Source organism: Dendrobates tinctorius, unplaced genomic scaffold (assembly GCF_039654945.1).
Source record: "Dendrobates tinctorius isolate UK_male_01 unplaced genomic scaffold, ASM3965494v1 ptg000128l, whole genome shotgun sequence".
Lineage (NCBI taxonomy): Eukaryota > Metazoa > Chordata > Amphibia > Anura > Dendrobatidae > Dendrobates > Dendrobates tinctorius.
The window spans coordinates 7,855,002-7,999,180 of record NW_027361796.1 but is presented as its reverse complement, the minus strand read 5'-3'; the positions used below and the strand labels follow the sequence as shown (position 1 = coordinate 7,999,180).

The 144,179-nt window shown below is 44.9% G+C and overlaps 1 long non-coding RNA gene across 2 annotated transcripts; it reads right to left on the bottom strand.

Annotated features, from left to right (window-relative positions):
• Positions 1–34,486: 34,486 nt before the first annotated feature.
• Positions 34,487–105,906, bottom strand: LOC141047555 (uncharacterized). Of its 2 annotated transcripts, XR_012219831.1 has the most exons (4): positions 105,793–105,906; positions 105,630–105,701; positions 36,779–37,051; positions 34,487–36,488 (listed from the first exon to the last, which is right to left on the bottom strand). It is a non-coding gene; the product is annotated as an uncharacterized lncRNA (long non-coding RNA). The 2 variants fall into 2 exon arrangements; XR_012219832.1 differs by lacking the exons at positions 34,487–36,488; positions 36,779–37,051 and adding an exon at positions 105,245–105,544.
• Positions 105,907–144,179: the final 38,273 nt, after the last annotated feature.

The window sequence follows — 144,179 nt, the reverse complement described above, 5'->3', positions numbered from 1 at the left end:
ATTTACCAGAGTTGCTTGTTTATTAGCCAATATTAGGTCAAGGTTCTCCTGTGGCATGATGTTTTGTAATTTGCCTTTATAGCGTGGATCCAGGATGCTGGCCAACCAGTAGTCGTCATCGTTCATCATTTTGGCAACGCGGGGGTCCCTTTTTAGGATCCGCAAGGCATAATCTGACATGTGGGCCAATGTTCCCGGTGTCAATGATGCACTGCGAGTGCTGGGTGGAGGAGCACTTTCTGGCAAATCCACATCCCTCCAGTCACGCACAAACCCTGTACCAGACCTTGCCACGCCAACATTTTCACTTGCAGACAATGGCTGAATGTCATCAAGGATTCCCTCCTCCTCTTCCTCCTCATCAACATTGGCTGCAGACGCCTGCTCCTTAACACCTTAAGTTAAGTCAAAGTTTGCATGAGCAGACGCATAAGTGGGATGCTCATGCTTAGGATGGCGTCGTCTGCGCTTACCAGCCGTGTGCATTCCTCAAAACACTGAAGGACTTTACAGAGGTCTTTCAGCTTCGACCACTGCACACCTGTCAACTCCATGTCTGCTCTCAAAGTGCCTGGCCGTGTATCCTCCCACAAATGCATTATGGCCTGCCTCTGCTCGCACAGCCGCTCCACCATGTGCAGGGTGGAGTTCCACCTTGTTGCAATGTCGATAATGAGGCGGTGGTTGGGAAGATGGTGCAATCGCTGCAGCTTCTGCATACGAACGGAGTGTACAGGCGACCGGCGGATGTGCGCGCACAGTCTTCGCACCTTCTGGAGCAGGGCTGTTAACTCCGGATAATTTTTGAGGAAGCACTGCACCACCAGGTTCAAGGTGTGAGCCAAGCAAGGTATGTGGCTGAGTTTTGAAAGGGCTATGGCTGCCACAAAATTACGCCCGTTATCACTAACTACCTTGCCTGCCTCAAGATGTACACTGCCCAGCCATGACTCAGTTTGTCGCTTCAAGTACTCGGCCAGCACCTCGGCGGTATGTCTGTCACCCAAACACATCATCTGCAACACAGCCTGCTGACGCTTTCCACTAGCTGCTCGATAGGGGGACACATCGTGTGCAACAGTGGCAGCTGCAGATGGAGTGCTCGTACGACTGCACTCTGTGGACGAGCTTTCGCTTCGGGAGGAGGAGGAGGAGGAGGAGGAGGGTGGAACGCCTACAGCCAACTGTTTCCTATACCGTGGGCTAGGCAGCACTGTCCCACCACCGCTGTCCCCTGTGGACCCTGCATCCACCCAGTGCGCAGTGATGGACACGTAATGGCCCTGGCCATGCCGACTGGACCATGCATCAGTAGTGAGGTGCACCTTTCCGCTCACTGACTGCTTGAGTGCATGGACAATGCGGTCTTTCACATGATGGTGGAGGGCTGGGATGGCTTTGCGAGAGAAGAAGTGGCGACTGGGTAGGTCATAGCGTGGTACTGCATAGGCCATGAGTTCGCGGAAAGCTGTGCTTTCCACCAACCGAAAGGGCATCATCTCAAACGAGATTAGTTTGGCAATGTGGGCGTTCAAACCCAGTGTACGCGGATGAGAGACTGAGTACTTTCTTGACCTACTCATAGTGTCTGGGAGGGTGAGCTGGACTTGAGAGCTGCATATGGTGGAAGTAGCGGTGGACAGGGCGGACTGAGAGAGGGTTGATGATGGTGATGGAGTTGGTGTTCTTTCTGATGGCCTAGAATCAGTCTTTCGTTGATATAACAGTGGGATTCCCTGACTGCTGTGGTCTTGCAACGACACCTCAACATTTGCTGCTGTGCTAACCGGTGGGCTTACAGTGGGGGAAACAATGTAGCGTTGCTGACTACCTTCGTTGTGATCAGTTGCACATGTGGCACTTGAGGTTTGGTGTTGTGTCCACGCTTGCAAGTGCATGCTGGTTAAATGTCTAAGCATGCAACTGGTATTCAAATTTTTCAGATCTTTCCCTCGGCTAAAGGTCTTTGCGCACTTGTTACAGATAACCTTGGCCTGATCATGAGGATTTTGTTCAAAAAAGTGCCACACTGCACTCTTCCTACTTTGGCAGACATTTTGCGGCCTAGCACGCTGTGATCTTTTGACCCTCTGGACAAGCTGTCCAGCAACTCTTTTGATGTTTGGAACCTGTCTTTGGAGTGCTCCGGGCCTGCCAGATAACAGCTGTTGCGATGTCGAAGTCTGCTGTGGATGCTCCTCATCTGAGCTATTGGAAGCAGCACCCTCTTCCCCCAATGGATGCCAATCTGGGTCAACAACTGGGTCATCCATCACCTCCTCTTCTATGTCATGTGCACCTTTCTCTGTGTCACCGTGTATGGTGGTATAGTGTGCGGGAAGGGGCACCTGAGTCTCATCAGGGTCAAAATCTGGCTCTGTACACTGCGAGGACAATGTAGTGCTCTGAGTGAATGTACCAGCAGAATCATCCATCAGCGGCTGTGCATCAGTGCACTCCATGTCAGATTCATCTTGGCCTGGGTAATTCACCATTTCACTTGATAATCCAGGCATGGTATGTGAAAACAGCTCCATGGAGTAATCAGTAGTATGGCCTGCGTCATCCTTCAATCTTGGTTGGGGTGAAGGACACAAGGAAAGGTGTGGTTCATGAACATGAGCCTCCAATGACGACTCAGTGCTTTTACTTTTTACAACTTCAGAAGAGGAGGCGATAGAGCTGGAGGCTGAGTCAGCAATGTAAGACAAAACTTTTTCCTGATGCTCTGCCTTTAAAAGCGGTTTGCCAACTCCTAGAAAACTAAGCGTTCGAGGCCTTATGTAGCCAGACAATGACGCAGGGTCAGCACCTCCTGCATTCGGTCCTATTTTGCTCTTGCCACTACCATCAGATCCACCACCAACACCATCATTACCAGCTGCCAACCCCCGCCCAATTCCACGGCCTCTTCCACCAGCCTTCCTCATTTTTGGTAGAAATGTAGACAAAATCCAACAAACTATATAGTAATGTAAAACAAGGTACAAGGTGTCTATAGGACAGGGGAGATTTAGAATTTCTGCACACACTTGTGGACAGTGGACACTTTTGGATTGTGTAAGGCCCACTGATATCTGAGCGCTATGTGACAGGCTCGATGGCACAGCTGCCTGTGACCAAAGTGACGAGAGGATAATGGAGATTTTGAATCTCTGCGCACACTTTTGGACACTGGACACTTGTGGATTGTGTGAGGCCCACTGATATCTGAGCGCTATGTGACACGCTCGATGGCACAGCTGCCTGTGACCAAAGTGACGAGAGGATAATGGAGATTTTGAATCTCTGCGCACACTTTTGGACACTGGACACTTGTGGATTGTGTGATGCCCACTGATATCTGAGCGCTATGTGACACGCTCGATGGCACAGCTGCCTGTGACCAAAGTGACGAGAGGATAATGGAGATTTTGAATCTCTGCGCACACTTTTGGACACTGGACACTTGTGGATTGTGTGAGGCCCACTGATATCTGAGCGCTATGTGACAGGCTCAATGGCACAGCTGCCTGTGACCAAAGTGACGAGAGGATAATGGAGATTTTGAATCTCTGCGCACACTTTTGGACACTGGACACTTGTGGATTGTGTGAGGCCCACTGATATCTGAGGGCTATGTGACACGCTCGATGGCACAGCTGCCTGTGACCAAAGTGACGAGAGGATAATGGAGATTTTGAATCTCTGCGCACACTTTTGGACACTGGACACTTGTGGATTGTGTGAGGCCCACTGATATCTGAGCGCTATGTGACACGCTCGATGGCACAGCTGCCTGTGACCAAAGTGACGAGAGGATAATGGAGATTTTGAATCTCTGCGCACACTTTTGGACACTGGACACTTGTGGATTGTGTGAGGCCCACTGATATCTGAGCGCTATGTGACACGCTCGATGGCACAGCTGCCTGTGACCAAAGTGACGAGAGGATAATGGAGATTTTGAATCTCTGCGCACACTTTTGGGACACTGGACACTTGTGGATTGTGTGAGGCCCACTGATATCTGAGCGCTATGTGACACGCTCGATGGCACAGCTGCCTGTGACCAAAGTGACGAGAGGATAATGGAGATTTTGAATCTCTGCGCACACTTTTGGACACTGGACACTTGTGGATTGTGTGAGGCCCACTGATATCTGAGCGCTATGTGACACGCTCGATGGCACAGCTGCCTGTGACCAAAGTGACGAGAGGATAATGGAGATTTTGAATCTCTGCGCACACTTTTGGACACTGGACACGTGTGGATTGTGTGATGCCCACTGATATCTGAGCGCTATGTGACAGGCTCGATGGCACAGCTGTGACCAAAGTGACGAGAGGATAATGGAGATTTTGAATCTCTGCGCACACTTTTGGACACTGGACACTTGTGGATTGAGTGAGGCCCACTGATATCTGAGCGCTATGTGACACGCTCGATGGCACAGCTGCCTGTGACCAAAGTGACGAGAGGATAATGGAGATTTTGAATCTCTGCGCACACTTTTGGACACTGGACACTTGTGGATTGTGTGAGGCCCACTGATATCTGAGCGCTATGTGACAGGCTCGATGGCACAGCTGTGACAAAAGTGACTAGAAGATAAGGGAGATTGGATTGCTTTTAAAAAAGCAGTTTGCGGAGCAGTGGGTAAACAGCAATGCCAGCGTGTCAGGAAGCCTTAAAAGGCAGCCCAACAACCAACACCACTGATACACCACAATATAGCCTCCCCTTGCACTGCACACACAGTGACTTGTGTGTTGTGCAGGCCAAATCGCTAGCAGTAGAAGCAGTTTTTTTGTCTTCTTCCCTGCCTAACGCTCTCCCTACAGAATCAGCAGCAACCTCTCCCTATACTAAGATCGGCAGAAGTAAGATGGCGGTCGGCGTGCACGCCCTTTTATACTCCCTGTGATGCCCACCAAAGCAAGCCAATCACTTGCATGCCCTTCTGAAAGATGGTGGTGACCCGTGCCTAGGTCATCACGTTGCCCACAGTGTCCGTGGATCCTGATTGGCTGAAAAAGAGCGCAAAACAATCTTTTGAAACGCGACTTTGGCGCGTAAGTCGCCGACCTCGTGGCCGACCTCATCCTAGGGTCGGGTTTCGTTTCATGAAACCCGACTTTGCCAAAAGTCGGCGACTTTTGAATTTTTTCGACCCGTTTCGCTCAACTCTAGTCATGACATGTGACTGCAATCTGTCAAATCTTACAATACACCCATTGTCACGATTCCCCTGCACTCCATGGTTTTGGGGAGTCTGGTGACCACGTATGTGATTTGCATACTTGTGGTCACATGAGAATTAGACTCTCCTCCACTATAACACATTGAGAAACAGGAGAAGTCGGCACGAGACCATAAGTAAGTGTAAAGGTACGAGCAGGAACGTGGGATGCAGTGATGGGACGCAAGTAGAGGAAGGGTTAAACAGGTTTATTTACAGGGGAATGTACTCCACGCAGGGACTGAGGGATTGTAGTGTGATGATAAGGAATGAGGGAGAACTGGGAGAGTGGCAGGGTAGGTCATGGATGAATGAAAGTTCAGTAATAAAGAGGTGAAACTTATCAGTCTGTAGTCTTCTTGGGTGCAGCTCCTAAAGGTTTCAATGGTGGCACCGACAACAACGGCCCGTGACGTCTCGGCAAAGTGTCTGGAAGGCGGGAAGATTTCCTGTGCTCAAATGTATCTAGCACGATATTGAGTCTAATGTGGGGAACCGCCAGAACGGAACTTTGCTCTGCGGTGTACACAAGTCCTTGGTAGCGAGGCTCTGTCCTAGCCATCTGTCTCTCTCTCTCTCTGTGTCGCACTCACAGTGCAGTCTCTGCCTTCACTAGGGTCACCTCCTAGCATGGAGGGTAGCAGAGAGCTGACAGTTGGTTGTCCACAAAAGTATGCGGTCACTCTTGGGCAGAGCGTGTGCGGTACTCGCTATCACGCCGGATACAGCACTTGGCTTAGCTCTGGTTTGCTGGCACAGCTCAGCATGGCTCCGCTCTGCTGGCATGGCTCCACTCTGCAGGCAACGGGGGCTGCTTCTATACAGCACGTCGCCACACCGGTACTTTCTGGTGGGGGAAGCAGAGTGCGCTGTTCTCTGCTCTGCACGCTGCTCTCTGCGCTGTCCTCTGCACTGCTCTGCGCCGGTGCCACACTGACCTTTTTGTCGTGCTTCCTCCTTTTATCCCCCTGCTGCTGTGCACACTTTCCAGGCTCTCGTGGGTCAGTAGGAAGCTCCATCTCATTTTGCACCACCACCGTCAGAGACACTTGATTGCACTATGAGGGACCCTGTGCCAGTGCCCACGCCCAAGAGTCGGCCTACCCACCTGTCCAGGGCAACGGCACTCGCACGGTGTCGTGCGGTAGGTGGTGACCCCGGCCATGGGGGGGAGGCAGCACAGTTAGGGAGTTTTAGAAAGTGGCATATGTTGATGTTGGACATTCAGCTGATGCAAAAGGCGAAATAGGTGAAGTACCAGGAAGAGGTGGACCAAAGCAAGCCATTTTTCTGTCACCCTATGTGTCATCAGGGGAAGGTGGGACAAAATCCTTGGAAACCCATGCGTGGTTCATTTTAATGAAGGTTAGATCATCCACATTTTGGGTTGACAGACGGGTCCTTTTTTCTGTCAGGATTGATCCAGCTGCACTGAAGACTCTTTCCGATAGCACACTTGCAGCTGGGCAAGCGAGCTCCTGTAAGGCATATTGGGCCAATTCAGGCCAGGTGTCCAGTTTAGCGGCCCAATAGTCAAAGGGGAATGACCTGTGTGGGAGAACATCGATATGGGAGGAAAAGTAGTTTGTAACCATAGTTGACAACTGCTGTCTCCTGTCACTTTCCATCGATGCAGTATTACCAGTTGTGTGAGCGGTATTTGAAAAATCAGTCCACAACATTGTCATGAAACCCCTGTCTCCAACGCCACTTCTGCTGTGTGCACCACGAACACCTCTGCCAAGCTGCCCCCGGCCCGTACGGCTCGTGTGAGAACCATCACCGCTGCTGTGTGCTGGGAATGCCTCAAGCAACCGATTTACCAGAGTTGCTTGTTTATTAGCCAATATTAGGTCAAGGTTCTCCTGTGGCATGATGTTTTGTAATTTGCCTTTATAGCGTGGATCCAGGATGCTGGCCAACCAGTAGTCGTCATCGTTCATCATTTTGGCAATGCGGGGGTCCCTTTTTAGGATCCGCAAGGCATAATCTGACATGTGGGCCAATGTTCCCGGTGTCAATGATGCACTGCGAGTGCTGGGTGGAGGAGCACTTTCTGGCAAATCCACATCCCTCCAGTCACGCACAAACCCTGTACCAGACCTTGCCACGCCAACATTTTCACATGCCCCACGAGATGCATCCTCCTCCCCTAAGTAATCATCCCCATCATCCTCCTCCTCCTCCTCTTCTTCCTCCACCTCGTCCAGGAGAGGTCCCTGAGCAGACAATGGCTGAAAGTCATCAAGGATTCCCTCCTCCTCTTCCTCCTCATCAACATTGGCTGCAGACGCCTGCTCCTTAAGGTGCATCAAAGTTTGCATGAGCAGACGCATAAGTGGGATGCTCATGCTTAGGATGGCGTCGTCTGCGCTTACCAGCCGTGTGCATTCCTCAAAACACTGAAGGACTTTACAGAGGTCTTTCAGCTTCGACCACTGCACACCTGTCAACTCCATGTCTGCTCTCAAAGTGCCTGGCCGTGTATCCTCCCACAAATGCATTATGGCCTGCCTCTGCTCGCACAGCCGCTCCACCATGTGCAGGGTGGAGTTCCACCTTGTTGCAATGTCGATAATGAGACGGTGGTTGGGAAGGTGGAGCAATCGCTGCAGCTTCTGCATACGAACGGAGTGTACAGGCGACCGGCGGATGTGCGCGCACAGTCTTCGCACCTTCTGGAGCAGGGCTGTTAACTCCGGATAATTTTTGAGGAAGCACAGCACCACCAGGTTCAAGGTGTGAGCCAAGCAAGGTATGTGGCTGAGTTTTGAAAGGGCTATGGCTGCCACAAAATTACGCCCGTTATCACTAACTACCTTGCCTGCCTCAAGATGTACACTGCCCAGCCATGACTCAGTTTGTCGCTTCAAGTACTCGGCCAGCACCTCGGCGGTATGTCTGTCGCCCAAACACATCATCTGCAACACAGCCTGCTGATGCTTTCCACTAGCTGCTCGATAGGGGGACACATCGTGTACAACAGTGGCAGCTGCAGATGGAGTGCTCGTACGACTGCGCTCTGTGGACGAGCTTTCGCTTCGGGAGGAGGAGGAGGAGGAGGAGGAGGAGGGTGGAACGCCTACAGCCAACTGTTTCCTATACCGTGGGCTAGGCAGCACTGTCCCACCACCGCTGTCCCCTGTGGACCCTGCATCCACCCAGTGCGCAGTGATGGACACGTAACGGCCCTGGCCATGCCGACTGGACCATGCATCAGTAGTGAGGTGCACTTTTCCGCTCACTGACTGCTTGAGTGCATGGACAATGCGGTCTTTCACATGATGGTGGAGGGCTGGGATGGCTTTGCGAGAGAAGAAGTGGCGACTGGGTAGGTCATAGCGTGGTACTGCATAGGCCATGAGTTCGCGGAAAGCTGTGCTTTCCACCAACCGAAAGGGCATCATCTCAAACGAGATTAGTTTGGCAATGTGGGCGTTCAAACCCAGTGTACGTGGATGAGAGACTGGGTACTTTCTTGACCTACTCATAGTGTCTGGGAGGGTGAGCTGGACTTGAGAGCTGCATATGGTGGAAGTAGCGGTGGACAGGGCGGACTGAGAGAGGGTTGATGATGGTGATGGAGTTGGTGTTCTTTCTGATGGCCTAGAATCAGTCTTTCGTTGATATAACAGTGGGATTCCCTGACTGCTGTGGTCTTGCAACGACACCTCAACATTTGCTGCTGTGCTAACCGGTGGGCTTAAAGTGGGGGAAACAATGTAGCGTTGCTGACTACCTTCGTTGTGATCAGTTGCACATGTGGCACTTGAGGTTTGGTGTTGTGTCCACGCTTGCAAGTGCATGCTGGTTAAATGTCTAAGCATGCAACTGGTATTCAAATTTTTCAGATTTTTCCCTCGGCTAAAGGTCTTTGCGCACTTGTTACAGATAACCTTGGCCTGATCATGAGGATTTTGTTCAAAAAAGTGCCACACTGCACTCTTCCTACTTTGGCAGACATTTTGCGGCCTAGCACGCTGTGATCTTTTGACCCTCTGGACAAGCTGTCCAGCAACTCTTTTGATGTTTGGAACCTGTCTTTGGAGTGCTCCGGGCCTGCCAGATAACAGCTGTTGCGATGTCGATGTCTGCTGTGGATGCTCCTCATCTGAGCTATTGGAAGCAGCACCCTCTTCCCCCAATGGATGCCAATCTGGGTCAACAACTGGGTCATCCATCACCTCCTCTTCTATGTCATGTGCACCTTTCTCTGTGTCACCGTGTATGGTGGTATAGTGTGCGGGAAGGGGCACCTGAGTCTCATCAGGGTCAAAATCTGGCTCTGTACACTGCGAGGACAATGTAGTGCTCTGAGTGAATGTACCAGCAGAATCATCCATCAGCGGCTGTGCATCAGTGCACTCCATGTCAGATTCATCTTGGCCTGGGTAATTCACCATTTCACTTGATAATCCAGGCATGGTATGTGAAAACAGCTCCATGGAGTAATCAGTAGTATGGCCTGCGTCATCCTTCAATCTTGGTTGGGGTGAAGGACACAAGGAAAGGTGTGGTTCATGAACATGAGCCTCCAATGACGACTCAGTGCTTTTACTTTTTACAACTTCAGAAGAGGAGGCGATAGAGCTGGAGGCTGAGTCAGCAATGTAAGACAAAACTTTTTCCTGATGCTCTGCCTTTAAAAGCGGTTTGCCAACTCCTAGAAAACTAAGCGTTCGAGGCCTTATGTAGCCAGACAATGACGCAGGGTCAGCACCTCCTGCATTCGGTCCTATTTTGCTCTTGCCACTACCATCAGATCCACCACCAACACCATCATTACCAGCTGCCAACCCCCGCCCAATTCCACGGCCTCTTCCACCAGCCTTCCTCATTTTTGGTAGAAATGTAGACAAAATCCAACAAACTATATAGTAATGTAGAACAAGGTACAAGGTGTCTATAGGACAGGGGAGATTTAGAATTTCTGCACACACTTGTGGACAGTGGACACTTTTGGATTGTGTGAGGCCCACTGATATCTGAGCGCTATGTGACAAGCTCGATGGCACAGCTGCCTGTGACCAAAGTGACGAGAGGATAATGGAGATTTTGAATCTCTGCGCACACTTTTGGACACTGGACACTTGTGGATTGTGTGAGGCCCACTGATATCTGAGCGCTATGTGACAGGCTCGATGGCACAGCTGCCTGTGACCAAAGTGACGAGAGGATAATGGAGATTTTGAATCTCTGCGCACACTTTTGGACACTGGACACTTGTGGATTGTGTGAGGCCCACTGATATCTGAGCGCTATGTGACACGCTCGATGGCACAGCTGCCTGTGACCAAAGTGACGAGAGGATAATGGAGATTTTGAATCTCTGCGCACACTTTTGGACACTGGACACTTGTGGATTGTGTGAGGCCCACTGATATCTGAGCGCTATGTGACAGGCTCGATGGCACAGCTGCCTGTGACCAAAGTGACGAGAGGATAATGGAGATTTTGAATCTCTGCGCACACTTTTGGACACTGGACACTTGTGGATTGTGTGAGGCCCACTGATATCTGAGCGCTATGTGACACGCTCGATGGCACAGCTGCCTGTGACCAAAGTGACGAGAGGATAATGGAGATTTTGAATCTCTGCGCACACTTTTGGACACTGGACACTTGTGGATTGTGTGAGGCCCACTGATATCTGAGCGCTATGTGACACGCTCGATGGCACAGCTGCCTGTGACCAAAGTGACGAGAGGATAATGAAGATTTTGAATCTCTGCGCACACTTTTGGACACTGGACACTTGTGGATTGTGTGAGGCCCACTGATATCTGAGCGCTATGTGACACGCTCGATGGCACAGCTGCCTGTGACCAAAGTGACGAGAGGATAATGGAGATTTTGAATCTCTGCGCACACTTTTGGACACTGGACACTTGTGGATTATGTGAGGCCCACTGATATCTGAGCGCTATGTGACAGGCTCGATGGCACAGCTGCCTGTGACCAAAGTGGCGAGAGGATAATGGAGATTTTGAATCTCTGCGCACACTTTTGGACACTGGACACTTGTGGATTGTGTGAGGCCCACTGATATCTGAGCGCTATGTGACACGCTCGATGGCACAGCTGCCTGTGACCAAAGTAACGAGAGGATAATGGAGATTTTGAATCTCTGCGCACACTTTTGGACACTGGACACTTGTGGATTGTGTGAGGCCCACTGATATCTGAGCGCTTTGTGACACGCTCGATGGCACAGCTGCCTGTGACCAAAGTGACGAGAGGATAATGGAGATTTTGAATCTCTGCGCACACTTTTGGACACTGGACACTTGTGGATTTTGTGAGGCCCACTGATATCTGAGCGCTATGTGACACGCTCGATGGCACAGCTGCCTGTGACCAAAGTGACGAGAGGATAATGGAGATTTTGAATCTCTGCGCACACTTTTGGACACTGGACACTTGTGGATTGTGTGAGGCCCACTAATATCTGAGCGCTATGTGACACGCTCGATGGCACAGCTGCCTGTGACCAAAGTGACGAGAGGATAATGGAGATTTTGAATCTCTGCGCACACTTTTGGACACTGGACACTTGTGGATTGTGTGAGGCCCACTGATATCTGAGCGCTATGTGACAGGCTCGATGGCACAGCTGCCTGTGACCAAAGTGACGAGAGGATAATGGAGATTTTGAATCTCTGCGCACACTTTTGGACACTGGACACTTGTGGATTGTGTGAGGCCCACTGATATCTGAGCGCTATGTGACACGCTCGATGGCACAGCTGCCTGTGACCAAAGTGACGAGAGGATAATGGAGATTTTGAATCTCTGCGCACACTTTTGGACACTGGACACTTGTGGAATGTGTAAGGCCCACTGATATCTGAGCGCTATGTGACATGCTCGATGGCACAGCTGCCTGTGACCAAAGTGACAAGAGGATAATGGAGATTTTGAATCTCTGCGCACACTTTTGGACACTGGACACTTGTGGATTGTGTGAGGCCCACTGATATCTGAGCGCTATGTGACACGCTCGATGGCACAGCTGCCTGTGACCAAAGTGACGAGAGGATAATGGAGATTTTGAATCTCTGCGCACACTTTTGGACACTGGACACTTGTGGATTGTGTGATGCCCACTGATATCTGAGCGCTATGTGACACGCTCGATGGCACAGCTGCCTGTGACCAAAGTGACGAGAGGATAATGGAGATTTTGAATCTCTGCGCACACTTTTGGACACTGGACACTTGTGGATTGTGTGAGGCCCACTGATATCTGAGCGCTATGGTTTAAAAAAGCAGTTTGCGGAGCAGTGGGTAAACAGCAATGCCAGCGTGTCAGGAAGCCTTAAAAGGCAGCCCAACAACCAACACCACTGATACACCACAATATAGCCTCCCCTTGCACTGCACACACAGTGACTTGTGTGTTGTGCAGGCCAAATCGCTAGCAGCAGAAGCAGTTTTTTTGTCTTCTTCCCTGCCTAACGCTCTCCCTACAGAATCAGCAGCAACCTCTCCCTATACTAAGATCGGCAGAAGTAAGATGGCGGTCGGCGTGCACGCCCTTTTATACCCCCTGTGACGCCCACCAAAGCAAGCCAATCACTTGCATGCCCTTCTGAAAGATGGTGGTGACCCGTGCCTAGGTCATCACGTTGCCCACAGTGTCCGTGGATCCTGATTGGCTGAAAAAGAGCGCAAAACAATCTTTTGAAACGCGACTTTGGCGCTTAAGTTGCCGACCTCGTGGCCGACCCCATCCTAGGGTCGGGTTTCGTTTCATGAAACCCGACTTTGCCAAAAGTCGGCGACTTTTGAATTTTTTCGACCCGTTTCGCTCAACTCTAGTCATGACATGTGACTGCAATCTGTCAAATCTTACAATACACCCATTGTCACGATTCCCCTGCACTCCATGGTTTTGGGGAGTCTGGTGACCGCGTATGTGATTTGCATACTTATGGTCACATGAGAATTAGACTCTCCTCCACTATAACACATTGAGAAACAGGAGAAGTCGGCACGAGACCATAAGTAAGTGTAAAGGTACGAGCAGGAACGTGGGATGCAGTGATGGGACGCAAGTAGAGGAAGGGTTAAACAGGTTTATTTACAGGGGAATGTACTCCACGCAGGGACTGAGGGATTGTAGGGTGATGATAAGGAATGAGGGAGAACTGGGAGAGTGGCAGGGTAGGTCATGGATGAATGAAAGTTCAGTAATAAAGATGTGAAACTTATCAGTCTGTAGTCTTCTTGGGTGCATCTCCTAAAGGTTTCAATGGTGGCAAAGACAACAACGGCCCGTGACGTCTCGGCAAAGTGTCTGGAAGGCGGGAAGATTTCCTGTGCTCAAATGTATCTAGCACGATATTGAGTCTAATGTGGGGAACCGCCAGAACGGAACTTTGCTCTGCGGTGTACACAAGTCCTTGGTAGCGAGGCTCTGTCCTAGCCATCTGTCTCTCTCTCTCTCTGTGTCGCACTCACAGTGCAGTCTCTGCCTTCACTAGGGTCACCTCCTAGCATGGAGGGTAGCAGAGAGCTGACAGTTGGTTGTCCACAAAAGTATGCGGTCACTCTTGGGCAGAGCGTGTGCGGTACTCGCTATCACGCCGGATACAGCACTTGGCTTAGCTCTGGTTTGCTGGCACAGCTCAGCATGGCTCCTCTCTGCTGGCATGGCTCCACTCTGCAGGCAACGGGGGCTGCTTCTATACAGCACGTCGCCACACTGGTACTTTCTGGTGGGGGAAGCAGAGCGCGCTGTTCTCTGCTCTGCACACTGCTCTCTGCGCTGTCCTCTGCACTGCTCTGCGCCGGTGCCAGACTGACCTTTTTGTCGTGCTTCCTCCTTTTATCCCCCTGCTGCTGTGCACGCTTTCCAGGCTCTCGTGGGTCAGTAGGAAGCTCCATCTCATTTCTTCCCTCCTCCAGCAGTGGAAGGTTAGCCTCTCTCAGGCTACCCCATGGAAACAGAGAATGCAGCCTTTTTAGTTCTGGACCCAGCATGCAGGTATCCGCGGTCCGGTCAACCTCCTTACATAAGGATATTGCATACATGCAGTCATTGAGAGGTCTGGAACTCTCCTCCAATTTAGGTGCAACGGCACGACTGAATAGCTCTTTCACTTTCCCGGTTTTCTTCGGACCTTCATCCTCCATCTCCTGACTCCTTTCAGCCAAGGCCAAGTAAGTCACAGATGAAGACACCATTGAAACTTGCTGAACAACTACACATGCATCAGGTTTCTAGGATTCACACAAAGCCCTGAAACACTTCCCAAAGATCCTCTGTCATGGGTACGATGCCCTGGTTCTAAACCTGCTTTCGGCCTTATTAGCCGAGACAGAGGTGCGGTTTGGTCGTCTATGCCAGGGGTCCCCAACCGCCGGTCCGCGGCCCAGCACCGGGCCGCTGCAGTGCCCTTGCCGGTCCGCGGACACAAGGGGAGCCAGGGGCGGTCAGTTGCGTAGCGGGGGCAGGGGCGGCGCGCAGCAGTTCTTAGCGGCGTGTGTAGCGGCGGCAGGGAGCGATCCAAGCAGCTCCGCTGCCTGCAAGAGGGAATAGCAGGAGCGGAGCTGCAAGGACCCGTCCACTGCGTCCAGCTTCCTGCCCGCCGCCCGCGCTTCCTGTCTCTGACTGACACAGAGAGGAGCGATCCGCAGCTGTGTCAGAGCGAGGAAGCGCGGGCGGCGGGCAGGTGAGAGGAGAGAGGTGGTGTATGTGTATGTGTGTGTGTGTGTGTGTGTATGTATGTATGTGTGTATGTGTGTGTGTGTGTGTGTGTGTGTGTTGGTCTGTGTTTGTGTAGCCTGGCCCTGGAGGAGATGGGGACATGAGGAGAAGGCCATGAGGGGAGTGATGGAGAGACGGCAGTGATGGGGAGAAGGGAGTGATGGTGTGAAGGCAATGATGGGGAGACAGCAGTGATGGGGTGAAGGCAGTGATGGGGAGAAGGGAGTGATGGGGTGAAGGCAATTATGGGGAGACATCAGTGATGGGGTGAAGGCAATGATGGAGAGACGGCAGTGATGGGTGAAGGCAATGATGGGGAGAAGGGAGTGATGGGGTGAAGGCAATGATGGGGAGAGGGGAGTGATGGGGTGAAGGCAATGATGGGGAGACAGCAGTGATGGGGTGAAGGCAATGATGGGGAGACATCAGTGATGGGGTGAAGGCAATGATGGGGAGACATCAGTGATGGGGTGAAGGCAATGATGGAGAGACATCAGTGATGGGGTGAAGGCAATGATGGGGAGAAGGGAGTGATGGGGTGAAGGCAATGATGGGGAGACAGCAGTGATGGGGTGAAGGCAATGAGGGGGAGACAGCCGTGACGGGGTGAAGGCAATGATGGGGAGAAGGGAGTGATGGGGTGAAGGCAATGATGGGGAGACAGCAGTGATGGGGTGAAGGCAATGATGGGGAGACATCAGTGATGGGGTGAAGGCAATGATGGAGAGACATCAGTGATGGGGTGAAGGCAATGATGGAGAGACATCAGTGATGGGGTGAAGGCAATGATGGAGAGACGGCAGTGATGGGGTGAAGGCAATGATGGGGAGACAGCAGTGATGGGGTGAAGGCAATGATGGGGAGAAGGGAGTGATGGGGTGAAGGCAATGATGGGGAGATGGCAGTGATGGGGTGAAGGCAATGATGGGGAGACATCAGTGATGGGGTGAAGGCAATGATGGAGAGACATCAGTGATGGGGTGAAGGCAATGATGGAGAGACGGCAGTGATGGGGTGAAGGCAATGATGGAGAGACATCAGTGATGGGGTGAAGGCAATGATGGAGAGACGGCAGTGATGGGGTGAAGGCAATGATGGGGAGAAGGGAGTGATGGGGTGAAGGCAATGATGGGGAGATGGCAGTGATGGGGTGAAGGCAATGATGGGGAGACATCAGTGATGGGGTGAAGGCAATGATGGAGAGACATCAGTGATGGGGTGAAGGCAATGATGGAGAGACGGCAGTGATGGGGTGAAGGCAATGATGGGGAGAAGGGAGCGATGGGGTGAAGGCAATGATGGGGAGAGGGGAGTGATGGGGTGAAGGCAATGATGGGGAGACATCAGTGATGGGGTGAAGGCAATGATGGGGAGACAGCAGTGATGGGGTGAAGGCAATGATGGGGAGAAGGGAGTGATGGGGTGAAGGCAATGATGGGGAGATGGCAGTGATGGGGTGAAGGCAATGATGGGGAGACATCAGTGATGGGGTGAAGGCAATGATGGAGAGACATCAGTGATGGGGTGAAGGCAATGATGGAGAGACGGCAGTGATGGGGTGAAGGCAATGATGGGGAGAAGGGAGTGATGGGGTGAAGGCAATGATGGGGAGAGGGGAGTGATGGGGTGAAGGCAATGATGGGGAGAGGGGAGTGATGGGGTGAAGGCAATGATGGGGAGAAAGGGGTGATGGAGCACTCATTCAAAACCTATGGTGAGTTGAGTCACATTATAAATGTTATTTAATTATAAGTATGCACTGCTACACTACAACCATGTCCATAGCCCCGCCCCCTTATGACCAAAGCCCCTCCCCTGCCACACCTCCATCCCCACCCTGCCGGGCCATGGAAGAATGGTCTTGCTTGAAACCGGTCCCTGGTGCAAAAAAGGTTGGGGACCACTGGTCTATGCTACTATGCTTCATGGCCTGCCCACATCTGCATTGTCCTTAGAGCAGTGATCACTGAGTATTTCATGTTGTACGAAACCACAAAAGTTATTGTTGGTGATAATTCTGGAAATATTTAATAGTGGTAATCAGTATCCCAGGCCATGGTTAGGGCTTCAATTCCTCAACAATACTCATTGCATACCGATCTCCATTTGGATTGCACTACTTATTTCTAACCCCTCTGTCAAGAATCACACTGCTTTTCATAGGTTGGCTGACGAGACACTGATTTATTTATGCCCAGATTCGCGCAACTGGCTTACTTCCTTAATATCACAGCGGACAGAACTTCCATTCTATTCTTGCCACTAGTCTGCATGTACATCCTATGATGGGCCAGACAGACAGCAATGTAATTCACTGCTCCATCATCCAGTGTGGTTTTACTGTTCATAACAGTGCTTCATCACATTTTCCTGTGCCCTCCACTGAATAGAAATTTTCAATACTTCGTGCCACGTTCAGGCATGCACCTCCCACAATGAACCAGACTTCTCTATCAGCACTGTGCTTTACTTTACTGTCTATCAATTTGCCCTTCATGTTGTTCACTTTCTTTCACACATAAGGTACTCCGGCCTAATTGCTGTCTTCAGATCTTTTTGACATTTCTTAAATAAAGTTGCTGACTTGCTACCTGTGTTTCTGGATCTCCCCCTCAACACACCCATATGATGGTCTTACAATTTTACCTTCATCACTCTACTACTCCCAAATAGCAATGAGTGAGCATGCTCTCCATGCTAGAGTCCCCGACCTTCATGTTTCACGCCTGTTAGACAGCCAATAAACATATGGAGATTGCCTTCCACACATAGTAATGTTATAGCCATGTTGGCTACTGTGATTGGCTGGCTACATTGCGTTTTCAGACCCAGTTATGCCATGATCGGCACACTCTCCTCTGGAAGAAGTTCAAGAAGAGTTGACCTATGAGGGAAAGCTTTGATTAGAGCAGGTATATAGGTAGTATTTAATTGTTATTGCAGTACTTCTATACCACTGCTGCACCATTAAATCAAAAGTCTTTTTCAGGGCTACATACTGTCCTTTCTCTAGTAAAACCAATATTACCTGCATTTAGTGTAGGGATAGCTGGTTGAGGAATGATAATTTTGGATTAGCAGCATATAGGAAGGGTTTATTGCATTACAGTCCTTCTATGGGTATACTGCTGCAGCAACCTAAGAACAAAAGTCCTTTTCAGGGTTACATATTTTCTTTTCCCATAAATAGCTTGCAGGCATATATTATAAACCTAATTTAAAATGTGTAAGGCATGCAGTAAGAGATGGGGAAGTGGACATGCTATTAATGGCGCACAAAGAGGCCGAGGCTGTGGCCCTAGAATTCTCAGCACCATCAGCTGATGACAGCGGAGCATAAAGCCCATTCATATATTTAGAAGAGACAGAAGATTCGGCACTGCTCCTTAACCCCTAAGCAGTTCCATGACTGCTATTCAAGTCCAAAATCACTCACCTGGACCGACCTCCAAAATACCGTCCGAACGGGTGCTCGATCCAGAATAGCAAACATGTAATCTGATTATTTGCAAAAGAGAAAAAAAGAGAAAAAACCCATTGAAGCGCAAGTGCGTTAAACGGCCATCGTCCACTCTCTGCACGTTCCTCCTGTGCCAATGCCTTTTAATCAATAAAGAATTTTCATGACAGAACGGTGAGTGCCATCACTTTTTTTCTCTTTTGTACATAACCATTCAAATATTTCTTTTTTTTCTGGTGTATTTCCATGCACCCCTAGCCACTCAAAAAAGGTATGCAGTTCATGGTTTCTTCTTTTTCTTGTCCTCCACTATATCATGTGGTCCTTGCTCCAAATTTTTACAGGGTCACCTTGTGGCACTTGCTCATAACCTTTAGACGGTTATTATGTGGCCCTCATTCATAATTTGTAATATATAGAGGGTAAACAGGCGGCCTTCACTCATAATTTTACAGGGTCATCAGGCGGCCGTCGCTCATAGTTTTCTGTGAGGTCATAATGCAGCCCCAGCTCTTAATTATTCCTGAGTTTGTATCATTTTTCCAAGATGTGTGTGAAGTTTACCACTATAATTCATATATATATATATATATATATATATATATATATACCCCACTTTCCCAAGGCTAAATGTTTTTATGCCCTTGAACTTAGTGCATAGTCTTTACCAGTCTACGAGTCCCACACCTTACAATTGTTTTTCAGGGTTCATTGCAGTCCCTCCTTCTAACTTTTGGTTACCATTGCACTTAGTGCATAGGCTTTATGAATCTAGGAGTCTAACAAATTTAACAAAATGTGTATGAGGCCCCTCTTCATATCTAATACAGGGTGCATCGGAGTACCTCTTCCTTCTAATTTTTTGGCAGTCCTTCCATTGTCCACATAGGCTTTGTGCGTTTCAGACTCCTTCCTTCATAAATTAAACAGGATGAGTCTGACCATGTCACACACATCACTGGCCCAGGTAAGGTAGCAAAATGTTAATATTTAATTTACTGGTGACAACCGGTGGGTGTAGTTTTTGCTACCCTTTGTCATCTACTGTAGTTATAGGCAATGGAGAAAAGCGCTAAAACACTGAGAAATGGCCCGGCTATTAAGGAGTGGAGAAGGCATTTTTTTTTCTCTTTTTAATTTTGCCTTAAATACAAGTCATTATATAGGAAAGAATGTTTCCTAATATTTTCTCCTATAAAATCCATTTTATCTTCGGTTTTGTAAGCTTTATTGTCATTCTGTAAAATAGGAGTAATACTCTGACAACTTTGTTCCCATCAGTGATCTGGGAGGAAGAGATGCAGCCATCCAGGAATCTTCCACATGCTGTTCCCATTCATTTCAGGGCTGTTTCCCTTCATTTCAGTGATTTTCCTGCCTCCCCAGCCCTCCTGTTCAGGTCTTCCAGAAAAATGCTTGCGTTTCCCATTAGGTTACGTTATACTCAGCACTCGAGTTGAGCCCGTCCGAGCTTACAGCCTGCTCGATTTGAGTACCAAGCACTCGAGCATTTTAGTACTCAGTCATCACTATTCCCAAAATCTTACTAATTAAAACTAGGAAGCAAACTTTCCTCCTAGTTCCTTTGCAATTTCTCCGAACAAAGAAATAGTACTAAATCACAAAACTGTGTCACATGAATATCGAGACAACAAAAAAAGACAATATGAAACTCTTTAGTGGAGTCAGTCATCTTTTTACTTCTTTACAAGCTCTCTCGACAGCAGAGAAATCCTGAATGTTGCATCTGCCTGTAACAGTTGTAACCACAGCTAACGTACTGGTGACTACAATGTACTGGGCATTGCAGTGGCAGTTTGCAATTTTCACGCAGCAACATCCACTGCTGCTTGTTTCTGGGAAACACCCATTATGTCCAAGTTATCACTACATCTGTAGATAAGCTCACAAAGGGGTATAATTTGCAAAATGGGGACACTTGAGGTGAGATTCTGCTTTTCCAGTAGAGACACTATGCAGCATCTGCTTTCACTGCCCAGTGTCATGCAGTGAACTCCTATAACCTGTCTGACATCACCGCGAGAGAAAGTTCTCACTCTTGCGATGCCGTCACTTCACTTAACTGACATCAGTGCGAGCGTCATTAGAAATTTTCCCACCGCACTCGCACAGACGTCAGACATAGTAACATAGTTGTTAAGGTTGAAGGAAGACTTTAAGTCCATCTAGTTCAACCCATATCCTATCCTAACTTGCCCTAACATGTTGATCCAGAGGAAGGCAAAAAAAACCCATGTGGCAAACAGTAAGCTTCACATTTGGAAAAAAAATTCCTTCCCGACTCCACATACGGCAATCAGACTAGCTCCCTGGATCAACGCAATATTAAGGAAACTAGTGTATATACCCTGTAATATTATACTTTTCAAGAAAGGCATCCAGACTCTTAAATTTAGTAGGGAATCACTCATTGCAACATCATATGGCAGAGAGTTCCATAGTCTCACTGCTCTTACAGTAAAGAATCCGCGTCTGTGAGTATGCTTAAACCTTCTTTCCTCCAGACGTAGAGGATGCCCCCTTGTCCCCGTCACAGGTCTAAGAGTAGAAAGATCATTAGAAAGGTCTCTGTACTGTCCCCGCATATATTTATACATTGTGATAAGATCACCCCTAAGCCTTCGATTCTCCAAACTAAATAACCCCAAGTGTAATAACCTGTCTTGGTATTGCAGACCCCCTAGTTCCCTAATAACCTTGGTCGCTCTTTTCTGTACCCGCTCTAGTTCAGCTATGTCTTTCTTATACACCGGGGACCAGAACTGTACACAGTATTCTTAGTGTGGTTGCACTAGTGACTTATATAGAGCTAAAATTATGTTCTCCTCATGAGCATCTATGCCTCTTTTAATGCATTCCATTATTTTATTTGCAGCAGCTGCCTGACACTGGCCACTAAATGTGAGTTTGTCGTCCACCCATACACCCAGGTCTTTTTCAGTGACAGTTTTGTTCAGTGTTTTACAATTAAGCACATAATTATACATTTTGTTTGTTCTACCCAAGTGCATGACCTTACATTTATTCCCATTAACACTCATTTGCCATTTATCAGCCCAAGCTTCTAGTTTACACAAATCCTCCTGAAATATAAAATTGTCCTCCTCTGTATTGATTACCCTGCAGAGTTTAGTGGCATCTGCAAATATTGAATTTCCACACTCTATGCCCCCTACAAGATCATTAGTAAATATGTTAAAAAGAAGCGGGCACAATACTGATCCCTGAGGTACCCCACTGGTAACCGTGACCCAGTCCGAGTGTTCTCCATTAAAAATCACCCTTTGTTTCCTATCCCTGAGTCGGCTCTTAACCCACTTGCACATATTTTCCACTATCCCCTTTGTTCTCATTTTATGTATCAACCTTTTGTGTGGCACCGTATCAAAAGCTTTTGAAAACTCCATGTACACCATGTTCACTGCATTTCCTTGGTCCAGTCCAGAACTTACCTCTTCATAAAAGCTTATCAGATTAGTCTGAAAGGAATGGTCCCTCGTAAACCCATGTTGATATTGGGTCTTGAGGTTATTCTTCTTCAGATACTCCAGTATAGTATCTATTAGAAAACACTCCAGGATTTTACCCACAGTGGAGGTTAAGCTCACTGGCCTATAATTTCCAAGTTCAGTTTTTGTCCCCTTTTTGAATATTGGCACCACATTTGCTATACACCAGTCCTGTTATACAGACCATGTTTTTATGGAATCTTTAAAGATTAGAAATAATGATCTATCTATGACTGTACTTAATTCCTGCAGCACTCGGTGGTGTATCCCATACAGGCTTGGGGATTTGTCAATTTTAGTGATTTTTAGACGCCGCCATACATCCTGCTCGGGTAAGCAGGTGACATTTAATGGAGAATTTTTTTATCACTGATCATGTTATCAGTCATGGGATTTTCTTGTGTAAATACTGTTGAAAAAAAGTCATTTAGCATATTGGCTTTTTCCTCGTCCTCATCCACCATTTCACCAACACTATTTTTAAGGGGGCCAACACTATAATTTTTTTAGTTTCTTACTATTTATGTAGTTAAAGAATATTTTGGGATTATTTTTACTTTCTCTGGCAATGAGTCTCTCTGTCTCAATTTTTGCTACCTTGATTTGCTTTTTACAGAATTTATTTAATCTTCTGTATTTATTTAATGGCTCATCACTACCTACTTGCTTTAATTCACTAAATGCTTTATTTTTGTCACTTATTGCACCCCTTACAGATGCATTTAACCATAGTGCTTTCTTCCTATTTGTTCTGTCTCCGACATTTAATTCACAACCTTTAACTGTATTTGATAATATACAGTGATTTGCTGAGAATATCCATAATGTTCAGTTTCTGCCTTAGATTTAATGTTTTCATTGTTTCTGGCTCCATCTAGTGGCCAGAATCATAACTGCATTGTTATTGTGTGTTTGCTTCCTGAATCTTTTGCTCCATTCATAATGTATTCTGGGAAAGCTTGCAAAGCACCCTGGTAAGCTTGCAAAGCATTATGGTTTAATCTAGCCCCCATTTTTCCCCTCCAGTCCTCCTTTTTCTCTCAAGCCTGCTTCCTGGGAACATCTCATTTCTCTTCCCCCTTTGTGTCAGCATCGCTGATACGTAAACATGCTTCCTGTATATAATTCCTGTCTTAGATCAGCCTGCTTACTTAGCTCTCTCTTGCTCAGCTAGTAGTGCAGATAATGTATGTTATGTATATTATGTATTCCTATGAACCCAGTACTGATTGTAATTATATGTTTTACTTGTAGTTTCACCGTGCCAATATACCACTACGTTCAATAAAGCACAGATTCAACCTACAGTCTCCTTATTGGACCCCCGGTATAGCAGCTTAGCTGCCTTCATAAGCTACATGAATTCCGGTTCATTAGTGAGGACAGAACACTATTTCTAGTATGTTTATTCCCATGCGGTATATATTGTGCACAGGTCCTGTTCAAGATGCTAATCAAAGTCTCCCATTTTCTTTGTGTATTTTTATGTCTCAGGATATCGTCCCAGTTCATTGCACCCAGATCATCTCTCATCCGTTGGAAATTTGCTTTCCTGAAGTTTAGTGTCCTTGTAACCCCTCTACTACACATCTTATTAAAGGATACATGATAACTTATCTTATGATCACTATTACCCAAGTGACCCTCAACCCTTATATTTGATATGCAGTCTGGCCTGTTGGTTAATATTAGGTCTAGCAGTGCCCCCCCTCTTGTTGTGTGCTGAACCAGATGTGAAAGGTAATTGTCTCTCATAGTTGTCAAAAACCTATTGCCTTTGCTGGAACTGCAGGTTTCGGTTCCCCAATGTATTTCAGGGTAGTTGAAGTCCCCCATAATAATGACTTCTCGTCAAGTCGCTGCTTCATCTCTGCTTTACGAGGATATTCTCCATTTCTTCCATTATTTTTGGAGACATAACAAACCCCTATCAGTAATTTATTTTTTCCCCTCCCCTTATCTCCACCCACAGGGACTCTACATTTTCATTTGATTCACATATATTATCACGCAGGATGAGTTTTAAGGATGATTTTACATATAAACACACACACCCCCTTGCTTGTTCATACGGTCATTTCTGAACAGACTATAGCCTTGTAAATTAACCGCCCAGTCATGGCTCTTGTCCATCCATGTCTCAGATATTCCCACCATGTCAGAATTATGTTCCAACAAAATTAATTCTAATTCCTCCATTTTGTTGGCGAGGCTTCTGGCATTAGCATACATGCACTTTATGTAACTCTCTGTACCTCTATTCTTTCTTAAATTATTAACTGTTCTGTTCCAACTTCATTGTTTGTTCCCAGGTCTCTATCTGCACTGTCTTCCGCTCCTATAAAATGAATACCCTCCCCTCCCAGTTCCTAGTTTAACACTCCTCCAACCTTCTAGCCATTTTCTTCCCCAGCACAGCTGCACCTTCCCCATTGAGGTGCAGCCCATCCCTAGCATAGAACCTATAGCCAACTGAGAAGTCGTCCCAGTTCTCAAGGAGCCCAAACCCCTCCTTCCTACACCAATTCTTGAGCCACTTATTAACCTCCCTAATCTCCCGTTGCCTCTCTGGCGTTGCACGTGGTACAGGAAGTATCTCCAAAAATACCACCTTGGAGGTCCTTGCTTTAAGCTTGCAGCCTAATTCCCTGAAATCATATTTAAGGACCTTCCACCTACCTCTAACTTTGTCATTTGTGCCAATGTGCACCATGACCGCTGGGTCATCACCAGCCACTCTAAGTAATCTGTCAACCCGATCAGCGATGTGTCGAATTCGAGCGCCAGGTAGGCAGCACACCGTTCGACGATCCCTGTCTTTGTGACAGATTTCCCTATCTGTTCCCCTAATAATTGAGTCCCCCACTACCAGCAACTGTCTGGCCTGCCCTGCTCTCCTATTTCCCCCCCTTACTGGAGTAGACACTCCTCCGGCTTTTAGAGGACATGCCTTGCTGCAGCAGTGCTACCCCTGCACTGACACTCCCCTCATCTGCCAACTTAGCAAACTTATTGGGGTGTGCCAATTCAGGACTAGCCTCCCTGGCACACTTCCCTCCACCCCACCTTCAAACTGGCACCCAGCTTGCTGCTTCACTGTCCTGCAGCTCCAACCTAGCATCCCCCCCATCTATCCCATTGAGCATCTGCTCAGTGAGCAGAAGACTCCTTTCCATATTGTCTATGGATCTCAATGTTGCCAGCTGCACATTCAAATCCAGTATCTGGGCTTCCAAATGCACAATGTGCCCACATCAGTATGCACCCTTGACCAGCTGTTCAAGGATTTCATACATGCGGCAAGATGTACACTGGATGGCATTGGCAATAGTGGAGCACATTTCTAATGGGGATTGCACCAGACAGAAAAGATAGGTAAAAATAAAAGTATTAATAAAATATAACAGCGATTCAGTATTTACTCCCTTGGAAACTCCCTGAATCCAAAGTCACTGAATCACAAGTCACACACTTACCACCGCTCGCACTTACACTCAGCTCATTCACACTCACTCAGGCAGAAGATTTAAAGGGTTTGTTTTTTGCTTTTTTCCCTTCAACAGCCAACCACCCTGCAGCTCAATGCACTTCCAAAAAAAGGACATGATATAGGAGTTCACCACGAGACATTGGACAGAGGTAGCAGATGCTACTCAGTGTCTCTGCTGGATGACAGGCTATATTGTCGCATCATGCAACCATGCAGCCTGCCATCTAGATGTAGAAGAGCTAGACCCTTTGCTGGACAAATGTATATCATCTTCTCTGTGGAAAGGTGAGGAATATTGTTGTTTTTCATTTAATTCTCTTGCAGGAGACAATGGCGCCTCTGGAATGGGCAATGCAGTAAGTATGGTTTAATTGAGATTTATTAAAGGAGTCTGTGTCATTCTTTCAATTAAAGAACTTTATTCTGAATGTGGTTTTTTTATGCAATATGACAATGGGTATAGTAATGGGGGCATCTTATAGATGCCTCTCCATTACTATCCTCTGGGTTTGATGTCACCTGACAATGCAAAGGTGACATCAACCCCCCAACTATCACCCCACTTGCCACCACTACAGGGCAAGTGGGAAGAGCAAGGCTAAGTTCCAGAACTGACACATCTTATAGATACCCCTTTTCGGAGGTGGATGAGAGATGGTGTTTTTAGCCTGTGGGGGGCCAAGATCTATGGCCCCTTCTTAGGCAGTTAATAGCCTTTACTGGTTATTAATTATAGGGGGATCATATGTCATTTTTTGGGAGTCCCCCATTTTAATAGCAATTAAAGGCTAAGTATACAGCTGTGAGCTGATATTAATAATTTGCGGCTGCTGAATTGCCTGATTTTCCTCTCTCTATCTATCCATCTATTCCATATATATTATCTATCTATCTATCTATATATCTATCTATCTATCTGTCTATATGTGTGTTTTGAAGAATATTTCCTTTGAAGACTATGTGTAAATGCCAGAGAATTGCTCTATGTAAAAGCTCATGCTAAACCCTCTCTGTCATGTGACGTACTATCCCGTCCATGTGTCCTGGGACTTAATTCCCAGGGACGGGATAGTACGTCACAGCGATCAGCGGCACTCACGTGGTGAGCGCCGCTGATCGCAGCCGGGTGTCAGCTGATTATCACAGCTGACACCCGACACAATGTGTCAGGGGCGGTCACGGACCGCCCCCAACACTTTGACCCCTTGCACACCGCAATCAAACACGATCGCGGTGTACCGGGAGTTAAAGGGAAGCATCGGCAGGGAGGGGGCTCCCTCCGTGCATCCCTGAGCCCCCCACAGCAGCGCAATGTGCAGCGCTGCTGCCGGGGGCTCCATCCCTGCAGGTCCCCGAATCCAAGATGGCGACAGAGACCTTCGGGGGCCTGCAGGGAGCTGGCTTCCTCATGCCTGCAAAGCACAGGCAAGGAGGAAGCCTTGTGCAGATCAGCGATTTGTCACAGGACAGTGATGTCCCACCTGGGACAATGTAATAAAGTAAAAAAAAAGTGTAAAAATAATTATAAAAAAATTGCTAAATAAATTTTAAATAAAAATATAACCTAATAAATTCATTTTTTGGAAATAAAAAAAATAAAAGTAAAAGTACACATATTTGGTATCGCCGCGTCCGTAACGACCCACCCTATAAAACTATCCCATTAGCTAACCCCTTTAGCGAACCCCTTAAAAAATAAAAACAAAAAACAAAGCAAAAAATAATGATTTATTATCATATAGCCGAACAAAAAGTGCAATAACACGCGATCAAAAAGACGCGTAAAAATATGCATGTACCTCTGAAAATGACATCTTGTCCTGCAAAAAGCGAGTCACCATACAGCATCATCAGTGAAAAAATAAAAAAGTTATAGCTCACAGAATAAAGCGATGCAAAGATATTTATTTTTTATATAGAATAGTTTTTATTGCATAAAAGCGACCAAAAACATAAAAAAACTACCTAAATGAGGTATTGCTGTAACCGTACTGACCCGAAGAATAAAAGGGCTTTATCACTTTTACCGCACGGGGAATGGTGTAAACGTACCCCCCAAAAGAAATTCATGAAACGCTGCATTTTGTTCATTCTGCGTCCCAAAAATCGGAATAAAAAGCGATCAAAAGATGTCACGTGCCTGAACATGATACCAATAAAAGCGTCAACTTGTCCAGCAAAAAATAAGACCCCCACATGACTCAGTGGGTCAAAATATGGAAAAATTATAGCTCTCAATATGTGGTGAGGCAAAAACTATTTTTACAATAAAAAGCGTCTTTTAGCGTGTGACAGCTGCCAAGCATAAAAACCGCCATAAATAGTAAATCAGACCCCCGCTATCACCCCTTTAGTTAGGGAAAAATAATAAAATAAAAAAAATGTATTTATTTCCATTAGGGTTAGGGTTAGGGCTAGGGCTGAGATTAGGGTTAGGGGTGTGTTGGGGTTAGGGTTGGAGTTATAATTGGGGGGTTTCCGCTGTTTGGGCACATCAGGTGCTCTCCAAATGCAACATGGCGTCTGATCCCAATTCCAGCCAATTTTGCGTTGAAAAAGTCAAATGGTGCTCCTTCCCTTCCAAGCTCTGCCATGCGCCCAAACAGTGTTTTACCCTCACATATAGGGTATCAGCATACTCAGAACAAACTGCAAAACAACTTTTGGGGTCCAATTTCTCCTGTTACCCTTAGGAAAATAAAAAATTGGGGGCAAAAATATCATTTTTGTGGAAAAAAATGATTTTTTTATTTTCACGTCCGAGCGTTATAAACTTCTGTAAAGCACTTGGGGGTTCAAAGTGCTCACCACTCATCTAGATAAGTTCCATGGGGGGTCTAGTTTCCAAAATGGGGTCATTTGTGGGGAGTTTCAATGGTTTAGGTATATCAGGGGCTCTCCAAACGCACATGACACCCGCAGACCATTCCATCAAAGTCTGCATTCCAAAACGTCACTACTTCCCTTCCAAGCCCCGATGTGTGCCCATACATTAGTTTTCTCCCACATTTGGGGTATCAGCTTACTCAGGACAAATTGGACAACAACTCTTGGGGTCCAATTTCTCCTGCTACCCTTGGGAAAATAAAAAAAAAATGGGGACTAAAAGATCATGTTTGTGGAAAAAATACAATTTTTTTATTTTCACGCCCGGGCGTTATAACCTTCTGTGAAGCACTGGGGGGGTTCAAAGTGCTCACCACACATCTAGATAAGTTCCTTGGGGGGCTAGTTTAAAAAATGGTGTAATTTGTGGGTAGTTTTCACTGTTTTGGTACATCAGGGGCTTTCCAAACGCGACATGGTGTCCGATCTCAATTCCAGCCAAAAACGTCAAATGGCGCTGCTTCACTTCCGAGCTCTGCCATGTGCCCAAATAGTTGTTTACCCCCACATGTGGGGTATCAGCGTACTTCGGACAAATTGCACAATAACTTTTAGGCACCTGTTACCCTTGGAAAAATAAGAATTGAGGGTGAAAAGATCATTTTTGTGGAAAAAATATGATTTTTTAATTGTACGGCTGTACGTTATAAACTTCTGTGAAGCCCTTGGGGGTTCAAAGTTCTCACCACACATCTAGATAAGCTCCTTGGGGGGTCTAGTTTCCAAAATGGTGTCATTTGTGGGGGGTTTCCACTGTTTTGGTACATCAGGGGTTTTCCAATCGCGACATGGTGTCCGATCTCAATTCCAGCCAAAAAAGTCAAATGGCGCTGCTTCCCTTCTGAGCTCTGCCATGCGCCCAAATAGTCGTTTACACCCACATATGGGGCATCAGCGTACTCAGGACAAATTGCAAAATAACTTTTAGGGTCCTGTTACCCTTGGGAAAATAAAAATTGGGGGTGAAAAGATCATTTTTGTGGAAAAAATATGATTTTTTATTGTACCGCTGTACGTTATAAACTTCTGTGAAGCCCTTGTTGGTTCAAAGTTCTCACCACATATCTAGATAAGTTCCTTGGGGGGTCTAGTTTCCAAAATGGGGTCACTTGTGGAGGGTTTTCACTGTTTAGGTACATCAGGGGCTCTCCAAACGTGACATGGCGTCCGATCTGAATTCCAGCCAATTTTGCATTGAAAAAGTCCTTAACCCCCAAGGGTGGTTTGCACGTTCATGACCGGGCCAATTTTTACAATTCTGACCACTGTCCCTTTATGAGGTAATAACTCTGAAACGCTTCCATGGATCCCGGTGATTCTGACATTGATTTCTCGTGACATATTGTCCTTCATGTTAGTGGTAAAATTTCATTCATATAACTAGCGTTTATTTGTGAAAAAAACGGACATTTGGCAAAAATTTTGAAAATTTCACAATTTTACAAATTTGAATTTTTATGCCCTTAAATCACAGAGATACGGCACACAAAAAAACTTAATAAATAACATTTCCCACATGTTTACTTTACATCAGCACAATTTTGGAACCAAAATTTTTTTTGTTAGGAAGTTATAAGGGTTAAAAATTGAGCAGCGATTTCTCATTTTTGCAACACCATTTTATTTTTATGGACCACATCACATTTGAAGCCACTTTGAGGGGTCTATGTGATAGAAAATACCCAAAAGTGACACCATTCTAAAAACTGCACCCCTTATGGTGCTCAAAACCACATTCAAGAAGTTTATTAACCCTTTAGGTGCGTCACAGGAATTTTTTGAATATTTAAAAAAAAATGAACGTTTAACTTTTTTTCACAAAAAAATACTTCAGATTCAATTTTTTTTTATTTTACCAAGGGTAACAGGAGAAATTGGACTACAAAAGTTATTGTGCAATTTGTCCTGAGTACGCTGATACCTGATATGTGGGGGGAACCACTGTTTCGGCGCATGGCAGACCTCAGAAGGGAAGGAGCGCCATTTGACTTTTTCAATGCAAAATTGGCTGGAATTCAGATCGGACGCCATGTCACGTTTGGAGAGCCCCTGATGTACCTAAACAGTGAAAACCCTCCACAAGTGACCCCATTTTGGAAACTAGACCCCCCAAGGAACTTATCTAGATATGTGGTGAGAACTTTGAACCAACAAGGGCTTCACAGAAGTTTATAACGTACAGCGGTACAATAAAAAATCATATTTTTTCCACAAAAATGATCTTTTCACCCCCAATTTTTATTTTCCCAAGGGTAACAGGACCCTAAAAGTTATTTTGCAATTTGTCCTGAGTACGCTGATACCCCAAATGTGGGTATAAATGACTATTTGGGTGCATGGCAGAGCTCGGAAGGGAAGCAGCTCCATTTGACGTTTTTGGCTGGAATTGAGATCGGACACCATGTCGCGATTGGAAAACCCCTGATGTACCAAAACAGTGGAAACCCCCCACAAATGACACCATTTTGGAAACTAGACCCCCCAAGGAACTTATCTAGATGTGTGGTGAGCACTTTGAACCCCCCAGTGCTTCACAGAAGTTTATAATGCCCAGGCATGAAAATAAAAAAATCGTACTTTTTCCACAAACATGATCTTTTAGTCACCAATTTTTTTATTTTCCCAAGGGTACAAGGAGAAATTGGACCCCAAAAATTGTTGTCCAATTTGTCCTGAGTGCGCTGATACCCTATATGTGGGAGAAAACTACTGTATGGGCACACGTCGGGGCTCGGAAGGGAAGTAGTGACGTTTTGGAATGCAGACTTTAATGGAATGGTCTGCGGGTGTCATGTTGCTTTTGGAGAGCCCCTGATGTACCTAAACAGTGGAAACCCCCCACAAATGACCCCACTTTGGAAACTAGACCTCCGAAGGAGCTTATCTAGTTGTGTGGTGAGCCCTTTGAACCCCCCAGTGCTTCACAGAAGTTTATAATGACCGGGCAAGAAAATAAAAATATTGTATTTTTTCAACAAACATCATTTTTTAGTCCCCATTTTTTATTTTCCCAAGGGTAACAGGAGAAATTGGACCCCAAAACTTGTTGTGCAATTTGTCCTGAGTACGCTGACACCCCATATGTGGGAGAAAGCTACTGTATGAGCACACGTCGGGACTCGGAAGGGAAGTAGTGATGTTTTGGAATGCAGACTTTGATGGAATGGTCTGCAGGTGTCATGTTCCTTTGGAGAGCCCCTAATGTACCTAAACAGTGGAAACCCCCCACAAATGACCCCATTTTAGAAACCAAGGGCTTCACAGAAGTTTATAATGCCCAGGCATGAAAATAAAAAAATCGTATTTTTTCCACAAACATGATCAATTAGTCTCCAATTTTTTTATTTTCCAAGGGTAACAGGAGAAATTGGACCCCAAAAGTTGTTGTCCAATTTGTCCTGAGTACGCTGATACCTCATATGTGAGAGAAAACCACTGTTTGGGCACACGTCGGGGCTCAGGAGGGAAGTAGTGACGTTTTGGAATGCAGACTTTGATGGACTGGTCTGCGGGTGTCATGTGCGCTTGGAGAGCCCCTGATGTACCTAAACTATTGAAACTCCCCACAAGTGACCCCATTTTGGAAACAAGACCCCCCACGAAACTTATCTAGATGTGTGGTGAGCACTTTGAACCCCCAAGTGCTTCACAGAAATTTATAACGCCTGGGCGTGAAAATAAAAAAATCATTTTTTTCCACAAAAATGATATTTTTGCCCCCAATTTTTTATTTTTCTAAGGGTAACAGGAGAAATTGGACCCCAAAAGTTGTTTTGCAATTTGTCCTGAGTATGCTGATACCCTATATGTGGGGGTAAAACACTGTTTGGGTGCATGGCAGAGCTTGGAAGGGAAGGAGCACCATTTGACTTTTTCAACTCCGAATTGGCTGGAATTGAGATCAGACGCCATGTTGCATTTGGAGAGCACCTGATGTGCCCAAACAGTGGAAACCCCCCAATTATAACTCCAACTCTAAACCCAACACACCCCTAACCCTAATCTCAGCAGTAACCCTAGCCCTAGCCCTAACCCTAGCCCTAACCCTAACCCTAATGGGAAAATGGAAATACATTTTTTTTTATTTTATTATTTTTCCCTAAGTAGGTGATAATGGGGGATTTGATTTACTATTTATGGCGGTTTTTATGTTTGGCAGCTGTCACACGCTATAAGACGCTTTTTATTGTAAAAATAGTTTTTGCCTCACCACATATTGAGAGCTATAATTTTTCCGTATTTTGACCCACCGAGTCATGTGAGGTCTTATTTTTTGCGGGACGAGTTGACGTTTTTATTGGTACCATTTTCGGGCATGTGACATTTTTTGATCGCTTTTTATTCCGATTTTTGGGACGCAGAATGAATAAAAACCAGCGTTTCATGAATTTCTTTTGGGGAGGTGCGTTTGCACCGTTCCGCGTGCGGTAAAGTTGATAAAGTGGTTTTATTCTTCGGGTCACTACGGTTACAGCGTTACCTCATTTAGGTCGTCTTTTTATGTTTTGTCGGTTTTATGCAATGAAAACTATTTTATATAAAAAATAATTATTTTTGCATCACTTTATTCTGCAAGCTATAACTTTTTTATTTTTTTGCGGATGACGCTGTATGTGGCTCGTTTTTTGCAGGACAAGCTGACGTTATTAGCGGTACCATGGATATTTATATGCGTCTTTTTGATCACGCGTTATTGCACTTTTTGTTTGGCAGTATATAGGGCGGGTCGTTACGGACGCGACAATACCAAATATGTGTACTTTTATTGTTTTTTATTTTCAAAAAATGAAATTATTGGGGAATATTTTTTTTTTACTAATTTATTTGGCGATTTTTTTTAAATTATTTTATACACTTTTTTATTTTTTTAACTTTATTACATTGTCCCAGATGGGGACATCACTGTCCTGTGACAGATCGCTGTGACAGATCAGTGATCTGTCACAGGCACTGCTACAGACTTCCTCATGCCTGTGCTTTGCAGGCAGTGAGGAAGTCAGCTCCTTACAGGCCCCCAAAGGTCCCCGTCGCCATCTTGGATCTGGGGGCCTGTAGGGAAAGAGCCCCCCCGCAGCAGCACTGCACATTGCGCTGCCATGGGGGGCTCAGGGAAGCACGGAGGGAGCCCCCTCCCTGCCGATGCTTCCCTTTAACCCCGGGTACACCGCGATCGTGTTTGGTCGCGGTGTACAAGGAGTTAACGTGTCGGGGGCGGTCTGTGACCGCCCCTGACACATTGTGCCGGGTGTCAGCTGTGATAATCAGCTGACACCCGGCCGCGATCAGCGGCGCTCACCACGTGAGCGCCGCTGATCGCTATGACTTACCATCCCGTCCCTGGGAATTAAGTCCCAGGGCACATGTTTGGGATAGTACGTCTGATGGCAGAAAGGGGTTAATATGTCCCTGACTAATAATTAGATGAGGGTTTGTGTGCAAAATTTGGGAGTTGTAGTTGTTTTTTAAGGGGTTAATTCGTTCTTAAAAAATGCGTGGCCTTCCCATTGCCCTATAGTGGTGGCGAATGGGTTTATCTAACAAAGGGTTAATGTCACCTTACAATCGAGTGGTGACATTAACCCTTTGTTAGATAAACCCATTCGCCACCGCTACAGGCCAATAGGAAACCCACGCATATATATATATATGTTTGTCTCAATGACTTGTGTGTGTATATATATATATATATATATATATATATATATGTATTCTATGTGTCTGTATCTATTATTTCATTTCTGTTAGAAACCCTGTCATAGGGCTCCATTATATGTCCATTTTGCAAGGCAGCGAGAAAATCTCGTCATACGGATGCAGACATGCGCAAAATACACGACCACACCTTGCTTACGGATGACATGCGGAGCACTATTTAGGGGTCATTCATCCGTATTACGCATGTAAACTACGGCCTAAGGTTTCTGCATCTCTTGGCAGCAAAAACACTGCTGCAAAAATGCTCATTTTGGGTCATTTTTTTACGCGTTATTGCAGCGGTTTTGCATGCATTTTTGTACAGCAATTAAGGCTTTTTTAACGAAATAAAGATATTTAAAAAATTGTGATGTAATTTCTTGGTTCGGCACCTTCTTTTTCATTCTGATGCATTCGCATCAGGGTAACTGGGTTAGGGCATGGTGTCAGCAGCTGTCATTGACACCAAGCCCTAGGATTAATAGTTAAAAGGTGGCAGCCATGCACCCTCCTTACTAAGCTGGTAAGTAAGCAAACACACATGCACACCACACACGCCACACATGCACACATACACTATAACCAGCCTATGTAGGAGTGTTACCAGAATGAACCTGAAAAAGCTGTAGCCAAACAGCAACTGTTAATTTTTACCAAAAATAGAAATTGCATGCGCTCCCATGTAATTTTCATAACTAGCAGAGGTAAAGCCTGTGGCTGAGGGTTGATGTTAATATTCAGGGAAGTAGCCAATAGCCATAAAGGTTTCCAGGCTATTAACAACTTCATGATATGCGCCGTACTAGTACTGCACTGCGGGAGGTGCAATTGTGCCCGGAGAAGTACTAGTATGATGAACGGATCGTGTGGCCTCATGCTGCCATCACCGATCGTGGGCATCCCCTCTGATGCCGCTTTGTGCCTCTCAAAGATCACAGTAAGGCTCGGCGCACACTATTCCTGCGCTCTGCGCTGAGTGCTAACACCAGGTTTCCATGTAGAGCTCTGAAGTACGTGATTCAGACAGAACCCCCAGCAGAAAATTCCCTATAATGAGGCAGATGGAGGCACTGTGGATGCCATAGGACCTGTGATCTGGGGGTGTCTGTCTTTTTTGGATTGTATAAAAGTGCCGTCTGTCACAGTTTTGTGCACTTCTGCTGCCTGTTTCTGGAAAATACCCATGAAGTCAAAATCATCACTACATCTGTAGAAAAAGTCCCAAAAGATTATAATTTCCAAAATGGAGTCACTTGAAGGGGATTCTGCTTTTCTAGCATTTAGGGGCTCTTTATATGGAATCCACAATCTAGTCTAGGAAAATGTGCGCTCCAGGTGGCAAATAGCACTCTTTCCCTCCTGAGTCTCTCTCCATATGATGGCAAAGTAGTACTGTACATTCACATATGGGTATTTATACTTTCAGCAGAAATTATGGGACAAATTGTGTTGCCATTTTTACCCATTTTCCAGTGTGAAAATATAAAAGTTGGAGTTAACACACACTCTTGGTGGCAAAAATGTAAATTATTTTTTCTTCACTGCCCAGTGGTATAAAAGTTTGTGACACACCTGTCGTGTCAATATAATCACTGCACCCCTAGATGAATTCATTGAGAGGTTTAACTGCTAAAATGGAATCACTTAAGGAGGGTTCTGCTGTTCTGGCACCTTAGGGGCTCTGTTAATGTGACATGGCACCCTCAAACCAGTGCAGCAAAAGCTGCACTGTAATGTGGTGCTACTTCCCTTCTGAGCTTTGCACAGTGCCTTAAAAGTAGTTTTCGACAACTTAGGGGGTATCAGTGAACCCAAGAGCAATTTTGCAACAAATTTTGGAGTCCATTTTCACCTTTTGCCCTTGTGGAAATACAAAATTTGTAGCTAAAAAAGTTTTTTGTGGGAAAAATGTGATTTTTTTTTATTTTCATTAAAAATCCCGCGCCGGTGGTCAAGATTTCTGCGCGGATATGGCCTCATGACATGCCTGGTCAATTGGAAGGCTTCATCCCCCACTAGGACATAAGGCACCGCTTCTTGATTTCAGCCTGGCAGCCGACGTGGTGGTGGTAGGTCCAACAGGTTATTGCGCAGCCACCGACCCATAATGGAAGAATTGAAGACTCTAGAGTCTCCAGTTCTTCCATAAGCCCCAATGTCTACAATTATAAACCTGTAGTTACTGTCAACCAGAGCCAACAAAACTACCGAAAAATATTGTTTATAATTATAGCATTGGGACCCTGAGTTCGGCGGCTTACGCACATGGATGTGCTTCCCATCCAGGGCTCCAATACAATTGGGGAATTGGCAGTGCAACTCAAATCCCCTGGCAATCCTCAACCAGTCTCCCATCTTGGGCTCTGGCATGACCAGATGATGAACTCTGGACCATATTTTAGAACATGTAGCACGAACGATGCGGGATATTGTCGATCGCCCAATCAAAAACTTGAGATGGAGTGCTGCATAAGAAAAGCCAGTTGAGAGGAACCTGCAATTAAACAAATGTAGAAAATCTATACATTAAAATACATGCTCAAGGATGCACACATTACATATAGAACACCAGAACAGTGTGTAGGTAAGAAGCTAGGCGAACAATACATATACACATGTCCCACGGCTATGTAATGTGGAATAACACATCAAAGTGTTCTAACTTTGAGAACATATATTTGGTACCAATACCTAATGTTTCTTGGACAAAAAGCGGTTACTGAGTAAGAGAATTATTTGAGAAAATAATCATCTACATACATTCTGTAGCTGAGAAATACATACCGTAACGTAAGGAGAAGGTGCTCCTCCGCAGAGATACATTTGCGCATCCGGGTGTCCTGGAAGGTGATCCCTGGGCGCACCGTCTCCAACAAAACATCAAAGGTAGAAACGGTCATCCGACAATAGAGGAAAAACTTGTTGGGATGTTTCCTCAGAGCTGCATAAAGCCTGTGAAAATGGCCTTTATTGAGGCGTTGTCTCAAATGCGGATGCACCCACATTCGTCTCCTCCTCCTCGGATCCACAATCACTGGGTATGGCTGGCCAAAGCACCTGGACAAAACCCAGTTGAAGAGAACACGGTCAGTTGGGGTGAACTTAAGTGTGTCAGACATGTTTGCTAACAACCAGCAAGACACCAACACAAGCACAGCACCAAAATGGGCAGATAGGCTGCCACCTGATGTTGAAGCAATAAATAGGGTTGGTGCTGATAATTTAAATTATGTGCAGGCCTCAAAACCGTTAAATGTCCATCTTACAAGATTGCGAGAAAATAACGCTATATGGATGCCATACGGATTACATACGGATGCTTACATGAGAAAAATACGCAGCCACACCCTGACAACGGATGACATACGGAGCACTATTTAGGGACCATTTATGCGTATTACGGACGTAAAATACTGTCTGTATTTTTCTACCTTGTGTGTGACTCCAGCCATAACGTGACAGTCATCAGAATTGTAAACATTGGCCCGGTCATTAAGGTGAAAACAGGCTTCACCTCAAAGGGCTTAATTTAGGTGGAGTACCACTAAATTAGATGCAATAGATTATTACTTTATATTCTCTACAGTTTACTTGTCAGCTTTGCTGTATAGCCTGAGACAGAGTCAATAGAGGGTAGGTAGACTTTGATTTCACAATTCATTACATTGCCAAAAATTTATGTAAGGCATACTTCTCCCATATCACTCGATTGGCTATTGCTTCTTGAAGATTTAATTAATATTGAGATTTCTCTGATTTTGGCTCCCATTTACTGTATATCAACTGCCACAAAGAATATATACCCTACCTTTCTGTTTATCCAAGGACCATAACAAGGAGGTATATGTCTCTAATATGGCAGACCCAGAAAAGCTAAAAATGAATAAATAGCTACAACACTTAAAAAAAATCTAGACAATACTAATTAACAAAACTTATAAAGATTTATGATACATATGCCGATTGGCAAATCCCTAAGATCATTATTGTGCTATATTTTCCTTGTTTTATTGTAAAGCAGGATGGCAACGACATTGTATGGGTGCAAATACTGTAAACCTCATTACTGTAGGTAATGTATTTTAATAAGTATCTTAAGTCCATTTTACATATTGTTTTGGCTTCTTTGTAGTAGTAATGCTACTGTTAAAATATGTCAGTCGAGAGATTTTTTTCAGCAACGCCATCAGAAAGTCACAGTGATTATATATTATCTCAGAGCAGTAAACTGAATTATATACGCTAACTCCTGACCTAATACCTGCATCATAATAGTAAAATGCATGCAATAGTTAGGCAAGACCAATTTCAGTACATACATTATGAAACACAAACATTCAGGTATGAACTTGTGCTGAAATCATTCTAAGGTGTACTCGTTTACATCGTGTGAATTGTTTTCAGAGATATGATGCCAACCACTACCTGTCTCACTGGATAAACCTGCTGAATTATCATTGATTATTGAGTTTCCTCTACAGGAAACAAGCAAAACATGACCATGTTGGGTTGTAAGTCACGAAAGATGACTCCAATATAGTATGCATAGGCAGATGCAAAGTATCAGTAATATACGGTGTGATACAGAGCTCACAAATATGAAGAGTAATATAGAAGCAGGTCTGCTAGTCGAGTAGTGATAATCTGCTGCTAAGAGAGTAATTTTATCTAAACTACAGCAAGCTGTAGTAGCACAAACGTGGTGACAGATTCTCCTTAAGAAACCTCTGCCTACCTTTAACTTTGTCAGTGCCAATATACACTATGACCATTTGGTCCTCACCAGCAGGGTCAAACACAGATGCAAGAATGCCCCTGTTCCACAACAATATATGGGCCCTTTGTAATCCCCTATCTCATTATAATGTACAATTCCTCCTGCTTTGGCGATAGAAGTGGATCCCCTTATATGTTAGGCCCCTGTGCATCTGATCAGGTTGCATCTAATGATATTTCTACCTCTGCTCACCAGCCCCTCCCAGTAACCTATCAGCCAAATCAATGGTGTGTCAAACTCAAGTACAAGGAAGATAACACATTGTATGAAGATCATGGTCTTTGTGACAAGTTTCCTTGTCTGTTCTATCTAATCATTTATTTCCTCACTAATCCTCCTTGAAATTTGATTCAATAAAATATACGAATTTCTCCTAGGTGAAACTCACACCTGCCCTGTTGCTGCAGCTCCCCACCTAGTCCTCCACTCTCTTCGGAACAGTCTTTGAATTGGTCTTCTTTGCTCTTCGGTCTATAGATTAGGCAAAACATGGTTATGTGAGGTGCAACGCCATCACTTGGAGTGGAAAGCATATTAATAACATACATCTCCTTACTTGACCTTCTGTGGCCTACTTAGCACTGGAAAACCAAATAATGAAAATCAAAGTTAAACAATACTAAGACCAATCCAAAACAACTATGAAGGAGAATTTCTATGAAATGTTTCAATTACATTTAGGGCTAATGTGTGGTAGAGATACCTCTAAGAAGGTTTGCTATTAAAAAATAGCATGGAAGTTCAAGTTCACATAGTGAATGTCTTGAAATTCCTTTAATTTTCTGATTTTGTGTCTTGAAAGGGATTTAGTCCAGGAAATGCTGTTTGAAATATAATAATGTTGAATATTTTAATATTATTACTTTATATATTACTCAGTAGAATTTATCCAGAAAAGGTGATACAGTACTGGGTAAAATCGAATTTAATCAGTTTAATTAAACACAGCTGGACTCGAATGAAGGAGTAGAACCATCTCAAGGAGGATCACAAGGAAATGGACAGCATGTGACTTAAATATGAGTGTCTGAGCAAAGGGTCTGAATACTTATGACCATGTGATATTTCCGTTTTTCTTTTCTAATGACTTTGCAAAAATTTCTACATTTCTGTTTTTTTAGTCAAGATGGAGTGCAGAATGTACATTCATGAGAAAAAAATGGAACTTTTTCAATTTACCAAATGGCTGCAATGAAACGAAAAGTGAAAAATATAAAGAGGTATGAATACTTTCTGTACCCACTGTAAATCTATTGTACTTTATTTCATTAGCCCAGAACATACAATTCTCTGTTTGCTGCTGCTGCTATTGGAGCAAATTTGTAGGCATATTTTACTAGTGATTGATAAAGAAATAAAACGTAAATGAGTTATACAGATAGGTCAGATTTTTACTATTCTACATGTATTGGAAAGATAGTTCCTATATTCTTCTATTATTTTTCTTTTAATATACTTTATGCATAGGGTCCTGATTTTATTTTTCTGTTTGCTTTACTTTTATCTTTCACTACTTGCTTGTAAAGCATGAGAATATGTGCAGATCATATATGTATTCAAACTGAACAGATTCGTGGTGAAAAACCAGCGCTGCTATACAAATCACAATACAACAGTAAAGATGAAAGTGATGGTTTATTTTCTCTCTACAACATTGTATCTTCTCCTGAAGAAGAAGTCCATCACTTTCATCTTTACTGTTGGATCGTGATTTGTACAGCAGCGCAGGTTTTTCACCAGGAATCTGTCCAGTTTGAATACTATTGTTTGGTCATTTTCCTGACCAGTGGTTCTGTGCAGCTGTCAGCTCTGATGAGCTATTACACACCTGAATACTTTGAAAAGAAGGTGAGTGCAATCTGATTTTATATCTTGTCTTCAACACCGGATAGATCCTATTTGCGCTTTTATCTCTCTAGCATCTTATAATACAGATCATATATGTATAACATGAGTTTCTACTGATTTATATAGGTTGCTAGAATTTATTAAGGTTCACTATATTATTGCTTTCCATTGTCTTGATGTATTGAAGCTTAATTCCTGACCAATTCATATATACTTTTATATATATAGACTAGATGAAGAGCCCGGCGTTGCCCAGGCATAGTAACTAACTACGGTCAATTATAACAAATCATAATGATTATATATAAATATATATATATATATATAAATCTGATAGTATAGCCCCACCCACTCCACATAGCCACATTCACTATAATATCCCACATCCTCCTGTCAGCCAGAGCCACAGAACTATTACCAATAACATCTCAAATTATTTCATCAGCCAGAGCCACCAGACTACTACCCATAATATTCCACATCATCCCATCAGAGCCACCGGACTACTATTCCTGTTATTGCACATCATCCCATCAGCCAGAGCTACTGGACTACTACCCATAATATCCCACATCATCCCATCATCCAGAGCCACCAAACTACTACCCCTAGTATCTCACATCATCCAGTGAGCCAAAGCCACCGGACTACTACCCCTAATATCCCACATCATCCCGTCATCCAGAGACATCAGACAACTACCCCCTAATATCCCACATCATCCCGTCAGCCAGAGCCACCACAATACTATGACTAATATCCCAGATCATCCCATCAGCCAGAGCAATTGAACAACTACCCCTAATATCCCACATCATCCCATCAGCTAGAGCTTCCGGAATACTTCCACTAATATTCCACATCATCTCGTCAGAGCCACAGGACTACTACCCAATATCCCACATCATCCCGTCAGAGCCACCGAACTACGACCCCTAAAACTCATATCATCCTGTCAGCCAGAGACATCGGACAACTACCACTAATATCCCACATCATCCCGTCAGAGCCACTGGACTACTACCCCTAATATCCCACATCATCCCATCTGCCAGAGACATCGGACAACTACCCCCTATTATCCCACATCATCCCATCAGCCAGAGCCACCAGAATACTACCACTAATATCCCACATCATCCCGTCAGAGCTACTGGACTACTACCCCTAATATTGCACATCATCCCGTCAGCTAGAGCCACTGGACTACTAACTCTAATATCCCACATCATTCCCTCAGCCAGAGCCACCTGGACTACCACCACTAATATCCCACATCATTACGTCAGAGCCACGGACTACTATCCCTAATATAGCACATCATCCCATCAGCCGGAGCCACCCGACTACTACCCCTAATATCCCACATCATCCCGCCAGCCAGAGCCACCAGTCTACTATCCCTAATATCCCACATCATCCTGTCAGCCAGAGCCACCGGAATACTACCCCTAATATCCCACATCATCCCGTCAGTCAGAGCCACTGGACTACTACCCCTAGTATCCCACATCATCCCTTCAGCCACAGCCACCTAACTATTACCACTAATATCCCACATTTTCCCATCAGAGCCACCAGACTACTACCCCTAATATCCCACATCATCCCGTCAGCCAGAGCCACTGGACTACTACCCCTAATATTGCACATCATCCTATCAGCCAGAGCCCTCAGTTTACTACCCCTAATATCCCACATCATTCCATCAGCCATATCCACCGGACTACTACCCATAATAACCCACATCATCCCAACAGATCCACCGGACAATTGCCCTATTTTCCCACATCATCCCGTCAGCCAGAGCCACCAAACTACTAGCACTAATATCCCACATTATCCCGTCAAAACCACCGGACTACTACCCCTAATATCCCACATCATCCCTTCAGCCAGAGCCAGCAGACTGCTACCACTAATATCCCACATCTTTCCGTCAGAGCTACCGGACTACTACTCCTAATATCCCATATCATCCCATCAGAGCCAACATTCTCAGGTTGGCGCTGTTACCCCAATTAATTCGATACCTGGGTTGGAGAAATCCATCTTGTGTTTCTTTTTTTAATCTGTGTTTGAATGTTTAAGTTAATGAGATGCTTCATGCCAGACAAAAAGAAGTTCCTGATTCTGGGCTCCCCTTGCAGACTGTGTCAGTTACCACAACTGTCTACAAAGAAAACTGTTGCTCATAGAAACCAATTACAGCTCAGCTTTCATCTTTTAAACAGCTCTGGTGAAATGAAAGATGCTTAGTGATTGGTTGCATGGGCAACACAGGCAGAGTGACCTGTTGTGGTCAAAAAGATGTGCATTTGAAATATATATATATATATACTAGCTGAAGAGCCCGGCGCTGCCCGGGCATAGTAACTAACTGTGGTTAGTTATAACAAATTATAATTATCCTCCATCCCATAGTCTCATGCCCATATACCCATCACACATCCTCCATCCCATAGGCTCGTGCCCATATACCCATCATACATAGCCTCCATCCCATAGTCGAGTGCCCATATACCCATCACACATCCTCCATCCCATAGTCCCATGCCCATATACCCATCACACATCCTCCATCCCATAGTCCCATGCCCTTATACCCATCATACATATTCGCCATCCCATAGTTGAGTGCCCATATACCCATCATACATATCCGCCATCCCATAGGCCCGTGCCCATATACCCATCATACATATCCTCCATCCCATAGTCCAGTGCCCATATACCCATCACACATCCTCCATCCCATAGTCCAGTGCCCATATACCCATCATACATATTCTCCATCCCATTGTCCCATGCCCATATACCCATCATACATATTCTCCATCCCATAGTCCTGTGCCCATATACCCATTATACATATTCGCCATCCCATAGTCGAGTGCCCATATACCCATCACACATCCTTCATCTCATAGTCCCATGCCCATATACCCATCATACATATCCTCCATCCCATTGTCCCGTGCCCATATACATATCTGCCATCCCATAGTCCCGTGCCCATATACCCGTCAAACATATCCTCCATCCCATAGTCAAGTGCCCATATACCCATCACACATCCTCCATCCCATAGTCCCATGCCCATATGCATATCTACCATCCAATAGTCCCATGCCCATATGCCCATCATACATATCCTCCATCCCATAGTCCAGTGCCCATATACCCATCACACATCCTCCACCCTATAGTCAACCATTATGACATCATAATGAGCAGCGGCAGGGCTTGCAACCTATGATGACATCAGCATCGCCATGGCAACCATTGTGACATCATAATGAGGGGCGAGGCTTGAGAAGCACACACTGCTTCCCTAGTATGCAAATAGGGGCATTATGACATCATAATGAGGGGCGGGGCATGACGCACACACACTTTTTCCCCAGTATGTAGATAGGGGCAAAAATTTTTGGTGAATTGGAACGCGCTGGGATAAAATTTCGCCTCACAACATAGCTTAGGACGCTCTCGGGGTCCAGACGTGTGACTGTGCCAAATTTTATGGCTGTAGCTGCGACGGTGCGGATGCCTATCCCGGACATACACACATACATACATACATACACACTTTGAGCTTTATATATTAGATATATATATAATATATGTATACTTTATCATGATATATCATTAATATGGTAAGGTGGCAGATGAATAGGTCCTGGACGGGAGGTATGTGAACCCGAGGTGCAAAGCCTCGGTGATGTCGAACCCGCAAGCAAGCTCCACTGCATGTAGTGCTGAAAGTTTTTTGTTCTATGGGCCAAGTTTTACGAGTAGCTGAAAGAGCTGGGTGGGATCTGCTGCTCACTTACATTCAGTTCCAGGTATTGGAATGGGCTATGAAAGGCAGTTCACTAGCCTCATTTAGGTCAGTGAGTGGAGATGTGCAGACCTCTAGTATTGTCTGTCTTTGCTAAGGACTAAAAATCTGGACGCTAACATTAGGGGAATCGTCATTGTGCTGGAAAAGGCTGTTAGGTTTTGTTATCCTGACCTGTTTATGGATACTTACTAAGCCGCCTCTCTATTTGAAATGAAGAAATAGGTCCTCTATGCGTGTACCAGCCCCTATCAGAGAGCTGATACCATACAATAAGGTGATCATTCCTGACTGGCCCAGCCAGAGCCCTGACCTAAACCTAATTGAGCATCTCTGGAGAGACCTGAAAATGGCTTTCCATCAATGTTCACCATCCAACCTGACGGAACTGGAGAGGATCTGCAAGGAAGAATGGCAGAGGATCCCCAAATCCAGGGGTGAAAAACTTGTTGCATCATTCCCAAGAAGACTCAAGGCTGTATTAGCTCAAAAGGGTGCTTCTACTGTACATTGAACCAAAGAGTGAAAAATTTAAAGTCTGAATACTTTCTATATGTATATATATATATATATATATATATATATATACACAATACAGTATATATATATGTATATATATATATATATATACAGTGGGGCAAAAAAGTATTTAGTCAGTCAGCAATAGTGCAAGTTCCACCACTTAAAAAGATGAGAGGCGTCTGTAATTTACATAATAGGTAGACCTCAACTATGGGAGACAAACTGAGAAAAAAAAATCCAGAAAATCACATTGTCTGTTTTTTTTTCATTTTATTTGCATATTATGGTGGAAAATAAGTATTTGGTCAGAAACAAAATTTCATCTCAATACTTTGTGATATATCCTTTGTTGGCAATGACAGAGGTCAAACGTTTTCAGTAAGTCTTCACAAGGTTGCCACACACTGTTGTTGTATGTTGGCCCATTCCTCCATGCAGATCTCCTCTAGAGCAGTGATGTTTTTGGCTTTTCGCTTGGCAACACGGACTTTCAACTCCCTCCAAAGGTTTTCTATAGGGTTGAGATCTGGAGACTGGCTAGGCCACTCCAGGACCTTGAAATGCTTCTTACGAAGCCACTCCTTCGTTGCCCTGGTGGTGTGCTTTGGATCATTGTCATGTTGAAAGACCCAGCCACGTTTCATCTTCAATGCCCTTGCTGATGGAAGGAGGTTTGCACTCAAAATCTCACGATACATGGCCCCATTCATTCTTTCATGTACCCGGATCAGTCGTCCTGGCCCCTTTGCAGAGAAACAGCCCCAAAGCATGATGTTTCCACCACCATGCTTTACAGTAGGTATGGTGTTTGATGGATGCAACTCAGTATTCTTTTTCCTCCAAACACGACAAGTTGTGTTTCTACCAAACAGTTCCAGTTTGGTTTCATCAGACCATAGGACATTCTCCCAAAACTCCTCTGGATCATCCAAATGCTCTCTAGCAAACTTCAGACGGGCCCGGACATGTACAGGCTTAAGCAGTGGGACACGTCTGGCACTGCAGGATCTGAGTCCATGGTGGCGTAGTGTGTTACTTATGGTAGGCCTTGTTACATTGGTCCCAGCTCTCTGCAGTTCATTCACTAGGTCCCCCCGCGTGGTTCTGGGATTTTTGCTCACCGTTCTTGTGATCATTCTGACCCCACGGGGTGGGATTTTGCGTGGAGCACCAGATCGAGGGAGATTATCAGTGGTCTTGTATGTCTTCCATTTTCTAATTATTGCTCCCACAGTTGATTTCTTCACTCCAAGCTGGTTGGCTATTGCAGATTCAGTCTTCCCAGCCTGGTGCAGGGCTACAATTTTGTTTCTGGTGTCCTTTGACAGCTCTTTGGTCTTCACCATAGTGGAGTTTGGAGTCAGACTGTTTGAGGGTGTGCACAGGTGTCTTTTTATAATGATAACAAGTTTAAACAGGTGCCATTACTACAGGTAATGAGTGGAGGAAAGAGGAGACTCTTAAAGAAGAAGTTACAGGTCTGTGAGAGCCAGAAATCTTGATTGCTTGTTTCTGACCAAATACTTATTTTCCACCATAATATGCAAATAAAATGAAAAAAAAACAGACAATGTGATTTTCTGGATTTTTTTTTCTCAGTTTGTCTCCCATAGTTGAGGTCTACCTATGATGTAAATTACAGACGCCTCTCATCTTTTTAAGTGGTGGAACTTGCACTATTGCTGACTGACTAAATACTTTTTTGCCCCACTGTATATATATATATACACACTAGCTGAAGAGCACGGCATTGAATGGGCATAGTGACCAACTGTGGTTAGTTATAACAAATTATAATGATTATATTGCACATAGAAACCGTGTGTCTAATCCTATCCTGTGTGATACTGACTGCTCAGCCGTGTATCTAATCTTATCCTGTGTGATACTGACTGCTGAGCTGTGTATCTAATCCTCTCCTGTGTGATACTGACTGCTGAGCTGTGTATCTAATCCTATCCTGTGTGATACTGACTGCTGAGCCGTGTATCTAATCCTATCCTGTGTGATACTGGGCTCCCCCTGCAGTCTGTGTCAGAGGGTGGTCTGTGTTGGCACGGTAATAAATTATGTTATTTCCAGCTTTACAGAAGGACGATAACACCATAGAAATGATAAGAATAATAGGCCTCAGTTACCACAACTGTCTGCAAAGAAAACTGTTGCTGATGACAACCAATCACAGCTCATTTTTCATCTTTTAAACAGCTCTGGGACAGCGTGGCGAGTTTTGAGTGGCGACTTTTGTGTTTCCACTTTTATATGGCGATGTTGGTGTATGTGTAGTGAAATGTGTGCTGAGGGTGGTATATGTGGTGAAGCACGTGGTAGTGTGTGGCGCATTTTGTGTGTGTGTTCATATCCCCGTGTGTGGTGAGTATTCCATGTCAGGGCCCCACTTTAGCAACTGTACGGTATATACTCTTTGGCACCATCGCTCTCATTCTTTAAGTCCCCCTTGTTCACATCTGGCAGCTGTCAATTTGCCTCCAACACTTTTCCTTTCACTTTTTCCCCCATTATGTAGATAGGGGCAAAATTGTTTGGTGAATTGGAACGCGCGGGGTTAAAATTTCGCCTCACAACATAGCCTATGATGCTCTCGGGGTCCAGACGTGTGACTGTGCAAAATTTTGTGGCTGTAGCTGCGACGGTGCGGATGCCAATCCTGGACATACACACACACATACATACATGCATACATACATACACACCCACATTGAGCTTTATATATTAGACACAGTATATATGTGTGTGTGTGTGTGTGTGTGTGTGTGTCTGTGTGCGTGTTGATTCTGCATCCAAAAAGTTTGCACTATTTGTGTATAGGTCATGAGCACTCTTTTAGAAAAGGTCATAAAAGTTATATAATGGAATGACTCATGAAGATGCCCTACCCTACAGCCAACACGCATTATTATTATTACTGCATAAATTGTATAGAAGGAAGTTGCCTAGAATAAATACAAAGCTGAGTCAGTTGGTTGTATGTGATTCTTGTAATATACCTTAGTCAAGTGGAAAAAAATGCAAAGCACAGGAATGTATTCCCCGAATGATCTTGTCATAAATGAAATAGGACAATCTAAAATAAAAATAAATTCATTGATTCATTGATTCATTGATTACACAGGTCAACGAAAAAAATTTTTTTTTCTGGTGTCCAAAATATTTTAATGAATTTGGGGTATTTTTGGGGTGCTGATTCTGAATATGTCATCAGTTTTGCCAGATTGGCTCAAGTTTTTGAGATTTTTGGTATCTTATTTATAGCACTTGTTGGTAAATGCGACGCATCATCTCATTAATTTCTTTGGATTAGTACTTGAACTGAGCAGTTCTCAATATAGTTTTGTGTTAATTAGTGTTCTAAAAGTTTGTTCATAGCTTGATTTTTGCACTAACTTTATGTTGTTGTCTGTTTTCCAGTGAAAAGCATGAACTCATCATGAAGAAGTTGTCTTAACGATCCAGACTCATTCTGTTACATTTGTGGTGAATATACACTGCCAAAACATAGAAGAAACATAACACACTTCGTAAAAAAAGTGTATTTTGCCTATTTTGGGGTTATGCTTGGGGACCAAGACAAGTTTTGGGCACCACACATAGTGTGCAAAGCATGTATCGAATTATTACGAAAATGGAGCAAAGGACAAAGAAAAAGCTTCAAATTTGGTGTTCCAATGGTGTGGAGAGAGCCAAAAAATCATCATGATGACTGTTATTTCTGTGCAGTGCAAGTGCAAGGATTCAATAAGCATAAGAAACGAAAATGGGAGTAACATGGAATCTGCAAGAAGGCCTGTCCCTCATTGTGAAGATGTGCCTGTACCTGTGTTTACCATAAATAACAGTCATCATGATGATTTTTTGGCTCTCTCCACACCATTGGAACACCAAATTTGAAGCTTTTTCTTTGTCCTTTGCTCCATTTTCGTAATAATTCGATACATGCTTTGCACACTATGTGTGGTGCCCAAAACTTGTCTTGGTCCCCAAGCATAACCCCAAAATAGGCAAAATACACTTTTTTTACGAAGTCTGTTATGTTTCTTCTATGTTTTGGCAGTGTGTATTCACCACAAATGTAACAGAATGAGTCTGGATCGTTAAGACAACTTCTTCATGATGAGTTCATGCTTTTCACTGGAAAACAGACAACAACATAAAGTTAGTGCAAAAATCAAGCTATGAACAAACTTTTAGAACACTAATTAACACAAAACTATATTGAGAACTGCTCAGTTCAAGTACTAATCCAAAGAAATTAATGAGATGATGCGTCACATTTACCAACAAGTGCTATAAATAAGATACCAAAAATCTCAAAAACTTGAGCCAATCTGGCAAAACTGATGACATATTCAGAATCAGCACCCCAAAAATACCCTAAATTCGATGAAATATCTTTGGCACCAAAAATGCTGTTGACCAGTGTTATGATTGGCGGTAAAACCTGACATATTGTGTGAATTTTTTTCAAAGTATAGCACATGATAATAACATAATAGTCCCAAACAATAAAGCCAGTAACACTTTGATGAAACATCAGAGAATGAAAAAATACTTTGTAAAGCAGGGAGGGAGATTTACATAGAAATTGAGTGTAATTTAGCTGTGCCACACATGAAAGTACTAGCAGTAGGTAAATGAGGACAGATGATATAAATCATAGAAGCAAATGAGATATTCCAATTAATAATTAATCATTAAGGCTGGGAAAGCTATTCCCATAGAGGACAGTATGAGCCTTAAGAGCATGCATTAATGAATGATTGGAATAATGAGAACACATTAACTTCAGTTCAAGTATCTCAACTCATAATTGAATATACTGCTTTATTTATGCCTACCCTGATAGTCCAGTAAAAGATTACTTGGGATAGGATTATTGCAAAACCTTTAGACAAGGATTGGTGGAGTGTGCCACTCCATGTGACCACTTACCACAGTCACGTATAGAAAAGATGCTTTTGTTTGTCATTGGTCCTTTCCACTAGGGCCTTTGGGAGTTTCAGAGACAACCGAGCCAATTACTTTCTTAGACTTCAGTGAAGACCGCAACAAACATACATGGCCACAATTTTCCTCCTCTAAACTGTAACAATCAGAGGACTTATGTTCTTCTAAGAGGAGGTGATCGCAGAGGAGAGCAGTGCAGAGACTAATTATGCAATTTTCGATTACCTGGATCATAACTAAGATAAGATAAGCCACACATCAAGCTATTAAAATGCATCCAACAGTTTAGGCCACTAGTCTGCCTGTCTGCAAATTAATAGAAATAATGAGGCGCTGAATTGTATTAAACAATTCATTACCTCATTAATGAATTATGATGCTATTTAGGGTACTAGTTGAAATTGGTCTGTGACCTATAATGTGAATGGTCTGGCTGGAAACCAAGGCAGAGAGCAAAAGACATTGATTCTCTGGCTCTTAAATATGACTTTACTGATCCCATTTAAGAAATGGACCTGGGCAGGAAAGGTTGGTTCATAGATGGGGTGAAGCATGTTTCTGGGGATCTTTTTATACTCTTGCAACTCACTACTAATTGGATTCCTCTTACTAAACTTTCCCTGTTTCAATTTACCTTGAATGCAGATGTCAATTTCTTTCCAATTATTACACTGATGCCTACACTCTGTGTCAGCCATTGCAGTGGTTGCCAATCCATTTCAGAATAGTACAAAAAGTTATCAACTATTAATATGACCTCTCACCCACAAAACTCACCAAAACGCTGCACTGCCCTCATCTGTTTACCCCTCTACTCATGCTCTCTGTTCAGCTAATGATTTAAGACTAGCAATCTTTCACTCCTGTGTCCAAGACTTTTCTTGTGCTGCACAAGTTCTTTAAAATGCACCATCACAGACTATCCAAGTAGTAAACAGTGTGCATAATTTTAAGCATTCCCTAATAAGGCATCTTTTAGGCAAGTCTATCACATCACCTCACAAATCTAACTTTGCTCAATTTTTCTTCTTAAGGCCCCTTTACATTTAGCGATGCACCAGCGATCCCGACAACGATACGACCCGGTCAGGATCGCTGGTGCATCGCTAAATGGTCGCTAGTGAGCTGCCACACAGGCAGATCTCACAGCGATGTAGCGACACAGCAGCGGTCGTTACTTGCCTTTCAGACACGGCGATCCTGACGTCCTCCCTCCCGCGTCCACGCGTCACTCGTCGGCGCCAGCAGGAAGCCCAGCAGGAAGCGCCCGATGAGAAATGGAGCTGCGCGATCAGCGACAGACAGCGGGGGAGCCGGTCGGAGGTAAGTATCACACATAGCATTATCGCTAGCGATAACGCTTCTGCGTCACAAAATAGGTGACGCTTTAGCGATATCGCTATGTGTAAAGGCCCCTTTAGTCCATTCTTTAATCTGTTTAATCTTTAATCTGTTTCCTCAAACCCCATGCACACATTAGGAATTCCTATCTAAACTTTGTTTCTGATGTCCTTCGACAGCTCTTTGGTCTTCACCATAGTGGAGTTTGGAGTGTGACTGTTTGAGGTTGTGGACAGGTGTCTTTTATACTGATTAACAAGTTCAAACAGGTGCCACTATTACAGGTAATGAGTGGAGGACAGAGGAACCTCTTAAAGAAGAAGTTACAGGTCTGTGTGAACCAGAAATCTTGCATGCTTTTAGGTGACTACTTATTTTCCACCATAATTTGAAAAATAAATCTTGCCAAATCAGACAAGGTGATTTTCAGGATTTGTTTTCTCATATTGACTTTCATAGTTGTGGTTCACCTATGATGTGAATTACAGGCCGCTCTCATCTTTTTAAGTGGGAGAACTTGCTTTCAAAATACTTTTTTCCCCACTGTATATAAACTTAAAATACATATATATAAATATAAACAGCTCTGGCAAAAATTAAGAGACCACTACAAAATCAGTTTGTCTGATTTTTCTCTTTATAGGTATATTTTTAAGTAAATTGTAAATTCCTCTTTTATTCTATAAACTACTGACAACATGTCTCCGAATTTCCAAGCAATAAATTTTGTATTTCTTTTCTAAAAATGAGAAATGGTCAAAATTAAATAAAATAACCAGTGCTTTCAGACCTCAAATAATGCAAAGAAAACAAGTTCATGATCATTTAGAAACAACAATACTAATGTTTTAACTCAGGAAGAATTCAGAAATCAATATTTTTTGTGCAATAACCATGATTTTTAACCACAGCTTTCATGCGTCTTAGTATGCTTTCCACCAGTCTTTCACACTGCTCCTGGTGCAAAAATGAAAGCAGTTCTTCTTTGTTTGATGGATTGTGACTACTCATGATCCTCTTTATTACATTCCAGAGGTTTTCAGTAGGGTTCAGGTCTGGAGAATGGGCTCCAGGGTTTTGATGTGGTGGTCTCGTGATTTTTGCCAGAGCTAGCTATATATATATATATATATATATATATATATATATACACATACATACATATATACACATACATACGTACATACACACAGGGTGGGCCTTTTACATGGATACACCTAAATAAAATGGGAATGGTTGGTGATATCAACTTCCTGTTTGTGGCACACTAGTATATGGGAGGGGGGAACTTTTTAAGATGGGTGGTGACCACGGTGGACATTTTGAAGTAGACCATTTTGGATCCAATTTTATTTTTTTCAATTGGAAAAGGGTCATGTGACACATTAAACTTGTTGAGAATTTCACGAGAAAAACAATGGTGTGTTTGGTTTTAATGTAACTTTATTCTTTCATGAGTTATTTACAAGTTTATGGCCACTTATGAAATGTGTTAAAGTGCTGCCCATTGTGTTATATTGTCAATGCAACCCTCTTTTCCCACTCTTGACACACTGATAGCAACACTGCAGAAGAATTGCTAGCACAAGATTCCAGTATCCGCTGTTTCAAATGCTGCACATCTCATATCTTCACAGCATAGACGGTTGCCTAAGTCTAATGGGGTCAGATCAGGAGACCTTGGTGGCTATTCAACTGGCCCACGATGACTAATCTACTTTCCAGGAAACAGTTCATGTAGGAATGCTCAGACCTGACACTTATTATTGATGGTATGGTATATGGGGTACAAAGATAGTGGGGCCATTCTTCATCAATGGAAACCTCAATGCCACTGGATATCTGAAATTGCTACAAGATGTTGTGTTGCCCTCATTATGCACTGAACGTGGTACTTTCCCTGGGTTTTTCCAGCAAGATGGTGCACTACCACATTATGGATCTCAGGTCCGAGTATTCTTAAAGGAATCTGACCCCCTTAGACTAGCATTTCTTCTGCGGTGTTGCTATCAGTGTATCAAGAGTGCCAGAAGAGGGTTGCATTGACAATCCAACACAATGGGCAGGACTTTGAACACATTTTATAAGTGGTCCTAATCTTTTAAATAACTCATGAATAAAGAATAAAGTTACGTTAAAACCAAGCACACTGTTGTTTTTCTTGTGAAATTCTAGATAAGTTTGATGTGTCACTTGACCCTCTTCCCATTGGAAAAAATAAAGTTGGATCCAAAATCCAAAATGGGCAACTTCAAAGTGGCGTCCATGGTCACCACCCATCTTGAAAAGCTTCCCCCACCATATACTAATGTGCCACAACAAGCAGGAATTTGATATCATTGACCATTCCAATTTGATTTAGGTGTATCCGTATAAATGGCTCACCCTGTATATATATATATATATATATATATATATATATATATAGATGTCAGTGACACACAAATATATATATATATTATACAGAGAAGAAAAGCTGGCAATTCATCTGACGTGTACTGTAAAATCACTGCAGGAGCTGACAGGATGGAAGAGATGGATTACATACAGTAAATACATATAGAATAGGTAGATATACAGATGCCTGTAACAAATACAATTAGTATAGTGTGCATGCAGCTTACTGTATATATATTTAATTAATAAAAATTATTTTTCTGAAAAAATGGCATGGCCTCCAGAGTAATTTTTGGAACCAGCAGAGGGAAAGCCAACAACTGGGGGCCCCTGGGAAGGGGGTAATACCCATGGAGATTCCCAGGCCATTAATATCAGCTCACAGCTGTATACTTAGCCTTTAATGGCTATTAAAATAGGGGACCATAAAAAAAATTATGTAGGGTCCCCCTTTCATTTCCAACTAGCAAAGGCTATGCAGACATCTGCAGGCTGATATTAATAGCCAAAGAAGGGGCCATGGATTCTTCTCCCCCAAGCTAAAAACATCAGCTCTCAGCCACCCCGGAAAAAGTGCATCTATAAGATGCGCCAATTCTGGGACTAAGCCTCGCTCTTCCCACTTGCCATGTAGCGATGGCAAGTGGAGTGGGGGGTTGATGTCACCTTTGTATTGTCAGGTGACATCAAGCCCTGAGGTTAGTAATGGAGAGGCAACAGTAATAAGATGCTCCCATTACTAAACCCATAGTCACATTGTAAGAAAACACAGACACCCAGAAAAAAGTCCTTTAAAGGAGTCTGTGTCTTTCTTTAAATTAATCATATTTATTAAACCATACTTTCAACCTTGCCTAATTCCACCTCGTTCTCCTGTAATAAACCCAAAAAAATTAAATAACAATATACCATATATTATCATACACCGATATAATATCCCTGTATATTGGCACCATATATAATATCAGCATATATTGTCTGGCATTTTTTGATTACATTGAAATTTTTGATTTTGGGAGCATGACGGATATTAACCCAGATAGAGAACATAAAGCTGGAAAATTGTTTTTATTAAGTCCAAATATAGATGTTGGTATTACGGACCTGGTATTGGACATCAAAAAGTTGGAAAAATTGATGATCCAGGAAACAAAAGTTTTGTGGGATTTTACTACACTTGAAAATTATGTGCAAAAAAAACATGATCTCACATGGTTTGAGGATTAAAAAAAAAACAACAACTGTGTACTCCATTGAACTTGTGGAGGAATGGAATCAAATTCTCTCAGATTGTTCTATGAATCTAATGTGACTGATTATGAGACAAGAGCAAGAGAAATTGAAGGAAACACAATCAGATATTGCTGCTCTTTAAAACAGTCTGGAGCAGAAGAAAGTTGATAAATACAATGAATCACTTTCAAATATAAATCAGTCTATTGCCAAATTAGAAAATACAATCAACATTCATAAAAAAAACAAGTTCCAACGTAATATCAATGACTACAAAGAAAATCAGGTCTATGAGTTGGGCAGATAGCTGCATACACGTAAATTCCCATGTTCCATCCTCAAGAGGAATACCGACAGATCTGGCTCTGAATGTGGGTTACATGTATCATTCAGTTCGTCTGATCAGGAATCAGCTGATGACAGATTGGTTGATATTTACACTGAAAGTTCTTCTTCTGAAGTTTCATACTACAAGATACTCAAAAAACACAATTTTTCAAAAAAAAGGCAAAAAGCGCAGGGGCTGCAATCACAGCAAGTCACACAGAAATAGTCACCCGCTTCAAGAAAAATTTGTAGGGCATAATGACTTTTTAAATGTTTTGAATCTTTCTGGAAAAATTTTGTCTGATGAATATATGCAAGTATTGTCTTTAGGATTAAATTTTGTTCCTGATAAATGATTTGATTTGTTTCAAATGTTAATATTAATAAAAATAATAATCTTTATTTTTGTATAGCGCTAACAAATTCTGCAGCGCTTCACAGTTTTTGCACACATTATCATCGCTGTCCCCGATGGGGCTCGGAATCTAAATTCCCTATCAGTATGTCTTTGGAATGTGGGAGGAAGCCGGAGTACCCGGAGAAAACCCACGCAAACACGGGGAGAACATACAAACTCCTTGTAGTTGTTGTCCTTGGTGGGATTTGAACCCAGGACCCCAGCGCTGCAAGGTTGCAGTGCTAACCACTGTAATGGACATAAACAAATTTATGCGCAATTTGACAATAAAGAGGCATTTTTTTCCTCAAGATTCATCAATGGAGAGACATGATTTAAATTAGCCTATTAATGACTATCGCAAATTATCTTTTCAAGAACAGCTGGCTCTTAGAGACTTACACGATTTACTGAATGACTGTTCTTCTGATAGACAATTGATTAATACAGCAGATAGCTTGCAAACAAGAAATCCAGCCTTTAATCCAATCCAGTCTACAGTGGATTGTATGGATCGGTTCCAATCGGTAATGGAGCTTGAGTTGCGGGCTTTAGATTTGACAATTAATTGCACAAAGTGCAAGTCGAATCTGAATACTGCCCAGATTAAAGCACTCAAAGAGATTGGTGGAATGTCTGATATCACTGTCAAGATGGCTGACAAGGGGGGGTTTGGTGGTTGTTCTTGATGCAGGTGTTTACAGAGAGCAAATTACCAGTCTTCTAGCAGACAATATGACCTATAGAAAACTAGGTTCGGATCCGATGAGGCGCTTTTAGGAAGAAACATTTCAAATAATTGATGAAGGTTTTGCCTTGGGAGTTCTCATTAAAACCCAGGTGGAATTTCTTAAAGTAAGCCACTCAGTTCTCCTAATAATGCACGCATTACCCAAGTGCTTAAAGGCATTTCTCCGCCACCTATGGACCCTATTATTTCTGGCATAGGGTCAGTCACTGAGTGGCTCAGCCAGTGGATAGACTCTCTGCTTCAACATTTTCGCACAAGATCCCCAGGATTCCTCAGAGATACTGGGGATGTACTGGATGAATTTTCAGATGTTAATTGGAAGGATCATTTCTTGTGGGTGAGTTGTGATGTGGTTGCTTTATATACATCCATTCCCATGCATGTGGCTGTTTCTTGCACTGGAATTTCATATTAATAAATATAGCAACTACACAGCTGACCTACGTGACTTTATGATCCAGGCCGCTCAATTTTTGATGGTGCACAATTATTTTTGCTTTGATCAAGGTTATTACCTTCAGTGCAAAGGTGTCTCCATTGGTGGTAAGCATTCACCATCCTTGGCAATTCTGATTATGTGTTACTGGGCAGAGTTGTTCTTGTATACTGCAGACAATTCTTTTTTCTCATGTGTTTTCTGGTATGGCAGATACATTGCTATATTATACACTGCTCAAAAAAATAAAAGGCACACTAGACACTCTTATGGAGCCGACACATGGATGTTAGTGACCTTCCTATCATTTCTACCTGTTGTTTATTTCATTTGCAGAACAGCAGGAGAAATTGTATCACAATCAGTGTTGATTTCACAGAAGTGTGACTGACTTGGAGTTACATTTTGTTGTTTCAGTGTTCCCTTTATTTTTTTGAGCAGTATATATGCTACCAATATACCGGGAGAATTTCACTGCAGTGAGTTTCAACTGCGGTAAACTCGCCTCTGCACCATGCGATTTTCTCATGATGCTAGCGGGGATCTCACTGAGGTCACCGCAGTTCAGCCAAGCTGGGAACACAGCCTCAATGATGTCACCGCTAGTCACTGATGCTGTGCTTGCAGCTGCTCAGTCACCAGTAGTTCTCAGTCTGGACATTCATATATTGGCACCGTCCAGGTTGAAAACTATTTCTCCCACAGGCATGGATTACGGCATGGGACAGAACGACAGACAGGTATGGTATATTGTTGTTTTATTATTTTTGGGTTATTACAGGAAAACGAGGTCTTCGGTGGAATTAAGCGAAGTTGTAAGTATGGTTTAATTAAGATTATTAAAAGTCTATGTCATTTACTCAATTTAAGGACTTTATTCTTTGTGTGTGTTTTTATACAATGTGACTATGAGGTTAGTAATGGGGGCGTCTTATTGACGCCCCTCGCATTACTAACCTCAGGGCTTGATGTCACCTGACAATACAAAGGTGACATCAACCCCACAAATATGAACTCCACTTACCACCCCTACAGGGCAAGTGGGAAGAGCCAGGCAAAGCGCTAGTATTGGCACATCTAATAGATGTGCCTTTCCTGGGCAGCTGTGGGTTGCTATTTCTAGGCTGGGCAGGGCAATATCAATGGCCCTTTACCAGCCTTAGAATACCAGCCCCCAGCTGTCAGCTTTAGCAAGGCTGGTTGTCAAAAATGCGGGGGACCCCCACACTGTTTTTTAAAAAATTTATTTAAATAATTAAAAAACAGCATGGGGACCCCTCTATTTTTGATAACCAACCTTGCTAATGCTGACAGTGGAGGCTTGCATCCCCCAGCTGTGAATTTTGCCTTGATGGTTATCAAAAATATGGGGGAGCCCATACAGTTATTTGTTTTTAATTATTTATTTTCTCCAGGATCCACAGCTTCATTACCACCCGGACTATACTTCGATTCCTCCCACACCCCCGTGTTCCAACTCTGGCCTCTCGCCACTTCCCTCTACTGGCCAGGTCATTTATTACATAATAAATTTCCAACAATACAGTAAACTGTGATTATCCCTTACAGCTTGATCATTATCATCATTAGGAAGCGCCAGGTGATGCAAATTTCCCAACTTTATAAAGCATTGCTTCCGCTAACCTTATGCGAAATAACAGTAGCTATGGGTTCTTCTAAGCAGCTGCCTAGCACTCTGAAAATGAAAATGGTGGATCCCAGAAAAGTAGAATGAACTGAGAACATTTCACAGGTAGAGAGAAGAATGGATTCAATAAAATTTCAACAAATTATTGATGCAAACATAACACTATCTCTAAAAATGGGTAATGATCTTAAACACATGTCAAAATTCAATTCACAATAGACTACCTCAAAAGGCACAAGATTTTACAATTGCCCTCACAGTCCCATGATCTGAACATCGTTGGAAATCTGTGGATGGAACTCAAAATAGCAGTGCATGCAAGACAATCTAGGAATTTCACAGAACAGGAGGAATTTTCCAAGTAACAATGGGTGAAAATTCCTCAAACAAGATTTTAAAGATTCTTGGATTGCAACAATTAGCGTTTGCAAGCTGTGATACTTGCAAAAGGGCATGCTACTAGGTACTAACCATGCAGAGTACTCAAACATTTGCAACTGCCCATTTTACGTTTTGTAATTTTTAAAATGTAAAAGATGAAAATATATTTTTTGTTGCCTAAAATACAAAGGAAATGTGTCATTTAACTTTAGACCTTTTAGAGATCATTTCATCTTCAACTTGCTTAATTTTTCACAATAATAGTTTTTCTTAATAAATTTGCAAACATTTCGACATTTCTGTTTTTTTCAGTCGAGATGGGGTGCAGAGTGTACATTAATGAGAAAAAAATGAACTTTTTTGAATTTACCAAATGGCTGCAATAAAAAAAGAGTGAAAACTTTAAAGGGGTCTGAATACTTTCCGCACTCACTGTAAAATAATATGATATTCCCAAATGTTTACTATTGAAGCATTTGTTCTATTCCTAAAAAACACAGCTAATGCCTTTCAATGACTTGACAGTATTAGCTCAGATTTACTGTTAAGTAATAGAATACCAATGGTAATTTGTAACATTTCTTATGTAGTAATTAGTGATGAGCGAGTATATTCGTTGCTCGGGTGATCTCTGAGTATTTGAAAGTGCTCAGAGATTTAGTTTCTGTCGCTTCAGCTGCATGATCTGTGGCTATGTGGTGCCCTTGCAGGTCCAGTGGCCACAGGGGTACTGCACCTCATCCAGAGGTGTGGTATCTCACGACCGGGTAAGATGGGGCACTTTACCACACTTCTAACACTGCACCCAACACACTAGTTAGTCAGGGCATCTGGTTGTACCCTTTGGGAGGATGGCCTCATCCCAGACTGGCTAGGAAAGGGTGTTGGGGGGTTAGTGGAGAAGGTAGGTAGTGTTATGAATGAGTCACCGTAGGAGGCAAAAACAGAAATACAAGCTAAGTCCAAAAAACCAGAGAAGTTGGCAACTATCAGATTGCAGACCCCTGAACCTATCAACACAACTAGCAGTAGCCGTGGGGGGTTCCTACGATGCCCTAGACCCCTCGATCACAGCCAGAGAATTAAATAGGCCTAAAGAAAGAAAGGGGAAATCTAAACTGCCCCAGAGCAGACCCCAAAGCAATAGGCAGCCCCCAACATATAATGACGGTGAAGCAAGATGAAAACACTAACACAGACAGAAAGATAGCCTGAGCAAAGACGGGACCCAAAACTACCTAGTTAGGAAAGGACAGGAAGGCTGCTGTCTGCAATCTGCCAAAACCCTATCAAAGAAAAAAGCCAACAAGCTGATATGAAAAAGGCCCTGAAGCAGCTAGGCTTCAAAAACTAAACCAGCACTCAGGTATGTTCAGGAGACAGCGCTAAAGGAATTCAGAACACCCCAGCAGGGAATGGCAGAAATCCAGAAAAACAAAGTCAAAGCACCAATGCAAAAGGCCGAGCAGCAAACTTAGCTTTAGAGGAGCAGGAATTCAGACTGGTCTCCAAGGATCCCACAGAGAAATCACCCGCAGGGCAGAAGGGCGTCGGCAGCCTTATATCCACTCCGTAACTCCACTCAGCCAGTCATCATAATCAGCCTCAGGTGTTTGACAATCAGGCTCACTACCTTTCTTTAACAGAAGAGGGAGTTCCTCGGGCCTCAGTAACGAAGGGGAAAATGAACTCACAACAGTACCTCCCCCTTGAGGAGGGGTCACCGAACCCTCAACTACGCCACCAGGGCGATCAGGGTGAGCCCGATGAAAGGCACGCACCAATCTTTTGGCATGAATATCAGAGGCAGAGACCCAGGAATTATCCTTCTGACCATAACCCTTCCACTTAACCAAATACTGGAGTCTCCGTCTAGCCAGGCGGGAATCCAGTACTTTTTCTACCTCATATTCCATGTTACCTTCAACCAATACAGGGTCTGGAGGTGCCACCCCGGAACAACAGGTTCAGCAAACCTCTTCAACAAAGATTTATGGAACACATTATGGATTTTAAATGTGACAGGAAGAGCCAAACGAAAAGAGACCGGATTAATAATCTCCACAATCTTGTAAGGTCCAATAAATCTAGGCTTAAACTTAGGAGAAGCCACCTTCATAGCAATATTTTTTGATGATAACCACACCATATCACCAACCTTAAACTGGGGACCAATGGTCCTATGTCGGTTGGAAAACCGCTGGGCCTTTTCCTGGGAGAGAGATAACTTATCCACCACTTGGTCCCAGATCTGGTGCATTCTCTCCACCACAGTGTCAACACCTGGGCAGGCAGAGGGCTCCACCTGCCCTGAAGAAAATCGAGGATGAAACCCAAAGTTACAAAAAAAAGGTGACATCAAAGTGGCAGAACTAACTCTAATATTTAAAGCAAATTCGGCCAAGGGCAAAAATGAAACCCAATCATCCTGATCAGCAGAAATAAAACATCTCAAATAAGACTCCAAGGTCTGGTTTGTTCTCTCTGTCTGCCCATTGGTCTGAGGGTGAAAAGCAGAGGAGAAGGACAACTGAATTCCCAGCCTGGAACAGAAAGTTCTCCAAAATCTAGACACAAACTGGACTCCTCTGTCAGATACAATGTTCTCAGGAATCCCGTGCAAACAAACCACCTGTTGTAAAAACAGGGGCACCAACTCAGAGGAAGACGGCAACTTAGGGAGTGGTACAAGATGAACCATCTTAGAGAACCTATCACAAATCACCCAAATAACAGTCATCCTTTGAGAGACAGGCATATCAGAGATGAAATCCATTGAAATATGGGTCCATGGCCTCTTGGGGACAGGCAAAGGCATCAACAACCCACTAGAGCGAGAACACGATTTAGACCGGGAGCACGTCCCACAGGACTGCACAAAATTCCTGACATCACGAGACAAGGAGGGCCACCAAAAAAACCGACTCACCAGATCTCTAGTACCAAAAATACCTGGATGACCAGCCAAAGCAGAGCAATGAACTTCAGACATCACTTTCTTCTTCCACTGGTCAGGAACATACAACTTTCCACTGGGACAACGCTCAGGTTTGTCCTCCTGGAACTCTTCCAGAGCACGTCTCAAATCGGGCGAGATGGCAGAGAGAACTACCCCTTCGCCTAAGATGGTAGCAGGCTTGGTCACCACAGGAGAATCAGCAAAGAAGCTCCTAGAGAGGGTGTCTGCCTTGACATTCTTCGTTCCAGGAAGAAAAGAAACCACAAAATCAAAACGTGTAAAAAATAAGGCCCACCTAGCCTGTCTAGGGTTCAAGCGCTTAGCCGACTCTAGGTAAATCAAATTCTTGTGGTCAGTGAGGACCACGACTTGATGCTTAGCTCCCTCCAACCAATGTCTCCACTCCTCAAATGCCCATTTCATGGCCAACGGTTCCCTATTCCCCACATCATAGTTACGTTCAGATGGAGAGAACTTTCGGGAAAAGAAAGCACAGGGATTCATTTTAGATGTTACAGGGTCCTTTTGGGACAAAACAGCTCCTGCACCAATCTCAGAAGCATCCACCTCTACCTGGAACGGAAGTGAGACATCAGGTTGCCGCAAAACCGGGGCGGAGGTGAATCTTCGCTTCAGCTCCTGAAAGGAAGAAACAGCCTCCGGAGACCAATTTAACACATCAGCACCCTTCTTAGTCAAATCAGTCAATGGCTTGGCAATACTAGAAAATTTTGCTATAAATTTCCGATAAAAATTAGCAAAACCCAAAAACTTCTGGAGGGCCTTCAAAGAAGTGGGCTGAACCCAATCGTAAATGGCCTGTACCTTGGCCGGGTCCATTTCAATAGTTGACGGGGACAAAATAAATCCCAAAAAAGAAATCCTCTGTACTCCAAAAAGGCATTTAGATCCTTTGACATACAGGGAATTCTCCCTCAAGATCCGGAACACAGTCCGAATATGTTCCACATGAGAATCCCAATCCTTGGAGAAGATCAAAATATCATCCAGATAGATATAATCAAAAATTTATCGACAAAATCTCGGAAAATATCGTTCATGAAGCACTGGAAGACAGAAGGGGAATTAGTGAGCTCAAAAGGCATCACCAGGTACTCCAAATGTCCCTCCGGAGTATTAAACGCCATCTTCCATTCATCCCCATGCTTAATGCGAATAAGATTATACTCCCCCCTGAGGTCAAGCTTGGTAAACCAGCAAGCACCTTTAACTCTGGAGAATAGATCAGAAATCAGGGGTAACGGATACTGATATTTAACAGTAATTTTGTTGAGGGCACGATAATCAATACAAGGTCTTAATGATCCATCCTTTTTGGCTACAAAAAAAAAACCGGCACCTAAGGGTGACGAGGATGGTCTAATATGACCCTTCTCCAACGCCTCCTTAACCCTCCGTCAGGCGCAATATAGATTCTCCTCAGTTCATGCGCAATGTGCCTGACAAGCACAGGTCAGAAAACCACCTATAGTAGCAACATATTTCAATTTCAGGACTATAGAAGTAGTCAGTGACCTTCATAGGAATGTATTAAAAGAGATTACACCAAATCAGATGCAAAAAAAAACATTTATTAACCATAAACTTATTAAAACTAAAAGTACCACTTTTCGGTAGTACCGCCAAATAGGCTCCAGTTATCTTTACTTAACTATTGCTTAAATATAAAATTATGGAAAAAAACTTAACCCCTTCCTGACATCCGACGTACTATCCCGTCCACGGTACCCGGGCCCGTATGACCGTGGACGGGATAGTACGTCTACCGCGATCAGCGGCGCCCACGTGGTGAGCGCCGCTGATCGCGGCCGGGTGTCAGCTGATTATCACAGCTGACACCCGGCACTATGTGTCAGGGGCGGTCACGGACCGCCCCGACACGTTAACCCCTTGCACACCGCGATCAAACATGATCGCGGTGTACCGGGAGTTAAAGGGAAGCATCGGCAGGGAGGGGGCTCCCTCCATGCTTCCCTGAGCCCCCCACGGCAGCGCAATGTGCAGCGCTGCTGCGGGGGGCTCCTATCCTCCAGGCCCCCGAATCCAAGATGGCGACAGGGGCCTTCGGGGACCTGAGGAAGTTGGCTTCCTCAGTGCCTGCAAAGCGCAGGCAAGAGGAAGTCTGCTTCAATGCCTGTGACAGATTGCTGATCTGTCACAGTGATCTGTGATGTGACAGATCAGCGATCTGTCACAGGACAGTGATGTCCCACCTGGGACAATGTAATAAAGTAAAAAAAAAATTAAAAAAAAATGTAAAAATAAATTTAAAAAAATCGCCAAATAAATTAGTAAAAAAAAAAAAAAATATTCCCCAATAAATTCATTTTTTGAAAATAATAAAAAAAAAACCAATAAAAGTACACATATTATGTATCGCCGCGTCCGTAATGACCCGCCCTATGAAACTGTCCCATTAGTTAACCCTTTTAGCGAACCCCTTAAAAAATAAAAATAAAAAACGAAGCAAAAAATAATGATTTATTATCATACCGCCAAACAAAAAGTGTAATAACGCGCGATCAAAAAGACGCATATAAATATCCATGGTACCGCTGAAAACGTCATCTTGTCCCGCAAAAAACGAGCCACCACACAGCATCATCAGCGAAAAAATAAAAAAGTTATAGCTCACAGAATAAAGCGATGCAAAAATAATTATTTTTTATATAAAATAGTTTTCATTGCATAAAACCGACAAAAACATAAAAAAACGACCTAAATGAGGTATCGCTGTAACCGTACTGACCCGAAGAATAAAACTGCCTTATCAATTTTACCGCACGCGGAACGGTGTAAACGCACCCCCCCAAAAGAAATTCATGAAACGCTGGTTTTTGTTCATTCTGCGTCCCAAAAATAGGAATAAAAAGCGATCAAAAAATGTCACGTGCCCGAAAATGGTACCAATAAAAACGTCAACTCGTCCCGCAAAAAATAAGACCTCACATGACTCAGTGGGTCAAAATACGGAAAAATTATAGCTCTCAAAATGTGGTGATGCAAAAACTATTTTTACAATAAAAAGCGTCTTTTAGCGTGTGACAGCCGCCAAAAATAAAAACCGCCATAAATAGTAAATCAACCCCCCGTTATCACCCCCTTAGTTAGGGAAAAATAATAAAACTAAAAAAAAGTATTTATCTCCATTTTCCCGTTAGGGTAAGGCTGTGTGCACACGCTGCGGATTAGGTGCGGATTCATCCGCGCGGATTTTATAAAATCCGCAGGTGAAACCGCAGGTCAAAAGACCTGCGGTTTTACCTGCAGATTGCTCTGCGGTTTTGTCCTGCGGTTTTTCATCTCCTCAATAGAGGAGATGGCAAACCGCAGGAGAATCCGCAGAAAGAATTGACATGTCAATTCTTTCTGCGGATTGAAAACCGCAGATAATCCGCGCGGAAAATTCCGCACCGTCTGCACTGCAGGTTTTGATTCCCATAGGGAATCATGGTACTGGGGTCCGCAGCAGCCAAAACCGCTGCGGAACCGCAGCAAAATCCGCAGCGTGTGCACACAGCCTTAGGGTTAGGGCTAGGGTTAGGGTTAGGGCTAGGGTTAGGGCTAGGGTTAGGGCTAGGGTTAGGGTTAGGGTTAGGGCTAGGGCTAGGGTTAGGGCTAGGGTTAGGGCTAGGGCTAGGGTTAGGGCTCAGATTAGGGTTAGGGGTGTGTTGGGGTTAGGGTTGGAGTTATAATTGGGGGTTTCCACTGTTTGGGCACATCAGGGGCTCTCCAAATGCAACATGGCGTCTGATCTCAATTCCAGCCAATTCTGAGTTGAAAAAGTCAAATGGTGCTCCTTCCCTTCCAAGCTCTGCCATGCGCCCAAACAGTGTTTTACCCCCACATGTAGGGTATCAGCCTACTCAGGACAAATTGCAAAACAATTTTTGGGGTCCAATTTCTCCTGTTACCCTTAGGAAAATAAAAAATTGGGGGCAAAAATATCATTTTTGTGGAAAAAAATTATTTTTTTATTTTCACGTCCGAGTGTTATAAACTTCTGTGAAGCACTTAGGGGTTCAAAGTGCTCACCACACATCTAGATAAGTTCCGTGGGGGGTCTAGTGTCCAAAATGGGGTCACTTGTGGGGAGTTTCAATAGTTTAGGTACATCAGGGGCTCTCCAAACGCACATGACACCCGCAGACCATTCCATCAAAGTCTGCATTCCAAAACGTCACTGCTTCCCTTCCGAGCCCCGACGTGTATCCATACAGTAGTTTTCTCCCACATATGGGGTGTCAGCGTACTCAGGCTAAATTGGACAACAACTTTTGGGGTCCAATTTCTCCTGTTACCCTTGGGAAAATGAAAAAATTGCGGACTAATTGATCATGTTTCTGGAAAAAATACGATTTTTTTATTTTCATGCCCTGGCATTATAAACTTCTGTGAAGACCTTGGGGGTTCAAAGTGCTCACCTCACATCTAGATAAGTTCCTTAGTGGGTCTAGTTTTCAAAATGGGGTCATTTGTGGGGGGTTTCCACTGTTTAGGTACATTAGGGGCTCTCCAAAGGCAACATGACACCCGCAGACCATTCCATCAAAGTCTGCATACCAAAACGTCACTACTTCCCTTCCGAGCCCCGACGTGTGCCCATACAGTAGTTTTCACCCACATATGGGGTATCAGCATACTCAGGACAAATTGGACAACAACTTTTGGGGTTCAATTTCTCCTGGTACCCTTGGGAAAAAAAAAAAATGGTGACTAAAAGATCATGTTTGTGGAAAAAATACGAATTTTTTATTTTCACGCCCAAGCGTTATAAACTTCTGTGAAGCACTGGGGGGGTCAAAGTACTCACCACATATCTAGATAAGTTCCTTGGGGGGTCTAGTTTACAAAATAGTGTCATTTGTGGGGGGTTTCCACTGTTTAGGTACATTAGGGGCTCTCCAAAGGCAACATGACACCCGCAGACCATTCCATCAAAGTCTGCATTCCAAAACGTCACTACTTCCCTTCCGAGCCCCGACGTGTGCCCATACAGTAGTTTTCTCCCACATATGGGGTATCAGCATACTCAGGACAAATTGGACAACAACTTTTGGGGTCCAATTTCTCCTGGTACCCTTGGGAAAATAAAAAAATGGTGACTAAAAGATCATGTTTGTGGAAAAAATACGAATTATTTATTTTCACACCCGGGCATTATAAACTTCTGTGAAGCACTGGGGGGGTCAAAGTGCTCACCACACATCTAGATAAGTTCCTTAGGGGGTCTAGTTTCCAAAATGGTGTCATTTGTGGGGGGTTTCCACTGTTTTGGTACATCAGGAGTTTTCCAAACGCGACATGGTGTCCGATCTCAATTCCAGCCAAAAATGTCAAATGGCGCTGCTTCCCTTCCGAGCTCTGCCATGCGCCCAAATAGTGGTTTACCCCCACATGTGGGGTATCAGCGTACTCAGAACAAATTGCACAATAACTTTTACGGTCCTGTTACCCTTGGAAAAATAAGAATTGAGGGTGAAAAGATCATTTTTGTGGAAAAAATATGATTTTTTAACTGTATGGCATTATGTTATAAACTTCTGTGAAGCCCATGGGGGTTCAAAGTTCTCACCACACATCTAGATAAGTTCCTTAGGGGGTCTAGTTTCCAAAATGGTGTCATTTGTGGGGGGTTTCCACTGTTTTGGTACATCAGGGGTTTTCCAAACGCGACATGGTGTCCGATCTCAATTCCAGCCAAAAACGTCAAATGGCATTGCTTCCCTTCCGAGCTCTGCCATGCGCCCAAATAGTGGTTTACCCCCACATGTGGGGTATCAGCGTACTCAGGACAAATTGCACAATAACTTTTAGGGTCCTGTTACCCTTGGAAAAATAAGAATTGAGGGTGAAAAGATCATTTTTGTGGAAAAAATATGATTTTTTAATTGTATGGCTGTATGTTATAAACTTCTGTGAAGCCCATGGGGGTTCAAAGTTCTCACCACACATCTAGATAAGTTCCTTAGGGGGTCTAGTTTCCAAAATGGTGTCATTTGTGGGGGGTTTCCACTGTTTTGGTACATCAGGGGTTTTCCAAATGCGACATGGTGTCCGATCTCAATTCCAGCCAAAAACGTCAAATGGCATTGCTTCCCTTCCGAGCTCTGCCATGCGCCCAAATAGTGGTTTACCCCCACATGTGGGGTATCAGCGTACTCAGGACAAATTGCACAATAACTTTTAGGGTCCTGTTACCCTTGGGAAAATAAAAATTGGGGTGAAAAGATCATTTTTGTGGAAAAAATATAAAAAATATGATTTTTTAATTGTACCGCTGTACGTTATAAACTTCTGTAAAGCCCTTGTGGGTTCAAAGTTCTCACCACATATCTAGATAAGTTCCTTGGGGGGTCTAGTTTCCAAAATGGGGTCACTTGTAGGGGGTTTCCACTGTTTAGGTACATCAGGGACTCTCCAAACGTGACATGGCGTCCGATCTGAATTCCAGCCAATTTTGCATTGAAAAAGTCAAACGGCGCTCCTTCCATTCTGAGCTCTGCCATGCGCCGAAACAGTCGTTCCCCCCCACAAATCAGGTATCAGCGTACTCAGGACAAATTGCACAATAACTTTTGCAGTCTAATTTCTCCTGTTACCCTTGGTAAAATAAAAAAAATTGAACCTGAAGTATTTTTTTTGTGAAAAAAAGTTAGATGTTCATTTCATTTTAAATATTCAAAAAAATTCCTGTGACGCACCTAATGGGTTAATAAACTTCTTGAATGTGGTTTTGAGCACCTTAAGGGGTTCAGTTTTTAGAATGGTGTCACTTTTGGGTATTTTCTATCATATAGACCCCTCAAAGTGGCTTCAAATGTGATGTGGTCCTAAAAATAAAATGGTGTTGTAAAAATGAGAAATCGCTGGTCAACTTTTAACCCTTATAACTTCCTAACAAAAAAAAATTTTGGTTCCAAAATTGTGCTGATGTAAAGTAAACATGTGGGAAATGTTACTTATCAAGTTTTTTGTGTGCCGTATCTCTGTGATTTAAGGGCATAAAAATTCAAAGTTGGAAAATTGCGAAATTTTCAAAATTTTTGCCAAATTTCCATTTTTTTCACAAATAAACGCAAGTTATTTGAATGAAATTTTACCACTATCATGAAGTACAATATGTCACGAGAAAACAATGTCAGAATCACTGGGATCAATGGAAGTGTTCCAGAGTTATGACCTCATAAAGGTACAGTGGTCAGAATTGTAAAAATTGGCCCGGTCATGAACGTGCAAACCACCCTTGGGGGTGAAGGGGTTAAAGGATATTGCACTTAGATGTTACTTAATTATTTTCTACTCATCTTCAGTGGTTTCAATTGCAGCAGAAGCAGCACAGGTACACTTAGAAAAGCAAGGCTGGCAGACGAAAGTTGCATGGGAAAGGCAGATTGATTCTTTACATATTTTGCAGTCATATTTAGAAAGCCTTCTGAAACCAGATACAAATGAGCAGGTAGTACAACTGCGTCTTTTAGAAGGTGGTAGAGTCGGTGTTTGTTCTGGAACGTCCTTGGGACGATATCTCTTCAACTGGTGTTGCAGGGCAAGGGGCATTCCAACCGTCTTTGTACTTCTTAGGCTTAGCTCTCCACTCACCAGTTCATTAGCCAATTGTTTTAGGTACATTCTTCTGCGCATTTGTTTAAGTTCATTACCGAGGTAAATTACTTGTGAGTTGATGCCACCCGCATTCAGCATTGTAAAGAAGATTACCATCGGCCAGCGTTTGGTATTTCGACTTACATTGAAATTGCCACACATTTGGTCAACAGTGTCAACGCCGCTTTTGGTCAAATTATAAAAAGTTATGATTTCTGGTTTCCTTAGCTCCCCAGACTCTGGATCAATGGTGTAATCATTATGTAATGAAGAGACCAAAATCACATTTTTCCTCTCGCGTGGGATGTAAGAAACTAAAATCTTTCCATTACTGAACCCAAACATAGTGCTATACTGTTGTTTGCCTTTTGTATATAGAAAATCTGGCGGCAACTGCCTTTTGTTTTTTCTAACAGTTCCCACATATGACAGCTTTTTCGTTTTTAAAAAATCAATCAGATCAAAGTCAGTAAACCAGTTGTCAGCAGTGATATTTCGACCAGATCCAAACATTGGCTCAGCAATTCTCTTTACCACATCACTAGGCTTGTTGCTCACATTGAAAGGACCTGGTGGCTGTCTTCCACAATAAACTTCCATGTTCATAGTGTACATCATCCTTGCATCAACCATGGCAAAAATTTTAATTCCATATTTGTTTGGCTTTGATGGTATATATTGCCGAAAACCACATCTTCCACGGAAACCTGGAAGCATCTCATCAATAGTGAGGTTTTGCCCCGGGCAATAGCTTTTTTGACAATTCATAATAAATTGTTGAAATATGTCCCGAATTGGTGCAAGCCGGTCATAACCTTTTCATTCTGTCCGGGTACTTCGATCATCGAAACGGAGGCAACGGATCAGGACTTTGAATCGTTTCAGATTCATCACAAGGCTGAATTTTTCGATGCCATCACCGTCTGTCCCCCACAGCTCCTCCAAACTTTGCCTATTTGCTCTGAAAGCACCAGCTAGGTATAACAAGCCAATAAATGCCTTGAGTTCAATCACATCAGTGTTTTTGATGTCCCTCTCTCTGGAGAATTGCTCTTTGATTGTGTCAATATACTGGTTAGTGAACCGAACAATAGTTTCCAACATGCTATCTGTAATTAGATTACTCCAACATTCCACTGCAGTTTTAGCTTTTCTAGCACTTCCAATAACTCCAGGAAGGTGTGTAATAATATTGTGGGATTCTCTGCGCTGTTTGTTCTTGGGTGCCTTTTTGTTCCACTTTGTATTTTTATCTTTGCCCAAATAATAAGCTAGATCTGTGTCTGTTTCCTCTGTATCAGTGTCATCACCATCCTGCTCTGTTCCAGAATCAGTGTTACATTCTGCTACCTCATCTTCAGATGAAATGTCACTAGATTCCTCTAAATCCTCAGTTACTGCTGGTTCTTCCTCATCATCTTCTAACAAAAAAATCTTCATTTCTTCTAAATTAAGGGGTTTAGATGAATCATACTGTTTTCTGGCCATTGCAGCAGAAAATCTGAAGCAAGAGAGAAAGAGTATGTGTTAGGGCGCAATGTGCCTTAGAAGCCACCCTCCTTTTGTCTAAGAAAACAGTACTTATGTACACTAACTTAGCATTAATCCTTCATAAAACAAGCTAAATACACAATCGTGATGAATAAAAAAAGAAAATACTAACCTTTCAATTTGTGTTGAAATCAGGCGCAATGTGCCTGAGAAGCCAAAGTGTTGATATCTGCTCACTAGAAGGTCTGCTGAGTCACTGTGATATCAGGTTTCACAGAGCCTGTAGAGTCAGGAGATAACTAGGAGGGGTGGGGTTTTCTGATAAGTGGGCAAGGAGAGAGAAGTGAAACTAATTACTGTGTGCCTGTCAGATCTATTGCGCCTGACGGAGGGTTAATATAGGATCGCATAGCCTAGTGCTCGGGTACAAATAAATTGAAGAGCCGACCCTTGGGAAATTTACTCCCCGGGCTCAGTTCAATAGCACAGTCATAACTCCTATGAGGAGGCAGAGACGCAGACTCATTCTCACTAAATACATCATAAAAGTCCGCCAAATAATCAGGAACATCATGCGACTGAGGAGAGGTGGAAAACACCGGAGCCTCACTAAAGGCACACCGACAACCCCAACTCACCACAGACACAGATTTCCAATCCAAAACTGGATTATGAATTTGTAACCAGGGAAACCCCAGAACAATAGTATCATGCAGATTATGCAACACCAAAAATCTGCAATTTTCTTGATGGTCTGGGGCGACCCGCATTACCACCTGGGTCCAAAACTGAGGTTTATTTATAGCCAAAGGAGTAGCATCAATCCCCCTCAAAGGGATAGGCGTTTGCAGAGGTGTCATCGGAAATCCACAACGTTTAGCAATATCCACGTGCATTAGGTTTAGGGCTGCTCCCGAATCCACAAAAGCCTTGGCGGAAAATGTGGACAGGGAGCAGATCAGAGTAATAGCCAGAAGAAACTTAGGTTGAACACCCCCAACAGAAAACGTGTGTGCAAAGCGTTTCTCTCGTTTAGGACAGACAGAAATAATATGCGAGGCATCTCCACAGAAAAAACACAACTTATTACGCCTTCTGAACTCCTGACGCTGCTCTCTGGAAAAAACTCTATCACATTGCATAGGTTCAGACATTTGTTCAACAGGTGGCAACACCTCTCGTGCAGCTTTGCGTTTGCGCAAACGCCGATCAACCTGAATGGCTAATGACATAGAATCGTCAAGACCAGAGGGAAGAGGAAATCCCACCATAGTATCTTTTACGGCTTCTGACAACCCCTTCCGAAAGAGAGCAGCCAAGGCATTATCATTCCAGGTAGTAAGTACTGCCCACTTTCGGAATTTTTGACAGTACAATTCTGCAGAATCACGACCCTGGTTCAATGCCAGCAGGGTCTTTTCAGCCTGATCAATGGCATTAGGTTGGTCATACAACAACCCCAAGGCCTGAAAAAATGCGTTCACATTAGTCAGAATAGGATCATCTGGTTTCAAAGAAAATGCCCAATCCTGGGGATCGCCACGCAGCAAAGAGATGACAATTTTAACCTGCTGCGCGGAGCTCCCTGACGAGTTAGGCTTCAAGGCAAAAAATAATTTACAATTATTTTTGAAATTCAAAAATTTAGACCGATCCCCAAAAAATACATCAGGTGTAGGAATCTTTGGTTCAGCAGCATGTGAATGAGCAAGGTAGGCGGAAATTCCCCGCACTTCCGCAGCGAGCTGCTCCACACGATCAGACAATTGCTTTATCTCCATTGAGAGAAAAAAAAATTCCCCCTACGGCCTCAGAGATATAGAGAAAAAAATATACACTTTTTTTTGTTTTTTTTACAATTCTTTCCTGCTATTGAGTACCCTAGGATCTGCGGTATGGCGGGTGATTCTGTTATGAATGAGTCACCGTAGGAGGCAAAAACAGAAATACAAGCTAAGTTCAGAAAACCAGAGAAGTTGGCAACTATCAGATTGCAGACCCCTGAACCTATCAACACAACTAGCAGTAGCCGTGGGGGGTTCCTACGATGCCCTAGACCCCTCGATCACAGCCGGAGAATTAAATAGGCCTAAAGAAAGAAAGGGGAAATCTAAACTGCCCCAGAGCAGACCCCAAAGCAATAGGCAGCCCCCAACATATAATGACGGTGAAGCAAGATGAAAACACTAACACAGACAGAAAGATAGCCTGAGCAAAGACAGGGCCCAAAACTACCTAGATAGGAAAGGACAGGAAGGCTGCTGTCTGCAATCTGCCAAAACCCTATCATAGAAATAAGCCAACAAGCTGATATGAAAAAGGCCCTGAAGCAGCTAGGCTTCAAAAACTAAATCAGCACTCAGGTATTTTCAGAAGACAGCGCTAAAGGAATTCAGAACACTCCAGCAGGGAATGGCAGAAATCCAGAAAAACAAAGCAAAACAAAGTCAAAGCACCAATGCAAAAGGCCGAGCAGCAAACTTAGCTTTAGAGGAGCAGGAATTCAGACTGGTCTCCAAGGATTCCACAGAGAAATCACCCGCAGGGCAGAAGGGCGTCGGCAGCCTTATATCCAGTCAGTAACTCCACTCAGCCAGTCATCATCATCAGCCTCAGGTGTTTGATAATCAGGCTCGCTACCTTTCTTTACCAGAAGAGGGAGTTCCTCGGGCCTCAGTAATGAAGGGGAAAATGAACTCACAACAGGTAGAAGGGGAGGAGCTTAGAAAGTGGAGTGATTTAGAGCAGCCAATCATTGACAGCAAGTGGGTGGAGCTTAGAGAAAGAGTGGGAGATTGGAAGTGAATAGTTGAGGGAGTTCCCTCAGGGGGAGAGCAAGTGGAAGGATGTGTTGGGGGGCAACTCCTGTCAGGAGGAGCTGCTGGACTGACTGGCTTGGAAAGAAAGGCTCCCTGAAGGAAGGAGTGATTCTTCTAGAGTTCCACGCTGATAGCTGTCAGGTGGGGGAAGAAATTAGGTCGCGGAAGGGTCTCAGCCCCTAGTCTAGTGAAGTGAACATCGAACTTAACTAGCAAATTGACAGCTGTGGTTACTGTATGGGCCATAGTGAACTTCCACAGTTACCTTCTCCAGAAAGGCTGCCACGTAGGATCAAGAAATCGCCTGAGTTACGAATTCTGACAGGATCTGTGGCAGCTAGCCTGGGACACTGACTGTGAGATGCTGTTAGGAAGGAAGGAGTGAAAGCTGCATTGAGGAGACAGCCTAGAAAGGAATATACTGACAGGGAGTGCTGGAGGGGTGTACTCATTTACCTAGGAGTATACTGGACACCTTTGCTTGGAGGGCTCAGCACCGAAAAGGGAGTCTGTGTGCACCAGACTGTGAGTAAAGCCCTTTGGAATTGCATTCAACTGAGTCCTTTGTCTCCTTTCTGCACCAAGCACCCAGCACTGCTATATCCACCACTCCGCCTGACAACATCACCCCTAAAAACAACTCTCAACGGCCCTGGGACTATTTCTCTACCTGTGGAGAGCCATTTTCACCTCAGCTGCGACACACCAACAGTCTCAAGGGAACAACATCGCAGCGCTGGTCGCCTCTGACCAGAATACCACAGATGGCGTCACGTATCTAATATATAAAGCTCAAGTGTGTGTATGTATGTATGTATGTATGTGTGTGTATGTATGTGTGTATGTGTGTGTGTGTATGTCCGGGATAGGCATCCGCACCGTCGCAGCTACAGCCACAAAATTTGGCACAGTCACACGTCTGCACCCCGAGAGCGTCCTAGGCTATGTTGTGAGGCGAAATTTTAACCCCGCGCATTCCAATTCACCAAACAATTTTGCCCCTGTCTACATAATGGGGAAAAAGTGTGTGCGTGTCAAGCCCCGCCCCTCATTATGATGTCATAATGCCCCTATCTACATAATGGGGAAACAGTGTGTGTGTGTCAAGCCCCGCCCCTCATTATGATGTCATAATGGTTGCCATGGCGATGCTGATGTCATCATAGGTTGCAAGCCCCGCCGCTCTTTATGATGTCATAATGGTTGACTATGGGATGGAGGATGTGTGATAGGTATATGGGCACTGGACTATGGGATGGAGGATATGTATGATGGGTATATGGGCATGGGCCTATGGGATGGTGAAAATGTATGATGGGTATATGGGCACGGGACTATGGGATGGAGGATAATTATAATTTGCTATAACTAACCACAGTTAGTTACTATGCCCGGGCAGCGCCGGGCTCTTCAGCTAGTTCATATATAAACTTTATTTTCATTTTTACTACACTCCAATAATAATAACTCAACAATAGAGTTGAGCGAAACGAGTAGAACAATTTCAAAAGTCGCCGACTTTTGGCAAAGTCGGGTTTCATGAAACGAAACCCGACCCTAGGATGAGGTCGGCCACGAGGTCGGCGACTTACGCGCCAAAGTCGCGTTTCAAAAGTTTGTTTAGCGCTCTTTTTCAGCCAATCAGGATCCACGGACACTGTGGGCAACGTGATGACATAGGCAGGGGTCGCCACCATCTTTCAGAAGGGCATGCTAGTGATTGGCTTGCTTTGGTGGGCGTCACAGGGGTTATAAAAGGGCGTGCACGCCGACCGCCATCTTACTTCTGCCGATCTTAGCATAGGGAGAGGTTGCTGATTCTGTAGGGAGAGCGTTAGGCAGGGAAGAAGACAAAAAAACTGCTTCTGCTGCTAGCGATTTTGCCTGTGCAACACACCAGTCACTGTGTGTGCAGTGCAAGGGAAGGGTATATTGTGGTGGATCAGCGGTGTTGGTTGTTAGGCTGCCTTCTAAGGCTTCCTGACAGCTGCATTGCTGTTTCCCCACTGCTCTGCAAACTGCTTTTTTAAAAGCAATCCCAATTTTTTTTTTGTCCTGCTAAGGTACTGAGCGTGCATTTATTCACACCATACAGCGGTGTACGCTCCTCACACAGTACCGTGTAACGGCTGTTATCACAGCCACAGTGAAGCTATCTGTGTGTCACTGTGGAAGGATAAGTGGAGGACTTGTTCCATTCTTACAGACCTACACTCTAGGGAGATGCCTATTCTGCCCAATTCTACAATTCACTTTTTTCACACCTGTGCCATCGAGCCTGTGACATAGCGCTCTGATATTCAGTGGGCCTCACACAATCCAAAAGTGTCCAGTGTCCACAAGTGTCTGCAGAAATTCAAAATCTCCCTTATCCTGTAGTCACTTTTTTCACACCTGCTGCATCGAGCCTGTGACATAGCGCTCTGATATTCATTGGGCCTCACATAATCCAAAAGTGTCCAGTGTCCACAAGTGTCTGCAGAAATTCAAAATCTCCCTTATCCTGTAGTCACTTTTTTCACACCTGTGCCATCGAGCCTGTGACATAGCGCTGTGATATTCAGTGGGCCTCACACAATCCAAGTGTCCAGTGTCCACAAGTGTCTGCAGAAATTTAAAATCTCCCTTATCCTGTAGTCACTTTTTTCACACCTGTGCCATCGAGCCTGTGACATAGCGCTGTGATATTCAGTGGGCCTCACACAATCCAAGTGTCCAGTGTCCACAAGTGTCTGCAGAAATTCAAAATCTCCCAGAAATTCAAAATCTCCCTTATCCTGTAGTCACTTTTTTCACACCTGTGCCATCGAGCCTGTGACATAGCACTGTGATATTCAGTGGGCCTCACACAATCCAAGTGTCCAGTGTCCACAAGTGTCTGCAGAAATTCAAAATCTCCCTTATCCTGTAGTCACTTTTTTCACACCTGTGCCATCGAGCCTGTGACATAGCACTGTGATATTCAGTGGGCCTCACACAATCCAAGTGTCCAGTGTCCACAAGTGTCTGCAGAAATTCAAAATCTCCCTTATCCTGTAGTCACTTTTTTCACACCTGCTGCATCGAGCCTGTGACATAGCGCTCTGATATTCATTGGGCCTCACACAATCCAAAAGAGTCCAGTGTCTGCAGAAATTCAAAATCTCCCTTATCCTGTAGTCACTTTTTTCACACCTGCTGCATCGAGCCTGTGACATAGCGCTCTGATATTCATTGGGCCTCACACAATCCAAAAGTGTCCAGTGTCCACAAGTGTCTGCAGAAATTCAAAATCTCCCTTATCCTGTAGTCACTTTTTTCACACCTGTGCCATCGAGCCTGTGACTTAGCGCTGTGATATTCAGTGGGCCTCACACAATCCAAGTGTCCAGTGTCCACAAGTGTCTGCACAAATTTAAAATCTCCCTTATCCTGTAGTCACTTTTTTCACACCTGTGCCATCGAGCCTGTGACATAGCGGTGTGATATTCAGTGGGCCTCACACAATCCAAGTGTCCAGTGTCCACAAGTGTCTGCAGAAATTCAAAATCTCTCAGAAATTCAAAATCTCCCTTATCCTGTAGTCACTTTTTTCACACCTGTGCCATCGAGCCTGTGACATAGCACTGTGATATTCAGTGGGCCTCACACAATCCAAGTGTCCAGTGTCCACAAGTGTCTGCAGAAATTCAAAATCTCCCTTATCCTGTAGTCACTTTTTTCACACCTGTGCCATCGAGCCTGTGACATAGCGCTGTGATATTCAGTGGGCCTCACACAATCCAAGTGTCCACAAGTGTCTGCAGAAATTCAAAATCTCCCAGAAATTCAAAATCTCCCTTATCCTGTAGTCACTTTTTTCACACCTGTGCCATCGAGCCTGTGACATAGCACTGTGATATTCAGTGGGCCTCACACAATCCAAGTGTCCAGTGTCCACAAGTGTCTGAGGAAATTCAAAATCTCCCTTATCCTGTAGTCACTTTTTTCACACCTGTGCCATCGAGCCTGTGACATAGCACTGTGATACTCAGTGGGCCTCACACAATCCAAGTGTCCAGTGTCCACAAGTGTCTGCAGAAATTCAAAATCTCCCAGAAATTCAAAATCTCCCTTATCCTGTAGTCACTTTTTTCACACCTGTGCCATCGAGCCTGTGACATAGCGCTGTGATATTCAGTGGGCCTCACACAATCCAAGTGTCCAGTGTCCACAAGTGTCTGCAGAAATTCAAAATCTCCCAGAAATTCAAAATCTCCCTTATCCTGTAGTCACTTTTTTCACACCTGTGCCATCGAGCCTGTGACATAGCGCTGTGATATTCAGTGGGCCTCACACAATCCAAGTGTCCAGTGTCCACAAGTGTCTGCAGAAAATCTAAATCTCCCCTGTCCTATAGACACCTTGTACCTTGTTTTACATTACTATATAGTTTGTAGGATTTTGTCTACATTTCTACCAAAAATGAGGAAGCCTGGTGGAAGAGGCCGTGGAATTGGGCGGGGGTTGGCAGCTGGTAATGATGGTGTTGGTGGTGGATCTGATGGTAGTGGCAAAAGCAAAATAGGACCGAATGCAGGAGGTGTTGAGCCTGCATCATCGTCTGGCTCCATAAGGCTTCGAAGGCTTAGTTTTCTAGGAGTTGGCAAACCGCTTTTAGCGCCACACTATACCACCATACACGGTGACACAGAGGAAGGTGCACATGACATTGAAGAGGAGGTGATGGATGACCCAGATGTTGACCCAGATTGGCATCCATTGGGGGAAGAGGGTTCTGCTTCCAATAGCTCAGATGAGGAGCATCCACAGCAGACATCAACATCGCAACAGCTGTTATCTGGCAGGCCCGGAGCACTCCAAAGACAGGTTCCAAAAATCAAAAGAGTTGCTGGACAGCTTGTCCAGAGGGTCAAAACATCACAGCGTGCTAGGCCGCAAAATGTCTGCCAAAGTAGGAAGAGTGCAGTGTGGCACTTTTTTGAACAAAATCCTCATGATCAGGCCAAGGTTATCTGTAAGAAGTGCGCAAAGACCTTTAGCCGAGGGAAAAATCTGAAAAATTTGAATACCAGTTGCATGCTTAGACATTTAACCAGCATGCACTTGCAAGCGTGGACACAACACCAAACCTCAAGTGCCACATGTGCAACTGATCACAAAGAAGGTAGTCAGCAACACTACATTGTTTCCCCCACTGTAAGCCCACCGGATAGCACAGCAGCAAATGTTGAGGTGTCGTTGCAAGGCCACAGCAGTCAGGGAATCCCACTGTTATATCAACGAAATACTGAATCTAGGCCATCAGAAAGAACACCAACTCCATCACCATCATCAACCCTCTCTCAGTCCGCCCTGTCCACCGCTACTTCCACCATATGCAGCTCTCAAGTCCAGCTCACCCTCCCAGACACTATGAGTAGGTCAAGAAAGTACTCAGTCTCTCATCCGCGTACACTGGGTTTGAACGCCCACATTGCCAAACTAATCTCGTTTGTGATGATGCCCTATCGGTTGGTGGAAAGCGCAGCTTTCCGCGAACTCATGGCCTATGCAATACCACGCTATGACCTACCCAGTCGCCACTTCCTATCTCGCAAAGCCATCCCAGCCCTCCACCATCATGTGAAAGACCGCATTGTCCATGCACTCAAGCAGTCAGTGAGTGGAAAGGTGCACCTCACAACTGATGCATGGTCCAGTCGGCATGGCCAGGGCCGTTACGTGTCCATCACTGTGCACTGGGTTAATGTGGTGGATGCAGGGTCCACAGGGGACAGCGGTGGTGGGACAGTGCTGCCTAGCCCACGGTATAGGAAACAGTTGGCTGTAGGCATTCCACCCTCCTCCTCCTCCAGAAGCGAAAGCTCGTCCACAGAGCGCAGTCGTACGAGCACTCCATCTGCAGCTGCCACTGTTGCACACGAGGTGTCCCCCTATCGAGCAGCTAGTGGAAAGCGTCAGCAGGCTGTGTTGCAAATGATGTGTTTGGGCGACAGACACACCGCCGAGGTGCTGGCCGATTACTTGAAGCGACAAACTGAGTCATGGCTGGGCAGTGTACATCTTGAGGCAGGCAAGGTAGTTAGTGATAACGGCCATAATTTTGTGGCAGCCATAGCCCTTTCAAAACTCAGCCACATACCTTGCTTGGCTCACACCTTGAACCTGGTGGTGCAGTGCTTCCTCAAAAATTATCCGGAGTTAACAGCCCTGCTCCAGAAGGTGCGAAGACTGTGCGCGCACATCCGCCGGTCGCCTGTACACTCCGTTCGTATGCAGAAGCTGCAGCGATTGCTCCACCTTCCCAACCACCGCCTCATTATCGACATTGCAACAAGGTGGAACTCCACCCTGCACATGGTGGAGCGGCTGTGCGAGCAGAGGCAGGCCATAATGCATTTGTGGGAGGATACACGACCAGGCACTTTGAGAGCAGACATGGAGTTGACAGGTGTGCAGTGGTCGAAGCTGAAAGACCTCTGTAAAGTCCTTCAGTGTTTTGAGGAATGCACACGGCTGGTAAGCGCAGACGACGCCATCCTAAGCATGAGCATCCCACTTATGCGTCTGCTCATGCAAACTTTGACGCACCTTAAGGAGCAGGCGTCTGCAGCCAATGTTGACGAGGAGGAAGAGGTGGAGGGAATCCTTGATGACATTCAGCCATTGTCTGCTCAGGGACCTCTCCTGGACGAGTTGGAGGAAGAAGAGGAGGAAGAGGATGATGATGGGGATGATTACTTAGGGGAGGAGGATGCATCTCGTGGGGCAAGTGAAAATGTTGGCGTGGCAAGGTCTGGTACAGGGTTTGTGCGTGACTGGAGGGATGTGGATTTGCCAGAAAGTGCTCCTCCATCCAGCACTCGCAGTGCATCATTGACACCGGGAACATTGGCCCACATGTCAGATTATGCCTTGCGGATCCTAAAAAGGGACCCCAGCATTGCCAAAATGATGAACGATGACGACTCCTGGTTGGCCAGCATCCCGGATCCATGCTATAAAGGCAAATTACAAAACATCATGCCACAGGAGAAGCTTGACCTAATATTGGCTAATAAACAAGCAACTCTGGTAAATCGGTTGCTTGAGGCATTCCCAGCACACAGCAGCGGTGATGGTTCTCACACGAGCCGTACGGGCCGGGGGCAGCTTGGCAGAGGTGTTCATGGTGCACACAGCAGAAGTGGCGTTGGAGACAGGGGTTTCATGACAATGTTGTGGACTGATTTTTCAAGTATCGCTCACACAACTGGTAATACAGCATCGATGGAAAGTGACAGGAGACAGCAGTTGTCAACTATGGTTACAAACTACTTTTCCTCCCATATCGATGTTCTCCCACACAGGTCATTCCCCTTTGACTATTGGGCTGCTAAACTGGACACCTGGCCTTAATTGGCACAATATGCCTTACAGGAGCTCGCTTGCCCAGCTGCAAGTGTGCTATCGGAAAGAGTCTTCAGTGCAGCTGGATCAATCCTGACAGAAAAAAGGACCAGTCTGTCAACCCAAAATGTGGATGATCTAACCTTCATTAAAATGAACCATGCAGGGGTTTCCAAGGATTTTGTCCCACCTTCCCCTGATGACACATAGGGTGACAGAAAAATGGCTTGCTTTGGTCCACCTCTTCCTGGGACTTGACCTATTTCGCCTTTTGCATCAGCTGAATGTCCAACATCAACATATGCCACTTTCTAAAACTCCCTAACTGTGCTGCCTCCCCCCCCCATGGCCGGGGTCACCACCTAGCGCATGAAACCGTGCGAGTGCCGTTGCCCTGGACAGGTGGGTAGGCCGACTCTTGGGCGTGGGCACTGGCACAGGGTCCCTCATAGTGCAATCAAGTGTCTCTGATGGTGGTGGTGCACACCCGCCGTCAGACACACCGCCGTACTATGAGGGGCCCAGTGCCAGTACCGACGCCCACGAGTGTGCCCCCCTTGCTTGGGCAGGGCCCCAGCATTTGCAATCTTTACCTCTCCCTGCTCCTCAGCTGTGTAGTCTGGGCCGTCAAATCCATACTGTGCCTGACACCGTCTGAGCCTGCCTCCTGATGTATAGACATATCTTTTGAATGTGTACGCTATCCATACATGTTATCCGGGGATACGGTACCCTTTCTCACCTTTGTGCAATCACTTGCAAGCCATACTGGGCCTAACACCGTCTGAGCCTGCCTCCTGATGTATAGACATATCTTTTGAATGTGTACGCTATCCATACATGTTATCCGGGGATACGGTACCCTTTCTCACCTTTGTGCAATCACTTGCAAGCCATACTGTGCCTTACACCGTCTGAGCCTGCCTCCTGATGTATAGACATATCTTTTGAATGTGTACGCTATCCATACATGTTATCTGGGGATACGGTACCCTTTCTCACCTTTGTGCAATCACGTGCAAGCCATACTGGGCCTTACACCGTCTGAGCCTGCCTCCTGATGTATACACATATCTTTTGAATGTGTACGCTATCCATACATGTTATCCGGTGATACGGTACCCTTTCTCACCTTTGTGCAATCACTTGCAAGCCATACTGGGCCTTACACCATCTGAGCCTGCCTCCTGATGTATAGACATATTTTTTGAATGTGTACGCTATCCATACATGTTATCCGGGGATACGGTACCCTTTCTCACCTTTGTGCAATCACGTGCAAGCCATACTGGGCCTAACACCGTCTGAGCCTGCCTCCTGATGTATAGACATATCTTTTGAATGTGTACGCTATCCATACATGTTATCCGGGGATACGGTACCCTTTCTCACCTTTGTGCAATCACTTGCAAGCCATACTGGGCCTTACACCGTCTGAGCCTGCCTCCTGATGTATACACATATCTTTTGAATGTGTACGCTATCCATACATGTTATCCGGGGATACGGTACCCTTTCTCACCTTTGTGCAATCACTTGCAAGCCATACTGGGCCTTACACCGTCTGAGCCTGCCTCCTGATGTATAGACATATCTTTTGAATGTGTACGCTATCCATACATGTTATCTGGGGATACGGTACCCTTTCTCACCTTTGTGCAATCACGTGCAAGCCATACTGGGCCTTACACCATCTGAGCCTGCCTCCTGATGTATACACATATCTTTTGAATGTGTACGCTATCCATACATGTTATCCGGGGATACGGTACCCTTTCTCACCTTTGTGCAATCACTTGCAAGCCATACTGGGCCTTACACCATCTGAGCCTGCCTCCTGATGTATAGACATATTTTTTGAATGTGTACACTATCCATACATGTTATCCGGGGATACGGTACCCTTTCTCACCTTTGTGCAATCACGTGCAAGCCATACTGGGCCTAACACCATCTGAGCCTGCCTCCTGATGTATAGACATATCTTTTGAATGTGTACGCTATCCATACATGTTATCCGGGGATACGGTACCCTTTCTCACCTTTGTGCAATCACTTGCAAGCCATACTGGGCCTTACACCGTCTGAGCCTGCCTCCTGATGTATTCACATATCTTTTGAATGTGTACGCTATCCATACATGTTATCCGGGGATACGGTACCCTTTCTCACCTTTGTGCAATCACTTGCAAGCCATACTGTGCCTTACACCGTCTGAGCCTGCCTCCTGATGTATACACATATCTTTTGAATGTGTACGCTATCCATACATGTTATCCGGGGATACGGTACCCTTTCTCACCTTTGTGCAATCACCTGCAAGCAATACTGGGCCTTACACCGTCTGAGCCTGCTTCCTGATGTTAAGACATATTTTTTGAATGTGTACGCTATCCATACATGTTATCCGGGGATACGGTACCCTTTCTCACCTTTGTGCAATCACGTGCAAGCCATACTGGGCCTAACACCGTCTGAGCCTGCCTCCTGATGTATAGACATATCTTTTGAATGTGTACGCTATCCATACATGTTATCCGTGGATACGGTACCCTTTCTCACCTTTGTGCAATCACGTGTAACCCATACTGGGTGTGAGAACGGCTGGCGAGCTGTTAAGCAAGCTACAGCACCTGTGGTTTGCACAAGTAAGTTTTTCATTTTTTTCAGGAATGACCGTTAGGCCTAATTCCGGAACTGCGTTTGACCTGCACTTACTGGGAAATCATCGTTCGCGAGTAATAATTGTAATCAGTGATCCCCATCACTAACGTTGTTCAGCGGGTTATCTGCACCTGTAAGCGACAAACGCTGGCCTTTTCAGTGTAGCGCACATGCAGCCACGGACATGTAAGGGCATGACACACCAGTTATTGGCCAATCTCATGTGCCAGAGCCTCACGTGTCCCTCTAGTAAGCCGGACTCGGACCGCGGGGCATGACGGAGTCTCGTTCGTTAACGGAATTAAGCTTGCAATGTGTGCATCTGTTCTGTAGCTGGCATGGTTGAGGTTGCCCGTGTTGAGTCAAATTACGCCGTAGGCTCCACTCCTGGTGGTGCCCTTCTGGACATTCCTTTACGGTTCAGCTTTGCAACCATACTGCCCACGTAAAACAAACACTTTGCCTTCATGAACGCTGTTTGGAGGGTCATGACTCGTGGGAATAACGCCGCCCAATCAGTTAACCTGCTAGAGAGATCCTTCGTTGCTCCCAAGCATGACATCACACTCCCTAGGAGGAAGGTAATGCCACTGTGGCGACCGTACTCCTGGGGGCGACACAAGTGCACTGATGCCCAGCCACTGCTCGATGAATCTGCTGGTACATTGACCCAGACCACTACATTCCCCTCGCACGCTACCCGGCCTGAATCTGACCCTGATGAAACTCAGGTTACACTTCCCATATACAGTTCCATCTTACACGGTGACAAAGAGGAAGCTGCAGATGAAAGTGCAGGTTCGGCCCACCCGCCATCAGACACACCACCGTACTATCAGGGGCCCTGTGCCAGTGCCGTCGCCAACGAGTGGGCCCCCCCTGCTTGCTCAGGATCACAGCACTTGCAAGGTTGAAATACTGTGCAGTGAGATGGAAGATGGGGACGACGACGAGTCCAGACTAGTACAGGGATTCCCTAGCGAGGAGACTTATTTCATTGTTTTCAATGTTGGGACAGCAATTTTTGGGGAGCACTATACCCTGGAGAATGATAGATGGGGCCCACCATACACTGGAACATTCCAAAGGTGGACATCAGACACTGGAGCAGCATTTACAGGGCCCATTATACACTAGAGCATTAGAAATGGGGCCCATTATGTTTGGAGCATTATTTGGGCCCATAAGACAGTGGAGCTTCATCCATGGGGACCAACATATACTGTAGCATTATGTGGAGCTCATCATATACTGTTTCAAACATTATATGGGACCAATGATTCTGTATGGAGAAATAGTTGGGCCTCGTCATGAGATGTAAAAAGTGAAGTATTTTTCATTGTACTATACCGCTATTTCTCTGCCGTATCGGAGCATGATGAGTTGTGGTATTATGTGTTAAAGGGGCGCTCTTTCGCCCAGGGCACATGAAAACCTGGAGCCAGCCCTACCCCCCCACAACTTTAGCCAAATAACCCCCATTTTTCAGTGCGTAACTTGTATTATGAAGTTAATTAAGGTTGACCAGCTTAAGTAAGAAGAATTGATGCTTTTGGCATTCAAATGAGCACTGTAGGTGTGTTTCCTGTCCTCCTCTCACTGCCGACTTTTATTCCCCATTGACTTACATTGGGTTTCGTGTTTCGGGACGACCCGACTTTTCCCTATAATCGGACGATCTTGCTCGACCCGACTTTTGGAAAAGTCGGGTTTCACGAAACGAAACTCGACCATAAAAAAACAAAAGTCGCTCAACTCTACTCAACAAACATTTTCCATTTGACCACCTGGGGCCACGGACTGGGTCTCAGCCGTCGTGACATCCCCCATTGAAGTCGACGGGTCTGGTACCGAGTATCCCACAGCCCCGGGGCACGTCAGCTATTTGTCAGCCTGAATACATGTGGGGATTGCCTGTTTGTTAGAGAATTCCCAAATGTATTCAGGCTGTCAAGTAGCCGCAAATCATGCAGCTGCGGAAAAACAAACTAAATCTCCGCGCACTTCCAATTACTTGGGGATCACCCCAAGCATGATCGGGAAAACCCGAGCAATGAGCATACTTGCTCATCACTAGTAGTAATAAATTGTAAATTAAGTGCATTACAATAGCCATTTGAAACATTACAAATCTTGGCTAAATGTTTTTGTTTTATGTAATATGCTGTAGATTTTAATAATATCTTAACCACTTAAGGACCCAGATATTTTTGGAGTCATGAACAATGCATGTGATTTTGTTATTACATTTTGGCAGGTTTAACAGAGCTTATTGAGGCTTTGGGCTTTTTTTATGTTATGTTTCCTCATAGGATAAGTTGTACTTTTAGGCCAAGGTAACACAAGTAAATGTTCTCTCATGTGAGAGAATCAGGCCCAAACTTGGCTCAAACTCTGAGAGAATCGCAGCACAAGTTCGGATGAGACAGATAAAGTAGTTTCTCCCTCTCCTCCATTGCCAGCGTTCATGGTAATCGGACTGCACTCAGAGTCTCTGACCCGCATACTTTGCGGCTGTTTTTCAGCCAATACACATGCTGGGATGTCGCGCCATACACTAAACCAGCCAAGGTAAAGCAGACAGCTGTGTGCTTATATTTTCAGGCTGGGAAGTTCCACGGATACTTGTCCCATCCCAGATCAAAATATCAGCCCATAGCTTCCCCAGAATCGGCACATCTGGCATTTTGCCCAGCTCCTCTTGATTCCCTGGTGTGTTGGCAATCAGGGTAACATTTTTTTTGCGCTTGACGTCAACTGTGTAATGTTGCTTTGCATCAAGCCCAAGGAATAGTAAAATGGAGGAGTATATCAGACACCCACAGTAATAAAAAAACACACCACACACAGAAAAAAAACACTTTATTTGAATAAAGACTCCCCCACACTATCCTTCACCAATTTATTAAAAAAAAGTTCCCATTAAGCTACTCCGCCATAGGCCACATGTCAGAAGACCACATCATCTGATTTCTCCTACTCCTGCACTGATTAAAAGCACCTCACCTTAACCCCTTAACGACCAGGGGTATTTTTGGTTTTGCATTTTCCTTTTTCCCTCCCCTTCTTTCCAGAGCCATATCTTTTATATTTTTTAGTCAATATGGCAATGTGAGGGCTTGTTTTTCACTGGACAAGTTGTACTTTGGAATGACACCATTGGTTTTACCATATTGTGTATACAAAATGGGGGAAAAAATCCAAGTGCGGTGAAATTGCAAAGAAGTGCAATCCCACACTTGATTTTTGCTTGGCTTTTTTGCTAGGTTCACTAAATGTAAAACTGACCTGCCATTATGATTCTCCAGGTCATTACAAGTTCATAGACACCAAACATGTCTAGGTTCTTTTTTATCTAAGTGGTGAAAAAAAATTCCACATTTTGCTAAAAAAAATTTGTGCCATCTTCCGAGACCCTTAGCATCTCCATTATTCGTGATTTGGGGTTGGGTGAGGGCTTATTTTTTGTGCACTGAGCTGATGTTTCTAATGATACCACTTTTGTGCAGATACATTCTTTTGATCGCCCGTTATTGCATTTTAATGCAATGCCACAGCAATCAGAAAAACATAATTCTGGCGTTTTGATTTTTTTTCTCTCTACGCCATTTAACGATCGGGTTAATCCTTTTTTTATTGATAGATCAGGTAATTCTGAATGCGGCAATACCTAATATGTGCATGTGTGATTTTTTTTAATTGTTGTATTTTGAATATGGCGAAAGGGGGGTGATTTAAACTTTTATATTTTTAAAACATTTTTTTTTAATTTTGGCATGCTTGAATAGCCTCCATGGGAGGCTAGAAGCAACCCATACTTGATTAGCTCTGCTACATATAGGTGATGAGCAGATCGCCTATATGCAGCTGAATCACTGCATTGCTATGAGCGCCGACCACTGGGTGGCGTTCATAGCAATGCGGTATCATTATCCATAGAGGTCTCCAGGACTCCTCTGGTTGTTATGCCAACACATTGCTGACCCCCGATCACGTGACTTGGGTAAGCGATGCGCGCATTTCCAGCCGTGAGGCCGGAAGAGCAAGTTAAATGCTGCTGTCAGCGTTTGACAGCAGCGTTTAACTAGTTATTAGGCACAGGTGGATCGCAATTCCACCTGCACCTATTGCAGGCACATGTCAGCTGTTCAAAACAGCTGACATGTCCCGGCATTGATGCGGGCTAACCGCCGGAGCCCACATCAAAGCGGGGGAGATGTCCAATGACGGGCATAGGGGTTAATATTAAATTGTGCAGGTTTATTTTAGCAGTGCAAGGATTAATCTACTCAGCTGAGAGCTCTTGGGAACTTTCCTGCATTACGCCTCTCAGTTGTTCAATGTTAGCCATTCCCCCCTCCTATATATTCTGGGCCCTGGCAAGTACTCATTGCCAAAGCTAGCTTCATGTTGCATGATTTAGGAGATGGTGGTTTGTTGCTGTTTGATAAGGCCTTTGGTGGATTTGTTTAAGACTGTAGCTATCTGACATTACACAGCTGACATCAACCCCCCAAAATATTACCTGGATTGCCAATGCACTAGGGAAATAGGGAAGAGTCAGGCAAAGTGCCAGAATTGGCACAACTAATGTAATATTGCCAATTCTGGGGTGTCTGTGAGTTGCTATTTTTATGCTGGGAAGGTACCAATATCCAAAGACCTTCCCAGCCTGATAATATCAGCCACAGGTTACTGCTTTACCTTGACTGGTTATCAAAAATAGGGGTAATCCCATGTAATTTTGAAGTGAAAGAAAATCAGGTGTAGCTCGCAATTTTAACCTTGCATTGGAAAGATGTGTAGATAAGGATGCTGAACCCTAGAAGTGGCCACCCCCCCTCTCCTCCCTAATGTATACTACAATAAATAAAAAGCATGGGCTTACACAATTAATATTAAATGAATGTACAGATGCAGAAATATGATACGTAGCCAACATACAAACATATCCATATATTATGCATCAGCACATTGCGATTAATGAATACTTGAACTCCAGTGTTGATGTAAACTTATAACCTTAAAGTATAAAGTGAATTTTGATCAAAAAGCCTTCCAAAAATGTTAAGTGTCTTTTTTTTAACATTTAAAGCAATAGTGGAGTTTATGTATTCATTAATTGAAGTGCGCTGATGTATTGTTTATGTACAGTATGTGTTAGTAAAACTGATGTGTAAAAAATTGCTGGAAAAATGCACACTTATGAGATAAACAATAAATTCAAATGTATGCATTTTGTGGAATTTTAGTTTGTATTTTTAAAAGTAAAATATTTTCCACTGAACAAAAAGGATTGCACAAGAAATGTAAAAAAAATCAGTACACTCACTTATTTCTAGCCAGCACATTGTCTATGACTGACACTGATTTAATATTAATTTTTCTTTAAAAAATATTGTGCTGCCTTGCTACTACTTTCTAGTGAATGAAAAAGGATTAAAAAAGTGTAATTAGAATTTTAAAACAGTAAGATAGATTCCAGTTTTACTATATCACTAATCAATCACATTTAGCCTGTAAATGCTAATGTCCCTTCTCCATCTCTCTCCTCCTATAAACTGAATCTATGTATTATTTGAAGACTATTACTCTGATTGTCTTTATTTCTGCAATTGTACAACACATTACTTTTGCAAATTTGTCCCTGTATGTAGAATTAGTGATGCACTTATTTTATCATAAAATGTGGAATCCCACCTTTGGATTTTTGAGAAAGTGTTGAATCTGACGTTGACCAAGTATTTACATGCATCTCGAGCCTATACATCAGTTGTGAAGCTCCCGTCTATGCATTTGTTATAGAATTTGGCCCATTTCTGTTCCACTAAGTAGATCTCAGTGGGCTCACAACTGACTATCCTGAATTGACCTTTGTTAAGAAGAATGAGTTTCTGTACATCTGTGTTTAACCCTTCATGTACATATAATTGGATTCTAAATAAATGATTTTACAGTTTATGAATGTCACACTATACAGTCTACAAACTCTTTTTCCTATATCCTGTTGTTCATTAAGACAAAAACAATAAGGACACTAATTACAAACATGAGGCTACATGTGGTTATCCACATACTACTGCTAGAAGTTTCAATGTGCTGTCATTTTACAACCTGATAATGAGGACTCATGGCGGACTTGGACAAGGGAATTTCCTCTGGTTAATGTTATGAGTGAAAATAAATAGCTAAATAGTATTTGAGTGATTAAGTAATCTTCGTTTGGCAGTGCACTTCTTTTGGATTTAACTTGAATTTTGTGAATAAAAGCTGACTTCAGTTAAAAATAAGGTGAAATAGCCTCATATTTTAGAATTCTGGAATTCTTTTTTCATTATGCATTTATTACATCACATATGTCAGCAATAAGCATATCAGATAATTAAAGTGGATATGGCTAAGCTGAAATACCGTTCAACCTACAGACAAGTGAGGCACTATATCTGGATGGAAAAAGTCGTGGCTTTTTTTTTCATCTTGCTCAATAACTTCAATCATCTATAATACCGTTCAAAAGTTTAGGGTCACTTAGAAATTTCCTTATTTTTGAAAGAAAAGCACAGTTTTTTCCAATGAAGCTAACATTAAATGATTCAGAAATATACTCTATACATTGTTAATGTGGTAAATAACTATTCTAGCTGCAAACGTCTGGTTTGTAATGCAATATCTTCATAGGTGTAGAGAGGCCCATTTCCAACAACCATCACTCCAGTGTTCTTATGGTACTTTGTGTTTGCTAACTGTGTAAGAAGGCTAATGGATGGTTAGAATACCCTTGAAAACCCTTGTGCAAGTATGTTAGCACAGCTGAAAACAGTTTGACGGATTAGAGAAACTATAAACCTGACCTTCCTTTGAGCTAGTTGAGAATCTGGAGCATTACATTTGTTGGTTCCATTACACTCTCAAAATAGCCAGAAAAAAAGAACTTTCAAGTGAAACTCGACAGTCTATCATTGTTCTTAGAAATGAAGGCTATTCCATGTGAGAAATTGCCAAGAAACTGAAGATTTCCTACAACGGTGTATACTACTCCCTTCACAGGAGAGCACAAACAGGCTCTAACCAGAGTAGAAAGAGAAGTGGGAAGCCCCGCTGCACAACTGAGTAACAAGAAAAGTACATTAGAGTCTGTAGTTTGAGAAATCAATGCCTCACAGGTCCTCAACTGCCAGCTTCATTAAATAGTACACGCAAAACATCAGTGTCAACATCTACAGTGAAGAGGCAACTCCGGGATGCTGGCCTTCAGGGCAGAGTGGCAAAGAAATAGCCATATCTGAGACTGGCTAATAAAAGGAAAAGATTAATGTGGGCAAAAGAACACAATCATTGGACAGAGGAAGATAGGAAAAAAGTGTTATGGACACACAAATCCAAGTTTGAGGTGTTTGGATCACACAGAAGAACATTTGTGAGATGCAGAACAACTGAAAAGAGGATGAAAGAGTGCTGGATGCCATCTGTCAAGCATAGTGGAGGTAATGTGATGGTCTGTGGTTGCTTTTGCGCTGGTTAAGTTGGAGATTTGTACAAGGTAAATCGGATTTTGAATAAGGAAGGCTATCACTCCATTTTGCAACGCCATGCCATACCCTGTGGACAGTGCTTGATTAGATCCAATTTCATCCTACAACAGGACAATGACCCAAAGCACACCTCAAAATTATGCAAGAACTATTTAGGGAAGAAGCAGGCAGCTGGTATTCTATCTGTAATGGAGTGGCCAGCGCAGTCACCAGATCTCAACCCCATTGAGCTGTTGTGGTAGCAGCTTGACCGTATGGTACGCAAAAAGTGCCCATCAAGCCAAACCAACTTGTGGGAGGGGCTTCTGGAAGCCTGTGGTGAAATTTCTCCAGATTAACTCAGCAAATTAACTGCTAGAATGACAAAGGTCTGCAATGCTGTAATTGTTGCAAAGGGAGCATTTTTTGAAGAAATCAAAGTTTGACGGAGATTATTATTATTTCAAATAAAAAATTTTTTTTTTTACCTTATCAGTGCCTCGACTAGACTTTAAATTCATTTGGTAACTCATTTGATTAATAAAAGTATGAGTTTTCATGGAAAACACAAAATTTTCTGGGTGACCCCAAACTTTTGAATGGTAGTATATGTATGAAAATATACCTGTCTTCCAAATCATAAATAATCCCTTTCAAAGGTTTGATGGTAAATTCATTCTATGTATAACATGGATATATCATTATTTATCTATCCTGACTCATAGAATTGAATAAGGATTTCAAAAATGTATTTGTCAAATCTCCGCCTTGACCTGCTTCTGTCACCAGGCATATTCTGTTGCCAGCACTTGTGATGGAGGAGACCAGAAGCACTGGACAACACAGGCTGTGTGCAGCTAAATATACTTGTGTGGCTGGGTCCTGTAATGTAGTGATAAGCAAACGTGCTTGGTGATACTCAGATATCACTCAAATATCTAGATGCTCAGCACTCATCAAGCATTGGCGGGTGCTTGGATTGAATGCTCGAATCCCTGGCCGGCATGTTTGTCGTCTGTTACAGAGCCAATATACATGCCAGGATTACTTGTGAGTCCCTGTGGCATTACTGTGATTGGCTGGCTGCATCACATCAGAGGTTATAAAAGGGCTAACGCTGCCATGCTGTTCTCACTGACACCATTGCACAGCTCAGGGACAGTTGTTATTTGGAGGAAGAAAAATGTTGTCCAGGCCTTTATGTGCACAATTAGAGTCCTCTAGTGGTGTTACTCGTGCTGATGCTGAACCATCATACTAAAAGTCCTCTTAAGGGCTATTCTTGTGCTTTTTCTGTTTCTATGCGATGCATTCTACATTTACTGTAGCCTAGAGGCAGCTGCTGGAGCAAAGAGAGTGGCAGAATACAGCCTCTATTGTCATCAATACAGTTTAATGTGTTTTGTGTAACATTACGGTGAGTGATATTTTTAAAAACCACTTGGCCTGCACAGGTGACCACATTTTTTGCTAAGTAAAAAAATTTAGTTTCAATTAATCCAGGAAACTTAAGGGAGTAAAGGGATAGGGAACTGGAAGTACTGATGATGGTGCACGCAGACCTTGAAAACATGGGGCATTTGTGACTGCACCTGTTGCTGGAGCACAAGCAACATGCCCTTCCACGACACATAGCTTCCTGTCCCTCTTTGTAGGGAGGCACGGGACACCACTTCTGAAGTCACACCAGTGCAAACACATGTTCGGTTGGATAGTAGATAATGCTTCCAGCATGCTTGCCATCACCACCCAATATTCCACATGATTTAATCTCACCTCCCAAGAGTCTGGATCACTTAATCCTCATCCTGGTTCTTCTTCTCCCACTATGTCGAGTCACAGGACACCAGTAATCCCACACTAGGACACTCCGATAAACTATTTACATCATAATTTCTTGATTGTGGCCTCTCACCCTGCATTTTCCAAGAGGGACAGGAGGACCTGCTGTTTAGCAATGCACAAAACTTAGAGCAGAGACAGTCACAAGAAGAAAACAGTTGGGAACGGCAAATTTTGTCTAAGGAGGTGGATGATGATGAGACACAGTTGCCGTTTGTTGATAAGTCAACAAGTCAGTAGGAACAGATTGCCGTGAAAAAAGGCACGGCGGTGGATGAAAAAAATCACTGACCCAACCTGGGAAGCTGGCATGTAGAGTGAAGCCAGCAGTGCTGAGGGGAGGGATTGGCAGAACCCAGACAGGCAGGAATAGGCAATGGGGTGACAGGAAGGAGAAGGCAGGCAACTGTTCCACAGAGCACCGACACTCATGAAATTCTCTGTCAAAGAGATAGGTGTTCCTCAGTCTGGGACTTTTTTAAAGAGAGTTCAGAGACAAAAAAAATGGTAATTTGCTTCCTGTGCCATGCCAACATCAGCAGAGGCCTAACCATTAAAAGTCTGACCGCTGCCAGCATAATCAGGCACATGTGATCTAAGAACCCGACTCTGTGGGCCGAACGCCTGGGTCCGTAATTGGTGACAGCAAGTGAAACCACTCCCTCTTCTACTGGGCTAGGTGCTTGCCAGTCCCCTGTCCATGACACTGGCACAGATACCTCCCACCATGAACCTGTCCTTCCTCGTTATGAGGAACCATTATCAGGCACTTCCAAATACTTGTCCCAGCCCAGCATTCAGCTTTCCCTACCCCAGGCTTTAGAAAAAGGGAGTTCCCACCCACTTGCAGGCCCAAACACTAAACAGGCACCTTTCCAGGCTGCTTGTCATGAAAATTTAGCCATTTAGGCTGGCAGACATGGAGGATTTCCACCGACTCATGGCGGTACCTGTCCCCTACTACAAGTTCCCCAGCCGCAATTATTTATCCCGGTGTGGCGACCCCTCCTTGCACCAACATGTGTCCAGGAACATCACCCGTGCCCTTACCAAAGCACTTACTTGGATTGTCCACTTAATGGCTGACACTTGGACAAGCATTTCCAGGAAGGCCCACTAGGTGAACATTGTGGAGGCCCACCCTGGCACAGCACATATGCTACCGATGCCGAGGATTGCTGGCCCTACTTCTATCAGGGTTTCCTCCACTTCCTACACCAGTTCCTACTAGTGTTGAGCGACTTTTGGTTTTTTAGGGTCGAGCAAAATCGGCCGACTATAGGGAAAAGTCGGGGTCGTCCTGAAACACGAAACCCAATGTAAGTCAATGGAGAATTAAAGTCGGCAGTGAGAGGAGGACAGGAAACACACCAGCAGTGCCCATTTGAATGCCAAAAGCATAAATTCTTGTTACTGAAGCTTGTCAACCTTAATTAACTTCATAATACTAGTTACGCACTGAAAAATGGGTTATTTGGCTACAGTTGTGGGGGGGAGGGCTGGCTCCAGGTTTTCGTGGGCAAAGGGCCAAAGAGCGCCCCTTTAACACATACCACAACTCATGATGCTCCGATACGGCAGAGAAATAGCAGTATAGTACAATGAAAAATACTTCACTTCTTACATCTCATGACTGATATCCATTTTAAATTCTCCAATACCTCCAAAAACGGACAGTATATAACTCCATACAGTATTATGGCCAGCGCTTAGTGCGCTATACAGAGTAATGAGGCCCATATATGTCTCCATACGGAATCATTATTCCCATATAATGTTTCAAACCATATATGATGAGCTCCACATAATGCTACAGTATATGTTGGTCCCAATGGATGAAGCTCCACTGTCTTATGGGCCCAAATAATGCTCCATATATAATGGGCCCCATTTCTACTGCTCTAGTGTATAATGGGCCCTGTAAATGCTGCTCCAGTGTCTGATGTCCACCTTTGGAATGCTCCAGTGTATGGTGGGCCCCATATATCATTCACCAGAGTATAGTGCTCCCCAAGAATTGCTGTCCCAACATTGAAAACAATTACATAAGTTTCCTTGCTAGGGAATCCCTGCACTACTCTGAACTACTTGTCGTCCCCATCTTCCATCTCACTGCACTTGGCTGTTTAGGCCCTCCCACCGGCAGAGACACTTTTGCATACTATGCGGTGCCCTGTGCCAGTGCCATCGCCCATGAGTATGCCCCCCCACCTGCTCAAGAAACCTGCACTTTCATCTGCACCTTCCTCTTTGTCACCGTGTAAGGTGGTATAGTATGCGGGAAGGGGAACCTGTTTCCTCTGGGTCAGATTCTGGCTGTGTAGAGTGCGAGGGGAATGTAGTGGTCTGGGTCAATGTACCAGCAGCATCATCCAGCAGTGGCTGGGCCTCAGTGCACTTGTGGCGCCCCCAATACAGTCGCCACTGTGGCATTGCCTTCCTCCTAGGGAGTGTGTTGTCAAACTTGGGAGCACCGAAGGATCTTTCTAGCAGTGAAACCAACACACAACACATTTCCCACTCCAGGCCAGCAGGGAGACCTCTGAACCTGACTGCTGAGGAGCTGCTCTCTGTGGTCGGGAGGAGGTAAGTTAGGGCAGTCTGTGCAGGGAAGGGGAAGTGTGTGGACGTGAGAAGGAGAGCTGGAGGATGAGCAGAGTTAAAGCTCACTCCTAGCTGGAGCGCATGGTCCGGATTCCGGTCTCCGAGTTTGTAGGGACACTGACGTTCCTGCAGCAGAAACCAGGGGAAGTAGCAGCTATAAATGCTCTGTACCCAACTAAGGCTCAGAGGCACCAGCATCGACGTGTGCGAGGCAGAAGGAAAAGGCTACAGCTGTCTGCCATACAAGTAAAGTCTGAGGAACATCTGTTAGACAGGAGGCATTTCAGTGAACCACGGTCCTGTGAGTGCTTCCCCCACAAGCGCTAGAATGGAGACGTTCAGGAAGGTACATGTTGGCGGAGTGTTGGAAGGGAGCTTTCCATTCTGGTCCTGGAGGTTGGCAGAGGTCCTGACCCAGAGGACACAGCACGGAGGCAGGCATCTGTGTAACCTGAAGACTGTGAGTAAAGTTTTGGAACTGCAAGCTCTGGTGTCCTACAGTTATTCCAGCACCGCTACATCTGGGTACCAGCACCTACACCACCTGTGCCTTTCCCCCATCACTACATCTACATTTCCCTGGGACTCCAGCTCCACCTGTGGGGAGCTTCACCATCTTTGCTGCACAACACCATCAGTCCCAGAGGATCTGCATGCAGCGTCGGCCTAACATCTATGTTGCCGAACACCACAGGTGGCATCAAACGATCTATATAAACTCTTTACCATTATACCACGCCATTTACATGGGCGCCCAGGGCCACCGTCCGGGTCACCGCTGCTGTGACTCATCCCACTGACACCGGCCCGGTACCGAGTACCCCACAGCCCTGGGAGGGCGACCCAAATGACGACTGCTGATCGGGCGGCGTTATTCCCACGAACCTCCAAACAGCGTCCCTGAAGGCAAAGTTTTTGGTTTCCGGGGGCAGTATGATTGCAAGGCTGAACCTTAAAGGAATGTCCAAAAGGGCACCACCAGGAGTGGAGCCTGTAGCTTAATTGGACTGCACCCGGGAAACCACTACCATACAAGCTACAGAAAAGATGGACAGATTGCAAGCTTTGTCGATTCTGTGTGTGGTGTGGTATGTCCATTTGTAGTTGTGCTAGCGATTTCTCAGCTTTATTCCGTTAACGACCGAGACTCCGGCAAGGCTCCGCGGTACGCATCAAGCTTACTAGAGGGATACGTGAGGCTGTGGCACGTGAGATCGAGCAATAACAGGTCTAGCATTCCAGTACATGTCCGGGGCTGCATGCACGCTACACTGAAAGGACCAGCTTTTGTCGCTTACAGGTGCAGATAACCTGCTGAACTCCGTTAGTGATGGGGATCTGGGATTCAGATTATTCCCCGCGAACGATGATTTCCCAGTAAGTTCAGGTCAACCGCAATTCCGGAGTTAGGCCTAACCGTCATTCCTGAAAAAATTATGTGTCCAAACCACAGGTGCTGTAGCTTGCTTAACAGCTCGGCAGCCGTTCTCAGGCCCAGTATGGATTCAACAACATTGTAGAAAGTTGATAAAGGGTACAGTTTCACCGGATAACACGTATATATGTAGCCTAGTTTACACATTAAAAATATATGTCTATAGATCAGGAGGCAGACTCAGATGTTCTCAGCTCAGGCCCAGTATGGATTTGACCAGATTGTACAAAGTTGAGAAAGGGTACTTTATCACTGGATAGCAGGTATATATAGCATAGTTTAAACATGTAAAATCTCCGTGTTCTCAGTATGGATTACACAGCAATCTAAAAAGTGGAAAAAAGGAAATGCATTTGAGACGTACACAACTATATACTTTTGGTGTTATTTTTAAATCTTCATATATATTTCTGTCTCAGTAATACAGTCCAGCCTCTCCGCAATAGGAAATGAGATGCATATAATTAGTGACATAAAGGCTATTGATTGCAGAAATCTAGGAATTATTATTCACGGGAAAAACTTCCATCACAATTCTCATAGGCGATTCTGACCCTCGATTAATTTGTGTGTTGAGACAGTGAAAACATTTTTTTGTGAATAAAGTCTTGCTGTATCGCACTTCCGTTGATTCCATCACTGTTACTCATCTCAATCCAATTTTTATCACAGGGAGCGATGTAAACATGGTGCTCACTGGCTATCATGATCTGTCACGTAACTTTGGAGTGCAAAAGAGAGAAGCCACAGGCCGTAGGCGATTCTATTTGATTGGCATGAGAGGGCACATTATGAAATGTGCGCCGGAATGTCACACGTTTGTGAGTAGGAAAACTGCGAAAGCTGATGATAAACCACCACTGCATGTAATTGTGAGTCGACGTCCATAAGAAATGCAAGCCACTGATCATCTGGAGCTTGAGCCCGGCCAGCAGGACAGGGCTTAGCTACATCTTAACCATCGTCTTTCAGTTCAATCAATTTGTAGTGGCACTCCCAGTGAAGGATTTGACAGCCCAGACTACACAGCGGAGGAGCAGGGAGAGGTAAACATTGCAAATGCTGGGGCCCTGCCCAAGCAAGGGGGGCACACTCGTGGGCGTCGGTACTGGCACTGGGCCCCTCATAGTACAGCGGTGTGTCTGATGGCGGGTGTGCACCACCACTGTCAGAGACACTTGATAGCACTATGAGGGACCCTATGCCAGTGCCCGCGCCCAAGAGTCATCCTACCCACCTGTCCAGGGCAACGGCACTCGCACGGTTTTGTGCGCTAGGTCGTGACCCCGGCCATGGGGGGGGCCGCCCACTTAGGGAGGTTTACAAAGTGGCATATGTAGATGTGGGTCATTCAGCTGCTGCAAAAGGCGAAATAGGTCAAGTTCGCGGAATAGGAGGAGGACCAAAGCAAGCCATTTTTCTGGCAACCTATGTGTCATCAAGGGAAGGTGGGACAAAATCCTTGGAAACCCATGCATGGTTCATTTTAATGAAGGTTAGATCATCCACATTTTGGGTTGACAGACGGGTCCTTTTTTCTGTCAGGATTGATCCAGCTGCACTGAAGACTCTTTCCGATAGCACACTTGCAGCTGGGCAAGTGAGCTCCTGTAAGGCATATTGTGCCAATTCAGGCCAGGTGTCCAGTTTAGCGGCCCAATAGTCAAAGGGGAATGACCTGTGTGGGAGAACATCGATATGGGAGGAAAAGTAGTTGTTAACCATAGTTGACAACTGCTGTCTCCTATCACTTTCCATCGATGCAGTAGCGGTCCATGAAAAATCAGTCCACAACATTGTCATGAAACCCCTGTCTCCAATGCCACTTCTGCTGTGTGCACAACGAACACCTCTGCCAAGCTGCCCCCAGCCCGTACGGCTGGTGTGAGAACCATCACCGCTGCTGTGTGCTGGGAATGCCTCAACCAACCAGTTAACCAGAGTTGCTTGCTTAGTAGCCAATATTAGGTCAAGGTTCTCCTGTGGCATGATGTTTTGTAATTTGCCTTTATAGCGTGGATCCAGGATGCTGGCCAACCAGTAGTCAATATATAGCAGCAAATGAGATAAAATATAACTTTTAATATACTAATTAAAACAATACCAAAAAATAATGTCACCCACAAGTGAGTTTAAAAAATGCAGAATAAATGGGTGATCCTCAGAGGATATTTGAAAACACCCAAAAGCATCACATTAGGGATATAGAATGTAGCTGTTAGACAGACAACAACCTATATGATGGATACAGCATGAAAAATAGCACAATACTATAGCCAATCGCACATGTATACACATGTATAATATTTGAGACCAGGGGCTCATAGCCCCAAATACGAGATTTCAAAGTAGGAACGAGATTTCAAGAAAAGGAACAATCTCACCAGTTAATGCAGACGGACAGGAGTCATCAGGGATACTCTGTATACCTACAGGAAGGTAGCGATGGGAAGGCAATACCCTGTCAATTCCCTTAAATGCTAACCATTAACTGATCCCCAAGCTCCTGCCCTTACAAGGGCAGTCCACAGCTAGCCCTATATTGCACATGCCCTGCACTTTCCCTATAAGGAGCGTCTCAACGCATTTCATCCAAGTAACTCTTCAGGGGACTAACTTGTTTAAAGTGCCATAGTGCTATAGCTAAGAGAAATACATCCTCCCGCTCTCTATACTATCTGCTGTCTGCAGAGAATGGAAGGAAAAGGGCATATATATATTGTTGTATAAATGCACACACATTGCCGCAATTAGATAATTAGCATATATATGTTTGATCATACCTCACATACCAGTCATCTCTCATTGCGAGATTTAAAACTCCCAGGGCGCGCGCCATAACCTGCGCTGTAAACGCCCCGCAATGACATTACTGGAAGGGGAAAAGAGACCCATATCCAATTGGTGGACAGAGCCCCATTTCCGGTATACTCACAAAATGGTGGATGCCCCACTTCCGGTAACAAACCCCATATATAAATGGCCTATTTCAAATCATCAATAACCACTCATAGTTTGCATACTGGGTATACATAATAAGACGACTTAACTGATGAGCGCGCATCATGATTCGCACTAGACAACGCCTCAGTCAGTCTCCAAAGCTGATGTCGCCCCACTTCCGGTAAAAGCAAGATGGCGTAAGCCCCACTTCCGGTGGCGTCCATTAACAAAACGGCGCCACACCTCCGGCTCTCAGGGAAAATACTCTGCCCCACTACCGGTAGGAGCAAAATGGCCGATGCCCCATTTCCGGTGGCGTACATTAAACAAAACGGCGCCACACTTCCGATTCGCAGGGAAAATACCCTGCCACATTTCCGGTATCGTCTATCTAAACAAAATACTACCGGTTAGCAGGGAAAAAAATTCCTACCACACTCCTAAGGATGCGGCGCCGCCCCCAGCATCGCCATCGTAAAGAAAGGCAAACATATATAATTAAACCGGAAAGGCACAATAAATTCAAAAATGGATATTCATATAAGGACACAATTTTAATGCCTATCTAAATGTCAATAAAGACAAATGGTGCCCAATAAATGCTTATCTAGATGTCAATAAAGACAAATGGCGCCCAATTAGGTGCCAATCTGAGATACCAACAAATAAGCGGCAACATAAAAATGCAAATATAGGCATATAATATATATGTATACACATATGCCAATCCCCAATAATGGGTGACAGACAAGTGATTCAGGCTTAAGGAAAATCCAGGTTGTAGATCAAAAAAATTGGAAAAGACAAAGGAAGGAATTCAAATAAAACAATTGAAATTGATCTGTTCATTGAGGCCTTTAGGTGTTACAGTATCCAAATATAATATCCACTTGGCCTCATGTTGCAATAGCAATTGATCCCAATTGCCGCCTCTTTGTGGTTTAAAAACCTTATCAATAGCAGTAAAAGAAAGATATGAAATCTGCCCCTCATGCATACCATGAATATGCCTTGAGACTGGGGTGTCCCTCTTATGTGTTATGTCTCCCACATGTTCACCAATTCTCCTCTTAAATTCTCGAATCGTCTTTCCCACATACTCCAATCCACACTTACAAGTCATTTTATATATAACACCTCTTGTGCTGCAATTCATGAAGTGTCTGATGACATAGTTTTTACCAGTCACATTACTTACAAAAGTCTTACTCACGCCAACATGCGAACATGCTACACAATGGCCGCATTTAAAGCAGCCCATAATGTCATTGTGGAGCCATGTTCTATTTACTGAAGGTGAAAAATGACTACGCACCAGTCTATCCTTCAAGGAGCGTGCTTTCCTATATGTGATCATAGGAAAATCACTCAAAAACGGAGAAATGTCATTATCCATCTGTAAAATAGACCAATGCTTTTTTATAATATTTCTTACAGGAATTGCACCATTGTCATATGTTGTGATGAATCTGAGGATATCACTGTCCGGGGGCTTTCCATTGTCTGTAGTCAGCAGATTACAGCGTCTGCTCTCCTTAGCTCCTTGGTAGGCCTGTTTTAACACATGCCTGGGGTAGCCCCTATTCAAAAATCTATCCCTCAAATCTCCAGCCTGTAACTCAAAACTCGATGTCTCAGAACAATTTCTGCGAATTCTGAGATATTGTCCCTTAGGGATTGCTTTCTTAAGATGTTGAGGATGATGACTACCCCAGTGTAATAGGGAGTTGGTAGATGTAGGTTTCCTATAAGTAGAAGTCCCTATCTCCCCTTTCTCATTCTTCTCAATCAATATATCCAGAAAGGGCAGTCTACATGTCTCAATGACTGAAGTGAAAAACAGGCCTATGTCATTGTGGTTAAGTGCCACAACAAATTCATTAAATTTCTCAACGGAGCCTCTCCAAACAATGAAAATGTCGTCTATGTACCGCGTCCACAACTCAGGGACGCGGCACACAGACGACCCCCATCCTCATCACCACCAAAGACCAGAATCTCCTCCCACCAGCCGAGGAGGAGATTCGCATAAGCCGGGGCACAAGGGCTCCCCATAGCGGTCCCCCTCAGCTGGTGGTACACCTTATGGTTAAAGATAAAAAAAATTCCTAGTGAGACAAAATCTGAGGAGTTGCAGGACAAAAAGGTTATGTTCTCGGTATTGACATCCTCTTGTATTCAAAAAGTATGCCACTGCCTCCAAACCTTGTGTGTGCGGAACAGATGAGTATAATGCTTCAACATCAATACTTGCAAGATAGGCCTCAGGATCGATGGTTAGCCCATCCAATCGACGGAGGAGATCTGGTGTGTCTTTAACAAAGGACTGAAGTGAAGAGACAAAAGGGGACAAAATCCAATCCAAATAGATTCCCACATTCTGGCAAAGGCCACCCACTCCTGAGACTATTGGCCTACCTTTAAGGGGACTTAGCCCCTTGTGTATTTTGGGTAGGCAATAGAAAGTTGCAGTAACCGGATGATTAGGGAGCAAAAACTCAAATTCAGTCTTATTAATGATCTTCTTACTCAAAGCTTCTAATAAAATCTGCCGTAATTCTTCTCTATATATATTCATGGGATTATTAGACAAAACCTCATAAGTTTCGCCATCTGAAAGGATAGTATCGCACATCTGCTGATAAAGATCCACCCCTAGGATGACAACATTGCCACCCATATCTGAGGGTTTAATAACAATGCTGTCATCCCGTTCAAGGCGCGCGATAGCATCCATCTCTTCTTTGGAACAATTATAGTGGCAGTAGATTCGATCATGTGAGAGCTTAATCAAATCCTCAGTTACCAGATTAGAAAAGACATCAATTGCAGACAAATCACCAGTTAAAGGTGGCATTTTTGTACTCTTATTTCTTAAATCAGTGAAAGGACCTTGGCCAAAAGTATTGGGATTTATCTCAGAAAGAGAATCAAGTAACCTCACATCAGGCAACATATCTTCTGGTATACCCAACTCCAAACTCACACGGGAGTCTTGTTTTTGAAAAAACTTCCTCCACCTCACTTTCCTCAGAAATAAATTAAGGTCCTTAACTGACCTGAATAGGTCAAAATCCGTATTAGGAACAAATGAGAGGCCCCTACACAGAATAGCTCTCTCAACACCGTCTAAGATTCTATCTGACAGATTAACAATCTGTATATCCTCAGAGGAGAGCCTATCATTTGTTACAAAACCAGTCACTTCTTGGTTTGAGGTGGTCTGTTCCTTAGTGCATAAACTTGATCTAAAAAATGCCCACTGGAAATATCCGATCTATCAGAAGGTCCCCGTATACCTCGACCTCTGCCCCGTCCTCTGTTCCTCCCTCTATTGGAGCGACTCCTACTCTCAGACTCTGAAAAATCAGTATCGGTTGAAGAGAGCTCAGTATCTCTATCTGGGGCACCTATACGTGGAGTTAAGACTAAATAGGCTTTATTGTCCTTAAAATCCTGAACATCCCGCAGATATTGTTTATGTTTTCTTTCTTTCAGATGGTATTGAAAACGTTCAATGTGTGTCTGCAATTTAGTCTCTTTTAATCCAAAATCTGTTTCAGTGGAAAATTTCTTAGTGACATCAATGTGTTCCTTAAGTTTCTCATTCAATATATTTAAGGTGACCGTCCCCTCATCCAATAATAATTGCATAAAGCATAGAGAGCTCTCAGTGGCTTCTCGCTCCCATTTATGTATAAAGGCTGGATTTTTATATCTGTTCCCAGCTGGCAAATTAATTCTCAAGCCACGGGGCACGATTTGGGCCTTAAGATAACCAGTAGTCATCATCGTTCATCATTTTGGCAATGCGTGGGTCCCTTTTTAGGATCTGCAAGGCATAATCTGACATGTGGGCCAATGTTCCCGGTGTCAATGATGCACTGCGAGTGCTGGGTGGAGGAGCACTTTCTGGCAAATCCACATCCCTCCAGTCACGCACAAACCCTGTATCAGACCTTGCCACGCCAACATTTTCACTTGCCCCACGAGATGCATCCTCCTCCCCTAAGTAATCATCCCCATCATCATCCTCCTCCTCCTCTTCTTCCTCCACCTCGTCCAGGACAGGTCCCTGAGCAGACAATGGCTGAATGCCATCAAGGATTCCCTCCACCTCTTCCTCCTCGTCAACATTGGCTGCAGACGCCTGCTCCTTAAGGTGCGTCAAAGTTTGCATGAGCAGACGCATAAGTGGGATGCTCATGCTTAGGATGGCGTCGTCTGCGCTTACCAGCCGTGTGCATTCCTCAAAACACTGAAGGCCTTTACAGAGGTCTTTCAGCTTCGACCACTGCACACCTGTCAACTCCATGTCTGCTCTCAAAGTGCCTGGCCGTGTATCCTCCCACATATGCATTATGGCCTGCCTCTGCTCGCACAGCCGCTCAACCATGTGCAGGGTGGAGTTCCACCTTGTTGCAATGTCGATAATGAGGCGGTGGTTGGGAAGGTGGTGCAATCGCTGCAGCTTCTGCATACGAATGGAGTGTACAGGCGACCGGCGGATGTGCGCGCACAGTCTTTGCACCTTCTGGAGCAGGGCTGTTAACTCCGGATAATTATTGAGGAAGCACTGCACCACCAGGTTCAAGGTGTGAGCCAAGCAAGGTATGTGGCTGAGTTTTGAAAGGGCTATGGCTGCCACAAAATTACGGCCGTTATCACTAACTACCTTGCCTGCCTCAAGATGTACATTGCCCAGTCATGACTCAGTTTGTAGCTGAAAGTACTCAGCCAGCACCTCGGCGGTGTGTCTGTCGCCCAAACACTGAAAGAAATTTTTGGCACTCAACTTGTCGCAAAGTGAAGATTTTATTTGCAGTCTCAAATTTAGACGTTTCGGCTTATACAGACAAGCCTTCATCAGTATGCTGCAAATCAGATACAGGTATAGAATACAAGTCAGATGCTACATAATGTACAATCAATATGGTTCAAACATCAAGTAAATACCAAAATAAATATTCAAAAAAGTGCAATAGTGATGGGAGGGATGGGTAGAGGTATGAGGGTTTAGGGAAAAAAAGGAAAAAGGCGGAAGTATTGTAACCTACCCAGACTGCTCTCTTGGAAAGATTTGCAATGTATCTAGAGTAAACAGTATATATATGTGAGATAATCGTATCAATTGTGTGGACGAGAAAGCGTAAACTAATCTTAGATTTATTGCTACTCACTTAATATCTAGTCACCACTATATTGATGGTGGGGATAGTGTGATCCTTTTAAAGATTATCCTTGCGTATATCTTGAAAAGATATAATGAAATAAAATAAAAACAAAGAAAAATGTCCACAATAAAGTGCTGTCATATGGTTGCACCTTGATAAAGTGCTAAGTGTATGTAAGATACCAACCGGCAATAATTTGTGGCTGGACTAGCAGGAAGTAATTCCATAAGAGGTTTAAATAAGAGGTCTGTAGATCAAAACAAAGGATGAGATGAATTCACTCAATATGCTCAGAAATACATGATCATCATATCCCATATGTACCCACTCACTTGGTGTTAAGTCTGTTGTCGCTTAGGACTCAATGCTGCATAGGATCAGGTATGTCACTCTGAGTGATGTAGCTGTATGGGACGATATATATAGTGCATAAGGGGTTAAGTCTCCCTGTAAACTATTTACATGCCTGAATGCACGCAGAGGAGATGTGCTTACCGTTAGTGGGTGGCGGCGTAATGTGTCCTGGAAAACGCGGTATCCACCGCTTGTAGCCTGGGTGTACACGGCCCATGATGTGATTGCTAAATAGGCGGTGGGCGGGACAGCCTCAGATTGACTGGGCCGCGTCACCGGAAGTGACGTTGCCGCCTATGTGAACGTGAGATCAGGCATAAAGAAACAGAGGGGCGTGTTGTGGGAGGTAACGCTGGACTGCACAGCGATTAACCATGTGTGTAACAGCTTTCATGCTGTCAGGGTTCCTATATTGAGAGGGAGCTTGTAGGAGGAAGAGAAGAGGGAACGCTCATGTATCAATCAGATTGAGTGGAGGCTATGTGTGAAAGACATAAACTGTATATGAAATAATGGTGAATTAATGGTAAATAACTAATTAATTAGTCATCATTGGGAATGATATGAAAATGTCACACATGTATTGTACAATGATTAAACCAGTGGTGAAGGGGAATAAATTAAAGCTTCCTGTTACAGGAGTGAGGAGGGATATATCTATTGATATTATAGAAAAAAAGGAAAAAAGACACAATTGAATACAGGAATCAAAAGGTAGTCTAGATATGCTGATAAGTAAAAGAATTAGCTCGAAGGAGGCAGGGAAGGAGAGTCCGAGGGAGAAACAAGGACAATCGGTGACAATTGCGTGTAGTTCAAAATCGACGACTCTGTAAAATTAAGAAAATATGTTAGTAATCCTGTAATGATAACATGACTCATTGACAAAAATAATGACCATCTAATTTCTACAAAATTGTGAAGAAGTATAGTCTTAGACCCATCATAAGAAAGATAATAAATCATACTCTCTATTGAGACCTCTCGGTGTGAGAGTTTGTAATTCATGTATCCAGAAGGCCTCTCTTCTTTTCAAGAGTTGGATACGATTACCACCCCTCCGAGGAAAGGGTACGTGCTCAATAACACAAAATTTCAATTGAGGAATGGTGTGCCCAGCTGTAATAAAATGATATGGTAGGGGTAATAGTGTATTGCAACACCTGATTGTGGATTTATGCTTGCTTATGCGGTCCCTGATAGACTGGGTGGTTTCACCAATGTACAAAAGACCGCAAGGGCATTTGATCAGGTATACCACATGCGATGTATCGCAAGTGGAGTAGTCTTTAATTTTGTACCGTTTACCAGAGTGTGGGTGGTGGAAATAATCCCCTTTTAATACATTGCTGCATTGATTGCAATGAAGGCACGGATAAGTCCCTGTTTTGGGTGTGGAAAGAAATCTTTGTGTTGTTGACCTCACTCCTGGGCCTATATCCGCTTTAATCAGGGTGTCCCTAATGTTTCTGGGGCGTTTATAGCATGGTAGAAAGTTATGTTGAAATTCTGTGACCTCTGGATGAGCCTCCTTAAGAATGACCCAATGTCTCCGTATGGAACGGTGTAAAATCTGTACATATGGGTGATATGTATGAACGAAGGGTAGTCTTCGCACCTTCTGGAGCAGGGCTGTTAACTCCGGATAATTTTTGAGGAAGCACTGCACCACCCGGTTCAAGGTGTGAGCCAAGCAAGGTATATGGCTGAGTTTTGAAAGGGCTATGGCTGCCACAAAATTACGGCCGTTATCACTAACTACCTTGCCTGCCTCAAGATGCACACTGCCCAGCCATGACTCAGTTTGTCGCTTCAAGTACTCGGCCAGCACCTCGGCGGTGTGTCTGTCGCCCAAACACATCATCTGCAACACAGCCTGCTGACGCTTTCCACTAGCTGCTCGATAGGGGGACACCTCGTGTGCAACAGTGGCAGCTTCAGATGGAGTGCTCATACGACTGCGCTCTGTGGATGAGCTTTCGCTTCTGGAGGAGGAGGAGGAGGAGGAGGGTCGAACGCCTACAGCCAACTGTTTCCTATACCGTGGGCTAGGCAGCACTGTCCCACCACCGCTGTCCCCTGTGGACCCTGCATCCACCACATTAACCTAGTGCGCAGTGATGGACACGTAACGGCCCTGGCCATGCCGACTGGACCATGCATCAGTTGTGAGGTGCACCTTTCCACTCAATGACTGCTTGAGTGCATGGACAATGCGGTCTTTCACATGATGGTGGAGGGCTGGGATGGCTTTGCGAGAGAAGAAGTGGCGACTGGGTAGGTCATAGCGTGGTACTGCATAGGCCATGAGTTCGCGGAAAGCTGCGCTTTCCACCAACCGATAGGGCATCATCTCTAACGAGATTAGTTTGGCAATGTGGGCGTTCAAACCCAGTGTACGCGGATGAGAGACTGAGTACTTTCTTGACCTACGCATAGTGTCTGGGAGGGTGAGCTGGACTTGAGAGCTGCATATGGTGGAAGTAGCAGTGGACAGGGCAGACTGAGAGAGGGTTGATGATGGTGATGGAGTTGGTGTTCTTTCTGATGGCCTAGATTCAGTCTTTCGTTGATATAACAGTGGGATTCCCTGACTGCTGTGGCCTTGCAACGACACCTCAACATTTGCTGCTGTGCTAACCGGTGGGCTTACAGTGGGGGAAACAATGTAGCGTTGCGGACTACCTTCTTTGTGATCAGTTGCACATGTGGTACTTGAGGTTTGGTGTTGTGTCCATGCTTGAAAGTGCATGCTGGTTAAATGTCTAAGCATGCAACTGGCATTCCATTTTTTCAGATTTTTCCCTCGGCTAAAGGTCTTTGCGCACTTCTTACAGATAACCTTGGCCTGATCATGAGGATTTTGTTCAAAAAAGTGCCACACTGCACTCTTCCTACTTTGGCAGACATTTTGCGGCCTAGCACGCTGTGATATTTTGACCCTCTGGACAAGCAGTCCAGCAACTCTTTTGATTTTTGGAACCTGTCTTTGGAGTGATCCGGGCCTGCCAGATAACAGCTGTTGCGATGTCGATGTCTGCAGTGGATGCTCCTCCTCCTCATCTGAGCTATTGGAAGCAGCACCCTCTTCCACCAATGGATGCCAATCTGGGTCAACAACTGGGTCATCCATCACCTCCTTTTCAATGTCATGTGCACCTTCCTCTGTGTCACCGTGTATGGTGGTATAGTGTGCGGGAAGGGGCACCTGAGTCTCATCAGGGTCAGAGTCTGGCTCTGTACACTGCGAGGACAATGTAGTGCTCTGAGTGAATGTACCAGCAGAATCATCTATCAGTGGCTGTGCATCAGTGCACTCCATGTCAGATTCATCTTGGCATGGGTAATTCACCATTTCACTTGATAATCCAGGCATGGTATGTGAAAACAGCTCCATGGAGTAATCATTAGTATGGCCTGCGTCATCCTTCAATCTTGGTTGGGGTGAAGGACACAAGGAAAGGTGTGGTTCATGAACATGAGCCTCCAATGACGACTCAGTGCTTTTATTTTTTACAACTTCAGAGGAGGAGGCGATAGAGCTGGAGGCTGAGTCAGCAATGTAAGACAAAACTTTTTCCTGAAGCTCTGGCTTTAAAAGCGGTTTGCCAACTCCTAGAAAACTAAGCCTTCGAGGCCTTGTGGAGCCAGACGATGACGCAGGCTCAACACCTCCTGCATTCGGTCCTATTTTGCTTTTGCCACTACCATCAGATCCACCACCAACACCATCATTACCAGCTGCCAACCCCCACCCAATTCCACGGCCTCTTCCACCAGCCTTCCTCATTTTTGGTAGAAAAGTAGACAAAATCAAACAAACTATATAGTAATGTAAAACAAGGTACAAGGTGTCTATAGGACAGGGGAGATTTTGAATTTCTGCAGACACTTGTGGACACTGGACACTTTTGGATTGTGTGAGGCCCACTGAATATCACAGCGCTATGTCACAGGCTCAATGTCGCAGGTGTGAAAAATGTCACTAGAGGATAACGGAGATTTTGAATTTCTGCACACACTTGTGGACACTGGACACTTTTGGATTGTGTGAGGCCCACTGAATATCACAGCACTATGTCACAGGCTCGATGTTGCAGGTGTGAAAAATGTCACTAGAGGATAACGGAGATTTTGAATTTCTGCACACACTTGTGGACACTGGACACTTTTGGATTGTGTGAGGCCCACTGAATATCACAGTGCTATGTCACAGGCTCGATGTCGCAGGTGTGAAAAATGTCACTAGAGGATAACGAAGATTTTGAATTTCTGCACACACTTGTGGACACTGGACACTTTTGGATTGTGTGAGGCCCACTGAATATCACAGCACTATGTCACAGGCTCGATGTCGCATGTGTGAAAAATGTCACTAGAGGATAACGGAGATTTTGAATTTCTGCACACACTTGTGGACACTGGACACTTTTGGATTGTGTGAGGCCCACTGAATATCACAGCGCTATGTCACAGGCTCGATGTCGCAGGTGTGAATAATGTCACTAGAGGATAACGGAGATTTTGAATTTCTGCACACACTTGTGGACACTGGACACTTTGGGATTGTGTGAGGCCCACTGAATATCACCGCGCTATGTCACAGGCTCGATGTTGCAGGTGTGAAAAATGTCACTAGAGGATAACGGAGATTTTGAATTTCTGCACACACTTGTGGACACTGGACACTTTTGGATTGTGTGAGGCCCACTGAATATCACAGCACTATGTCACAGGCTCGATGTCGCAGGTGTGAAAAATGTCACTAGAGGATAACGGAGATTTTGAATTTCTGCACACACTTGTGGACACTGGACACTTTGGGATTGTGTGAGGCCCACTGAATATCACAGCACTATGTCACAGGCTCGATGTCGCAGGTGTGAAAAATGTCACTAGAGGATAATGGAGATTTTGAATTTCTGCACACACTTGTGGACACTGGACACTTTTAGATTGTGTGAGGCCCAGTGAATATCACAGCGCTATGTGACAGGCAGAAATTGGCTAGTGTATGACAAACTACAAGGTGTATATAGAATTGGGCAGAATAAGAATCTCCCTAGAGTGTAGGTCTGTAAGAACGGAACAAGTCCTCGACTTATCCTTACAGAGCGACACACAGATTGCTTCACTGTGGCCGTGATAAGAGCCGTTACACGGTACTGAGAGAGGAGCGTGCACGTACAAGGCTGTCCGGTGTACGTAAAATTGTCAAGCTCCGTGTTTTTTAAGTATACGGACTGACACACGCTGTCTCTCTATAGTTTTGAATGTGATCAAACAGCAAATATATTTAACTGTTTGAAAGCTAGACAAAACTAGAAGGTGCAGGTCTGTAAGAACGGAACATGTCCTCGACTTATCCTTACAGAGTGACACACAGATAGCTTCACTGTGGCTGTGATAACAGCCGTTACACGGTACTGTGTGAGGAGTGTGCACCGCTGTATGGTGTGAAAAAATGCACGCTCAGTACCTCACCAGGACAAAAAAAAAAAATTGGGATTGCTTTTAAAAAAAGCAGTTTGCAGAGCAGTGGGTAAACAGCAATGCAGCCGTCAGGAAGCCTTAGAAGGCAGCCTAACAACTAACACCGCTTATCCAGCAAAATATAGCCTCCACTTGCACTGCACACACAGTGACTGGTGTGTTGTACAGGCAAAATCGCTAGCAGCAGAAGCAGTTTTTGGTGTCTTCTTCCCTGCCTAACGCTCTCCCTACAAAATCATCATCAGCACCAGCTCTCCCTATTCTGAGATCAGCATGAGTAACATGGCGGTCGGCGTGCACGCCCTTTTATACCCCCTGTGACGCCCACCAAAGCAAGCCAATCACTTGCATGCCCTTCTGAAAGATGGTGGTGACCCCTGCCTATGTCATCACGTTGCCCACAGTGTCCTTGGATCCTGATTGGCTGAAAAAGAGCACAAAACAAACTTTTGAAACGCGACTTTGACGCTTAAGTCGCCGACCTCGTGGTCGACCTCATCATAGGGTCGGGTTTTGTTTCATGAATTTTTTGACCCGTTTCGCTCAACTCTAGTTCCTACACCCCCTCATGCTCTTTCTCATCCTCCATCTCCTGTTAACTCAGAGCACATTGTCAACATCAGCTGGAAGCTCTGCAGCACTGCCTCAGCGAAGTGGCAACAGGCTCTGCTGCAGATAATTTGTCTAGGAGACATAGCACACACTGTGGCAGAGTTATTGAAAGGAATAACAAACCAGATCTGTGGCTCTTGCTGCTGAACTTCTAACCAGGCATGGTCGTGTGTGATAATGGTCATAACCTGGTGGCTGTGAAGCTTGGCAAGCTCACACACATTGTATGCTTGGCCCATATGGAAAATACAGAGAAAAATTTCCACACAGATCCCCTCTATCCAGATGGAATGTTTTCTGATCCACAGCTATGCATGGTTGTATTTAGTTCTTCAATCTCTTTGCTGTTTTACTTGTTTCTGCCTGTTTTGTTTATCTCAGGCCTGCTGGGTACCTGTCATCCACTGCTCTTATTGCTTCTAACAATACCACTATGACAAGGCTCTCTCTACCTTATCTCCATGTGGACTTGGGACTGCTTATGATGAAGGGCACTGCCTCTCCTGAATCCTCTTCTTTGCCTCCCACTTTTCATTTGTTTTTCTCAGTATTTTCATGTTCCCCCTTTTTTGCTTGTCCTAGAAATAGCATTATAGTTATGCTACTTTTGAAGTTTGCATCCTTTCCTTCACTATGATGTATTGATGACATTCTGTGAAGTTATATTTTTTGTTCTGTTTATTTAATGACATGATTTGATTTATGGTGTTTTTCTACAGTTTCTTTTTATTTACAGCTTACTGCATTTTTTGTTAGAGACTGATGAAGGTCTGGTATTGACCGAAACGACTCATTTTTCTGGAATTTCTTCACCCAATAAATAAGTTCTTGAACACACCTATATGATTGTGTGGAAGAAAGACTGAACCTGTATTGCTCAAGAGCGGGTTGCCACCCGCATAAGTATGGACTGTATTGCAGTGTTTTGTTTTCTTTGTTGTTTTCTTGTTTAAGCCTGAAGGGCTGTGTTTATTTTTCCCCTCGTGTTGGTTTATGCTATCTTATAATAAACCCACAAGGATTTAAAGAGACAGTGTTCCCAATTTCTAACTTAGTATGCTGCTACGTGAGTTAAACTACCACACAACCATACCACTACTTCCACAAGTATTAACATGCAACAGGTTCTCTTTAAGCTGCTCAATTACGCAAACTACAGTATTAACCCAAATGTTATAGAATTTCCCCTTATCACAATGTAATATTCACTCCTAGCACAAGCCTGAAACTTCAGTATCCATCTTTTTATGCATGTTATGAGATTTCATGATGAAGTCATCAAAAGGTTCCCTCAGTTTCATAGTCTTCCAGCTTACCTTTTCCATACTTTTGTATTCATGTATTGATAAGGATCTGTTAGGCATCGGGTTCCTGTCGCTGCACAGCGGGAATCCCGAGCCTTGCTTCCAGCGGTCTCCCATTCCTCTCCAGCCACAGAGGAGGTTGCTCAGCAGACTAGTCAGTCCCGGCGCTCTGCCCAGACTAGCTCCGTGGGTTTGGTTGCTGCTGCCACCTCTGGCCCAACTATAGCAACGCATGCTGGTCAGCAGCGAGTCTCTCCAGGGACTGTCCTCCTGTCGGTCCACTGAGCATGCCAGTGGAGTGATCTCCCATTGGAGACTGAAGGTCACGTGCTCAGGTCCTGCTCCTGTTCGGATTGGCCCATCTGAGAAGCCAGGAAGGTCCCGGACGCTCGTGGCTATAAAAGGATCGCATGGTCGCTCGGCCATGCTCTAGGATAGACTGTATTTTCAGACTATAAGGAGTGAGTGATGAATGCACGTATGAATGTCTCTGGTGACTGACTCATTATGAAACCCCTACCCTTGGTACACGTGTTGTGCAGCCTAGCCTGCTAGTGCCCAGGCTAAGGCGTAGGTAGGTCAGAGTCTGAGTCAGGCATTAGGCATCATCAGTGACTCGGCACGCCTCAGTGCAAGTGCTCCACACTCCATAGTCAGCGTCTTTAGCTGCATTCGTGGCAGCGATGCTGTGCACTCAGTGGGCCTAGAGGGACTCTAACCCCGTGTCCTTTGGGGCAGAGTCCTGTGGCCGCTTTCTGTGTGCTCATTGGCCAGGCTCTGTGAGCTAAACAGGCCCCGGCATTTATGTTCTGCGGTAGTGCGGCTCTGTGAGTTAACAGAGTTCGCTCCTGTTCACACTGGGTGATGTAACCAACGTGTGACCTTTCCACACCGCTTTATACTTCCGCCATTACCTAGCAGCAGTGTACCACCTCTGCACGGTGGACCCCGGGCTGCGAAGGCACCTACTATTATTTTATAATTTGGTGAGTTCCGCCAGCCCTAACATTATCCTAGTGCCAGGGTCTGGCTAGTAATGGCGGAGGAACAGCGACTGCTGCAGTACATCCGGCAGCTGCAGGGCAGGTTGGCGGCTCTCAAGCGTCCAGCCTCAACTGCAGGTGTTGCTGCGGTCGCTGTTCAGCAGTCACAGAGGCTGTCTCCCGTGTGACCACTGCCATCCCTGCCCCGACTTTGTCCAGCCTCCTGCTGCCCAAGAAGTTCTCGGGTATTAGTCCCTCTTGTAGGGATTTGTGAGCCAGTGCTCGATACAGCTGGAGCTGCTGGCAGCAAGATTCCCCTCCGAGCAGGCCAAAGTGGGATTTATTATTTCCCTCTTGTTGGGCAGCGCTTTGGAGTGGGCCGCTGTGGGAGAATAGTGATCATGTGGTGCAGAGTGCCTCCTGGGACCGCGAGTCACCCATGACACTGCGCTCCGGCTGCTGGCATTGTCATAGGGCTCGTCCATGGTCAGCCACTTTGCCATCCAGTTCCGGAGTTAGAGTGGCCAGATATGGTCCTCATTCTGGCATTCTGGTGAGGTTTGGCTGGCCATGTGAAGGATGCTCTGGCCACCAGGGAGATTCCTGCTACACTGGAGGAGCTTATCACCGTCTCCACCCATATAGACCTTGGCTTGGCCGAGCGAAGGTTGGAGCAGTCCCAGTGTAAGCAAAGGTTTAGGTTGGCACCCAGTTTTGCTAAACCTCTGGAATCTCCCGATCTGGCGTCCGAGCGTCAGGGGCTTCCCGCGAGGGATCCAGGCCCCGGCCCGCTTGAGCCCCTGTGATCTGTCATGGTTGTCGACAGTCCAGTCACTTTGCCAACCAGTGCCCACAGCGGCTGGGAAGACCCTCGCCCCTAGTGGCCGTAGGAGGCGGCTCACTAGAATCCACGGCGTTTTCCTCCAAGTTGTCCTTTAAAGGGACACTTGGGTTTGGTTCTTCCACTCTGGCGGTGGAGGTTTGCATGGATTCCGGACGGAGGGCAATTTTATGTCATCTGCCTTCACTCAACGGCACACAATACCACTGCTTATGATGTCCAAGCCAGTCACCGTCAGAGTAGCGAATGGCGCGACTCTGCCCTCACAGATTACCCACCAAACCGCTCCACTGTTACTCTCGGTGTCTCCATCTCATCAGGAGACGATATCCATCCTCGTCATGCCCGAGGGTATCGGCCAGGTCCTTCTAGGGGTCCCCTGGTTGCGGTATCACTCTCCCCATATAGAGTGGTCCTCGGGGAGAATTCTTGGTTGGAGTCAGCCATGTGAGGGTAGATGTCTGAGGGAATGTGTCCAGGTTGCCTCCACCGAGGTCCCCACAGATCTTTCCTCGCTTCCCAAACACTATCGACAGTAAGCGGACGTGTTCTCCAAAAAGGCGGCAGAGACACTTCCACCGCATAGCCCCTATGACTGTCCTATTGACCTCTTGCCTGGTGCTGAGCCTCCCTGGGGTCGAGTCTATCCCCTATCTCTCCCGGAAACAGAGGCCATGTCTCAATACATCAGGGAGAATCTGGCAAGAGGATTCATTAGGAAGTCAGTGTCACCAGCGGGGGCAGGATTCTTCTTCGTCCATAAGAAGAGTGGGGAACTACGTCCTTGCATCGATTACAGGGGTCTTAACGCCATCACCGTTAAGAATAAGTATCCTCTACCCTTGATATCGGAGCTGTTTGATAGGCTACGGGGAGCGAGAGTGTTTACCAAACTAGATCTGCGGGGGGCTTACAACCTGATTCGCATCCGTGATGGGAACGAATGGAAGACGGCATTTAACACCAGAGACGGGCACTATGAATATCTGGTGATGCCCTTCGGGCTCTGTAATGCCCCAGCCGTCTTCCAAGACTTTGTGAATGATATCTTCCGGGATATGCTTACCACCTCGATACTAGTCTATCTGTATGATATTCTCATCTACTCTCCAGATATTGACTCCCACCGGAGAGATGTTTGCAAAGTTTTTGACCTTCTGCGGGCAAACTCGTTCTATGCCAAGTTGGAGAAGTGTGTTTGAGCAGGAGTCTTTGCCTTTATTGGGCTATATCATCTCTGCCCAGGGTTTGGCCATGGATCCTGCCAAGCTACAGGTGGTGATGGATTGGCAGGAACCCCGTTTTCTCAAAGCGGTGCAGCGCTTTATGGGGTTCATAAATTACTATTGCCAATTCATTCCCCACTTCTCAACTTTGGTAGCACCCTTGGTAGCCCTCACCAAGAAGGGTGCAAACCCCAAGTTGTGGTCAGAACCTGTCTCCAAGGCCTTCTCCTCTATTAAATCCCATTTCGCTAGTGCTCCCATTCTACATCACCCCGATGTGGATAAACCCTTCATTCTGGAGGTGGATGCCTCTTCCGTCGGTGCTGGAGTGGTCCTGTTCCACAAGAACTCGCAAAGTCGGAAGCACCCATGCTTCTTCTCCAAGACCTTCACACCGGCGGAGAAGAATTATTCCATCGGGGACAGGGAGTTGCTAGCAAAGAAGTTGGCCTTTTCAGAGTGGAGACACCTCCTGGAGGGGGCTCGCCACCCTTTCCAGGTGTTCACCGACCACAAGAATTTGGTCTATTTACAAACAGCCCAGCGGCTGAATTCTCGCCAGGCCAGATGGTCCTTGTTCTTCTCCCGATTCCACTTCACCCTGCATTTTCTCTGCGGGGAGAAGAACGTCCGGGTCGATGCTCTCTCCCGCTCCGTGGTGTCATCGGAGGAGGAGCCTCGGCTGATAGTCCCATCAGCGAGACTGAGGACCGTGGCTCCAGTCGCCCTCGAGTCTGTACCTCTGGGCAAGACTTTTGTCCCTGCCCATCTGCAACCGGAGGTCCTCTCTTCTTGGGCTCATTCGTCCAGGGTGGGTGGACATTTTGGGACCAAACGGACCTGTGAGCTTCTGGCGAGGACGTACTGGTGGCCGCATATGGCCCGTGACGTCAGGGACTATATTCAGGCGTGCGTCTCTTGCGCCCAGAATCGGTCCTCTCAGCAGCGGCCCGCTGGGGTACTCCTTCCCCTGCCGGTAGCGGACAGGCCCTGGGAGATGGTCGGTATGGACTTTGTGGTGGGACTGCCCAAGTCCTGTGGCAGCACCGTCATTTGGGTTGTCACCGACCATTTCTCCAAGATGGTGCATCTGGTACCACTCTCGCGGCTACCTTCAGCACGGGGTCTGGCAGCGTTGTTTATTAATCATGTTTTCCACCTCCACGGCATGCTGGATGAGATTGTCAGCGACCAGGATCCTCAGTTTGCGTCTTGGTTCTGGAGAGAGCTCTGTTCCCTGCTCAGCATTGAGCTAAATCTCTCCTCGGCCTATCATCCCGAGACGAACGGGTTGGTAGAGAGAGCTAACCAGACCCTGGTCACATATCTACGACATTTTGTCTCAGCCAGGCAGGATGACTGGGCATCCTTGCTGCCGTGGGCGGAGTTCGCTTTGAACAATGCTGTGGCTGACTCCACCGGTCAGACCCCATTCCTCCTAAATTACGTCCATCATCCGCGCGTCCCTGTGCCCATGCCCGTGTTATCCACCGACTCTAGGGTGGCAGACTGGGCTGCGGAAGCCTCCAAGGAGAAAATGAGGATCTCCGCTGACGCACACTGGCGCCCTGCTCTGACCTTCGCCCCTGGCGACTTAGTGTGGCTCTCCGCCCGAAACATAAGGCTGCGGGTCGAGTCCGCTAAGTTTGCACTGCGCTACATTGGCCCCTTCAAGGTCCTCGAGCAGATCAACCCTGTGGTCTACCGTCTGGCCCTTCCACCACATTTACCTATCTCTGACACCTTCCATGTGTCCCTCCTTAAGCCTGTTCACATGTCCCGGTTCTCTGAGTCATCTGCCAGGACATCAGACCTGTCTTCGGACGAGTTTGAGGTCAATGCCATAGTGGGATGCAAGGCAAAAAGTTTTATTTGGTGGATTGGAAGGGTCATGGTCCAGAGGTTCAGACCTGGGAGCTAGTGGAGAACATCCACACTCCACTTCTCATTGCGGAATTTGAGCAGAGCAAGGCTCAGAGAGGAGGGGGCCCTAGGAGGGGGTGTAATATTAGGTGTCGGGTCCCTGTCGCTGCACAGCGGGAATCCCGAGCCTTGTTTCCGGCGGTCTCCCATTCCTCTCCAGCCGCAGAGGAGGTTGCTCAGCAGACTTGTCGGTCCTGGCGCTCTGCCCAGACTAGCTCCGTGGGTTTGGTTGCTGCTGCCACCTCTGGCCCAACTATAGCAACGCATGCTGGTCAGCAGCGAGTCTCTCCAGGGACTAAGTCCTCCTGTCGGTCCACTGAGCATGCCCGTGAAGTGATCTCCCATCCGAGAAGCCAGGAAGGTCTCAGACGCTCGCGGCTATAAAAGGTTTGCATGGTCGCTCGGCCATGCGCTACAATTGACTGTATTTTCAGACTATAAGGATTGAGTGATGAATGGACGTATGAATGTCTCTGGTGACTGACTCATTATGAAACCCCTACCCTTGGTACGCATGTGTTGTGCAGCCTAGCCTGCTAGCGCCCAAGCTTAGGCGTAGGTAGGTCAGAGTCTGAGTCAGACATTAGGCATCATCAGTGACTCGGCACGCCTCAGTGCAAGTGCTCCACACTCCATAGTCAGCGTCTTTAGCGGTGTTCGTGGCAGCGACTCCGCACTCTCAGTGGGCCTAGAGGGACTCTAACCCCGTGTCTTTGGGGTAGAGTCCTGTGGCCGCTTTCTGTGCGCTCATTGGCCGGGCTCTGTGAGCTAAACAGGCCCCGACATTTATGTTCTGCGGTAGTGCGGCTCTGTGAGTTAACGGAGTTCGCTCCTGTTCACACTGGGTTACGTAACCCACATGTGACCTTTCCACACCGCTTTATACTTCCGCCATTACCTAGCAGAAGTGTACCACCTCTGCACGGTGGACCCCGGGCTGCAAACGCACCTACTATTATTTCATAATTTGGTGCGTTCTGCCAGCCCTAACAGGATCATTATGAATTTTGCAATGACTTCCCTATGAATGTTTTATGTATATTTAAAATCCAGCCAATATACACTTTTAACTGTACTGTGTAACATGACTTATTTTGACAACAAAACTTTGGATCGGTCAAGTGAATGTTTCTTCCAGATGTCACATGAACAACTAGCTTTATATACTGTATTACCATGTTCAGAGTTTAGAAGTGATTTCAGGTAAATGTGGGACAATATCTTTCAACCATCAAATCATGCAGCATATCAGCTGGCTGCTCCATCTATCACTGTATAGAACAGCTCTAAAAACATATGTATTTGATAACGTAAAAACGAAATTGTCAACTTAATCTTTTGAAGATGTTGATAAAAAAGAATGAGAGAGAAGGAGATCTGGAAGGTATTACAGATATCTTAAATAAAACTGTTATGATTTAATTTCTGTCAAATAAACCAAGCTGGCATAGTTATATCCCAAGAGTCGACAGCTAGCGTAAAGAATGACATAGAGGATTAAGGATCCTATCACCTTGTGGTTAGTCATGCATTTATTAACTCTCAGTAGGCCTTCAGGTTGTAAAAGCCAAGCTGCTATGTCAGCTAAAAATAATCTGTATTTTTCCTGTTCTTGTTGAACTACATATTCCATAAGTAGCAGAGATTCTTTAAAATGTATGCTTACCTGCTAACACAATTTTACACTTCATAAATGTATGGGACCAAAAAAAAACAGTCACAACGGACCTAACCAAATAACTTCATGCTGACATCTAACGTTCTTTATGGCTTTTTAAAAAGTAAAAAGGAGGTTTCCTGTCTGATCCTGAGTTATAGAAAGTACTATAGTTCAGCGATGCATTCACACTTTTGCTAGCTGTAGTTGGAAAGATGCAAATAAAAATCCATAATATCTGATTAGGACTCCTACAATGCAGTGGACCGTGTCATTTTTCCATCAGAGAATAGTACAGAAACGTCTCGCAACCATCGACTCTAAAGTTGCAGATTGAAAAGTGTTGATTCTCAACCTGAGATGATCATATATTTTACAATTCAAATTCACCAGGTTTAGCAAATTATTCCTCAACAAACATTTTTATTTGCGGCAAATGAATTCACCACTAATCGCAGGTGCTCCAATTGCCCCAAGAAGAAGTGTACAACACTCTGAGGTCTCCTAGGACTGTTCAAGCTTTTTAATGCAAACAGAGATGTCAAAGTGACCTCACGATAGAAATGGATGGTAATCTGGCATTAAGAAATAGCCCATTTAATAGCACAGTCCACTGACAGACTTTTCATATTTTTTGTACAGCACAAAAGATCACAAAAAGGTTAAAAAATGATGTGATCATTTGTGATCAGGCAGCCAGTTCTGTGTAAGGCACTGACTCCAACTGACGGTGTCGCTGACAGAGGTAATATCAATCTGCTGTGAATGAGATGAGTGACGTGCCATATACTCCATAATAATTTTTAAAATCCACAGATATACGATAATCACAAATACAATAACAAATGGCACTAATAAAACTACCACTACATTTTCATTATTTAATCTATTTCTCCTTTTGCTTCTGATTAAATGTTTTTAAAACTTTGATCCATTTTGTCATTTCTTGTTGAATCCAGTTTTATATTAAAGGTATTACACAGGAAATTATATCATTATTGAAAAAAAACCTGGGTGGTTTCAAAACACACCTAGTGGTTTATTTTATGCTACATGTTGCTAATTTTTATTGAAGATGCTAAATTGCCAATTGTGACTGACATTAAATCCGCATAAATTAAGCAAAATAAAAAACTGCTATCTGATACAGTTAATGATCACTCTGACTCGAGTGCTGCAAGATGTAGACAACCTTTTCAGCTACGTTTTATCAAGACATCACCGGTACAATCTGGTGACATTTTCTCCTGACTTCCGCATCAGTTAGATCCTTTGAAATTTATTGCAAATCATCGACATTAAGCAGACCAATTGAGGACTTTTGAGAATCTTCCATATCCTTAATATTGTGGCTGTGCATATATCTCATCTTATTAATCACATTTTGTTATATCATCAGCTGCATAAGATGCATAAATCCCGGATGGAGCAACTCACTTATGAGGAAGATGGAGTCACTTTGGACTGTGTTCCAGCAGTGCCCCATCATTTTAGGCATCTTTTTAGAGCACAAGTGTGGGTGACCACAGATCTGTGCATGCCTAAAAAGATGGATACCACTGGAGCAGACGCGAAATGGAGTACAAAGTGTCTCCATATTCCTCATTATGGTGGGTTGTTCTGTTGAGGGTTTTGGAAGAAAAATATAATGTACCCCAAAATGTTACCAATAAAACCCCTAATTTATCCCACACAAAACCAGCCTCCACTCAGGTCCTTCATTTGTCACTGGAAATATAGGGGTTCCCACATTATTGACAGAACAAAGAATCCAGAAAAGCGACATGGCTACCGTCCACTTAAATAAAATCCAGTGAATTATGTGCTCCCAAATCCAAATCCCTCCTCCTTCTGAGCACCACTTTGTTTAAATCACAGTAAGTGGCCACATGTTTGACATTATTGTAATGGAGAGAAGGCACTTAATTTACAGATGCGTATCACCAGAAGCACAAGCTGAGCACATTGTATGGGGCACATAAGGAAAAAATTCCCAAAAATTCAAAAAACCACATTTGAAAGGTTAACTCACCAAAACCCTGACTAATGCACTAGCAGGATGCAGTAGACCTCCATTGATAAAGGCTAGGGCAGCACAGGTGCAAAACCACTGATGAGAACAGTCAGTAACCCAATATAGTCTGGCTGCCTAGTGGAAAAAATGCACACAAATAGGGCTTGCATAGGACATAAGTCACACAGATAAGTGTGGTGCAAAGTGTCCGAACAGCCTATTATTGACGCCCATAGTATTAGCAGGCGGGCTGCTCAGCACTGTATATATGCATCACACAGAAAAAAACAAGCCAACATGAAGAGGTCTAGCTGCATCCTGCAAAAATGATAAAAAGTGCAAAAAATTCTTTCCTTATGTGCGCTGCTCAGATTTAGTGTTAGGAACTCACAAAATCTGGGGACCCTTGACGTTGGGTTGTGAGCTAATCTGCTTTGGCCAAAATAGTAACTAATACCCCATATCTTTTCATCTTTTTGCACTTTTTATCATTTTTGCAGGATGCAGCTAGACCTCTTCATGTTGGCTTGGTGTCCAATAGGTATCCATTGAAGCGTTCCAGAGTTATCATTACTTAAAGTGACACTGGTTAGATTTAAAACATTTGGCCTGGTCATTAAGGTCAAAATTGCCTCTGTCACTAAGGGGTTAAATGTTTCAGATCAGCAAACAAAATTAAATAATAGACAAAGATAACACAAGTGAACACAAGATGCAGTTTTTAAATGAAGGTCTTTCTTACTAATCGAAAAAGAAATCCAGACCTACAGGGCCTTTTTTGTGAAAAAGTGATAGCCCCCTAAACCTGACAACTGGTTGGGCCATCCTTAGCAGCAACACTGAAATCAAACTGTCAGTGAGTCTTTTACAACGCTTTGGAGGATTTTGGGCCTGCTCATCTTTGCAGAATTCAGCCAAATTGGAGGGTTTCCGAGCATGAACCAATATTTTAAGGTCATGTCACATCATCTCAATCGGACTAAGGTCAGGACATTGACTAGGCCACTCCATTTTCTTAATTTTGCTTTTCTTAAGCCATTCAGAAGTGGACTGTGTTTGGCATCAATGTCCTGCTGCATAACCCAAGTGCTCTTCAGATTGAGGTCATGAATAGATGGCTGGACATTCTCTTTCAGGATTTTTTGGTAGACAGTTGAATTCCTGGTTTCATTTACCACAGCAAGTCTTGCAGGTCCTGAAGCAGAAAAACAGACCCAGACCATTACATTACCGCAACCATATTCTAATGTTGATATGATGTTCCTTTTCTGGAATGCAGTGTAATTTCTATGCCAGATGTAATGAGACATACATCTTCCAAAAATGTCAGCTTTTGTCTAGTCAATCCACAGAGTATTCTCCCAAAAGTCTTAGTAATGAGTAAGATGTTTTTTGGCAAAACTGAACAGAGCCTTTATGTTCTCATTGCTCAGCAGTGGTTTTCATCTTGGAACTCTTCCATGCAGGCCATTTTTGCCCAGTCTCTTTCTTATGGTGGAGTCATGAACACTAATCTTAACTGAAACAAATGAGGCCTGCAGTTCTTTGGATGTTGTTTTGGGGTCTTTTGTGACCTCTTGGATGAGAAGTAACCGAGCTCTTGGGATAATTTTGGTCAGCCGACTACTCTTGGGAAGATTCACCACTGTTCCATATTTTAGCCATTTGTGGATAATGGCTCTCACTGGAGTCCCAAAGCTGGAGAAATGGCTTTACAGTACTTCCAAACTAATAGGTCTCAATTACTTTTTTTTTCTCACTTGTTCCAGATTTTCTGTGGATCACTACATGAAGTCTAGCTTTTGAGGAACCTTTGGTCTACTTCACTTTATCAGACCAGTCCTATTTAAGTGATTTCTTGATTAAAAACATGTCTTGCAGTCATCAGGGCTATGTGTGGCTAGGTAATTTGAACTAGGCATCCCAAAGATGTGATAAACCACAGTTAGTTTATGTTTTCAGAGGGCGGGGGGGCAACCAATTTTTCACATAGAGCCCTGTAGGTTTAGATTAATTTTTCTCTTAATAATAAAGACCTTTGTTCTGCCCATTCTGTGCAGCAAGATATTTTTAAGTGCTGTTCCAATTATCGCCAGTATGTGTCATAAGTTGGCCTTCTCTTTATTATTTATGTGTTTGGAATCTTCTGTTCCCCTAACTGGTTAATTGTTCAGAACCGTCCTTTCTTCCTGCCTGGGTTTTGCAGCATGTAACCATTCCTGCCGAACTCCTGAGTAGCCCACATGTGCTCAGCTCCATGCAAAACCATTGCTTATAACAAGTGGATCCCAGTAAGGTTCAATGCATTTATGTAAACTGTGCTATGCATCTGTGTTAGCTGGTCATAATGCATGCCTCATGATGTTTACAATGCATGTTCAGCTCCTGTAATGCTAGTACACTGCATGATAGTTATATACACCCTCTGTTCAGTGAGTGCAAAGCTGGCAGCCATTAGTTGTTTTAGATATCTTTCTCTTTTGCTGCTGTGTATGTTGTGTTGCTCAGCTTCTATAATGCATGCTACCGATAAAACAGCATCCTGTATCATTGCTACTGTTGTGATAGTACCTTGTATTGCTGTGATTACCTGCCAGTATTTGTGTATTGTATATTATCTACCAGTACTGACATGCTGCATTATCTGTTTCTTATGGTTTTTACCTGAATCATCCATAACTGTGTTCAACAATCTCTGATATCATCTACAACTCTGTACAACAACCCCTGATCTCATCTACTACTGTGTTCTACTATACCATTTATTATCATCTCCCATTGTTGTCCATATCATCCCATTAAATATATACTTAAGCATCCATACAGTCTTGTTTCTGGGAGTGGATGAAAGGTTAAGCCGTATGCTGGAATTCACACAGAGTCATACGTGGAAGAAGGCAGAACAACCTTCATTTAAAAATGTTTTGACAAACATGCAAAAAATTAGGAAATCTGGAAGTGGGCAAACAATTTTTCACACAACTATATATGCTAATACTATTTTTCAAAATGCACTGTAATCCATCAGTCATCATTATTGAATTTTTATAGCGCACCCTCGCTGTATATTATTTATTGATATATTAACCCTAATGCCTTACGCCCAATAATATACTTGCCTGAGGCAATGGAGGCCAATTGTGGCCCATTTTGTTGCACAACTGTCCAGACTGCAGGTGTCAGTTTTGGTGGTGGTGGTGGTGCTTCTGTTGCTGCTTGATGCTCCCATATTTTTAGCAAATGCTATGGGGTTTTTTTTGTTTCTTTTCATTTTAAACTATCCAATTCATTGCCATTGTCCATTTTTCTTTTACTGTATTTTTTGTGAAACACTGTAATTAACTTTTGATGATCTTTTCAATCCCAATTATTCAACTCTTGCCAAAAAGATGTAAAAAGAAATGTTAGGTAGATGTAAATGTAAGGTGCCTGAGCAGGGTAGTCATGGAAGAGCTGCTGCTACTGCACGCTTAGGCACCCTACAGGAAAATTATGCCCCGTTGCTAGTGTACTGTTAGGTGTGGGGTGCATCACACTCACTTGTGAGCCGTAGGCCTCTGCTGACCCCAGACTTCCATCTAGCTGAACAATCATACAAAGTTCCAGGGGACATCAGTGCTTTTCAACAGTCAAAGGTTTACTGAACATTTCATGGTTATTACAGTGGAGTATGTGGGATAGGGCACAACTGGTTACATTTTTTCCGTCAGGTACCGGACATAACATCAGCCATAGTACTAATTCTGCATGATGCATCCCATTTCCTGCTGTCTCCACTAACTCTAATGATTCCTCTCCACCAATTGCAATACTCCTTGATTCCATTACCTTCCACCTTAGAGAGTCCGTGTCCATCTTTCCCTGCAGTCCTGCAGGCGGGATGTGCCCAGTGTTCCTGACTCTAAACTCAAGGTCCCGGGCCCAACCAACAGACCTACATGGAAGTGTTATATATAGTGTTGAGCGATATCACCCGATATTGAAAAATATCGGATTGGATCGGCCGATATGAAAAAAGTATCGGGTATCACCGATTCCGATCCCGGAAGTCCCATTCAAGTCAATGGGACAGAAATATCGGAATTTAAAAAAACTCTTTCTTGCCTTGTACATCCTGTTTGGGAGGGGGGAAGAGTGTGGGCAGTGCGTGGGCGGACACTGTGCGCATCTGTGTGTGCGGGCGGGCTCTGTGCGGGCCTCTCGGGGTCTGTGCCGGCTGCCGGTGGTCTGTACGGGCCTCTTGGGGGTCTGTGCCGACTGTCGGGGGCCTGTGCCGGTTGCCGGTGGTCTGTACGGGCCTCTCGGGGGCCTGTGCCGGCTGCCGGTGGTCTGTACGGGCCTCTCGGGGGTCTGTACAGGCCTGTCAGGGGCCTGAGCCAGCTGCCGGTGGTCTCTACGGGCCTCTCGGGGGCCTGTGCCGGCTGTCGGTGGTCTGTGCTGGCTGCTGGGGGCCTGTGCTGGCTGCCGGAGGACTGTACGGGCCTCTCGGGGGCCTGTGCCGGCTGTCGGTGGTCTGTGCCGGCTGCTGGGGGCCTGTGCCGGCTGCCGGTGGTCTGTATGGGCCTGCCGGGGTCTTGTGTGTGTGCAGGCATCGTCCGATGGGACTACAAGTCCCATCGGGCGATGCCTGCTACAATGACAGTGATTGACACATTAGCCAATGATGGGACAGTAGTAGTCCCATCATCCGGCTAATGTGTTGAATGTAAAAAAAAAAAAAAACATGCTATATGCATACTACATATATACATACTACATACATACTACATACATACTACATTCATACAGCATACATACATGCTACATATATACTACATTCATACAACATACATATATACTACATACATGCTACATATATACAACATACATACTACATTCATACAACATACATACATACTACATACATACTACATATATACTACATTCATACAGCATACATACATACTACATACATGCTACATATATACTACATTCATACAACATACATACATACTACATACATGCTACATATATACTACATTCATACAACATGCATATATACTACATACATGCTACATATATACTACATTCATACAACATACATACATACTACATACATGCTACATTCATACAACATACATATATACTGCATACATATTACATGTATACTACATTGACACAACATACATACTACATACATGCTACATATATACTACATTCATGCAACATACATACATACTACATACTACATACATGCTACATATATACTACATTCATACTACATACATACATAGTACATACATACCACATTCATACATACAACATGCTACAGACATACAACATACATACATGCTACATACATGCTTCATATATACTACATTCATACAACATACATACATACTACATACATGCTTCATATATACTACATTCATACAACATACATACATAGTACATACATACTACATACATACATACATACATACAACATGCTACAGACATACAACATACATACTGCATACATACTACATACATACTGCATACAATACATTCATACAATACATACATAGACATACAGTACAAATAACATAGAGTACATACTCACCATCACTTGTCACTTTGATCCCCGAAGCCAGTGTCATCTGTGGAAAAATATGAAAATAACAAACAAACAATATACTCCCTGATCTGCAGAAATCCACGCGTGTCCCATGCTGATCTGCAGTGGAGAACAGCAGCATCAGCTGGTGTGATCGCTCTCTATGGGGCTCCAGGAATCCAGTGACTGGAGGTAGGTATCCTTCCGCACTGTATTCCTCCGCCACTGTAAAAAAATAGTCCCTGGTCTCACTTTATGGCAAAAGCTGTGTGGGAACTTTCTCACACAGCAATGTATGTATTGTATGAATGTATTGTATGTAGTATGTATGCAGTATGTAGTATGTATGTATGTATGTTGCATGTCTGTAGCATGTTGTATGTATGGACTATGTATGTATGTTGTATGAATGTAGTATATATGAAGCATGTATGTAGTATGTAGTATGTATGTATGTTGTATGAATGTAGTATATATGTAGCATGTATGTAGTATGTATGTATGTTGTATGAATGTAATATATGTAGCATGTATGTAGTATGTATGTTGTATGAATGTAGTATATATGTAGCATGTATGTAGTATGTATGTATGCTGTATGAATGTAGTATATATGTATTATGTAGTATGTATGTATGCTGTATGAATGTAGTATACATGTACTATGTATGTAGTATGTAGTATGCATGTATGTGAATATCGGCCGATACCTGATACTTGCGGTGTCGGAATGCTCAACACTAGTTATATAGCAATCCACTGCCCTGAGTTATAGGCCCATGTTGGCCTTAGCAGCCCACTGCACTTGATCTCAATAGTGAAGTTACTCATCTTTCCATCTCCTACCGACTCCCTTCATCGGGAAGTACTTCCTTTTTATTAACACTATTGCCATCCCATATGTGGGCTTGTACCTAACATTAACTATTCCTTATTTATTTCCTATCCTTATAGTATATTACTAATAATCTTTTCCACTTTTATCTATAAAACACTTATCCTTACACACTATCATGGGGTTCCCACATTAACCCCACTATTCTACACATTATCATAGCACAGTACATAGGGATTGTACACATAAATATCAAATGCACAAAAACTCATGAGACTGTTCACATTACACTTATGCATACGGCGTGTGACAGGGTCACTGGCACGGTATATGAGGGGAGATATGTGTCAATTTGCGTAATGGCATCAGTGATGTGAAACCAGAGGATTCTTCTCTAGCATACTACTTTTTGTGAGGGTAAAGTTAAAGTTACAAACATGGGCTAGATTCATGTGGGAATCTATAAAGTGGGTAGGAAAATGTCCACCTTATTTCCACCTGCAGAGCCAGCACAACCATGTGCTGACAGAACTTGTGTGATGTCACAGTCATGTGATCCGACACATGGTCTGGTTTAAAGGGAATCTGTCACCGGAAGTTGGCGGCCTATGTAAATGGCCTGTGTCCGGTTCGATGGGCAGTGTTTCTTCTTTTTTTCTCCTCCCCATCCATGGCCCCCGTCTGCGATCTTTTCCGGAATTCTAGTAGTTCTACTCCATAGTAGCAGTATGCTTTGCCCAATTGCGGGCAAATATGAAAATCATTACTGCCCATGCGCCAGTACACTATGTCCCGGAAGTATTTTGCTGTGTTCCGGGACATAGTGTACCCGCGCATGCGCAGTAATGATTTTCGGCTTTGCCCGCAGCTGGGCAAAGCATACTGCATGTGCGCAAAGCAAGATTTCTTTGCGCATGTGTGAACTATGGAGTAGAACTACTAAAATTCCGGAAAATATCACGGACGGGGGCCACGGATGGGGTGGAGAAAAAAAGAAGAAACACCACCCATCGGACCGGACACAGGCCATTTACATAGGCCGCCAACTTCCGGTGACAGATTCCCTTTAAATAGCTGAACTTGAGAGGCAGTCAGTGTGTTGTGGTTTGAGACTCCAAACAGTGGTCCCAGGTGGAGTTGGAGACAAATAGTAGTCAAAGGGGGCGAATTCCTCAGACATATGGACTTTGCGATAAATTATCTTTTTGTTTTGCCATTATGCCAGAAAAGCCATGTTTACTTTGCTGAACCCTGCTTAGGTTTATGCTGTTCCACAAGATTTACCAGGTGATTTACCACAAGAAGGGTTCCTGTGTCTACCTTTGAAAGCAGCCGAATGAGTCCACCCCTCACATGTCATTGTCTTTAGGGGAGGAACGGAGTGAGACAGTCTACATCCTCACAAAAAGAAAGAAGAATGTAGCAACAGGCCATTTAGGTGTGGTCTTTATGGTTGTCTAATTAGAGTAGTAAAACAGGTGTGTAAAAATAGATTTTTTTTACTGTAAAAACTGTTGTTGTTTTGGTTTCTACTGCATTAAGAATGAAGAAACAAATATGTGCAATTGTAAAACAAATGCAGAAGGACAAATGCCAGCTACACCTACACCATATCATAGATCAATCACACTAAGTCTGGCGCTGCTGCTAGTGTTGAGCATTCCGATACCGCAAGTATCGGGTATCTGCCGATATTAGCGGTATCGGAATTCCGATACTGACTTCCGATACTTTTGTCATATCGGATTCCGGAATCGGAATCGGAAGTTCCCATCATGCTATGAGCCTGCTTGCTTTGATTAAGCCAATGGGAATCCTCCGAAGTGTGGGCACATCCTGTTAGGCATGTAGGCATGTTAACTATTGGCATGGCTGTGATTGGCTGCCGAAATGATGTCATGATGCACTATAAAAGCCACCGCAGCCGCCATTTCTGGTTCACTCTGCTGTGAATTCAGTTAGGGACAGGCTGCTGTAGAAGACTGTGAGGGACAGTTAGAAATAGCGATTCCACCAAACATCTAGTGCTTTACCCAGGCTACATAAACCACCACTGTAGCCTTCTTTGCCCTAGCAGCAGTGTTCACAGCTGTCTGCAAGGGCTGTGTGAGTGCAGCTCACGCTGTGGAGTGGGTCCTGCAGCCATGTCAGGTTGTAGGCTGCCCAGCGTGCCTCACTGCTGCCTCATACATCTTTTAATTTTTGAGCTGCATTTTTTACATAATTTCAATCTAGTGTGCTTCCATCCGTATCCATATACGTTGGTTGCAAACACTAGTAGTAGACAGCGGAGCCTTTCTGCAGCCTTTCAGTGCTAGTGTCCACTTTGCTGCACTGTTCACGGCTGTCTGAGAGGTCTCTGACTGTGTGTGAGTGCAGCTCACGCTGAGTAGTGTGTCCTGCAGCTACGTCTGGTTGTAGGACGCTCAGCGTGTCACTGCCTCACACATTTTTCTTTTATTGCAGCTCATTTTTTCTTCTATTAGTGTGCATCCATCCGTCTCCATCTACGGTGGTTGCAAACACTATATAGGAGTACACAGCGGAGCCTTTCTGCAGCCTGTCAGTACCAGTGCCCACTTAGCTGCACTGTTCACGGCTGTCTGAGAGGTCTCTGACTGTGTGTGAGTGCAGCTCACGCAGAGTAGAGTGTCCTGCAGCTACGTCTGGTTGTAGGACGCTCAACGTGCGTCACTGCCTCACACATATTTGTCTTTGAGTGCAGCTCATTTTTTCTTCTCCTATTAGTGTGCATCCATCTGTATCCATCAACATTGGTTGGTTGCAAACACTATATAGGGCTTGTGCCCTGCTGGCGCAGCCAGATTAGTATTACCCAATTTTTTTGGAGCCTCATCTTTTGCATTGTAGGTTACCTGCCTGCATTGTAATAGCTCCAAAAAGTTGGTGATACTATCAGTTTCAATTCTTTGTTCACATACTTTGAGTTTGTTTCCAACAAAGAAACCACAAAAAAAGTTCACCAAACACTACATTTGGAACTTGTGTAGGCCACATCAGCTCCTATTAAAGTGTAGTCCACACACACACACTTCATAAAATTAGTGTTTCTTGTACCTGTAACCAGCTGTTCAGGAATAAGCACACTAAGGCCCCCCTTTGTACTTTTCTGCCTATCTTAAGCAGTCTGGCAAGATGAAGAAGGCAGGGAGTAAGGCGCGTGGGCGTGGGCGTGGAGTTTCAGCAGGGAGAGGACGTGGGGATTCTGCAGGGAGAGGACGTGGGGATTCTGCCGGTAGAGGACGTGGGGATTCTGGGCCTGCTGCGGGCACCAGTGGATCAGCATCCCCCAGTTTTAGCAGGCAACAGTCCTTTATGCGCAGCTTTGTAGGACCTCAACGTACCCCACTGCTGCGGGAGGAACAAATTGAAGCCGTTGTCGGATGGATGGCAGCTAACGCATCGACTTCAATTACTTCCACAGCCTCTCAGGACCAGAGCACCGAAGAGCAACCATCTGTCTCTTCACCACCTGCCAAAGTGCCCTGACAGTCAGAGAGACATGGACAGGAGCCATCACAGTCTCTACTTCTGTTCTCGGAATCTGTTGGCTTGGAAAGAGGGGGCCAGCCAAGCTGCATTCCTGAATGTGAAGAAGAGGGAGTATGCAGTGATGTGCAACTTCTTTGTCCCTCTGAATCTGAAGAGGCGAGTGGGCCAGTGCCTATGGTCAGCACACCCCAGTACGCATCAGATGATGACGAGACTCAGTTGCCACTTTCTGGTGCATACGGTGCTGGCGAGACAACCCCGGAGAAGCAGCTGTTTGAAGAGGGGAGGGAAGATGATGAGGTCCTTGACCCATCATGGCGTGAGGAACAGGAAGGTGGTGGGAGCAGCTCGGAGGAAGAGATTCCCCTACCGGCCAAAACAGGAGGCAGAGGGAGGGGGAAGACTTGGTTGCCTGTACCCTCCACTTCGGCACCCGTTAGGAGCATTCCTCATTCCAAAGGCAAAACGGGCGCTCCCAAGAGTTGCAGTGCGTGGTCCTTTTTTGACACAGTTGCAGATGACATTTGCTTTGTCAAATGCAAGCTGTGTCATCAGATAGTCAAAAGAGGGAGAAATGTCAGCAACCTCAATACCACAAATATGTGGAAACATGTGCGCACCAAGCACGAGTTGGAGTTGCAGAGACACCCTGAAGACGTAGGCCAACGTACAGCACCACCTACCACCTCTTCAGTTTGTGTTGGGGCCTCTTCCTCCAGCTCACACACTGCTGGTTCGGCTTCCTCACAGGATCGCCAAGGAAGAACCTCTGCCACTGTTGTCCGGAGACCCTGTCAGATTCCACCCATAGCAGCACGTTCCCATCCATCACAGCCATCGGTAGCACAGGCATGGGATAAAAGGCGCCCTTACTCGGCAAACCATCCCCGAGCACAGTCTCTGAATGCTGGCATTGCCAAACTTCTGGCAGTTGAAATGCTGTCATTCAGGCTGGTGGACACTGACACCTTCCGGGACTTAATGGCATTGGCAGTCCCCCAATACAACGTGCCCAGCCACTTTTATTTCAGCAGGCGAGCCGTCCCTGCCCTGCAGAAACATGTTGAGGGCAAAATAAAACATGCGCTACTAAACTCCGTTAGTAGCAAGGTCCACCTGACCACCAATGCGTGGACCAGTAACCATGGACAGGGACGATACCTTTCCCTCACTGCCCACTGGGTCAATGTTGTGGAGCCGGGTACAGATCTGGAGAGTGGCGCTGTACGTGTTCTTCCAACGCCACGGATTGCAGGACTCCAGTCTGTACACATAGACTCCTCCTCCTACTCAAGTTCCTCAGAAACAGCAGAGCAGGAGCCTGTTACGACCGATATGAGCACAGCCGTGGCCAAACGTCAACAGGCTGTACTCAAATTAATTTCTTTGGGGAATCGAAGCCACACAGCGCAGGAGCTCTGGAATGCTATCAAGCTGGAGAGCGATGTGTGGTTTGGGCCAGCGAATCTCCAGCCGGGCTTGGTAGTGTGTGACAATGGCCGAAATCTGGTGGCAGCTCTTGGCCTAGGCAACCTCACACACATCCCATGTCTGGCACATGTGCTTAACTTGGTCGTGCAGAGCTTTCTGAGGGACTATCCGGATCTTGATGCACTGTTGCACAAGGTCCGCATAGAGTGCGCTCACTTGCGGCGTTCCAGCACGGCAAGATCGCGCCTCGCTGCTCTGCAGCGACGATTTGGCCTTCCGGAACATCGCATCATATGTGACCTACCCACCCGGTGGAATTCAACGTTACATATGTTGGAGTGGTTGTGTGAGCAGCAGGCAGCAGTCATGGAGTACCAGCTGCATCAGGCGCAAACAAGTCGCACTGTGCGCCGTTCACACTTCAGCACCATTGAGTGGGCCTCTATGAAGGACATCTGCCTCGTTTTGCGTGCCTTCGATGAATCCACGCGGATGGCGAGTGAGGATGATGCACTAGTCAGCATAACTGTCCCCTTATCTGCCTGCTTCAACAAACACTGCAAGCACTAAGGGATGAGGTTTCGGAAGAGGTGGAGGATGAGGAGTCCCAAATGCCATCTGCTTCTGGACAGTCTGCGCTACGTGTTTCCTCACAAAGGCCTAGGCAGGGGACACTTTGTGAGGAGGATGAGGAGGAGTCGATGGAGGAGGAAGACATCTCTCCAGAGGAGGGAGGTACACAAACCTCTACTCAGTATGTACAGCGAGGGTGGGGTGATGCAGAGCAGGCCGAGGTCACGCCTCAAACAGGGGACAGCGGTTCTTTGGCAGTTGGGAGTCTGCAGCACATGGTTGATTTCATGCTGCAGTGCCTGAGAAACGACCGCCGCATCGCCCACATTCTCGTCTCGGCTGATTATTGGGTGTACACCCTCCTAGATCCTCGCTACCGGGACAGCGTACAAAGGCTCATACCAACGTTGAACCGGGAGCGTAAACTGCGGGAGTACGAAGAGTCACTGGTGCACTCCATAATGTTTTCCATTCCACCCGACAGCATTGTTGCTAGTGCTTTAAAAAGCAGCTCTGTGCGTCGAGGCAGTGGAGGAAACTCTGCACAAAGAGGGAGCAGAGGCAGCGCCGCAGCACAAGGCAAGACCACTATGACCCAAATGTGGCAAAGTTTTGTGTGTCCACCACAATTGTCTACACCATCAGCGACGCCTCGAGTCAGCAGGAGGCAACGCTTCCGTCAGATGGTGTCAGACTACATGTCTTGCCCTGTCACTGTACTCCCAGAGGGCTCTTCCCCCTTCAAGTTTTGGGTCTCTAAGCTGGATACATGGCCAGAGCTTAGCCAGTATGCATTGGAGGTGCTGGCTTGCCCTGCTGCCAGTGTATTATCGGAACGTGTCTTTAGTGCCGCAGGTGGTGTACTAACAGACCGTCGCACGCGACTATCTTCCGATAATGTTGACCGGCTGACTTTTCTGAAAATGAACAAGGCATGGATCTCCAAAGACTTTGCCATTCCTCTTACACACTAAATTAGTGGTTGGCAACTGTATCCAGGTCTGCTGGTGTGTTCATTTTTCTACCACCTGAACTATAATCCCTGTGCTTCAACACAGCCAGTTGTCGCTCAGATGTGTCGTCTGCACAGAGAAACACACTAGCTCCTGTGTTAGTGGGGTTCAGTAACGCCAGCTGATCCCCTGCTGTGTGGACGGCAAAGTCACCAGCTCCATCAACATTCAAACCACTACTGATTTTTAACCGTGTCCAACTTAGGTCTCTGGCTCCACTGTCTCTACTATTTCCCCTGACCTCCAACCCCGCCATCTACATCTCTGAAGTGGCGTCAGCACAATCTACACTTGTTCCTGTGTTCCTGTGGCTCAGTCCCATCAGTTTATCCCCTGATGTATGTCCAGCAAGGTCTCCTGCTCTGTCCACATTCCCATGACCAGTAGTGGGAATGAGGACAGAGCTGGCGAACTTGCCGGACAAACATCAGGGGATCAACTGACGGGACTGAGCACCAGTAACACAGGAACAAGTGTAGATTGTGCTGACGCCACTTCAGAGATGTAGCTGGCGGGGTTGGAGGCCAGGGTAAATAGTAGAGACAGTGGAGCCAGAGGCCTAAGTGGAGCATGGTTAGAATCAGTAGTAGTCAACAACCTCCATAAAAACCGCTGCCCATTGGCCTCTGCATGCGGCATGCGTAATCCTGGGCTCCAACAGCATCAGTTGGTGTTCAGAAGTGTCGTCTCCACAGAGCCAAACACATTTGTTCGAGTGTTAGTGGGGTTCAGCACTGCCAGCTGTTCCCCTGCTGTGGAGATGGCAAGTCTCCTGCTGCCTTCACCTGCCAAATGCAACAGGCCCCTGCCTGCTCCTCGCCTAATCCTGGGCTCCAACAGCGTCAGTTGGTGTTCAGAAGTGTCGTCTCCACAGAGCCAAACACATTCGTTCGAGTGTTAGTGGGGTTCAGCACTGCCAGCTGTTCCCCTGCTGTGGAGATGGCAAGTCTCCTGCTGCCTTCACCTGCCAAAAGCAACAGGCCCCAGCCTGCTCCTCGCCTAATCCTGGGCTCCAACAGCGTCAGTTGGTGTTCAGAAGTGTCATCTCCACAGAGCCAAACACATTCGTTCGAGTGTTAGTGGGGTTCAGCACTGCCAGCTGTTCCCCTGCTGTGGAGATGGCAAGTCTCCTGCTGCCTTCACCTGCCAAATGCAACAGGCCCCTGCCTGCTCCTCGCCTAATCCTGGGCTCCAACAGCGTCAGTTGGTGTTCAGAAGTGTCGTCTCCACAGAGCCAAACACATTCGTTCGAGTGTTAGTGGGGTTCAGCACTGCCAGCTGTTCCCCTGCTGTGGAGATGGCAAGTCTCCTGCTGCCTTCACCTGCCAAAAGCAACAGGCCCCAGCCTGCTCCTCGCCTAATCCTGGGCTCCAACAGCGTCAGTTGGTGTTCAGAAGTGTCGTCTCCACAGAGCCAAACACATTCGTTCGAGTGTTAGTGGGGTTCAGCACTGCCAGATGTTCCCCTGCTGTAGAGATGGCAAGTCTCCTGCTGCCTTCACCTGCCAAAAGCAACAGGCCCCAGCCTGCTCCTCGCCTAATCCTGGGCTCCAACAGCGTCAGTTGGTGTTCAGAAGTGTCGTCTCCACAGAGCCAAACACATTCGTTCAAGTGTTAGTGTGGTTCAGCACTGCCAGCTGTTCCCCTGCTGTGGAGATGGCAAGTCTCCTGCTGCCTTCACCTGCCAAAAGCAACAGGCCCCAGCCTGCTCCTCGCCTAATCCTGGGCTCCAACAGCGTCAGTTGGTGTTCAGAAGTGTCGTCTCCACAGAGCCAAACACATTCGTTCGAGTGTTAGTGTGGTTCAGCACTGCCAGTTGTTCCCCTGCTGTGGAGATGGCAAGTCTCCTGCTGCCTTCACCTGCCAAAAGCAACAGGCCCCAGCCTGCTCCTCGCCTAATCCTGGGCTCCAACAGTGTCAGTTGGTGTTCAGAAGTGTCGTCTCCACAGAGCCAAACACATTCGTTCGAGTGTTAGTGGGGTTCAGCACTGCCAGCTGTTTCCCTGCTGTGGAGATGGCAGTCTCGCCTACTGTCTCCGCATTCCAAATACAGTAGGCCTCTGCCTACACCCTCCTATTTCCTGGGCTTCAACACAGCCAGTTGTAGCTCGGAAGTGCCGTCCACACGGAAAGAGACACTTGCTCCCGTGTCTCAGTGGGGTTCAGTAACGTCAGCTGATCCCCTGCTGTGTGGATGGCAGTCTCTCCTGCTGTCTCCACATTCCAAATACAGTAGGCCTCTGCCTACACCCTCCTATTTCCTGGGCTTCAACACAGCCAGTTGTAGCTCTGAAGTGCCGTCCACACGGAAAGAGACACTTGCTCCCGTGTCTCAGTGGGGTTCAGTAACGTCAGCTGATCCCCTGCTGTGTGGATGGCAGTCTCTCCTGCTGTCTCCACATTCCAAATACAGTAGGCCTCTGCCTACACCCTCCTATTTCCTGGGCTTCAACACAGCCAGTTGTAGCTCGGAAGTGCCGTCCACACGGAAAGAGACACTTGCTCCCGTGTCTCAGTGGGGTTCAGTAACGTCAGCTGATCCCCTGCTGTGTGGATGGCAGTCTCTCCTGCTGTCTCCACATTCCAAATACAGTAGGCCTCTGCCTACACCCTCCTATTTCCTGGGCTTCAACACAGCCAGTTGTAGCTCGGAAGTGCCGTCCACACGGAAAGAGACACTTGCTCCCGTGTCTCAGTGGGGTTCAGTAACGTCAGCTGATCCCCTGCTGTGTGGATGGCAGTCTCTCCTGCTGTCCCCACATTCCAAATACAGTAGGCCTCTGCCTACACCCTCCTATTTCCTGGGCTTCAACACAGCCAGTTGTAGCTCGGAAGTGCCGTCCACACGGAAAGAGACACTTGCTCCCGTGTCTCAGTGGGGTTCAGTAACGTCAGCTGATCCCCTGCTGTGTGGATGGCAGTCTCTCCTGCTGTCCCCACATTCCAAATACAGTAGGCCTCTGCCTACACCCTCCTATTTCCTGGGCTTCAACACAGCCAGTTGTAGCTCGGAAGTGCCGTCCACACGGAAAGAGACACTTGCTCCCGTGTCTCAGTGGGGTTCAGTAACATCAGCTGATCCCCTGCTGTGTGGATGGCAGTCTCTCCTGCTGTCTCCACATTCCAAATACAGTAGGCCTCTGCCTACACCCTCCTATTTCCTGGGCTTCAACACAGCCAGTTGTAGCTCGGAAGTGCCGTCCACACGGAAAGAGACACTTGCTCCCGTGTCTCAGTGGGGTTCAGTAACGTCAGCTGATCCCCTGCTGTGTGGATGGCAGTCTCTCCTGCTGTCACCACATTCCAAATACAGTAGGCCTCTGCCTACACCCTCCTATTTCCTGGGCTTCAACACAGCCAGTTGTAGCTCGGAAGTGCCGTCCACACGGAAAGAGACACTTGCTCCCGTGTCTCAGTGGGGTTCAGTAACGTCAGCTGATCCCCTGCTGTGTGGATGGCAGTCTCTCCTGCTGTCTCCACATTCCAAATACAGTAGGCCTCTGCCTACACCCTTCTATTTCCTGGGCTTCAACACAGCCAGTTGTAGCTCGGAAGTGCCGTCCACACGGAAAGAGACACTTGCTCCCGTGTCTCAGTGGGGTTCAGTAACGTCAGCTGATCCCCTGCTGTGTGGATGGCAAAGTCTCCTGCTGCCTACACAGTCGTACTACTACTGATTTTTAACCGTGCTCCAATTAGGCCTGTGGCTCCACTGTCTCTCGTATTTCCCCTGTCCTCCAACCCTGCCAGTTACAGCTCCGAAGTGGCGTCTGCACAATCCACACTTGTTCCTGTGTTACAGGTGTTCAGTCCGGTCAGTTAATCCCCTGATGTGTGTCCGGCAATGTCGCCTGCTCTGTCCACATTCCCATAACTAGTTAAAAATACGAATATCAGTGAAGCCACAGGCCTAAGTGGAGCTTGGTTAAAATTAGTAGAAGTCTACAACCGATCTTAAAATTTCTTCAATGCAGCCTCAGCCTGCTCCGTGCTTGTCCCTGGGCTTCAACAAGGCCAGTTGTTGCTCGGAAGTGCCGTCTTCACAGAGTAAAACACTAGCTCCTGTGTTTGTGGGGTTCAGTAACGTCAGCTGTTCCCCTGCTGTTTTGATGGCAATCTGTCCTGCTGCCTCCCAATTGACAGCACATCAGGCCTCAGCCTGCTAAGTGCTTGTCCCTGGGCTCCAACATCGCCAGTTGCTGCTCATAACTGACTTTGGCACGGGTACTCCCTCCTGCCCAGCTTGGTTCCAGCCCTGCCTGCTGTTTCCGGGAAGTGTCAATGTCAGTTTGCCACCCCAAGTTGCCATGTCGTGTTGCGGTTGGGTTAGCCGAGGCTAGGGTGCCAGCAGTTTAGGTGCTTCCTATGTGGACTGCGGGTTCTGGTAAGAAAGGCTTGTTCCGTAGTGCCAGTAGGACAAGCACCCCCTGTAGGACTGTGTGATTCGGTAACTGCGGCCAGCTTGCGGCATGCCAACTTTGCTTTTCAGGGGTAACTTCAGCTGCCCCTCCGGGTTCCAGCACCATCAGCTGGTTCTCATCAGAGCCTTTGGCCTAGGTGCCTCCATCTCGGTATCCGAGTTCCGGCAACGTCTGCTGGTCCTTGGTAGTGCTTTGTAGCACAGGTACCTCCTGCTTAGTAACCGGGTTCCAGCACCGTCAGCTGGTCCTCGGTTGTGCCATTGGCTCTTATTCCTTCTGCTGCCCCTCCGGGTGCCAGCACTGTCAGCTGGTCCTCGCTATTTCCATTTGCTCTTGCAGCTTATGCTACCCCTCCGGGTTCCAGCACCGTCAGCTGGTTCTCGTCAGAGCCTTTGGCCTAGGTGCCTCCATCTCGGTATCCGAGTTCCGGCAACGTCTGCTGGTCCTTGGTAGTGCTTTGTAGCACAGGTACCTCCTGCTTAGTAACCGGGTTCCAGCACCGTCATCTGGTCCTCGGTTGTGCCATTGGCTCTTATTCCTTCTGCTGCCCCTCCGGGTGCCAGCACTGTCAGCTGGTCCTCGCTATTTCCATTTGCTCTTGCAGCTTATGCTACCCCTCCGGGTTCCAGCACCATCAGCTGGTTCTCGTCAGAGCCTTTGGCCTAGGTGCCTCCATCTCGGTATCCGTGTTCCGGCAATGTCTGCTGGTCCTTGGTAGTGCTTTGTAGCACAGGTACCTCCTGCTTAGTAACCGGGTTCCAGCACCGTCAGCTGGTCCTCGGTTGTGCCATTGGCTCTTATTCCTTCTGCTGCCCCTCCGGGTGCCAGCACTGTCAGCTGGTCCTCGCTATTTCCATTTGCTCTTGCAGCTTCTGCTACCCCTCCGGGTTCCAGCACCGTCAGCTGGTTCTCGTCAGAGCCTTTGGCCTAGGTGCCTCCATCTCGGTATCCGAGTTCCGGCAACGTCTGCTGGTCCTTGGTAGTGCTTTGTAGCACAGGTACCTCCTGCTTAGTAACCGGGTTCCAGCACCGTCAGCTGGTCCTCGGTAGTGCCATTGGCTCTTGTTCCTTCTGCTGCCCCTCCGGGTGCCAGTACCGTCAGCTGGTTCAAGAGGACAAAGAACAGGAAGACAACCACCAAGATGCAGAACAACAAGAGAGAGAAGACAAAGAAGCATAAAAAAACAAAGCAGAAGAACATTAAGCATAAGACTAATACTCTGAGCAAATGATATTATCTTATTTATAAGCAGAAGAAGACTAAGCAGTGTATGGGGGTGAGTCCGTTCCTCCTCGTGGTGCCCCTGGAAAAGGCCTGCTGCTGCAGGCCAAACTGAACGCGGACAAATCCTGTTGTAAATCTTTTGTGACAGGCAGAACGGAAGGTGTAAACTTCTAACTTTTCTAGATAACAACTACAGGAATGCCTGACACAAACAAGAATATGATGAAGAAGAATAGGAAGAAGATGAAGAAGTTGAATATGTAGAATAATAATTGTTGAATAAGAAGAATATGAAGAATGTAAGAAAAGGAAGAAGAAGAAGAATGTAAAAAAAGGAAGTAGAAGAATTTAAAAAAAGGAAGAAGAAGAAGAATGTAAAAAAAGGAATAATAAGAAGAAGAAGAAGGTAAAAAAAGGAAGAAGAATAAGAAAGAAGAAGAAAGAAGAAAGAAGAAGAAGACATACATGTCTGGCAAAATATAAATGAGGCTAACATAGTCAATATCTTTGTAACTCCTAACGTCTTTAAAAAAAAAGTTTAATTCCTGCTATTCCATTTGATTGGGCTAAACCTCTATGGCTTTAATGTCTCCTCCACCTCCCACAATACATTCTACATTATTCTTAGTTGTTTTTCTTCATGTAGAATTAACCTACAAGGAAAGAAAGGGTTTTTTTTAATTCCGATATTTTGGCCCCATTGACTTGCATTGGTTCCCGGTATCGGAATCGGCGATACCGATACTTTTTTTTAAGATCGGCCGATCCATTCCGATCCGATATTTTCAAGTATCGGCTGGTATCGCTCAACTCTAGCTGCTGCTATAACCTCTCCTATCTTTCTCTACAATATCAATTGAAACTCTTTATTATTTACTGACTACTAATCTGCAGTTATTCAGCATATTACTTATTGAAGTATTTGTTCAATGCATTAGAGCTTTTTCTTCCTATCTCTGTTGCAGAGATGTGCATTCTGACAGCCTCTCTCTATACTAAAATCACTCTAAAATGGATGCTGCATCCTCTGCTTTAGCTTTTATACAGGCTATGATTGGCTGCCCTATATTATATGATGTGATAGCTGCAAGGCATTATGGGGAATCCAGCATAGCTGTGTCTGAGGTCCTATCAGCCTTCTGTGAATGATGCAATGTTTAAAATGGTGTCAGACTTTTTTTGGTGATTTGTGCAAATTGATTTACAAACTGTTTGAATTTTCTGGGATTTCATTAAATTCTACTTAAACTTAATTGAATTCCATCCTTGTAAATATACAGTAATACTTAACATAACTGCCAACAGTAATGATGTAACATTAACAGGGAGTAGGGGGATGAAGCTGCAGTTTCTTTTTCCATGTTTCAGTGAAACAGCAAGGGAGCGATGCAAAGGAAAGCAGCACACTGAAGGAATCAGATGTCTCTTCTAATGATCTGTTTGGATCCCACAGGTATAATATGAATGTAGGCTTGATATGGCCCACAGGGGAACAGGTGAGTGGTTTCCCAGAGTCAACATTACCAGTGGCCCTGTGCACCCCAGTCTAGTACTGTATGTATCATACCCTAAAGCCACGTTTCATTTTATTCTACAGTATTGTACAGTGCTGTGCAAATTAATTGGGACAAAGCATTTTTTAAGTAAAATCATAAGTTGGTTACCAGTCAGTGATTCAAACCGGTTTTAACTGCTTTGAACATGTGTGAGTGCCTGTTCAATGCAGTTAAAACTGGCTTGAATCACTGACTGGTAACCAACATACGATTTTACTTAAAAAAATGTTTTATCCCAATTATATGCACAGCACTGTACATATCTATTGCAAAAACAATTTTTTTAATTCTCACATGGATGTGTTCGTTTAGAGCACAAATACTGTACATCATTGAATTTTACTGAATTTTGTACTCAGTCCAAATTGCAACATTTTTGCAAAGGAAAAAAAAAAATCAATACAAAGCAATCTTCTTGTGCTGCCAAAGCATAATTTAATGGTCTAATTTTATTCATGTTTCAGGTGTTTGGCACGTTTATTTTACCACTGCGGCTATTTTTCGAATGCAGCGCTGCACAGTAATCAGATTAGTGGTGTCATATTTATTGATGTAAATTACATTTCTTTGCATTTAGCTGTGCAAGATGGACGCTACTAAAGCTGAGGATTGTGCGTTTCCTACAGAAAAATAGTATTACACTATTATTAGGCATCTGTGAATGAGAAGGTGAATTGTAAAGCCGAGGATGTCCGCTGTAGAACACAATAGTAAAGCAGATGTAACCAGCAATAGGTGTTTGAATAACTAGAAAAACATTATAACCAGCAGGATTTAGGAATATTTTTAATGTATTTGGAAAGATTATATTGTAACACTAATAAATAAAAAAAAGTTTTCTTAGGATGCTGTAAGTTACAAATATCACATCGATGGGGTTCACCCCAGTCCGAACAGTTCCTCCGAACTCTGAGAAACTGCCCTCTGGGAATTCCCCTTTTAAGCGGGAGGGTGATATTACCTTCCTGGATATAAGTATATCTATCTCCAGGGAGGGTCTATTGAAAACGTACCTGTATCGGAAACTCACCTCAACAAATAGCCTTTTGAGGTGGGAGAGCCATCACCCCCCCCCCCCCCCCCCCCCGCTTAAAAGGGGAATTCAGAGAGGGCAGTTTCTCAGAGTTCGGAGGAACTGTTTGGACTGGGGTGATTTTGAATCACAATCAAGAGACCTTTGGGGTAGATTTAGGAATAGGGTTTACCCCACTAGAGTTGTTGAACCTGCATATAGGCATGCAAAGCAAGTGAGGAGGGCATCTCTCTTGGCTGCTAGGGAGAAGGTGGACCCGAAAAGTGTGACCAGATTGATAGGCACCTTTGATGATCAAAGTTTATCACCCCAAAGCCATCAGTGACTTATAGAAAGGGCAAGTCAATTAAAGATAAAATGGTGCACAGTCATCTTGAACCATGCTAAAAAGAAGGCACATGGCTACAGATGAGGTTGGATGGTACATTCAGATGTGGACACTGCAGTTTTTGTAAATTTGTGCGTCCCTCACAGACATCCTGCAGCTCTTTCACTAAAAGGATTTATAATATGAGATCTTTTGCCAATTGTAAAACCACAGGTGTGGTATATTTGTGAACTTGTTCGTGTCCCCTGGATTATGTGGGGAAGAAGAAAAGCGTGAGCTGAGAATCCGTATAGGCGAGCATTTGGGTGACATCAGACATTGTTGAGATGCCCCCCTGGCACGTCATGTCAATCTGGTACATGGAGGTGATGTTAAACAGATTTCTTTTCGTGTGATTGAGAGGGTCCAGCCCGCAGTGAGACAGGGAGATTGGGATAGGAAGATCCTACAGCGAGAAACACGCTGGATCTTCTGGCTCGAATCACAGAGCCCTAAAGGGTTAAATAAACAACTGAATTTTACAAGTTATTTGTGATCAGTGTGGTTCTGCATGTTTCCAGCCTACTTCTGTTGATCTGAGTGAGCTTATGTGATGACCAATACCAATTAACCCCTTAGTGACAGAGCCATTTTACAGCTAAATGACCGGGCCAATTTTTACAATTCTGACCACTGTCAGTTTATGAGGTCATAACTCTGGAATGCTTTAACAGATCCCGCTGATTCTGAGAATTTTTTTTCGGGACATATTGTACTTCATGTTAGTGGTAAAATTTCTTCGATATGTCCGGTGTTTATTTATGAAAAAAATGAAAATATGGCAAAAATTTTGAAAATTTTCCAATTTTAAAACTTTACATTTTTATGTTTGTTTTTTTGCTTTGGAAACAAATTTTTTTTTGTTAGGAAGTTATAAGGGTTAAAAGTTGACAAAAATTTCTAATTTTTACAACAAAATTTACAAAACCATTTT